This window comes from Ornithorhynchus anatinus, chromosome 12 (assembly GCF_004115215.2).
Source record: "Ornithorhynchus anatinus isolate Pmale09 chromosome 12, mOrnAna1.pri.v4, whole genome shotgun sequence".
NCBI lineage: Eukaryota > Metazoa > Chordata > Mammalia > Monotremata > Ornithorhynchidae > Ornithorhynchus > Ornithorhynchus anatinus.
Genome location: NC_041739.1, coordinates 46920578 through 47064756, shown reverse-complemented (window position 1 = coordinate 47064756; position 144179 = coordinate 46920578). Strand labels below are relative to the sequence as shown.

General features: G+C 43.8%; 2 protein-coding genes across 4 annotated transcripts; both read right to left on the bottom strand.

The window, feature by feature from the left end:
- Window positions 1-2003: 2003 nt before the first annotated feature.
- LOC100087882 (sodium/hydrogen exchanger 9B2-like) lies at window positions 2004-71085 on the bottom strand. Its single transcript, XM_029076598.1, has 13 exons — window positions 70982-71085; window positions 54191-54293; window positions 54004-54099; window positions 51797-51977; window positions 39771-39941; window positions 38204-38346; window positions 36469-36596; window positions 28320-28495; window positions 23469-23575; window positions 21209-21358; window positions 18608-18716; window positions 12531-12667; window positions 2004-3988 (listed from the first exon to the last, which is right to left on the bottom strand). Exons 2-13 carry the CDS (start codon window positions 54281-54283, stop codon window positions 3761-3763), a joined length of 1719 nt encoding a protein of 572 aa, XP_028932431.1. The 5' UTR covers window positions 54284-54293; window positions 70982-71085; the 3' UTR covers window positions 2004-3760.
- A 6339-nt stretch (window positions 71086-77424) lies between these two features.
- On the bottom strand, window positions 77425-140106 carry SLC9B2 (solute carrier family 9 member B2). 3 transcript variants are annotated; one of them, XM_029076600.2, is made up of 13 exons: window positions 139937-140106; window positions 139094-139171; window positions 128628-128730; window positions 127943-128123; window positions 125991-126161; window positions 117673-117815; window positions 114859-114986; window positions 110411-110586; window positions 106745-106851; window positions 102710-102859; window positions 80512-80620; window positions 79179-79315; window positions 77425-77851 (listed from the first exon to the last, which is right to left on the bottom strand). In XM_029076600.2, the coding sequence occupies exons 2-13, from the start codon at window positions 139153-139155 to the stop codon at window positions 77636-77638; spliced, it is 1683 nt and encodes a 560-aa protein (XP_028932433.1). In that variant the 5' UTR covers window positions 139156-139171; window positions 139937-140106; the 3' UTR covers window positions 77425-77635. The 3 variants fall into 3 exon arrangements, with proteins under 3 accessions (XP_028932433.1, XP_028932432.1, XP_028932434.1); XM_029076599.2 differs by lacking the exon at window positions 139937-140106 and having other exon boundaries at window positions 139094-139598; XM_029076601.2 differs by lacking the exons at window positions 102710-102859; window positions 139937-140106 and having other exon boundaries at window positions 139094-139598.
- Window positions 140107-144179: the final 4073 nt, after the last annotated feature.

Here is a 144179-nt window from a genome sequence, read left to right as displayed (position 1 = left end):
ATTTCCCTCTTGCTCTAGAGTTGGGCTTCAGTTTGACTTGAAGTCCACTCTGAGGATTAAATCCTTCAAATACGACGATTCTTTCTGGTGAAAATGAATCCCTCCAAAATGTACAAACACATCCAGAATATCATATTGTTTTTTAAAAGGAAAACTGTAGCAATCCTATGTAAAACTTTCAAATACTAAAGACTCATCTGATTGGTTGTTAGCATATTCTGCTAAATGCAGCTATAGGCTCATCCTAGCTGTGAAGAAGGAAGGTGCTCACTTTGGGGAGTCGATACACTCTTTGGAGACCGCTATTGTATGGATAGAGAATTGGGAAAATTAAATGCAACTACAGTGGCCTAAAAAGCAATGGGAAACACTTTCTCGGTGGTAGAAATCAGTCCATTGAACCCACTTTGGTCATTAGGCCATCAGAAGGAGCAGCCAGTCTACTGGTAGCACCCACTTGGTGTGGGGCCCTGTACTAGGCGCTTGGGAAGTTCAGAATAGTCAATTGACACGCTGCCTGCCCTCAAAGAGCTTTATGAGTAAGACCACGGTCACAAGGTGGCCAAAATGATTTTTACTTTGGAACAGTGGAGAGCAGCATTTAAGAAGCAGAAAGAGGGCGAAGATCCCTTTACCCCCCAGAGGGTCAGGTTACAGGACAATGCCTTCCCCAATTAAATCTTCTTTTCCAGCTCCCTCTCCCTTCCCTGTTGTCTGTGCTCTTAGATCTGTGACCGTTGGACATTTGGTATTCTCCTCAACCTCATAGCACTTATAGACATAGCTCTAAGCTATATATTATAAATTATTTCTATGACTGTCTGTCTCCCCCTCTTAAGTTGTAAGCTCCTTGTGGGCAGTACCCTGCATTCAGTAAGTGCTCAATAAATATCATTGATTGATTGATTGAGAGATTCTAAGGTTACATACAGGTGACCTTATGAAAGAACTGTGCAGTATCCACCCAGAGGGGAAGGGGGAAACGATGTTATACCTACCCCCTCTACCTGTGACCCTTGGCCAGAAAACCCCCCAAATTATTCAGTCACACCCCAGAGTGAGCAGAAATGTCCTGGACTGCCCAAGAAATGACTTTGGAGGCAGGGGGTGGAATCAGCTTTGGGGGTGGAACAATCCCCTCAAATTGTATCCCTGCCATGTCAATGCCTCATACATAATGGGTGTTTTAATAACATAATGGTGTTAAAGGTTGTAATGATGATGATGTGGAGGAAAAGGATAAGGGAAAAGCCAGAAATTCTCTTCAATCAGATGTGTTGATGTCAGGGCACCTGAAATGGGCTGGAAAATCTGCCTAGAAGCTTATGATTCCAGAAAATAACTCCCGTGTGCCTGGCATACTCTGCTCAATTTGGGTTGGGGGGTTACAACAGTTTTTTCTGTTTCAGATCATGTGAAAAATACATTCTGTAAGGAAAGAATGCCTTTAGAAGTACTGTTCTTGGTGGACAACGCTTTGGTTTATATCCATATCCTTATTGCCAATCTTAGGATTTATTTATTTATATTGATGTCTGTCTCCCCCCCGCCCAGATTCTAAGCTCCTTGTGGACAGAGATCATGTCTACCAACTCTGTTGTACTGTACTCTCCCAAATCGTACAGTGCTCTGCACACAGTAAGTGCTTAATAAATACCATTGATTGATTAAGATGTATTTTTTTGCTATACTAAGAATAGAATGACATAAGAACTTGAGAAAAGGTAACTTTCCAAAATGATTTAACAATTCCAAACATGATTCACGGGAAAAATCAAAGACCGTGGTATCCTCTAATACTGTTATAGATCTTCAGAAGAAATTTCCTGCAGTCAACAATGTTGTGTCTCTCTCCTTTGAACACCTTTTGATATTGCATAATGATAAGGATAAATAGAACACTAATACCTCACATTTCATTTCCTTAAGATGCTATACTAAAATGAGAATGAAAATCAGATTGTCACCTATTATCTAAAATAGAATAAACACAAAGAGTATGATAAATTTGTACTGTAAGAAATAAAATTCTTCCATTTATTTTACAATAAATAGGTTCAATTAACATCTATAACAAATATATATGCATGAGTAATTTAGTGTAAGGTTGAGAAAAAGAGAATGCTGGGTACGGATGAAAAAAATTCAGAGAGAGCGGATTTCCATTTAAAACGTTCAAACAAGATCGGAAAAGACCCCATGTACCTGCCAAATCATTTTGAATAACAAAATCTTTGAGTATGACAGACACAGAGGAGGTAGATATAATATGTAAATACTGGTTAATCTTTTAGGATTCAGGTGTGGCTCTCTTCCTTTTTCAGGAAATAGTTCAACTTGAATAGGGGCAGCAAAACGGACCAGGACTCTTTAAATACCGTTCAATAATGTGCTGGTGATGGGAGGAAGCCCATATGACATAAGCTATATTAGGTAACATATCTGTATATAGTTGCAGAATAAAGGAAAAAGGCTGGTGCTAAGATAGTTGAGACGGCTAGTGCTCCCCGGGTTCATGACAGAAAAGCACGTACAAGTATTGTGACATCTTTATGAAAGGAACTGATCAAACAAGAAATGGGCACCTTCTTTGAGGTCACACACTACATAAATGTTCGTTTTATACCCCACGCTTCTCTAACGTTTGGCAATTTCATCCAAATCGCCAGCCATATTTAGAGATGACTACCATCGCTTCCTTCTCTGGAACAGTAGGCAACTCCTACTCTAGCTTTCCAAATGAAGTGGTTTGAATTGCAAATTTACCGCAGTGTCCCTCTGTCTGTCTTACCCAGCAGATCTCTCCAAGGCATCCAAGCCAAGATTTACAGTTCGCGTAGCCTATTCAAGCCAAGACCTCAAAGCCAAAGTTTTTTTTTTCTTTTTTCTTTTTTCTGGGACAACTTCAAAACCACTTGAATCTTGAGGGTTTTTTGGTTTGGTGTTTTTTTAAAAAAATTTGGGTTATCATTTGCACATGTGCATAAAATAGTAAAAATGAAACAAGGAAACAGTAGCTGCTATATCATTTCTTTCGGGGAATGTCAGGTGCTCTCTCTCCCTTGAGCATTCTCTGTTGACATCTGCGGGAGCATCTTGGTACAAAGAGATCATCGGACTCCCACCGCCCAGGCTTCATTGGTCTTAACAGGGCGCAGGGGCTGCTGTTGTTGCCCTCATACTCATCTCAGCTTGTGGCCAAACTAAGGGAGAGTGGAAAGACACACGGACAGGGAATAGCATTAGGGCCTACCCTCATCTTGGCTCTGTGATGTCCTTCTAAACTAACTAGGTTAAAGAGATGGGCCCTTTGACCCCTTCCCTTGGTGAAAGGCCATAATCCTTTTTCTTTCTGAAATGTTTTTCTGACATTCATCTGGTGTTTATTTCCTATTTTGCTTCATCTCCTGTTATATCATCCTCCCTAGTAAGAGACCTTTGGACCACCTTAATGATCCTTCTCGGGCTTGGATCCTTCACACGATTATCCACTTATTTCTGTGAGTGGCTCTCCCAGGCCTTGTTTAGTCGTGATGGATTCCTGTAGTTCCAGCTCTTTTCATCACAGGTGAGGGAACTGGCCCTGGCTGAACCATAAGGAAAAACTAGATAAGCAGAGCAGAATTCCTGAAGCCTTCCGTCTACTGCATCCAAAGCTAATCGTTACCCGGTTCACCTTTTCCTTTAAAAACCCATCAACAGATATAGTAGGTGATTAGCCAACTCATAATCCCCGCCCTCCCAACCATCTTTTTTCTCTCTAGTGTCCTTCCACAGGTAGTTCTCCTTCTTCAATGTTCTCTTCATTCAGACCTTTTTCTTTTTTCTTCAGCAGTTTGGAGCCAAGTAGACCGATAAGCAGGGCGCCGTTGGGAGCTGTGATCAGTATGGCCAGGAATGCTACCGTCATCACAGTCTTGGCAGGTTCTTCCAGCTGGCTCTTGTTACTGGCTCGGGCTGTCTCTAAAGCCAGGGGACCTAATACCGCCTAACATTGTATGGGGCGGGAGGGGGTTGGGCAGAAAGAAAATAGGGCACACAGTGTTAGAAGATGTGGGTCACTACCACTACCACTACTATCAGTTGATTAACTGATGGTATTTATAAAGTGAACTGTCCCCACCCTTAACTCTCCAAATTCCTGGAGTGAGTTGTCTCCACTCACTGTTTTCACTTTCTCTCCTACAATTCTCTCTTTGACCCACTCTGATTTGGTTTCTGCCCCCTTCGATCCACAAAAACTGTCCTCTCAAAAGTCACCAATGACCTCCTTATTGCCAACTACAAAGATCTCTACTCCATCCTAATCCCCCTCAACCTTTCGGCTGCCTTCCACACTGTTGAACACCTCCTCTTCCTGGAAACATTATCCAACCTTGGATTTGCTGACGCTGTCCTCTTCTGGTCCTCCTCCTAGCTCTCTGGCTGCTTACACTCAGTCTCTTTTGCAGGCTCCCCCTCTGCCTCCAACCCCGTAACTGTAGGAGTTCCTTAAGGGTCAGGTCTGGGTCCCCTTCTATTCCTTATCTATGACCACTCCCCTGGAGAACTCATTCACTCCCACAGCTTCAACTACCACCTCTATGTTAAAGATTCCCAAATCTACATCTCTAGCTTTGATTTTTCTCCTTCTCCACACACATTTTCTCCTGCTGTCAGGGCATCGCTACTTGGATGTCCCACCAAAACCTCAAACTTAACACATCCAAAAAAGAAGTCTTTATTTTCCTACCCAAACCCTGTCCTTCCCCTGACTTTCTCATCAGCATAGATGGCACCACTATCCTTCCTGTCTCAAAAGCCCATAACTTGGCATTATACTCAACTCCGCTCTCTCTCATTCAACCCACATATTTAATGTCACCATATCTTGTTGGTTCAATCTTCACAACATCGCTAAAAAATGCCCTTTCCTCTCCAACCAAACGGCTCCCATGGTAATCCAAGCACTTATCCTGTCCCTCCTTGGTTCTGCATTAGCCTCCTTCCTGTTCTCCCTGCCTCCCAGCTCTCCCCACTCCAATGCATACTTCACTCTGCTGCCTGGATCATTTTTCTACAGAAATGTTCAGTCCAGGTTTCCCCACTCCTCAAGAACCTCCAGTGGATGCCCGTCCGCCTCGGTCTCAAGCAGGAACTCCTTACCACCAGCCCCCTCCTACCGCTCCTCGCTACTCTTTTACCACAACCCAGCCAGCACACTTCACTCCTTTAATGCTAATCCACTCACTGTACTCGATCTCATCTGTCTCGCCACCAACCTCTCGCCCACACCCTGCCTCTGGCCTAGAGTGCCCTCACTCTTCATATCCAACAGATAATCACTCTCCCCACATTTAAAACCTTATTAAAAGCACAACTCCTCCAAGAGGCCTTTTCCGACTAAGCCCTCATTTTCTCTTTTCCCACTCTCTTCTGAATCACCCTTGCACTTCTTCATTCATTCAATTGTATTGATTGAGCGCTTACTATGTGCAGAGCATTGTACTAAGCGCTTGGAGTGTAGATATGCGGCAACAGAGACCTGCCCAACAACGGGTTATTCACTCCTCCCTCAGACTCAGAATTTATGTACATATCCATAATTGGTATTAATTTCTATCTTGACCTAGACTGTAAGCTTGTTGTGAGCAAGGATTATGACTACCAACTTTCTTACAATGTAGTTTTCCATGTGCTTAGTATGTGTTCTGCACACAGTAAGCAATCCATCAGTTGCATTTATTGAGCATCTTATACAGAGCACTGAACTAAGCAGTTGGGAGAGTACAATAGAACAGAGTTGATAGACATGTTCCCTGCCTATAACAAGCTTACAGTCTAGAGGGGGACACAGATTCTAAAATGATTTATGATATATAATTTATAGTTAAGTGGGACTGAGGGAGGGATGAACACCAAATGCTCAAAGGGCACAGACTCAAGAGCACAGATGATGCAGAAGGGAGAGGGAGCCAGGGACAAGAGGGCTCAATGGGGGGATGGTCCCTTGGAGGAGATGTGCTTTTAATAAGACTTAGAAGATGGGGAGAGTGGTGCTCTGGCATATATGGAGAGGGAATTTGTTCCAGGCCAGAGGAAGGCCATGGGAAAAGGATCAGGGGTGAAATAGACAAGATAAGGCACAGTGAGTAAGCTGGCACTAGAGGACCAAAGCGTGCAGGTTGGGCTGTAGCAGATCAGTGAGGTGAGACAGAAGGTGGCAGGCTGATCGAATACTTGAAAGTTTCCATTTGGTCTGGGGATGGATGGGTAACCGTTAGAGGTTTTTGAGGAGTGGGGCAATATGGATTGAATGGTTTTGTAGAAAAATGATCAGGGCAGCAGAGTGAAGCATAGACTTGAGCGGGGAGAGACAGGAGGGAGGGAGGCCAGCAAGGAGGCAGCTGCAATAGTAAATCTGGGATGGAATCAGTGCTTGGAATGGCATAGTAGCTGTTCGGATGAAGAGGAAAGGGTGGATTTTAGTGATGTTGTGAAGGTAGAACCAACAGGACTTGGTGACAGATTGAATACATGGGTTGAATGAGAGGGAGGGGTACAGGCTTGTGAGCTAGGGAGGACGGTGGCATTGTCTACAGTGATGGAAAGACAGGGGAAGGACAGGGAAGTAAGACTCCAGCAGTTCTGCTTTGGACAGGTTTAGTTTGAGGTGCTGGCAGAATGTCCAAGCAGAGATGTCCTTACTGCGGGAGGAGATATGAGACTGCAGAGAAGAGATACCTGGGTTGGAGATGTTGATTTGGGAATCATCTGTGTAGAGGTGGTCACTGAAGCCCTGGGAGTGAATGAGTTCTCCAAGGGAGTGGGTTGAGATGGAGAATCGAAGGGGATTGAAAACTGAGCCTTGAGGGATTCCCGCTGTCAAAGGGTGGCGGGCAAACCCAGCAAAAGAGGCTGAGAAGGAGCCGTCAGAGAGATGAGAACCAAGAGAAGACAGTGTCAGTGAACTCAAGGTTGGATAAAGTTCCAAGGAGTAAGGGGTGGTCTTCAGTGTCAAAAATGGCTGAGAGGTCTAGGAAGATTAAGACGGTGTAGAGGCTTTCGTATTGGGTGAGAAGAAGGTCACTCATTACCTTAGAGAAGGCTGTTTCCGTGGAGCGAAGGGAGTGGAAACCAGATTGGAGGGGTTCAAGGAGAGAATCGGAGGAAAGGAAGTGGAGCAAGCAGGTGTAAAGAACTCTCTCAAGGAGTCTGGAGAGGAAAAGTGTGGACAACTCACTTTATAGGGTCTGGGGGGATTTTTAATTTTTTTTTTAGGATGGGGAGAAGTTTGAAAACAGTGGGGAAAAAGCCATTGGAAAATGAACGGTTGAAAATGCCAGTCGAGGATGGGGGAAGGACCTAATCCCAGCCCCACTGTCTGCTGCGTGACGCTGGGTAAGTCACTTAACTTCTCTGGACCTCAGTTATCTCAACTGTAAAATGGAGACGAAGACTATTAAGCCCCATGTGGGGTAGAGACAGTTTCCAATTGATTTGCTTGTGTCCACCCTAGCACTTCGTACTGCACTTAGCACTTAGCAGCATGGCTTAGTGGAAAGAGCACGAACTTGGGAGTCAGAGGTTGTGGGTTCTAATTCGGGCTCCACCACTTGTCACCTGTGTGACTTGGCTCCGCCACTTGTCAGCTGTGTGACTTTGGGCAAGTCACTTCACTTCTCTGTGCCTCAGTTACCTCATCTGTAAAATGGGGACTGAGACTGTGAGTCCGAAGTGGGACAACCTGATTACCTTGTGCTTACCCCAGTGCTTAGAACAGTGCTTGGTACATAGTAAGTGTTTAACAAATACCATCACTATTATTATTATTATTACAGTGCCGGTGCATAGTAAGTGCTTAACAGATAGCACAGTTATTATTATTAATGTATGAAGCAATGGGGTGAGAAGCCCAGGGGTAGATTTTGAGACTGTAAACTCCTTGAAGCCAGATATCATGTCTAACAACCCTACTGCATTAAAATATGGTCCTCTGCAAACAGTAAGCACTCAATAAGTAGCACCAAAACCCACGGTTCCTTTTCATTTGCATTTTGGGAATCTCTGTGAGATCTCCTTTGATAATTTAAATTTATCCCTCAATAGTCTCCAACATATTTCATTACTTTCCATACTTCTCTTTGGCCATGTTTCCTTCATCCATTCAATCGTATTTATTAAGCGGTTACTGTGGACAGAGCACTTTACTCAGCGCCTGGGAGAGTACAATACAACAATAAACAGGCACATTCCCTGCCCACAAGTGCTGTGGGGCTGAGAGGGAGGAAGAACAGAGGGAGCAAGTCAGGGCAATGCAGAATGAAGTGGGAGAAGAGGGAAGGGAGGGCTTAGTTAGGGAAGGCCTCCTAGAGGAGATAATGGTAATTATTGTGGTATTCACTTAAGCGCTTACTATGTGCCAAGCACTGTACTAAGCGCTGGGGTGGATACAAGCAAATCGGGTTGGACAGAGTCCCTATCCCACATGGGGCTCACAGCCTCAATCACCATTTTACAGGTGAGGTAACTGAGGCACAGATTAGTCAAGTGACTTGCCCAAGGTCACACAGCAGACATGTGGCGGAGCCAGGATTAGAACCCATGTCCTTCTGACTCCCAGGCCCGTGAACTATCCATTATGCCACACTGCTTCTCAATGTGTCTTAACTAAGGCTTTGAAGCAGGGGAGAATAATTGTCAGATTTGAGGAGGGAGGGCATTCCAGGCCAGAGGGAGGATGGTGGACAAGGGGTCGGTGGTTAGACAGAAGAGACAGAGGCACAGTGCTCTGCACATGGTAAGTTCTCAGTATATACAACTGAATGAATGAATGAATGAATGAATGAAACCTGGACAAAGAGCAGTATGGAAAGTAGTGAAAAATGCTAGGGATTATTCAGGGATAAATTTAGATTATCAAAGGATAAACTTAATCAAGGATTTTGTAGTTGACAGACAGAGGACAGGCAGTCAGGAGACTGGGGTTCACATCTTGGCTCTGCCCACTTGTCTACTCTATGATCTTGGGCAAGCCACTTAACTTCTCCATTTTAATGTCTGTCTCCTCTGCTAGATTATAAACACCACGAGGGCAGAGAGCATGTCTACTTACTATATTGTACTCTCTCCAAGCGTACACTGTTCTGCACACAGTAAGTGCTCAATAAATATCACTGGTTGAGTCTCTGTGCTTCAGTTTCCTCATCTGAAAAATGGAGATACAATACCTGCTTTCCCTCCCTCTTAGACCGGGAGCTCCGTGGTTCTGGGTCTGGATCTGACCTGATTATCCTGTGTTTACCTCAGGACTTAGCACAGTGCTTGGCCTACAGTAAGTGCCTAATAAATACCACAATTATGATTCTCCCAGATTTCTTTGTGCATCATAAATGGCATTAACACCACCTCTCGTGAGCCAGATGACACTATAAGGACAGAAAGATGCTTAGCTCATGGAGAGACATTATTTCTAATGGATGATTGGGCGGTCAAGTCCATTCGATTAAACCAAGGCTGCCGGGGAGTTGTGAATGCTCTGCCCTCTCCTGCCTCTGCCTGGCCAGGCGGTGGAGTCAGTAGAGTGGAGAGACAAGGCTGATGGCAAGGTTCTCAGGTAATAATAATAATAATAACGATGGCATGTTAAGCACTTACTATGTGCAAAGCACTGTTCTAAGCACTGGAGAGGATACAAGGTGATCAGATTGTCCCACATGGGGCTCACAGTCTTAATCCCCATTTTACAGATGAGGTAACTGAGGGACAGAGAAGTGAAGTGACTTTCCCAAAGTCATTGGCTGACAAGCAGCTGAGCCAGAATTTGAATCCACGACCTCTGACTCCCAAGCCCGGGCTCTTTCCACTGAGCCATGCTGCTTCTCTAAGTAGGTGAGGCAGGTGGTCTACCCTGCTAAGAATCTTACTGTGTGCAGAGCACTATACTAAGTTATTATTGTCCAAAAAATCCAATCCTTGCCAATGCCACTTTGGGATGTATTGTTGGGTTTTCGATGTCCTTAAAATGGTGTTGGAAGAGCTTTGGAGGCAGGGTCTCCACTGACCCCCAGGAACTGAGGCTGGGGCAGGGGCAGAGGGAAACAGTCCCTAGCTTTGTCCCTATAGTTCATCCCACCCTATCCCTCCCAGCGAAAGGGCCAGCCAGAATCACTCCCGGGCTTCTAGCCGCAGTTGTCTCTTACACAGCCGTGGTGGAGCCAGGAGCGGACGCTCTGGGCCCTCCCTGACCTGGGCCTTAGCGGACAAGGCAGATTCTCATCCACAGCCATCTTGTAGGCTCCCTTGTCCAGTCCCAGTCTACTGCTTTCCATGTGGATCCTCCTAGCCCTGTGTGTCTGCTTCCCCCTCCCCACCCTGTGAATGTGGATCTGTACACATCTTCTTAGCCCCACGTGTATCTGTTTTGCTCTCTGCACTCTGTGTGTGTGTACATTCCTAGCTCCTTGTGCCTGTGTTGCCCTTGTGTATCTGTATGTATCCTCCCAGCCCTGTGTGTCTTTTTTCCCCCTTGGCACTCTGTTTGTTGGTATCCTCCTAGCTTTTGTTTGTGTTTGTGAATCCCTCTAGCTCTATCTCTGCTTTCTCTTCCCCACCCATGGGTGTGTGTCTGCCTGGTCCTGTTTATGTTTGTTTTCCTCTCTAAACTCATTAGTAATGATGATGGCATTTGTTAAGTGCTTACTATGTGCCAAGCACTGTTCTAAGAGCTGGGGGACATATTATTTTTATGTAAGCTCCACATGAATATCACAGTCCAAGGGGGAGGGAAAACAGATATTTCATCCCCATTTTATAATTATAATAATGATAATAATAATTACGGTATTTGTTAAATGCTTACTACGTGCCAAGCATTGTTCTAAGCGCTGGGGTAGGTACAAGGTGGGGCTCCCACATGGGGCTCCCAGTCTTAATCCCCATTTTACAGATGAGGTAACCGAGGCACCGAGAAGTGAAGTGACTTGCCCAGAGTCACACAGCTGACAAGGGGTGGAGCTGGGATTAGAACCCATGACCTTTGACTCCCAAGCCCTGGCTCTTTCCACTGAGCCACGCTGCTTCTCATTATGCGTGTTTGCATCCTCCTAGCCCTATGTGTATTTGTTTTCCCCTCCCCACCGTGTGTGTTTGTGCTTATGTTTGTGTATCTCCCTAGCCCTTCCTCTCTGTTTTCCCCTCCCCACCCTGCGGGTATGTTGTTTGTAACCTTCTAGCTCTGTGTGAGTATATATTTATTGTGTCTGTAACCTTCTAGCCCTGTGTGCGTATGTCTTTGTGTATCCCCCAACCCTGTGTATGTCTGGGTTTTTTGTTATGGTATTTAAGTGCTTATTATATTCCAGGCATCTGGTTTATTTTTTTATGGTATTTGTTAAGCGCTTATTATTTGCCAGGCAATGCTGGGGTACATACAAGCTAATCAGGTTGGGAACAGTCTATGTCCCATAGAGGGCTCACAATCTTAATCACATTTCACAGATGAGGGAACTGAGAAACAGAGAAGTTCATTCAATAGTATTATTTGAGCGCTTACTATGTGCAGAGCACTGTACTAAGCGCTTGGAATGAACAAGTCGGCAACAGATAGAGACAGTCCCTGCCATTTGACGGGCTTACAGTCTAATCGGGGGAGACAGACAGACAAGAACAATGGCAATAAATAGAGTCAAGGGGAAGAACATCTCATAAAAACAATGGCAACTAAATAGAATCAAGGCAATGTACAATTCATTAACAAAATAAATAGGGTAATGGAAATGACTTGCCCAGGGTCGCTAGACAAGTGGCAGAGCCAGGATTAAAATGCAGGTCCTCTGACTCCCTGCCCCGTGCCCTTTCCACTAGGCCGCGATATTTTCCCTTTGCCACAGTGTGTGTGAGTGTTTGTGTCTCCTCCTAACCCAGTGAGTATTTATATTTCTCCTCCTTGCTGTGTGTGTGTCAGTGTGACCCTGCTCCCTGTCTGAGTTTGTTCATTCATTCCTTCATTCAGTAGTATTTATTGAGCGCTTACTATGTGCAGAGCACTGTACTAAGCGCTTGGAATGTCCAATTCGGCAACAGATAGAGACCATCCCTGCCCAATGACGGGCTCACGGTCTAAACGGGGGAGACAGACAGCAAAGCGAAACAGAGCAAATCTGCTTGCCTAGCCCCAAGGGCCTATAATGTCCCCAGCTGTTTCTCTCACTCCTCTCCCCTCCCTGGGAGTGCCATCCAAAGTTCATCCCAGGTTTGAAATGTTTTCAAGCTAATATTTATGTGGAAGGTGCCCACATTTTGAGTAGCAGTGTGTGAATTAGTGGTTCAGAAGTTAAAGAAAGTTCAAATATTAAAATTTTCTGCATTGAGCCTGGCTAAATTAGATTTTAAGATAATTCTAAATTTTGAAGAACTGTTTTTACACTACGATTTCTGCCACTGTTTACAATGCTCATGCAATCTAATTTAAAATTTAGATTACAAACGTTATTACAGAACAACTCAAAGAAATCTCAGTTAAATTATAGGACAGATCTACCAATCATTACCTGGACTGTGGCTTTAGGAATCCATGCCAAAGAAATGAAGATTTTTTCCTTAATGTTAAAGCCAGCAAAACTCACCATCTGGAATGTTATAAAAATGCGTACCACCACCGCTAGACTCAAGGTGGTTACACAAATACCTGCATCAAAACAAAAGGCAAATAACCATACTAAAAGGCAAAAGAGTGTAGAAGAATCGACTCATCCATGACTGCTAAAAAACTTTTTTAACCTTACACTATTTAAAAGTTAAAATTAAGAATAAGGGACACATGAAATCCTATTGTGTGATGAAACAAAATGGGGGTGTCAAAATCACTTAACTGAAGGGAAGTTCAACACTATGGAATTAAGTCCTCATGGCTGGCTGCAATTGTCCAGAGCTACTGTCCCTGGGGCCCAGATTTTTCTTTTATTTCTCCTCTCCCCACATCAGCCATCACCCTTTTCCTCATATGAGAAGAGCTGGATTTACATTTTTACCATAAAACCTACATATGTTCTTTGACTTATAAGCGATGTTTTCAAATCTTCCCTTATCTCTAAACTCCTTGAGGGTAGGGATCATGTCGACCAATTTTACTGCACTGTACTCTCCCAAGCATTTAGCATACTGTTCTGCATATAGCTAGTGCTCAATAAATGCCACTGACTGAATGATTCATCTTCTCTCACTTTTCCTTCCTTTTTCCTTTTTTATTTTTTGAATTTCTGCCTCATTCTCCCACTCCCTCTTTGCCCTTAAGCGTCTCTCTCTCAAATTCCCCAAGCTGTCTCCCCTGTTTCTTCCTCCTTTTCTCTGTGTCTATAGGAGCCCACTCCACGGAGGCGTGTGGGTGATGCATGGGGTGATAGGAGCAACGGCTGGACTCCCAGACTTGCCCGTCCTAATCCCTGATGAGACCTGAGAGGTAGGGCTGAAAAGACCCACAACAGAGGCTTTCTGGCCTCTAAGGGCTTTGAGGCCTGATTCTCTTTCAAAGAGGAATGCGGGAATACTGGAGTCTAAATTCAAATCACGGGAGGGGTAAAGAAGAGTCCCCTTAAGTCCCCCATTAGGTTCGGGCATGGGTTCATTTTCTTCTAACATCATTCTGCACATATCACCCGTTTCTCAAAATCCTCCAATGGTTACCATTTCCTCTCCACATCAAGCAGGGACTCCTCACCACGATTTTTAAAGGCTTTCATCAGCTCTATCCCTTCTACTTAACAACCTTCTGCTACAAACCCCCAGCTCACTCTCTTCACCTTCAGAGATAACCTTCTCACTGTGCCTCACTCTCCACACTCCTGCCTCTGATGATAAGGATGATGTTATTTCTTAAGCGCTTACTATGTGCCAACCACTGTTCTAAGCGCTGGGGTAGATACAAGGTAATCAGGTTGTCCCACCTGGGGCTCATAGTCTTAATCCTCATTTTACAGATGAGGTAACTGAGGCACAGAGAAGTAAGTGGCTCACCCAAGGTCACACAGCCAAGTGGAAGAGTTAGGATGAGAACCCACATCCTCCGACTCCCAAGCCCGTGCTCTTCCCACTGAGCCACGGTCTGATCTCTTTCTTATGCCTTCTTCCTGCCTGGAATTCTGTCCCTCTTCAAATCCACTAGATCACAGTCCTCCCTTCCTGGAAGCATTCCCTAATTTATCTCCACCTTCCCAGGCCCAAGAGCCACAGCTTAACACTTCTGTGAACAGAACCCTAGCATTTATGCACATTCTCGACTTAATTTCTCCTTCTTTATCTTCTTTATCTTTTGCATTTGTGAGTGACTTGTGTCTGCTGGTCCCCACAATTAGACTGAAAGCTCCTTGAGGGCAAGATCTGACCCCTCCATTACCAACTGCAAACCCTGGACTGGCCCCAGGAACATGGGTGCCCACAGCTGAAGTGTGGGCCAGACAGGCCAGACAGATAGAATCTTGATTCTATTTATTGCTATTGTTCTTGTCTGTCCATCTCCCCCGATTAGACTGTAAGCCCGTCAAAGGGCAGGGACTGTCTCTATCTGTTACCCATTTGTACATTCCAAGCGCTTAGTACAGTGCTCTGCACATAGTAAGCGCTCAATAAATACTATTGAATGATTGAATGAATGAATGAACAGGGGAGCAGTAGGGATCAGGATTGTCACTGGGCAGGAAATTCCCAGCTGCCAAGGAAAATGCTGGGGCAGTTTTGCTTTTAGCTATAGCTGCTCCAAAAGGGCTGGATTGTAATCTCCTTGAAGGCAGGGATCATGTCCACCACATCTGTTGTAAGGAAGCAGTGGGGCTTAGTGGCTACAGCACAGGCCTGGGAGTCAAAGGCTTCTAGTCCCCGGTCCGCCACTTGTCTGCTATGTGACCTTAGGCAAGTCATTTCAATTCTTACTTATCTCATCTGTAAAATGGGGATTAAGGCTCTGAGCCCAGTGTGGGATAGGGATGGTGTTCAACATGATCTCCATGTATCTCCCCCAGTGCTTAGAATAGTGCCTGGCACATAGTAAGGGGTTCACAAATACCATAAAAAACAAAACAGAACTCTGTTGTACTGTACTCTCCCAAGTTCTTAGCCAGTGCTCTGAACACAGTAAGACTTTCCCATCACCGTAGACAACGATAATGCTATTTGTTAAGCGCTTACTATGAGTCAAGCACTGCTCTAAGCACTGGGCTAGATACATATTACAGTCCCACCTGGGACTCACAGTCTTAATCCCCATTTTACAGGTGAGGTAACTGAGGCCCAGAGCAGTGAAGTGACTTGCCCAAGCTCATGTAGCAGACAGGTGGCAGAACCAGGATTAGAACCCAGGTCCTTCTGACTCCCAGGCCCGTGCTCTACCCACTAGCCCACACTGTTGTGGTGGGGGCAGTTGACCTGGGTTCACTGCAGATGAGGCAAGGCAAAGCAGAGACTGGCGGCAGAGTTCTTTCGTTCAATCGTATTTAAAGGCCGCACCACCTTTAAATCTCACAAGCCCATTGCCTTGGCGTTATCTTTGACTCCTCTTTCTCATTCAACTGATATACTCAATCCATAACTAAATCCTGTCGGTCCCACCTTCACAACTAGCTAAAATCCGCCCTTTCCTTTCCATCCAAACTTCTACTATGTTAATATAATCACTCATCCTAATCTGCCTGGATTACTGCATCGGCCTCCTTGCTGACCTCCCAGCCTCCTGTCTCTCCCCACTCCAGTCCATACTTCACCCTGCTGCCCAGATTGTTTTTCTACAAAAACATTCAGGACATCACCTCACTCCTCAAAAAACTCCAGTGGTTGCCCACCCACCTCCGCATCATACAAAAACTCCTCACCCTTGGCTTTAAAGCAGTCCACCACCTTGCCTCTTCCTACCTCACTTCGCTTCTCTTTCTCTCTCTACAACCCAGCCTGCACACTTCGCTCCTCTAGTGTTAACCTTCTCACTGTGCCTCGATCTCGCCTGCCTTGCCACCGACCTCTTGCCCACATCCTGCCTCTGGCCTGGAACGCCCTCCCTCCTCAAATCTGACAATTTCTCTCCCCGCCTTCAAAGCCTTATTGAAGGCCCATCTCCTCCAAGAAGCCTTCCCTGACTAAGCCCTCCTTTCCTCTTCTCCCACTCCCTTCTTCATCGCCCTGACTTGCTCCCTTTGCTCTTCCCCTCAGCACTTATGTACATATCTGTCATTATGTTTGTGTTGATGTCTGTCTCCCCCACTCTACACTGTAAGCTTGTTGTGGGTAGGGAATGTGTCTGTATTGTACTCTCCCAAACGCTTAGTATAGTGCTCTGCACACAGTAAAATAAATGATTGAATGAATAAATGAATGAATGAAGTAAGCACTCAATAAATACCACTGATTGACTGAATGACTGATTAATCAAGGAGTTACTTCCCTTTAGACCAGCACTTTGGTGTCTTTTGGATTGAAATCAGGGTTAGTCACTCAATAGATAGGCAACCTATTTAGAATATCATTTATCTTTTTATATATAATGACACATTTAATTTGTAAAAAACACAATTTTGCTAAATATGATCAATGTCTTCTAGGCACATGGGATTGGGAATGGGATTTCTTCTGATCAGGTCGATTTCTAATGGAGAAATAGCGTGGTTGAGTGGAAAGAGCATGGGCTTGGAGTCAGAGGACTTGGGTTCTAATGCCAGCTCTGTTACCTGCTGGATAGCCTTGGGCACATCGCTTAACTTTTCTGTGCCTCTGTTACCTCATCTGTAAAATGGGGATTAAATAATAATAATCATGATGGGTATCTATTAAGTGCTTACTATGTGCCAAGCATTGTTCTAAGTGCTGGGGTAGATACAAGGTAATCACGTTGCCCCAGCTAGGGCTCACAGTCTTAATCCCCATTTTACAGATGAGGGAACTGAGGCACAGAGAAGTTAAGTGACTTGCCCAAAATCACACATCTGCCAAGTCGGGATTAGAGCCTAAGACCTCTGACTCCCAAGCCTGTGCTTTTTCCACTAAGCCACGCTGCTTCTCAACTTCTCAATACTCTCCTAAGCACTAAGTACATCACTCTGCACAGAGCAAGCAGGCCCCACTACAATGGACTGACGGTTATTTAAATAAAACCAAGTAAATTCTAGGATTTCCATCAATTTTCCTACTCCCTCCTAGTTAGGGGATGTATCCAACCTGATTAACTTGTATCTACCACTGTGCTTGGCATATAGTAAGCGCTAAACAGATACGATTATTGTTAGTATTACTAGACACAGAGACAAAAGAGTGCTTTTCTACTGCCAGGATCTCTGTCAGCTACAGGTCCTGAATCAGGATAGATAGGTTCTCATCGGAAGCTCTTTGTGGGCTGGGAAGATGTCTATGAACTCCTTTGTACTATACACAGTACAATGCTTGACTCCGAGTCAATGCTCAATAAATACCATTTCTTGATTGATTGACTGATGAATAGGAGTGTATGAGCCTCACCGCCCCAGCCCCATAGCACTTGTACATGTAATTTATTTATTCATATTAATTACTATTTATTATTTATTCATATTAATGTCTGTCTCCCCCTCTAGGCTGAAGGCTCATTGTGGGCAGGGAATGTGCCTGTTATACTGCCCTCTCCCAAGCAAGTACAGTGCTCCATAAATATGACTGACCATGAGAGAGACATATGTTTACAGTGTGGGGATACTGAGAGGATTCCCATAGCAGAGAACTCTTTGACTGTGCTAGAGTCATCTCTGGGCTTTTCCTTCCCCTCTGCAGGCCTTACACAGGTGATTATTGCAGACTAGGTGATGAGTTGGTGGGATTTTTCATTATAACCAATTTTAAAGTTTGTTATAATGGGGTGGTGAACGAGTTATGCTTAGAACATTATTTCACGTGAAGCAAACTATGCACAGAAATATTTCAGAACAATAAATTTAAAAGGACACATGCTGTAAAATGAAAGATAGTGCCACTGAAATTAAGATCTATTTCCTACTATTTCATCCAATCCTGACATTTACCATGTGGCATAAACGTGAGACTTCCACTTTATAAATAACAGTGTGGCCCAGTGGATAGAGCACGGATCTGGAAGTCAGAAGGCCCTGGGTTTTAATCCTGGCTCTGCTACTTCTCTGCTGTGTGACTTTGGGCAAGTCACTTCACCTCTCGGTGCCTCAGTTACCTCATCTGTAAAATGAGGAATAATACGGTGAGCCCCAAGTGAGACAAGGACCGTGTTCAAACTGATTAGCTTGTATTTTACACGGTGCTTAGCACAAATTAAGTGCCTGGCACACAGTAAGCGCTTAAGAAATACCATTAAAAAAATCAAAGAATTCCAGACATAAAGTGGAATGATTTCTGATTATATTTAATCAGATCAGGTAGATAAGCTGCTCTAAGAAGTGTTTGTTACACTACATGGGGAAGGTAATAAATTGATCAGAATAAATACCTGTACATAATTTTATCTGATTTTATTGTTGAAAAAGCCCCCTGAGTTCTTTAGAGGAAAGACACTCTATAAATCTCAAAAGCAAATAAATATAATGTTTCAGAGAGACTTCATCCAGGCCAGCAAAAGATTAATACCCTTAGTTTTTCAGAATATTCATACCTATTATTCCTGGTGTGAGAGAGGCAACAGATATCTCTGCTCCAACTAAACCAAAGAGAAGAGGCTGAAAAACCTTCCAGGCACCTGCAACTATTTTTTGTACCCTCTCCTGAAATAAGAAAGAATAGTTTTAAGACTCAATTAGAGAATTTAATCACATAACTTCACATTCTTTATAAGCCCACCCAGATCGTAGAAAATTGTATTTGGCAGCTGGTGGGCCTTTTGAGCACAGTCTTCTCTTTTTCTAACCATCACGACTTCTTCCCTGCTCCTTCCTCCGGGGCACTTAACCTTATCTTTTTATCCCATGTTCTTCCCAAAGGGACTTTCCTCTCTTAGTTGGCACAAAGGAAAATTTTTGGCCTGGGTCTTCCCTTCTCAGCAGCATGGCAACACTGACACTTTTTTTTGGTTGCTGTTGTTGCCAGGTGACTGAGCACTTATATATATATCTGTAATTTAATGTCTGTGTTCCCCTCTAGACTTTATGCTCTTTGTGGACAGGAAACGGGTCTACCAACTCTGCTTTACTGTATTTTCCCAAACGCTTAATTCAGTACTCTGCATACAGGATGTGCTAAACACCATTGACTGATTGATTGAGACCCCTTAAGGCAGGGGCAGGTCAAGCTTATGTGTCCCCACACTGTTAGAATGACTGTATGCGGCCCATTCAAGAAATGGCCTGAGAGTTTGAGGCAGAACTAGAGAAACTCCAGACTGTTGAAAATTTGGGGTGAAAATGGTCAGATAAATACTGATCATTTGGTAGAGTCTTATACTAGATTGTAAGCTCTCTGAGGGCAGGTACTGTCTACCAACTTATTGTATTCTCCCAAGGGCTTAGTGCTGTGCTCGGCACACAGTAAGCACTCAATCATTTGGAAATAGCCACAAAGAGGCATTGTGAGACAGCCTAGCGATAGCTTCACCATTAGAATACCTCAGAGCCACCTAAGTCATTTTTCTAAACCACTCTTCTGCTTTAAACCACTTTTCCGAAACCTCCAGGGTTTACCCATTCCCCTTTGTATCAAGCAGAAACTCCCGGCCACTGGCTTTAAGAACTCCATCAGCTCTTCCTTTCTCATTAACTCCGTTCTTCTCCTACATCCCAGCTCATTGTCTTTCCTCCTAAACTAACCTTCTACTGTGCCTCTCCTGCCTCCAGTCTCTTGCTCAAGTCCTTCCTTCCCTGACCCTCATGTCCACTAGCCTGCAGTTCTCCCTTATGAAAGCCCAGCTGCAGCCCCACCTCTTCCATAAGGCCTTTTCTGATTTATCTTTCATTTCCTCAAGTTATAGCCTTGCAACAAGCCCCTCAGCTCCTGCGCACCCTCTGCCACCCTCAGCAGATTTGAACCTCTTAAATATGTAAATTATTTTGTGCCTGCCTCCTTATCCAGATTATAAACTACTGGAGAGTCGGGATCATGATTTCTACTTTAATTGTACCCTCTCAATCACTTGGCCCAATGGCTCGGCAAACAGTAGACCCTCATGCCATTGATTGTTTTAGACTGAACTGGCCTGGGCAACTTTGGGGAAGTGTGTAAAGGTAACTCTAGGAAACTCAATTGCCTTGGAAGGACATTACTTTAAAGGTAGCCCCCTTACTGACCTTCCTGCCTCCATCCTCTCCTTTTTCCCATTCAAACATCACTCTGCTGCTCAGATCATCTTTCTAAAATGTCGCTCTGCACAATCCTTAAAAAACTCCAGTGGTCACCCATTCCTCTTCTCGTCAAGCAGAAATTCCTAACCATTAGATATTAGATACAAAATCAACTTTCTCCTTATTTATCCTCTCTCTTCTCTCATTAACTCCCATATTGCACCCTTGATTCCTTTCAAGCCAACATAGTCTCTGTGCCTTGTTCTCATCTCTCCTGTCACCAACTGCTTGTTCACACCCTCTTTCCTGCCTGGAAATCCCTGACTTTCACATCTGACTCTCTTCATCTTCAAAGTTCTTCTGAAATCTCAACACCTCCAGAAGGCCTTTCCTGACTAATCTCCCATCTCCCCATTTTTTATCTCCTCAACTGCTCCTTCGTGATTTCCGGGCGACTAACCTTCTAAGTACTCACAGTCCCCATAGTATCTCTGTAGAAACCCTTATACTCTATTACTCCCTCCTATCCATAGTCTATTTTAGTGTCTGTCTCCCACACTAGACTGTAAATGCCTTGTGGGCCATTTTATTATATTTTTCCAAGCTCTGCATACAGTGGGTGCTCAATCAGTACTTTTGATTGATAGATTGAAACCTAGAATCTAGGCAGTAAATAGAATGCCCTTAAAGCAGGGGGATTCCTCTTCCTTTTTCTTAAATTACTAAAGTTTAACTCCCCTGCCATTACAAATGTAAGCTCACAGGGCACTGCTATTTTTCCAGCCTGCTTGATGGATGCAGTTAGGCATATGAAATCCTACTCCCTCCTACTTAGACTGTAAGTTCCACATGGAAAGGGACTGTGTCCAACTTGATTATCTTCTATATACCCCAGCATTTAAGACAGCGTTTGGCAACCTCACAAGTGCTTAACAAATATTATTATTATTATTATTATTATTATTATTGTTATTATGATTCACCTTTTCCTTGGCCCAGTTCAAACCTGCAATGAAAGTCAAAACCAGTGTGCACAATCCTCCAGAGCCATGCAAACCAATACGGTTGCTGCTTAGGACGACAAACACACACAAGCCCAAAATGAGGTAGGCTCGCTTCCATTCCAGTTTTTCCTATAGAGACACAGAAATTTAAAGATAAATTCACATTAAGAGTTTTTGAGCTTATGACATTCACTAAAGACCTTCTCTAATAAAGAAGAGTTTTACTTCTGGGTGTATAAAATGTCCAGCACTCCCAACTATCGATTATACTTGCTAAAGGAGATGGGGGATAACATGGGTAAACAAAATTCTCAGAGAACCCAAAAAAGCAGGGATGAATGTAAAACAAACAGCTGGTGGAAGGCTCATTGCATCACAAATGGTTATGATGAGTCTACACATAAAGGTGATGCTGTCTTGGGTTAGGCCTGATGAACAATAAAAATGAGAGAGAGGTGGATCAGGGTGGTCCCTCCCACCCCCGGCTTCCCTCTGGCCAGACAGAGGAACAAAACCTCCAGGGAGGGGCCCCATCTGCCTGCCTTCCCAGCGCATCACTGGGCCACTCTCAGTGGGAAACGATGGGCCCATGGGTCACCCAGGGGATGTAGGGCTGATCTGAGGTCTCCCTCCCTCTCCCCAGCCTGACCCACTCTGCAGGAAGCTCTCCGATGTCTCATTCCTGGAACACCCCCTGGCTCCCGCAGCTAGGGGGGTAAGGGTCGAGGTGATGGCAACAGGAATCAATAAATCATATTTATGGAGTCCTTACTGTCTGCAGAGCACTGTACTAAGCACTTGGGAGAGAACAATCCAACAGAACTGGATGACACGTTTCCTGTCCACAAGGAGCTTAGAGTCTAGAGAGGGAGACGGACATTAAAATAAATTGTGGATATGTAAAAATCCAAGTATAAGGGTGAGAAGGAACAGGGGAGGAGGGAGAGAGGGAGGAAGAAAAGGCGAGAGAGGGAGGGAGAAAGAAAGGGGGGAGCCAACATGCTTGGAGCAGGGCTGGGGAGGGGTCATGGGCTCTGTCCCTGAGGAGTTGGGCTGAAGGCAAGGAGGGAGGTGGGCTGAACTAACCTGAGTTGAAGAGCTGCACTCCTCAAACAGCACAACTTCCAGCCCACCTTCCTGCTCCCCACTAATCCTCCTGGCAGCTTGGACCCCAACTCTCTCCAGCCCCCATCACATCCCTCACTCTACCTCGTTTTCCCCTCCCAGGTCAGCCGTGGCAGCGTAAGTGTGGCTCAACGTTTCCGAGTCACTCACACTGGGACGGCTGGTCCTGCACTCATTCTTTCAGGGCCCCCCTGTCCCTGGGAGGTCCTCCTGAACCACTTAACCTCATTAAAGCCAACAAAACCAAGGGTCCTTGATTCAAGAATTGACTGCTCAGTTTGGGGGTTATCTTTCTAGTGCCTGCCTTTTTGGACTTTAGCATTAACTCCCACCTGAGAATGTTTTCCCAGTACTGAGTACAGCACTCTGCACACAGCTCACAGGTGTTTAATAAATACAATTACGACGACCACCACCACCAATGGGGCATTCGGTCACCACTAGCCACTTCACCAAGTCAACTAGGGGCAGCAGGGAAAGTGGTACACTTGAATATGACCAATTTTCTACCTATGGGCTGTTCGCGTGAAAAAAGGTTTTATGAGGGAGCAGGTTGAAATTATGACTAAAATTAGGCTATCAATGATCCAAAGATTTCAACCCATTTTGCTAGACCCATCCCTCATTATAATTACAGATACTTTAACTGTCAGCCTCCTCCCCACCAAGTCTTTTTCCTGAGCGGACAACAAGTGGGAAGTAACGCTGATTTTGAATTTCAAGCTCCTTTCTCTTGCCACCCTCTGGCAGAGGTACTAATGGATAGGAAGAAGGAGGAGGAGGAAGACGAGGACAAAGAGGACAAGGAGGATGACGAGGAGAAACAAAGGAATGATCCACAGCTGGGGACCACCAGCCCCTCAATCTTCAAGGTGAGGGAATGTGTCTACTAACTCTATTGTACTGTACTGTACAGTACTCTTCCAAGTACTGTACTTTTCCCTGATTCAACAATCTGACCCCTTTAGGCCTCTCGGTCGTCTCTCATTTTGGAGACTTCTGTGATGGAAACTGGCAACTCCCTCTTCATATAATGAACATCTCAAGAAATTTAATTTTCTTTTGAGGGGTCAAGATGTCTCATTTTCCTCCTATTTTTTCTCCTTCTTTTTACCTGATCACTGCTTGGGAAGTAACGGATAAAACATCCCAGCAAACCTCCTACCACCACACCAAGGGCTGCTTCCCCTAATCCTCTGAAGATACTGTCAACCATGGAACCTGTGACAAGGCAAAAGGAGAACATTTCAGACCGAAATATGGGTTTGCCTTACCCTTTTCTGGGGTGGACTTCCAGCAGAAGACCACAAATTTCAAAACTAAAAGTGTAATAATAATAATAACAGCATTTATGAAGTGCTTTGTATGGGCCACACATTCTGCTGAGCACTGGGGTAGATTCAATAAAATTGTATTAGACACGATCCCTCTCCCACATGGAGCTCTCAGTCTGAGGGGGAGAACAGGTATGTTATCCCCATTTTACAGATGAGGAAACTGAGGCACAGAGACAGTGACTTGCCCAAGGTCACCCAGCAGAGAACTGACCACACCAGGGCTAGAATCCAGGTCTCGTGACTCTCAGCCTCATGTAAAATTCGGGGCAAGATTATCACCTTAACCAAGAGCCCTGGGGAAACCAGGTGGGCCCTGCCTCCTCAGTGGCCACAAATCCGCTGCGGCAGGGGCCCGGAGCTCAGCAATGAAAACAACATCAACCCTCAAAACAGCAGCAGCAGAGGTGGAGCCAAAGGCTCTGAGATTTGTCTGGGTCACAGAGAGGACCAGAGGGAATAAGTAAGGGCTACCCTAAGAAAATGCCACTTTCTGACTTCTTCAAAACCTGGAAAACCAATGTTCCTCTTCCATGGTGAATTTCCCATCCTTGGCCAGGGACAACCTGCAGCAGATGGCTGAACCCGGGAGCCAGATGTGGGGGGCAAGTGGATTCAAGTGGTCCACCTAGCTACAAGGAACACCTAGTTGCTGGGAATAGATTCCTCTGCGGTATTTGGGATGATCTGTGATCCCTGCTTTGAGGGCTTAAGGCAGGGTGCTCCAGGGGCTGAATCACAATGATTAAGAGACTCCCCTCATAGAGTTGATGACTAAAGCGGCCAAAAAGTGAAATTGTGAGCAGCAAGGCCATGAACACTCTTCTGGCAACATATGTCTAGCTGGGTAGAACCCAGTACAATATTGGAATCAATCAATCAATCGTTCTTATTGAGAGCCTGTAGACCTACAAGATCAAAATTGCGATAAGAAGTTTACAAGCTTGATGTCCTCTGCCTTGACCAACACTATAGGGCACGTTCACAACCATTTCTTACCAACTCTGTTGTCCTGGACTCTCCCAAATGCTTAACAGTGTGCTCTGCACATACTAAGTGCTCAATAAATACCACTGCTGATCGATTGATTCCAACACTGCATTAGGTTCTACCCAGATACACGTGCGTTACTGGAAAAGTCCTTCCGAATTCCCTATCAGCGGTTTATTTATTTAAAGGGCATAGTTAAAACCATACATTATGGAATAAATGGCTTGATACTACTAATAATATTAATAATAATGCTACTTCTTAAGCACTTACTATGTGCCAGGCCCTGTACTAAGCACTGGGGAAGATACAAGTTAATCAGGTTGGAAATGGATGCTGTCCCACATGGGGCTCACGGTCTTACTCTCCAAGTGAAACTGAGGCACAAAGAAGTGAAGACCCTTGCCCAAGGTCATACAGCAGGCAAGTGGTGAAGCCAGGATTAGAACCTAGGTCTTCTAACTCCCAGGTCTGTGCACTTCACCACATGAGCCAGGGTCTCACGTGGCAACAGACCACTGAGTTAAGTGGCCCTGGGAACTGTCACTCACCCCTCATGCCATCCTACGCACATTTTAGAATGGAGGAAACATCTCCAAATGGCCGACATGGCTTCTGGCATCTGGACAGCCCTGCCTCAATGATGAGGAAGCTGAAAATGATTCAACTGCAAATGTATTTATTATGGTTCCTGGGTACTTTAGTTGTTTTGCAATTTAATCTTAATCAATCGATCAATCAACCAAAGGTATGTACTGAGTGCTTACTATGTGCATAGCACCACACTAAGGACTTGGGAGAGTACAATCCAACAGAATTAGCAGACATGTTCCCTGCCCATGAAGAGTTTACCGTCTAAAGGGGGAGCTTGCATGTCAAGCAGTGTGCCCTCATGGACAGAGCATGGGCCTGAGAGTCAGAAGGACCATGATTCTAATCCTGACTCTGCCTCTTGTCTACTGTGCTACCTTGGGCAAGTCACTTAACTTCTGTATGCTTCCATTACCTCATCTGTAAAATGGGAACTAAGACTGTGAGCCCAATATGGAACAGGGACTGCGTTCAACCCCATTAGTTTGCATCTACCTCAGCATTTATTATAGTGCCTGGCACATAGTAAATGCTTAACATATACCATTAAAAAGAAAACACTACCTCCCAGCACCCACTTTTAGACTGTGAGTACCCTGAGTGTCAAGATCTGCATTTTATTTATCCTTGACGTGTTGTCTTCCCCAGGCCTTGACCAAACAGAAGACACTCAATAAATACCACTGAACGAATGAACGAATGAATTAATGAATCAATCAATCCTATTTATTGAGAACTTACTACGTGCAGGGCATTGAATGAATGGAGTATATTTTCAAGTACATGAACATTCAAAGACATTCACATCCTTAGTCCATCACTCCATCATATGTAGTTGACAAATGTATGGAACTGGCGCATGTATCATTCATTCATCAAACATCTCAACTGGCCTCTAAACACATGACCCAGGACACCGGGCGACATGGGGACTCTGAGACCAAATAGATCCGAGAGACACAGATCACCCACTGAGTTCAAGAAGAGGTAGGCAGGGTCAACCTCTGGGGGGAAAACAAATTATTTTCTAACTGGACCTTCGCTGCCAGCAGAGGTAATTGGAGGTGAGAAGGGGAAGTGTAGAAGGAGGGGAAGAAGAGGGCATGGGTTTGGCCGGTCGCCAGGAGAGGAGCCCAAAGATAGGCTGGGGTACCCCAAGGAACTACATTGGCAGCCGTCAGCCTAACTGCTTCCTGGAGGAGCAATGAAGATTTGGGAAGCCTAGGATTGGGCGAGGCTGGTGCTGGCCAGTGGCATGGCAGCAGCTGGAGCTGGGGTGGACCTCAGGGACTGGGGGCATGGAGAGAGCCGGAGATCTAGCCACAGGGTAAGCCCATCGCCAGGGCCCACGTGGGCGGGGGCTGCCCTTCCACCCACTGACCAAAAGAGGTGTCACTGTGGGCAGAGAATGTGTCTATTATCGTTGTATTGTACTCTCCCAAGTGCCGAGTACAGTGCTCTGCACACAGTGAGCACTCCATAATTAGGATCGAATGAATGATTGAATCAATCAATCAATGTTCATACTGGAACAGCCATTCTGTGACTCTTTCTTTTTCCAGAACCAAGGTCTAGCCAGTTCCGGTTCGCATCCACCCATGGGCTACCTTCATACAAAACTAACAAATGTCCATTTCTCTTCACAATTTTGGAGAACCATGTAAACACATTTTTCAGACTTATTCACCCATCTGACTTCTCTCCTTCAGTCCCCTAATAATTTTGGTATTTGTTAAACGCTTACTATGTGCAGAGCACTGTTCTAAGTGCTGGGGTAGATACAGGGTAATCAGGTTGTCCCACATGAAGCTCACAGTTAATCCCCATTTTACAGATGAGGTAACTGAGGCCCAGAGAAGTTAAGTGACTTGCCCACAGTCACAAAACTGACAAGTGGCACAGCCGGGATTCAAACTCATGACCTCTGACTCCCAAGCCCGTGCTCTTTCCACTGAGCCACACTGCTTCCTGTCCCCCTCCTTAGTACTCATCACGTGCATAATAATAAAAGTGATAAAGATGATAGTTAAGCGCTCACTATGTGTCAAGTCAAGTACTGTTCTAAGCAGTTGAAGGGATACAAGTTGATGAGGTCGGATATAGTCCCCTGTTCCACGGTCTATGTAGGAGGGAGAACAGGTACTGAATCCTCATTTTATAGCTGAGGAAGCTGAAACACAGGGAAGTTAAATGACTTGCCCAAGGTCACACAGCATGCAAGTGATGGACTTGGCATTAGAATCCGAGTCCTCTCACTCCCAGGCCCATGCTATTGGGTCATGCTGCTTCTTATAATAACATTATATGAGTATATGATAATAATGTTAATAAGAGCAGTATCTCACTTACAATCTACCCAAACATTAGGCTAAATGCTAGGACGAATACAATACCACAAGATCAGACATACTCCCTGTCCCATGCAGGACTCACAGTCAAATGGAGATTAAATCCTGGTTCTCCCTCCTACTTAGACTATAAGTAGGATAGGGGCTCTGTCAGCCCTGATTAGCTTGTATCTACAGTGTTTGGCACATAGTGAGTCCTTAACAAATACCATAATTATTATTATTTTAGAGCAGTAGTAACTGAATTATGAGGTCAAGTAGAATGACAGGAAGAGGAATAGCGAGCTTGCGAAGAATTATTTGAAGGCTTTTTTCTTAGGGAAACTCCTCATAGAGTACTATGCCTCTGCTCCTCAGTGTCCAGTACAGTGCTCTGCCCCCAGCAAGCAGCCAGTCAGTGCTACTGATGCTCATGATTACATGCAGTCCTTCCTTGCTGCAGGAAGAGGGGTTCAATTCCTTAGTACAGTGCTTAAGTGCTTAGTACAGTGCTCTGCATCCAGTAAGCACTCAATCAATATGGTTGAATGAATTCCTTCTGATCCTTCTGGTCTTGGGATGATAGAAAGTCTACATTTTCCCCCAGCAATCTGGCTCTGACGGATCGATTTCACCTTTAATCATTTTGGGGGGCATGGGGAGGGCAGAGAGGTGGGATTCATGGACTACCCTGAGAGGTGAGGAGGTTACTAAACTAAGTACCTGTAGAAAAGGCCATGCTTAAGCAGGTGTTGAAGCCAGTGATGGCCAGAATATCATCAAAACTGCTAGCTGCAATCAGCAAGGTCGGGATGCCTTTATCAACCCCATAGCCTTGGTCTTGCAGAAACAGCATTGTGGGGACCACAATAGCAGGAGAAACAGCCCCTAGAACAAAACTGAACAGACAGAATTTGAAATCCAATGAAAATGACACGGCCACCACCAAAGTCATCCTCGTGATCTCAGATTTGAAAGCATGACACTTTTGGACCATTAACACAGGCAATAATAATTATGGTGTTTGTTACGCACTTACTGTGTGCTAGGCACTTTACTAAGCGCGGGGGTGGATACAAGCAAATCGGCTTGGACACAGTCCCTATCCCAGGTGGGGCTCACAGTCTCAAACCCCATTTTACAGATGTGGGAACTGAGGCATGGAGAAGTGAAGTGACTTGCCCAAAGTCACACAGCAGACATGTGGCAGAGCCAGGATTAGAACCCATGACCTTCTTACTTCCAGGCCCATGCTCTATCCTCTATGCCATGCTGGTTAATATGATCTATTAATCGTATTCCAATTATGTTATTATTATTATTACTTTATTTGTTAAATGCTTATTAGGTGTCAGGCACTATAATAATAATAATAATGTTGGTATTTGTTAAGCGCTTACTATGTGCAGAGCACTGTTCTAAGCGCTGGGGTAGATACAGGGTAAAGAGGTTGTCCCACATGAGGCTCACAGTCTTAATCCCCATTTTACAGATGAGGTAACTGAGGCACAGAGAAGTTAAGTGACTTGCCCACAGTCACACAGCTGACAAGCAGCAGAGCCGGTATTCAAACCCATGACCTCTGACTCCCAAGCCCAGGCTCTTTCCACTGAGCCACACTGTTTCTCACTAAACACTGGAGTAGATACATGCTAATCAAGTTCGACGCAGTCCATATGCCACAGGGGGCTCACAGTCTTAGGCTCCATTTTAGAGATGAAGTAATTGAGGCCACAAAAAGTTAAGTGATTTGCCCAAAGTCACAGGGCAGACAGTTGGCGGAGTCAGGATTAGAACCCAGGTCCTTCCGACTCACAGACCTGTGTTCTATCCACTAGGCTATGCTGTATTCTCTTGTAATTTCCCTAAAAGTTGGGGTCGAATCTATCAAAAGACACTGTACCTCCTCCTTGTTGAATCTAATGAATTCTTCTCTACTCTGATCTCTCTCTGGCTCTGCAAGTCTCTCATTTCCTCTTGCTTTCAAGACATCTCTACTCGGATAGACTGAGGACACCTCAAACTGAACATGGCCAAAAGAGAACTCCCACCCAAACCCTGCCCTCCCTCTGACTTTCACTCAGTCGTATTTACTGAGCGCTTGCTGTGTGCACAGCACTGTATTAAGCACTTGGGAGAGTACAATATAACAAATAGACACGTTCCCGGCCCACAACAAGCTTACAGTCTAGACCTGAAACCGTATTCTGTGCTTTTTATTCTGCCAAAATGCTCATTAAACTCAACTGGCTTCAGGAAGCCATCAGATGATAGGTGGCGGAGGCAGGAGTGGGGATGAGAGGAGCTGAGGTGGGGAAAAGACTGGGTCAGGGCGAGGCGGGATCCCCGCCTGCCCCCTCTGTAGACTCTTCCCTGACCCTCCACCAGCCAAGTCCTCAGTCCGGCACATCCGCTCCTCCTCGGGACGAGCACCGGGATGGGTGTTGATGCCTGCACAGGCAGTCCCGATCATCGGTGTCCGCCCTGGGATAGATTAAATCAAATGAGCAATCTGACAGAACATATGGCCCAGGGAAAAGCTGGTAGAAGAGAGAGATATTATTTTACGTGTCCATCACTGTAGACACCACCACCATCCTCGTCTCACAAGTCTCTAAGCTTGGCATGATCTTCGACTCATCTCTCTCATTTCACCCACGTATTCAATCAAATTCAATCATGTATTCACCAAAACCTGTCAGTTCCACCTTCACGACATTACTAAAATCTGCCCTTTCCACTCCATCCAAACTCACTGAACCAACCACTTATCCTATCCCGCTGACTACTGACCGCATCTGCCTCCTTGCTGATCTCCCTGTCTCCTGTCTCTCCCTACTGCATATTTCACTCTGCTGCCTGGATCATTGTTCTGAAGACACTCTTCAAGAACCTCCGGTGGTTGCCCATCCACCTCCACATCAAACGGAAACTCCTTACCGTTGGCTTTAGGGCACTCAGTCAGCTTGCCCTCTCCTTCCTTACTTCACTGATCTCCTACTCTACCCTAGCCTACACACTTTGCTCCTCTAATACCACCTTCTCACAGGGCTCCCATCTCATCTATCTTACAGCCAACCCTTTTCCCACATTCTCCCTCTGGCCTGAAATTCCCTCCCTTTCCATATTCTCTAGCCCACCACTCTCCCCACATTCAAAGCCTTATTAAGGTCATATCTCCTCCCTGATGAAGCCCTTTTTCCCGACGCCCTTTCCTTTCTGCATCATCTGTGCACTTGGATACTGTGGGCACTTGATTGACATTCACCTCAGCCCCACAGCACCTATGTAAATATCCTTAATTAATTTATTTATATTAGCGTCTATAACCCTCTCTAGACTATGAGCTCACTGTGGGCAGAGAAGGTGTCTACCGACTCTGTTGCACTGGAACTCTTCCAAACACTTAGTCCAGTACTCTGCACACACTAAGTGCTCAATAAATTCCACTGATTGATTCCTAATTCCTAATCCTCTTCGACCTCTCGGCTGCTTTGTCATTCTGGTCTATTCTGGTCTATTTCTTTCTCCTGGAAATGCTAGGTAATCTTGGTTTTACCAACACTCTTCTCTCTTGGTTTTCTTCTTAAATCCCTCTGGCCGTTCCTCCCTGGTCTCTTTAACTGGCTCTTCCTCTGCCATTCGCCCCCTAATTGTGGAAGTCCCTTCAAAGCTCAGCTCTGGGTCCCCTTCTCCTCACTGAGGGGAGCTAATCTGCTCCCATGACTTCAATCACCACCTTTTAGAAGATGATTCCCAAATCCACCTAGGTAGCTCCCACCTAATAATGTAATAGTAATAGTTGAGGCATTTGTTAAGTGTTTACTATTTGCCAGGCACTGTACTAAGTGCTGGGGCAGATACAAGTTAATCAGGCCCCACATGGAGCTCACGGTCTACGTAGGAAGGAGAACAGGTCTTTTGAATCCCCATTTTGCAGATGAGGGTACTGCGGGACAGAGAAGTTAAGGGGCTTGCTCAAGGTCACACAGCAGACAAATGGTGGAGTCAGGATTAGAATTTACAGACCGCCAGGCCTGTACTCTTTCCACTAGGCCACGCTTCTTTCCTCTTACCTCTTCTTCACTCTTTCACTTCCCTTTGCCTTGAGGACATTCCTCTTGGTCATCCTGACCCCTTAAGCTCAAAATGTCTAACACTGAAGTCATCTCCTCTCCCACATCCTCTCCTTCACTTGACTTTCCCACCGTCTCTGATGCCTGCAACTTTGGCATTATCCTTGTTTACTCCCACTCAACATTCACTCTCCTGTTGAGTCTTCCTCCACAACATTTCCCACATCCGCCACCTTCTTCTTCATCCAAAAGGCCACCATCCTCTTGTATCCAAGCTTGAGTACTGTATCAGCCTCCTCACTGATTTCCCTGCCTCCAGGCCATAGCGTGGCTCAGTGGAAAGGGCACGGGCTAGGGAGTCAGAGATCATGGGTTCAAATCCCAGCTCCGCCGCTTGTCAGCTGTGTGACTTTGGGCAAGTCACTTAACTTCTCTGTGCCTCAGTTACCTCATCTGCAAAATGGGGATTAAGACTGTGAGCCCCATGTGGGACAACATGATCACCTTGTATCCCCCCAGCGCACAGAAGAGTGCTTTGCACATTTATGTGCACATAGCGCTTAACAAATGCCAACATTATTATTATTACTTCTTCTCTACTTGGTTTCCAAGATCATTTTTCTAAACCAGGTTCCGCAATCCTCGACAACCTTCACTGGTTGCCCAGTCCTTTTCACATCAAGCAAAAGCTCCTGACAGCTGGCTTCAATGCACTCCACCACCTCTTTCCCTCTATCCACTCTCTTTTTCTGTTACTCCCAGCTCCCCTTCTTGGTTTTTTCTCAAGCTAACCTGTACACTCTTGACCTTTTCTTGTCTCCCTCATCTCCAATCCCAGGCTCACTCCCTTCATCCTGCCCACAACTCCCTCCGCCTTCAAATCTGATCACCACAGCTCTCCCCACCTTCAAAACCTTTTGAAATTACTAATCCTACAGGAGGCCTTGACTGATTATTTTATCTTCTTCTTAGGTCAGGTCCACTGAGTATGGTATTTTTATGGTATTTGTTATGCACTTAGTATGTGCCAGCCACTTTTCTAAGCGCTGGGGTAGAAACAAGGTAATAATCTTGGTTTTTGTTAAGTGCTTACTATGTGCCATGCACTGTAGTAAGCATTGGGGTGGATACAAGCAAATCAGGTTGGACATAGTCCCTGTCCCACATGGAGTTCACAGTCTCACTTCCCATTTTACAGATGAGGTAACTGAGGCACAGAGAAGTGAAGTGACTTGTCTGAGGTCACAGAGCAGACAAGTGGAGGACCCGGCATTAGAACCCAGGTCCTTCTGACTCCCAGGCCCACGCTGTAGCCACTAGGCCACTCTGCTTCAAAGTTTTTGGGTCAACTACAAACTCACACCCATCCAAAGCACTTCTGAATGTATTTACAGCACTTATCTGCAAATCCATTTTTCTTTTATCTATAAATTATTTTGTGGCTGTCTCTCCCTTTAGACTATAAACTCCCTGAGGGCAGGATCCATGTCTCTTAACTACTGTAACTCCCCCAACTGCTTTAGTATAATGTTCTATAGTACACTTTAGTAGTGGTGTACGTGGATCTGTGACCTTTTGGACATTTGATATTTACCACAACCCCAAGCCCGCAGCACTTTAAATTACATATTATAAACTATTTATTCATATTAATGTCTGTCTCCTCCTCTAAACTGTAAGCTCAATATGGTCAGGGAATGTGCCTGCTAATTCTGTGGTCTTGTACTCTCCCAAGCACTTAGTTGAGTGCTCTGCACATAGTAAGTGCTCAATAAATACCATTGATTGATTGATTGTTCTACACTCAGTAAGCATACTCTTCCAAGTGCTCAGTTCAGTGTTCTGCACATATAAGCATACTTGGGTCAATAACTGGAGGGAGCCATGGGGTTAAAGAAGGATTTTATTTTAGAATAGGGAATACATGGGCATAATAATAATAATAATCATGGTATTTGTTAAGCACTTACTATGTGCCAAGCACTGTTCTAAGCACTGGGATAGATAGAAGGTTATTGGGTTGTCCCACCTGGGGCTCACAGTCTTGATCCCTATTTTACGGATGAGGTAACTGAAGCACAGAGAAGCTGAGTGACTTTTGCCCAAAGCCACACAGCTGACAAATGGCGGAGTCGGGATTAGAAGCCATGACCTCTGATTCCCAAGTCCGGGCTCTTTCTACTAAGCCATGCTACTCGTTCGAAAGCAGTGGGGGAGAAGCCTTTGGAAAGTGAATGGTTAATGATGGTAGTCAAGGAGAGGAGAAGGAAGGGGACAAGTGTTCTGATAAGGTGCAAAGGGATGGGGTCAGAGGAGCAGGTGCAGGGGACAGATTTTAAGAGGAGCCAGGAGGTTCTCCTCTTGAGATACTGTTGGAAAGGATGTGCGAGTCAAAGAGGGGGTAGGAGGAGAGGGACTGGAGAGGTGCAGGGAAGACGATAGGAAGTTCACGCCTGATGGTTACAGAATTCCTCATCTTCCCACCCAAACCCTCTCCTCCCTCCAACTTTTCCAACATTATAAACAATATCATCATCATCCAGGATACCTTCCCTAACTAAACTCCCATCTCTCCACTCAATTCTCCCTCCATGTCGCCTACCCCTTAAGCGCTTTGATAGTCACCCTCTCCTCACCCATAAAGAACTTATGTACATATCTTAACCTCGTTGTGGGCAGCAAAGGTGACCACCAACTATATTGTACTCTGCTCTGCACCCAGTAAGTGCTCAGTAAGTACGACTGATTGATACTCTTATTCTCTGATGCTTTACTTTAAAGTCTGTCTTCCCCATTAGGTTGTCAGTTCCTTGACAGTAGGGATGGTGTCTATCAACTCTACTGTATTGCACTCTCCCAAGCATTTAGTACAGTGCTCTGCACAAGAACCTCCAATGTATGTCCATCCACCTTCACATCCATCCCATTCTATCTTACCTCACTAATCTCCTACTACAGCCCAGCCCACACACTCCGCTCCTCTAGCACCTGATTCCTCACTATGCCCCGATCTTATCTGTCTCGCCGCTGACCCCTTTCCCACATCCTCCCCCTAGCCTGGAACTCCCTCCCCCTCTATATACTCTTTCCACCTTCAAAGCATTATTAAGGTCACATCTCTTCCAAGAGGCCTTCCCCCATCAAGCCCTCTTTTCCCAGGCTTGCTCTTCCTTCTGCATCTTCTATGCTGTTGGATTTCTGACCATTGGACATTTCATTCAATATTCATTCATTCAGTCAGTCAATAGTACTTACTGAATGCTTACTATGTCCACAGTGCTGTACTAAGCGCTTGGAATGTACAATTCGGCAACAGATAGAGACAATCCCTGCCCAATGATGGGCTAAACCGGGGAGACAGACAGCAAAGCAAATGAGAACAAAACAAAAATAAGACATCATCAAGATAAATAGAATCAAGGAGATATAAACCTCATTAACAAAATAAATAGGGTAATAAAGTATGCAAATGAGCACAGTGCTGAGGGGAAGGGGGAAGAGCAGAGGGTTGGAGGGGTGGGAGGGGTTATTTGCCTCACTCCCAGCCCCACAGCACTTACGTACATATCTTTAAATTATATATTATACATCACTTATTTATTTATATTGATGTCTGTCTCTCTTTCTAGACTGGAAGCTCATTATGGGCCAGGAACATGTCTGTTGAATTGTGCTCTCCCAAGCTCTTAGAACAGTGATTGACTGATTGTTCTGCACTCAGGAAACATACTCTTCCAAGTGCTTAGTTCAGTGCTCTGCACACAGAAAGCATACTTGGGATGATAACTGGGAGCAGCCAAGGGGTTTAGGGTGGGTTTAGGGGGGGATATTTTGAGGACAGGGGATACATAAGCATGTTTGAAAGCAGTGGGGGGAGAAGTCATTGGAAAATGAATGGTTGAAGATAGCGGTCAGGGAGAGAAGATTGACTGCACACAGAAAGAGCTCAATAAATACCACTGATTGACTGACCTGTTAAGTGGGGGATTTCCCGGCTGCTGCTGCATAGGAACTTTGACTTCCCTGCAGTCCTAGTATTATTATCCGCCACTTGTCTGCTGTGTTACCTTGGGCAAGGCACTGTATCTCAGTTACCTCACTTGTAAAATGGGGATTAAGACTGTGACTATATAGGACAGACACCATGTACAACCTGTTTAGCTTGTATCTACCCCAATGGTTAGAACACTGCTTGACACATCGTAAGCACTGAACAAATATAATTATTATTATTATTGTGAGCTGAGACTCCCCTGCCACTTCTTCTCTTGGATAGGGCCTCTCCACAATGGCATCCTCGCTGTGTTTTCTTTTTTTAAATGATGTTTATTAAGTGCTTACTGTGTGTCAGGCACTGTACTAAGCTCTGGGGCAGATACAAGCTAATCAAGTTGGACACAGTCCATGTCCCACATGGGGGTCTCAGTCTTAATCCCCATTTTGCAGATGAGGTAACAGATAAGTTAAGTGACTTGCCCAAGGCTACACGGCCGACCAGTGGCAGAACCAGGATTAGAACCCAAATTCTGTGACTCTAAAGTCTGTGGTCTTTCCACTGCGCCATACTGCTTGAGGGCAGGAGCTTGGTTGAGTAAGTGGTGATTTTTGAATGGGGCCATATCCGCTTGTCTTCCATAGTGGGAGAAAACAGTTACTTGAACACCATCACTGTTAAGCAAAAACTCACTGATATTTTGACAAGTAGCATTTCAGATCATTTGTATGGCTATTTCCTCCAGCTTTAATGAAGAATTCAAGAATATAGCATGGTCAAAAAAAAAAGAAGACAGTCTCACCCCATCACAAATCCCCATTGCCATGGAAAATGCATAAGGAAGTGGGAAATCACAGCAGCTGAACACGCTTCTATAAGGCACGGGCCCAAGGACAACCTAAAGCAAACGGTCTTCAGCTTCTTCAGGGCCTGAAAGGAAAAAGAAAACAAGTACCTTGAAATAGCTCTTTGGTGGACTGCAGAGAAAAAGCTTCTATCTGATCCAGTTTGGTTTTTTTAAATAAAACAAAGTATCTTGACTGAGGATGAAGAGGGACAGGATAGAACTATGTTTCATTGGCCTGATTCACACATGGTATCCACCGTCAGGTCACACATCCTTTTTGGTGGATATTATTATATTTAGTGAGGAAACTGAAAATAACCTTTTAAAAACAAGATTTAATTCTTCTTATTTTTGAGGCACAAAAGGGTCTTCTTTGTTCAGGGATTGTGAATCAAATTCCTAGGCACCATTAGCATAATGAACAGAATGCATACCTGCTGATAGACGGTCTTTATCATCAGCCACTTTTCAAAAACACAATAATTACGAAGTCTGACTTCAACACAATAAAAGGAGGAAAAGACAGGTGCCATGGAAGATGTAAATCACCCAACTTATTACATAATGTGATTCAAACAGATCAGTTTTATATTTTAAGCAAGGCTATCCTGGAAAAGGCCTTCCATTAAAGTGATGCAGTATTTATATTCATGCAGTATTCATGCATTTTGATCAACCTTAAAGACTGATGGTCATAACCCTACTTTTCTTCCTTTTAATATAAGTATCTTCATAAGTTCTAGAAATATCTTTCAAGGGATTTTTGAAATTATTATTGTTCAGATGATGTGGTACAATGGCAGAATATCTGCCAGATAGGTATTGTTTTTTAAATTAAAAGATCATTAAAATTGAAGCATTTATAAATCTCTAAGGATGAGTAAAAGAAATCTCTAATCCAAATGCTACCTCAAGATATCAGATGACAGAGATATTCCAGATTGTACTGATAAAAACAATAATAACTGTATTTGTTGAACTCTTGGTATGTGCAACACACTGTACTAAGCACTGGGATTGATATAATGCAAGCAGATTGGACCCCGTCTCTTTCCCACATGGGGCTGACAATCTAAGTAGAAGGGAAAACAGGTACTGAAAACCTATTTTACAGCCGAGGAAACTGAAGTGCTAAGAAATTAAGTGACTTGCCTAAGATCACACAGCAGCAGAGGTGAAATTAGAACTCAGGTCCTCCGACTCCCTGGTCCAGGCTCTTCCTACTGAGCTACGAAGCTTCTCGTAAGAGTAGCAATTCATCCTCAATCTATCAATCAATCTTTACTGAGTGCTTACTGTGTACGGAGCACTGTACTATGGAAAGTACAATGCGATGGAGTTGGCGGACGTGTTCCATGCCCACAATGAATTCACAGTCTATGGGGGTAGCCAGACATTAAACTACATTAGGGATGGGGGAAATGATAGAGTATAATAATATTTATATAGCAATTATGGGGCTGGGATGGGTATCAAAGTGCTTAAGGGGTACAGAGCCAAATTCACTGTCAGTGCAGACAGGGAAATACAAGGCTTGGTCTTTTCATGCCGTTACTAAAGGTGAGTTGGGTAGAAATTCTCAGGCTTTATATTATACAATTCTAATTATACAATTATAATCAAAATTCTTCTTCTTCCACTTTTCTATTACTCTAAGAGGCTAAGGGCTTGTATAACTGTTAATATCTACCTGTGGATCAAGCCCTAACCCAGCTTGTGCCAAGATAATAGTAAGGGCGATATTTCTCAAATATGAAGACCATGTGTGACTGACTTGGACTTGTTGACTGACGAACGGAATATTTCGGATGAGAAAACCAGCCAGCAACATCCCTTAAAAGAAAGAAAACAAGCATGCCTTGACTGAGTGGGTTTTTTTGAAGAGAAGGTAGAGGAATGATTAAAAATTACTTTCAAAATATTAGAGTACTTGGAAAGAGGATAAACCCCATTTGATTAGGAACTGGGCCTTCATTTACATTCTCTTCATTTCTTAGCATACCAGGATTGCCAATTGATAATAATAATGATAATAATAATTGAGGTATGACAAGCACTGTGCTAAGGGCAGAAGAAGATACAAGATAATTAGGTCAGACACAATCCCTGTGTCCCACATGAAGCTCCCAGTCTATGTAATAATAATAATTATGGTATTTATTAAGCATTTACTACATGCCAGGCTCTGTTCTAAGTGCTGGGGTAGATAGGGGGCAATCGGTCGGACACAGTCCCCATCCCACACAGAGCTCAGTTTTAATCCCCATTTTACAGATGAGGGAACTGGGGCACAGAGAAGTTAAATGACTTGCTTCAGGTCATACAGCAGACAAGTGGCACTCAATAGGTGCTTAATAAATACCATCACTACTGCTGAATGAAGTTTGGAAACTTTCGGTCCAAGATTACTATATCCAATTTTGTTAGGTTTTTTGAATTTTTCAGGTGTAGCTTTGAAACCAGATAGTTTAGGTAACTGTTTCTACTGGACAGATTTGGTTTTTCAGGGTTTAACATGAGGAGCACTGAGTTAACCATGACGCTCCAGATTACAAACTCGTTTATGGGCAGGGAACGTGTCTGCCAACTCTGCTGTATTGTACTTTCCCAAGTGCTTAGTATGGTGCTCTACACACAGTAAGCATTCAATATATATCATTGATTGATTGATTAATTGACTAGGGCTTGGTACTTTAGGGTACGGCCTTCTGGTCATCTGACGGGAGCTTGCTGGCGAAGAACTTCTATGTGTCTTGCCGAGGACTCCAGGTTTTGCTCTAGGCACAGGGCTACAATGGTTTGAACTCCTAGAAGAGAAGTCTTGGCTAGAGACAGTTTACATACATGCAGTGTAGTTTGATGCATCCATGCAAATGCATAACTGCTTAGTCCAAAGAGCCCCGTTACCCGTTACAAAATCGCAGCCCAATGGTAACCTAGACTGAAAATTTCAAGCTCTAGTCAGAGGCTCAAGTCTGCCATCCCACTTCCCCCAAGCAAGATCCAATCGTTATCCAGGCTTTTTATACTCTTCCATAATCCACATACCAAAATGAAAAACACTCTAAATAAATAAGAAGGCTGAACCAGAAAAAAAAACTATTCCAGAAGAAAAGTTAAATGAACTACTGACTCAAGTGAAGGATATTAAATTATTCTTTGGGTGGTTTCCTTAGAAATGTGTGTTCTGTACTTCCTACTTGTGGTATTCCACTTCAGAAATCTTTAAAATTCAATAATGTTAACATTACACTTACCAAGAAGAGGTGGTAATGGAGGGATCGATGGTAATTTAATGAATTCCAAAATTTTACCCCCAAGGATAGCAAAATACAGAAGGAGTAACAGTCCAAATAGGTTTCCACCAGGAAGAGCTTCCTTGCCTGTGATGCACCAGGCTATAGCCCATATCAGAATTATCATGGTACCTGAAGTAAGCCAAAAAAAGAAATGCCCATAAGTGTATGATATTCTACATAATGTACATATTGAAAACTCACATGGGGACCACCCGACTAGACCATAAGCTCCCTGAAGGCACCAACTCTTTTGTATTGTACTCTCCCAAGCACTTGGTATAGCGTGCCCAGTACGTTAAGCACACGGGACACTGAACACACAGTAAGTGCTTAATAAATACCATTGATAGATTCCCTACAGGGAGAACTTTCAAGGTTCAAGTACCAATTTTTCCAGTTACCTGAAGAAGTCTGACTCTTGGATTCGGTGGTCAAAACCCTCGTACTTCACCACATTCCTTAGCTTCCATTAATCCAATGTTTTGCTAGGCCTGAGTAAGACTAATTGGGAAAGAGGGAAGAGTTGGCTTCCTTCTTACTCCCCAATGCTGCTTTTGTGCCATTCCCCCTCCCCATCCCACTTTCCCTTCCTTTGAAGCCCATATCATCCGCCTCTACCACCCACTCCAGATACTAGCCACGGTCATCTATCAACCTCCCAGCCAACTCCAAGACCCTCCCACAATTTATTGACTCATTTTGAACCCTTTCTCATATTCCTTCTCTCTTTCTCCAATCCCTACATTGATCCTTGGGGTCTTAAATATGAATGTTCCCAACGACCCTTCTACAGTCCACTTCCTCTCACTCCTCAACTCCAGTGACCTCCTTTCCACCTCACTTTATCCCCTCATCTCCTTGGACACAAACTCGTTCTCATTATCTCTAAGCACTGTACCACTTCTACCCTCACCAACTCAAGTTCCTCCACCTTTCCAGCCCTGACCACTCTCCCTCTCTGCAATCTCACATTTCCTCTTGCCTTTGGGACATCTCTACGTGGATGCCCCATCAACGCCACAAACTAAACATGCCCAAAAGAGAACTCTTTATCTTCCCACTCAAACCCTGTCCTCTCCCATCTTTCCCATCACTGTAAATAACAACACTACCTTCTCTATCTCACAAACTCATAACCTTGGCATTATCCTCGACTCAATCGCTTTCATTCAACTCACACATTCAATCTGTTACCAAAACCTGTTGATTCTAACTTCACAACATTGCTGAAATCCATCCTTTCCTTTCCATCCAAACTGCTACTGTGCTGATAATAATAATAATAAATAATTATGGTATTTGTTAAATGCTTACTCTGTGACAAGCACTGCTCTAAGTGCTGGGATAGATACAAGGTAATCAGGTTGCCCCACATGGGGCTCACAGTCTTAATCCCCATTTTACAGATGAGGTAACTGAGGCACAGAGAAGTTAAGTACTTGACAAGTACTGTACTTGTCATACAGCAGACAAGTGGTGGAGCTGGGATTACAATTCATGTCCTCTGACTCCCAAATCTTTGCTCTTTCCACTAAGCCACGTTGCTTCTGATCCAAGCACTAATTCAACTACTGCATCAGCCTCCTTGTTGGCTTACTTTACTCCTGTCTCTCCCCATTCCAGATCATACTTCACACTGTTGCCTGGCTCATTATCTTAAAAAGCAATTCAATCACATCTCCTCTCACCTCAAGATTGTCCAGTGGTTGTCCATTCACTCCCCCATACAGAAACTCCTTACTATTGGCTTTAAAGCCCTTATTCAGCTTGCCCCCTCCTACCTTGCCTTGCCGATTACTTACTACAATCCAGCCTGTATGCTTTGTTTCCCTAACACCAACCACTTACCGTACCCTCAATCTCATCTATCTCGTAGTCGATCCCACACCCACATCCTCTCTCTGGCCCGGAACTCCCTTCCCCTTCATATACAACAGACCACCACTCTCCCCACCTTCAAAGCCCTAGTAAAATCACATCTCCCAGAGGTCTTCCCCAACTAAGCCCTCATTTCCCCTACACATCTCTCCCTTTTGCATCATCTATGCACTTGAAGCTTTATTCTTTACACACCTGACGATAACCCCACACTCAATCCCTCAAAATTTACAAATATACCCAGAGAAGCACCATGGCCCAGTGGAAAGAACATGGACCTGGGAAGCAGAGGACCAGGGTTCTAATCCCAGGTCCCCATCCCGACTCCGCCACTTGTCTGCTGTGTGACCTTGGGCAAGTCACTTAACTTCTCTGTGCCTCAGTTACCTCATCTGTAAAAATGGGGATTAAAAAATGTGAGCCCCTCTTGGGACAATCTGATTACCCTATATCTACCCCATCACTTAGAACAGTGCTCTGCACATAGTAAACACTTAAGAAATACCATAATTATTATTATTATAGCTGTTGTGAAGCCTCCGGCAAATAACTTAACTTTTCTGTACCTTAGTCCCATCATCTGTAAAATGGGGTTTCAATACAAGTTCTCCCTCTTAGACCAAGAGCCACATGTGGGACATAATTATCTTATACCTGCCCCAATGCTTGGCACAGAGTAAGCACTTAACAGGTACAATTATTCTTCTTCTTATCCATAATTTATTTTAATATATGTCTCCCCCTCTAGACCGTAAGCTCCTTTTGGGCAGGGATTGTGTCTAACAACTCTGCTGTATTATACTCTCCCAAGTGCTCAGTACAGTATTCTGTACAAAGTGCTCAATAAATACCATTGATTGATTATCGATTGATTGGGTTTCCGGGACAGGGAGGATGATGGTGCTGTAGAAAGTTATGGGAAAGTTAGTAGGGCAGATGAGAAGTTCATTTTTAGACATATTTGAGTTTGACATCCTGGCAGAACATCTAAATAGAGATGCCCTGGAGGCAAGAGGAAATCTGGGTTTGAGTAGTGGAGGAAAGTGGCTTAAAGTCCCAATTTCTTCTGGTCTAGACCAGTCATATGCCCAAGCCCACTCTTCCATTCTGAACCCCAACTCTTGTGAAAATTACTATCCCCATTACTGTCATTTTTGGAGAACACACTGTGGACAGAGCACTGAACTAAACATACCCTATAAACAAGGTAAAATTCAAGGGTCCTATCCCTGGAGACTTTACAATCAAATGGGGTGGACCCGGAGTCCATGGAAGGTCCTCCCACTATCCCTTCTCAGCTTCTCTTGGTTGGGATGGGAGCTGAAGGGAGAACTGGAAAGCTAGGGAGCCAGGCACACAGATATACCCGGAATGTGATAATGGCTAATCTCCCTTTAAACCACAAACTCCTCCAAGCCCTATCTAGTAGCTTCTATTCCCCATGAAGTGCTTTTCAATCCACAGGGTCTAGCCAAATCAGGCAAGAAAGAGCTAAATGAACCACAGTTTTCTTCCCCTCCTTCTGTCTTTTGTCTGCTTCCTTCCTTTTCTCTAGAATAAGTGATTGTTTTTTAGGACAAGGCTGAAGGAAGAGGGGACCATGTGGAACAATGATCTTGGGAAAATTCCCAGGGTGCAAAAGAATCTCCAACTGGTCAAGGAGATTGAGGTGGTGGCCGAGTCAGGGACAGAACCCTGATACCCTGACTCCCAGGCCTGGGCTCTTCCCACTGGGTCATGCTGCTTGAGAAGCAGTATGGCTTAGTAAAGAAAGCTTGGGCACGGGAGTGAGGGGACCTTAGTTCTAATCCCAAACTCACCTCTTGCCTTGAGCAAGCCACTTCACTTCTCTGGGCCTCAGTTTCCTCATCCGTAAAATGATGATTCAATATCTGCTCTCCCTCCTACTTAGACCGTGAGCCCATGTGAGACAGGGCCATATATTCAATATTCACACATATTCAATCCGCCACTAAATCCTGTCGGTTCCACCTTCCATAACATCACTAAAATTTGCCCTTTCCTCTCCATCCAAACTATTACCACGCTAATAAAATCATTTATCCTATCCCACCTTGATGACTGTATCGGCCTCCTTGATGACCTCTCAGCCTCCCGTCTCTCCCCACGCCAGTCCATACTTCAGTTTGAAGCCTGGATCATTTTTCTACAAAAACGTTCAGGACATATTTCCCCACTCCTCAAGAAATTCCAGTGGTTGCCCATCCACCTCCGTGTCAAACAAAAACTCTTCACCATTGGTTAAAGGCACTTAATCACCTTGTCTCCTCCTATGTCTCCTCACTACTCTCTGACTACATCCCAGGACGCACACATCTCTCCTCTAAATCCAAACTTCTCACTGTACCTCTACCTCGTTGCCAAACCCTTGCCTGCATCCTGCCTCTGGCCTGGAATATTCTCCCTCCTCATAGCTGTCAATTACTCTCCCCCTCTTCAAAGCCTCACTGAAGGCATATCTCCTCCAATAGCTCTTCCCTGACTAAGCCCTTCTTTCCTCTTCTCCCACTCCCTTCTCTATTGCCCTGACTTGCTCCCTTTATTCATCCCCCTTCGCAGCCCCACGGCGCTTATGTACATATCTGTAATTTATCTGTTTATATTAGCATCTGTCTCCCCCTCTAGACTATGAGCTCACTGTGGGCAGGGGATGTGCCCGTTTATTGTTATATTGTACTCTCTGAAGTGCTTAGTACAGTACTGTGCACACAGTAAGTGCTCAATAAATACGACTGAATGAATGACTGAAAGGGGCTGATTATCTTGTATTTATCCCAGTGCTTAGTACAGCTAAGATCTCAGCTGCCTTCGACACCGTGGACCAACCCCTTCTCCTGAAAATACTACCTGACAATGTCCTCTCCTCGTTCTCCTCCTATCTCTCTGGGTGCTCCTTCTCAGCACCTTTAGCAGGCTCCTCTCCACTTCCTAACTGCTGGAGTCCCTTTTTCCACATCCTGCCTCTGGCCTCGAACTCCCTCCCCTTCCATATATGCCAGGCAGCCACTCTCCCCACCTTCAAAGTATTATAAAGGTGATATCTCCTCCAAAATGCCTTCCCTTATTAAGACTTCTTTTCCCCAACACCCTCTTCCTTCTTTGTTGACTATGCACGTGGAGCTGTACTCTTTGGGCAGTTGATATTCACCCCACCCTCTGCCCCTCAGCACTTTATGTACATATCCGTAACTTATTTATATTAATGCCTGTCTCCCCTCTGGACTGTAGCTCACTGTGGGCAGGGAATGTGCCTATGAACTCTGTTGCAGGGTAGTGTCCTAAGCACTTAGTACAGCACTCTCCACCCAACAAGCATGCAAAAAATACAACTCACATATTCAAATTGTCACCAAATCCTGTCAGTTCTACCTTCTCAACAACTCTAGAATCCACCCTTTCCTCTCCAAACTGCTTCCATGCTGATCCAAGCACTTATATATCACTGCAACTACAAATCCAAAGGCCTCTACTTCATCCTAATCCTCTTCAACCTCTCAGTTGTCTCCGACATTGCTGACCACCCATTCCATTCCTAGCTTGGCCAGTAGCTAACAAGTGGAAGAAGATCTGCTACAAGTCAAAACTCATCCATGCTGGGCAGCAGCGGCATGGGAGAGAGTCGGGGGGGGGGGGGAGAATCAAATTTACTGCGTGGAAGAAGGCAGTGGTAAACCACTTCTGTATTTTTACTAAGAAAACTCTATGGATACACTTCCAGAACGATTGCAGATGGAGAGTGGAGTGTTCAGGGAGAGATGTGTCCGTGGTGTTGCCATGGGTCGGAAACGACTCGACGGCATAAGACAAGACCCCAGCACTTAGAACACTGCCTGTCACATAGTAAGCGATTAATACCATAATTATTATTATTTGTCCAAATGGCTTCAACTACCACCTCTATGTGGTGGAAGTGGTATTTGGGTGTAGATACTTAAACCTACATCTCCAGCCCTGATCTCTCTCCCTCTCCGCAGTCTCACATTTCCTTCTGCCTTCAAGACATCTCTACTTGGATGTTCTCCCATCGCCTCGAGCTTATCATGTCCAAAACAGAACATCTTGTCTTCCCACCCAAACCCTATCCTCCCTGTGACTTTTCCATCACCGTACACGGCACCATCATCCGTCGGACAAGCCCAATAACATTGGCAATAACCTTGACTCCTCTCTTAACTCAACCCACATAGTCTATCCATCACTAAATCCTATTGGTTCGACCTTCACAACATTACTAAAACCTGCCCTTTCCTCTACATCCAAACTGCTACTAATCCAGTGGCTTATCCTACCCCGACTTGATTAATAATAATAATAATGTTGGTATTTGTTAAGCGCTTACTATGTGCCGAGCACTGTTCTAAGCGCTGGGGTAGACACAGGGGAATCAGGTTGTCCCACGTGGGGCTCACAGTCTTAATCCCCATTTTACAGATGAGGTAACTGAGGCACCAAGAAGTTAAGTGACTTGCCCAAAGACAAGTGGCAGAGCTGGGATTCGAACCCATGACCTCTGACTCCAAAGCCCGTGCTCTTTCCACTGAGCCACGCTGCTTCTACTGATTACTACATCATCCGCCTTGCTGACCTCCTAGTTTCTTGTCCCTCCCTACTCCAATCCATATTCCGCTCTGCTGCCCAGATCATTTTTCTATAAAAATATTCAGGCCACATTTCCCCACTTCTCAAGGAACTCCAGTGGTTGCCCATCCACCTCCACATCAAACAGGAACTCCTCAGCATTGGCTTTAAAGCATTCAATCACCTTGCCCTCTCTTACCTCACCTTACTGTTCTCCTACCTCAGTCTAGACCACACACTCTGCTCCTCTAATGCTAACCTTCTCACTGTATCTCGATCTTATCTATCTCAACGCCAACTCTCGCCCACATCCTGCCTCTAGCCTGGAACACCCTCCCTCCTCATATCCGACAATTACCCTCCTCATCTCCTTCGAGAGGCAATCCCTGACTAAGCCCTCCTTTCCTCTTCTCCCACTCCCTTCTGCTTTGCCCTGCCTTGCTCCCTTTCTTCATCCCCCCTCCCAGCCCCACAGCAGCGTGGCTTAGTGGAAAGAGCCTGGGCTTGGGAGTCAGAGGTTCTAATCCCACTTCTGCAGCTTGTCAGCTGTGTGACTTTGGGCAAGTCACTTAACTTCTCTGGGTCTCAGTTCCCTCATCTGTAAAATGGGGATGAAGTCTGTGAGCCCTTCTTGGGACACCCCGATTACCTTGTATCTTCCCTAGCACTTAGAACAGTGCTTTGCACATAGTAAGCACTTTCCAAATGACATAATTATTATTATATCGGTAATTCATTCATTGATATTAATGTCAGTCTCCTCCTCTAGACTGTATGCTCCTTGTGTGGGCAGCGAATGTGTCTGTTATACTGTTCTTTCGTACTCTCCCAAGTGCTTAGTACAGTGCTCTGCACACAGTAAGCACTCAATAAATATCACGGATTGACTGGCACATTGTAAACCCTTAATAAATGCCACAATTATTATAATTATGAAAGAAGGCTGCAGTCAACTCTGCCAAAACACTAGCTTTGTATATCCCTCACTCCAGCCTGGGCAAGAATTCTCATCAAGAATAGGCTCTAATTTGAGAGAAGGGAGCAGCCGGGGGTGTGGGGGATGGGAAGTTGGGGGTGGCAGGCTGGTGATCAGTGAAGCAATCACTCCAACATAGGCCTGGAGTTCCAGTGAGGAGGGCAGAGAGGATGGGGAAAGATCGCCCCATCCTGCCTCCTCTCCCACAGATCACTCCAGCTGGATGGAGGATTCCATCTCTGTAGCCTGCAAGCCTTTGCTCCTGGGCTCTGCTGCCTCCTGGTATCCACCCTGGGCCTGGCTTGGATCGATTCCTGGAGATGACAGAGGTGGAGTGGAGTCAGGGCCAGCCCAACACCTCCTGAGTCAGGCTTACTGTGCTCCGGAGTAATCACAAACACACGATAAATGTTTGTGGGGATTAACATCATGATGATGATTATGACCAAACAGGTCCAGCCTCAAATTTTAGCTGGCTCTCTGCCCAAGGGAGGGGAGTTTTCACTAGCTCTTATATAGGAGATGCAATAATTTGCATGTTCTCTTTGCCATCCTCTCCTTATTACTTTCATTTCTCCCACCTTCACTTACCTGTTCTCCTTATTTCCCCAAGGCTTTCCTCCATAGGAATGCACACTTTTTAAGGGAGAAATCTTATAAGCTTTTTTATAAACCCCTGAATCTTTCCCTTAATAATGATGGTGTTTATTTATGTGCCCAGCACTGAGATAGATACAAGATAATCATATCACAGGGCTCACAGTCTAAGAGGGAGAGAAAGCACGTATCAGCCAAGGAAACTGAGTAACAAAGAAGTTATATGAATTGCCCAAGGTCATACAGCAGGCAGGTGGAGGAGCTGAGACTAGAACCCAGGTCTCCTGCCTTCCAGCCCCACGCTTCTTCCATTAGATCATGCTGTCACTCTTTCCCTCCAATTTTTGTATTTTCTAATTTGACGGTTTATGGACTAGAAATTCCTAGAGGGGAGGGTTGGGTCTTTTCAGTTTACCTAGGCAAGGTATCTAGCACAGCAATAAGCTGATTCTGAAGCCCAGAGAAAAAAGTGACTCCTCTATGTTTTGTGGCTGGTAAATCAAAAACTTTGCAAAGCTGAAGTATTTTTTTAATTGGGGACCCTAATGTAATTTCATCAAGACCCTTCATCGACATCAAAAGAGGCATGTATTAAGATCTCTTTAAGCTTTCTTTGAACTTGCTAATGAAAGCACACTCCTCTCATTACAACTTCTTGGTTTAAACCAAGAAACTCTAAACCTAAAAAGACAGATCCATCAATCAATCAATGACATTTACTGAGTGCTAACTGTGTGCAGAGAACTGTATTACGTGCCTGGAAGGGAACAATACAACAGAGTGGGTAGACACGTTTCCTGCCCACAAGGAACTCACAGTCTAGAGGATGAAAGAATAAAATCAACTGGAAAGTTAAGTTCTTGTGCTCCCTGAGAGCAGGGATCACATCTCCCAACTCTATTGTACTGGGCTCTCCTCAGCCCTCAGTACAGTGCTCAGCATATAGTGATCAATTAATACCATTGATTGACTGATAGATTGTTTTATCTCAATAACACACCTGACCTGATAATCACCACCTGATGGGTTTAGAAGAGACACTGGCAGCAACCAGTTCTACCTCCTACTTGGATCGTGAGCCCAGTGTGGGACAGGCACTGTGTCAGACCTGATTATTTCGCATCTACGCCAGAGCTTAGTATAGTGTTCAGTGAACACTTATAACTATTATTCGGTCATTAAACCACCCAGTTTAGCATGGCAGCCTCTGCCCTCCAGAGGGTATGGGTAGCCGGCTGGTTGTCCCCCTCTTCCTCTGGAGTTGGCTTCTGACCGAACCACTTCCTTTGTGAACCCTTTGCAAATGGTACAGCAATAATGAAACGATACTTCCTTCAGAGAAATAGCTTCAGGTATTATTTCATGAGCACTTAGAAAAGTGAAATAGTCCCTGGAGGAAGTTTCTCGGTACACACATTGGATAGAACATGATGGAAGCAATAGGGAATGTTCTTTCTTAATGTTAGTGGGTTTTGGATAGGACACAATCCATGAGTTGGCCCGAAAGGACTTGTTTGCTCACAGATCGTATGGCGTATAGTTTAGTCAAGATGCTGGCCTCAACCTTATTATACCGTGCAATACTTTGTATCTCTGGACTTACTAGTATTTAATACAGTAAAATAAGGGTAAGGGCTTGAAGCATTCCGCTGGGAGTAGACTGAAAAATATTAAACTGAAAAATGTCAGTCATTGCAGTATCTTCAAATCTATTACCCCCTAACCTAAATTCCACTAAATCAATCAATCGCATTTATAGAGTGCTTACTGGGTGCAGAGCATTGTACTCAGTGCTGGGAGAGAACAATAGCACAAAGTTGGTAGGCACATTCCCTGCCCACAAGGAGCTTACAGTCTAGCATGGAAGGCAGGCGTGAAAGTAAATAAATAATTTACAGAACCAATTGTTACTTAAAAAAGAGGGCCTTCAAGAACAGAACTTCAGGGTTATAGCAATCACTGAATTTTAAAAATGTTTTTGAGACAATGTCCTTCGCCCCTTATAAAAACTCTCTTCCCCTCTCTCCTTAACTACCATCTTCAACCATTCACTCTCCAATGGCTTCTTCTCCACTGCCTTCAAACATGCCCACGTCTCCCCATCCTAATAAAAGCCTCCCTTGATCCCACAGCCCCCTCCAGTTATCGCCCCATCTCCCTCCTACCTTTCCTCTCCAAACTCCTGGAGCAAGTCGTCTACACTCACTGCCTCGGATTCCTCCCCTCCAACTCTCCTGGACCCCCTCCAATCTGGCTACTGCCCCCTTCACTCCACTGAAACTGCCCTCTCAAAGTTCACCAATGATCTCCTTCTTGCCAAATCCAACGGCTTCTACTCCATCCTTAATCCTCCTTGACCTCTCAGCTGCCTTTGACACTGTGGACTATCCCCTTCTCCTTGATACATTACCCAACCTTGGCTTCACTAACTCCGTCCTCTCCTGGTTTCTCCTCTTATCTCTCTGGCTGTTCATTCTCAGTCTCCTTCCAAGAATTCCCTAACTGTAGGAGTTCTTCGAGGTTCAGTTCTTGGTCCTCTTCAATTCTCCATGTACATTCACTCCCTTGGAGAACTCATTCGCTCCCATGGTTTCAACTACCTTCTCTATGCGGATGACACCCAAATCTACATCTCCTCCCTTATTCTTTCTCCCTCCCTCCAGGCTCGCATCTCCTCTCAGGACACCTCTACTTGGCTGTCCTCCTGTCACCTCAAACTCAACATGTCCAAGACAGAGTTCCTTATCTTCCCTCCCAACCCTGTCATCTCCTGGACTTTCCGGTCACTGTAGATGGTACAACCATCCTTCCCGCCTCACAAGCCCGCAACCTTGGCGTAATCCTTGACTCCGCTCTCTCATTCAACCCAATTATCCAATCCGTCACCAAATCCTGTCGCTCTCACCTGCACAACATCGCCAAGATCCACACTTTCCTCTCCATCCAATCCGCTACTACGTTAGTATAATCATTCATCCTTTCCCAACTGGATTACTGCATCAGCCGCCTTTCTGTCCTCCCAACCTCCTGCCTTTCTCCACTTCAGTCCATACTTCACTCTGTTGCCTGGCTTATCTTTCTATAGGAATGTTCACGTTATGTCAACCCCCGCCTCAAAAATCTCCAGTGGTTGCCTATCCATCTCCGTATCAAACAAAAAACACCTCACTCTTGGACTTAAAACTCTCCATCACTCTGCCCATTCCTACCTCACCTCTCTTCTACATCCCAGCCTGCACACTCTGTTCCTCTGGTGCTAACCTTCTCACTGTGCCTTGTTCTCGCCTGTCTCACTGCTGACCCCTGTCCCACGTCCTACTTCTGGCCTGGAATGCCCTCCCTCCTCAAACCCACCAATCGCTCTTCCTCCCTTCAAAGCCCTACTGAAGGTGCACCTCCTCCAAGAGGCCTTCCCAGACTAAGCCCCCTCTCCTCAACTCCCCTTCCCTTCTGCATCACCATGACTTGCTCCCTTTGCTCTTCCCCAACTCTCTGCCTCATAGCACTTATGTATATATGTATATATCTATAATTCTATTTATTTATATTGATGCCTGTTTACTGGTATTGCTGTCTGTCTCCCCCCGCTCCCAGACTGTGAGCCCATGGTGGGCAGGGATTGTCTCTCTTTATTGCTGTATTGTACTATCCAAGCACTTAGGTCAGTGCTCTGCACACAGTAAGCTCTCAATAAATATGAGTGAATAGTCAATTATAAACTAATTTTACATTTAAATGTTGGTATTTGTTAAGCGCTTACTATGTGCCAAGCACTGTTCTAAGCACTGGGGTAGACATAGGGGAATCAGGTTGTCCCACTTGGGGCTCACAATCTTAATCCCCATTTTACAGATCAGGGAACTGAGGCACCGAGAAGTTAAGTGACATTTCCCCTCACACTGTGAACCATTTCTATCCCTGGGAATATACATACTTTTTGTTATCATTTCGTCAAATTTCCCTTTTGGAGGGCAGGAAAACAAATATTTCCATTTCCTTGGGAACTCTGCTTTCGTTGGTGGTCTAGGAGGCTGTGGCCCAGGATATTTTAACAGGACTGTTTCTTCCACTTCTTCATTTTTGTCTCTATCTTTGGGATCCACAGCTAGGTCCTCCTGAGGTAAACAATGAAACCTTGTCAGAAACGCTACAGTACATTTTCTGAAGGTACTATGCCACTTAATCACAATTAAATCTTCCCATCATCACTGACATCAATGAAATGCTCAGTGACAAAAAGGGATTGGTGCCTACGGTAATAGAGTCTTTTATTAGTAATTAATGAGTTGACATTTGGAAGGTTTACTATATGGGATTGAATATGGTAGCCTTATATAAGTTTGCTGGCATTTGAAAGTGCCCTTCGAATAGATTTAAAGCGAGCCTGAATTGTAGAAAGAGTGATAAAAAGCCCTTCCATGTACATGTTCTCCCTCAAAGCTTTAAAAAATGCAAATGTAATCAAGTTCAGAGTGAAAGGAAATATAATTGTCTTTGATGAAATAATTTTATTCCCATATTTGAACAAAAACTACTGTGAAAAAAGTGGTGGTAGAGGGACTGCTGGAATACTCAGGACTCAAAAAATGCAGTTTTTAGGTTACCTCTGGTAAAGTTCCCATTTTTCCAGGCTAACGGCTTTGGCCCACCCAGTTTCTAAAGCACGACCTAACTGTAAAGAAGGTTGTCCAAGATAAGTAAATGGGAAAGGGACCTAGTTTAGGGATTGGGGAGCAGGAGGGCAAGTTGCCATGGACGGAAAACAATAGAGGGGCTAGATGGGAAGCGTGGAGCAGTGTAGGGTATGGGGAACCTCAGGTGGGGCAGAGACTGTGCCCAAGCAAACTTCTATCTCAGCACTTAGAACAGTGCTTGACACCTAGAAAGTGCTTAACAAATACCAGAATAATAATAATAATAAGGAAGAAACAGGGAATAAAATGCAAACAAAGCAGTTCCCAGGCTCTGGTGGAGGGCATGTAAACTACTTCTTTGGAGAGTAAAAGTCACCTACTGGGGAAGAAATCTGTGGAAGAGTGAACAAACTACTGAGAGGCAAGTTGATCTTTCCACAATAATTCAAGGCCAGTCTCCGCTAAAGTCCTTCGTCTTCGGAATGAGGAAGGTCAAGGAGGGGACAGAGGTTGCTCAACCCCTGTGACTTTTGTCCAGTAATAACCAATGGTAATGGAGAAGCAACATAGCCTAGAGGAGAGACCATGGGCCTGGGAGTCAGAAGGTTGTGGGTTCTAATTCTGACTCCACTTGCCTGCAGTGTGACCTTGGGCAAGTCATTTCACTTCTCTGGGCCTCAGTTCCCTCAAAATGGGGATTGAGACTGTGAGCCCTATGTGGGACAGGGACTATGTTCACTTCAATGACCTTGTATCTACTCCAGCGCTTAGAACAGTGCTTGATACATAGTAAGTGCCTAACGAATACATCATTGTTATTATGGAGGCTGTGTGATCTCTTCATCTTTTCATTCTGTCCAGCATATAGGGGTTCAAGGCAACTAGAAGAAGCTGGGGTAAGAAAGAGCTGGGAGATTGGAAGGGGACTAATAATAATAATAATCCAAAGAATAGTATTGGCTAAATGCTTACTATATGCTAAACACTGTCTTAAGCACTGGGGTAGATCCAAGTCAGATACAGTCCCTGACCCACATGGGGCTCAATCAATCAATTCTCTTTATTGAGCACTGTGTGCAGAGCACTGTACTAAGTGCTTGGGAGAGTGTGTTCTAAGAGGGACGGAGATGAGACGTGAATTACTGAAGGCTTCTCTCTCCTTGGTACAAGCTACAGAGAGCCTTTTGCCCTGGTCATGGGTGGGCCATAATAAAGGAAGTTTGATTGGTATCACTGTGTCCTTTGAGTTCACTTGCAGAAGTTATCCCTCTGGGCTAGGGCCAAGAGAATTTCTTTCGTATGACTCATTTTGTTGCCTGCCGTGTCTGCAGCCTGTCATTTCATGGGTGAAACATACAGCTCTGGCCTTACTAAATAATAATACTTATGGTATTTGTGAAGCACTTACTATGTGTCAGGCACTGTTTTACTGCTGGGGTAGAGACAAGATAATCTAGTCGGACACAGTCCCCGTCCCACATGGGGTCCACAGTCTAAGTAAATTCACCGTATTCTGGCCCTGTGGTTGACCTCTCCTCTGGCACCCAGAACACTCCACCTGCCCTGGCAGCAGTTGCCCCTTTCCATGCATCCAAACATGTGGCTGGAAAAGAAGTTTTACAGACTGTTTTCAAAACATTGAAATGTTCTTCCTCTCATCACAGAATACAGTTTCAAAACAACAGTGACTATACCTGTGATTTTGGATTCAGGGGAATAATTTGATTTCCTGCAGCAGTTACTGATTCGGGGCTTTCACCGTCAGCTGGGCTATCTTCATTTCCCATACTGGGCAAACTACGATGACGATGGAAAAAACAGTTTTTAAAAAGAGAAACAGGAAAATGCATAGAGTGGAAATGAGTCAAAAACATGACCACTTTTTCCACAGTATTTTTCTAGCACTCTGAATTTCTCTTCAATATTACACACAGGGAATGATCTCAACCGAGGCAGACCTCACCATGGTCACAACATCTCCTTTAGCTCTAATTTTAGTTACCATATTTACTCACATAATTACCCCACTTTTTGCATAATTTATGCAACACCAAACAGGTGGAGCTAGGGAAGTCTAGTAATAGTGGAACAAAAAGAGGAAAATAAAAAAAGGAGGGGAGGGGACAAGGAAGAGGAAGGAAAGGGTAAAGGCTCTAGAGAACGTATTTTTTACTTTTACTGCACCCCCAAGTCTCACACTTGATGAATTAACTCTCCCCTGCCTTTTCATTCATTCATTCAATTGTATTTATTGAGCGCTTACTGTGTGCAGAGCACTGTACTAAGTGCTTGGAAAGTACTATTCAGCAACAAATAGAGACAAACTCTGCCCACAGCTGGCTCACAGTCTCCTTTTCCTCCCCTCGAGCTGCCAGTTTCAATGAAGAAATTCCCCATCTCGACTGAGCTGCTCTCACCCTTCTTCTTCACCTCCTCCACCTCCTTTTGCCCATGTTACAATCACAGTTTACAGTTACATGACACCAAAAGTGATCTTTCATGTGCACTTCATAAATCAGGTGTTGCACACTGAAGGGGTGCAGGCAATTATGCATATAAATGTGGCATTTTATTTATAAATTAAGATTTCCCTATTGAAAATACTATTTTACTTTTGGCTACCTGCTTGCCTCAAAACATCTGCAAATATGAGTGATCATTTAGTACCAAGAGCTACTTTATATGTTAAAGGAAATGGACAGAAAACAAAACATTTTTCTGCCAAAGAACAGAATTTACTAAAGCGAAAAACATACTTATTATTATTTCTAGACTCTAAGCATAGTAATGAACATAAAGGCAGCCGGGCAAATTAAAGGAAGCAGACTTCAAGAAAAACAAAAATGTATCAAAAATGGAAAATACCAGTATTAATGCTGAGTATCTGCAGGCTACCAATTCAAACTGTTATCAGATGCATCTTCAGTCTAACCCAGTTAAATTTAGTAAAATCTTACAAGTTCCACTAAGGACAAGAGGAACATTCCAAGAATCCCAAAGTTTAATAGGGATTATAAAGTTTTTGAAAACAGACTTTATTTCTGTTTCCTCGGGGCCCTAAACCTTACTTCACAGTCAATTTCCCCTGAAAGATGCTGCTTATGTTTCAAACACCCATTCCTCCATGACGAACTTAAATCCTTCACAAAACACAAATGAAAATAGTGCAACACTTCCTATGCTAAACTATTAAATTAAATTGATACATCTAGCATGGAAGAAAAATAGCATGCCACAAGGGAATAATATTAGAACTCTACATTTGAATAAATAAGAAAATTTTATTTCAGAAGAATTATCTTACATAATTTATATTACAACCCTCAGTGGAAGGGCTACAAGCTTTTTCTGGATGTAATACAGGAATGCCTCTCATAATAATTCCCTTCCAGGGGAAGAGATTGCCCTTAACACACACCGGTGTCTGCATCACCTCACCCCTTCCACCTCTCCCCTTGATGGCATTTGAAGCTCATGTCATCCTCCTCCTCTCCCACCTCCTCTGTTTCTGTCTTCCTGTTGTCTTCATCTATCAACCTCTGCATTTTGGAGTGACTTTGGTGTCTGGCTCTTAATCAATCAATGGTATTTACCGAGCCCTTTCTAAATGTTTGCGAGAGCCCAATACAACAGAGTTGGTAGGCATAGTCCCTGCCTACAGTGAGTTTTCAGTCTAGAGGGGGAGTAAGACTTTAAAATAAATTACAGATATGTACATAAGGGCCGCGGAGCTGAGGGTGGGGTGAATCCCAAGTGCCCAAAAAGTACACAGATGACACAGAAGGGAGAGGAAGTCGGGGAAAGAGGGGTCAATATAGGATGGTCTCTTTAAGGAGGTGTCACCTTAGGAGGGCTCTGAAGGTGGAGAGAGTGGTCAGTTGTGCGACAGACTAGATTGAGGCATATTATGCAAGCTGACACAACAGGAGTGAAATGTGTAAACTGAGTTCTAGTACAAGATCAGTGAGGTAAAGTAGGAGGGGGCAAACTGAGCGAATGTTTTAAATAATAATAATGTTGGTATTTGTTAAGCGCTTACTATGTGCCAAGCACTGTTCTAAGCGCTGGGGTAGGTACAAGGTAATCGGGTTGTCCCACGTAGGGCTACCAGTCTTCATCCCCATTTTACAGATGAGGGAACTGAGGCACAGAGAAGTTAGGTGACTTGCCCAAGGTCACACAGCTGATAAGTGGCAGAACCGGGATCAGAACCCATGTCTCTCAGGCCCGTGCTCTATCCACTATGCCATGCTGCTTTTCCTCCTCCTCCCTCCTCAACCCCCGTCCTCTTGCCCCCCAAATTCTTGCCCCTAATAACCTGGCTACGTGCTTTATTGATAAAATTGAAACCATGACCTCTGACTTTAAAGTCAACGGTAAGGGGTTTCTGTTTGACGCAGCCGTGAATGGGCAACCCCTAGAGGTTCCTGAGAAGTGGGGAGACGTGGACTGAACTTTTTTTAGAAAAATGAACTTTTTTTAGAAAAGCGAGGAGGCAGATGCGGTAGTCCAGGTGGGATAGGATAAGTGCTTGGATCGGCAAAGTAAGAGTTTGGATGGAGAGGAAAGGGTGAATTTTAGTTATGGTGTAAAGGTAGAATTGACAGGCTAAGGTGACAAATAGACTATGAAGGTTGAATGAGGGCAATGAGTCAAGGAAAATGTCATGGTTACCGGCTTGTGAGACAGAGGGGATAGTGGTATTGCCTACAGTGATGGAAAAGGCAAACGGAGGAGAGAGTTTGGGTGGGAAGACAAGGAATCCCGTTTTGGACACAGTGACTTTAAGGTGTTAGCAGGATCTTGGCAGAGATGTCCTGAAGGCAGGAGGAAATATGAGACTACAGAGGAGCAGAGAGGTCAGGCCTGAAGAAGTAAATTTGGGAGTCATCTGTGTTAAGATGAATGAGTTCTCCAAGAGAGTGGGTGTACATGGAGAATAGGAGACCCATAACTGAACACTGAAAGACCCCCACTGTCAGAGGATGGGAGTCGGAGGAAGAGCCTGCAAAGGAGATTGAGAAGGAGTGGTCAGAAAGGAGGAGAACCAGGAAAGGACAGTGTCAATGAAGTCAAGGTCAGATAAATGTTTCAAGGAGAAGGGGGTGATCCACAGTGTTGAAAGCAGTGGAAGGTCTCCCTTCTTTTTTGGGGGGGGGGGAGATGGTATTTGTTAAGCGCTTACTTTGTGCCAAGCACTGTACTAAGCGCTGGGGTCATACAACCAAATCGAGTTAGATATAGTCCCTGACCCATGGGGGGCTCATAGTCTCAATCCCCATTTTACAGAAGAGGTGATTGAGGCACAGAGAAGTGGAGTGACTCGCCCACAGTCACACAGCAGACAAGTGGCAGAGCCAGGATCAGAACCCATGACTCTCAGGCCCATGCTCTATTCACTATGCCATGCTGCTTTTCCTCCTCCTCCCTCCTTAACCTCCCTGTCCTCTTGCCCCCCCAACTCTTGCCCCTAATAACTTGGCTATGTGCTTTACTGATAAAATTGAAACCATCAGAAGTTTTCTCCCTAAAATCTCCCTTGATTCTCCAGTCCCTCCCTCCTCCTGCCCCTTCTTCAACTCTCCCATCTTTCCCGGCAGTACCTCAAGAGATCTCCCATATCCCCTCAAAATCCACCCCTCCTCCTGCACCTCCAACCCCTTCCCTTTGCACGTTAACAAAATACTTGCCCGCTCTCTTCTTCCTTCTCTGGTCACCATCTTCAACCATTCATTCCCTAATGGCTTCTTTTCCACTGCTTCAAACATGGCCATGTATCCCCTATCCTAAAAAACCCTCCCTAGACCCCACGGCTCCCTCCAGTTATCGTCCCATTCCCCCCTTCTACCATTCAATCCATTAACGGTACTTACAGAGTCCATGTGTGTAGAGCACCGTACTAAGCTCTTAGGAGAATACAATGCAAGAGAGTTAGCATACATGTCAAAAAACTCCACTGTAAGCTAGATTGCAAGCTTCTGGAGGGCCGAAATCATTCATGTCTACTAACTCTACTGCACTCTCTTAATCCATCAATCAATTGTATTTAGTAAGCACTTACTGTGTGCTTGGGAGATTGTACGATCCCTGCCCACAACGACCTTAATTTCTCCTTGACCCTGTCCAATCTGTCTTCTGCCCCCTTAGCTTCACAGAAACTGCCTTTTAAAAGGTCACCAGTGATCTCCTTCTTGCCAAATCCAACAGCTTCTACTCCATCCTAATCTTCCTCAACCTCTTGGCTGACTACAACTACAACCTCTACAGTGTGGACTACCTCCTTCTCCTAGAAATATTGTCTATTCTTGGCTTTGCTGACACTGTTCCTTCCTGATTCTCCTCCTATCTTTCTGGCAAGTCATCCTCAGTGTCTTTCACAGGCTTCTCCTCTGCCTCCCACCTCCTAACTCTGGCTCAATTAGGCTTAGTTCTGGGTCCCCTTTAATTTTCCACCTACACCCACTCCCCTGGAGAAGACATTCACTCCCATGGTTTCAACTACCATTTTTATGCATATGATTCCCAAATCTACATCTCTAGCCCTGATCCTCCTCCTCTGCAGTCTCAGATTTCCTACTGCCTTCACATCAATCTCTAGTTGGTTGTCCTGCCCACCTACCTTCTCTGTGCCTCAGTTACCTCATCTGTAAAATGGGGATTAAATCCTACTCCCTCCAATTTAGACTGTGAGCCCTGTGTGAGACAAGGACTGTGTCCAACCTGATAAACTTGTATCTACCCCAGCGCTTAAAACAGTGCTTGACACAGAGTAAGTGCTTAACAAGTACCATTAAAAAAAAAAGACTCGGTGATGGGGCTTAAGCACAGCCATTATTTTGACAGGAGACCCCATCATCATCATCATCATCACCATTATCTTTTCCTAATCACTTTCAAATAGCAACTTTAGAATCCTACATCATAAAGGGCAGAAAAAGCTCAAACCAAGATTCCTTTTCATTATTTTTATTTAGCAGTTCATATTAAAAATATTTCTTGGAATAATTTCTGAGGAAAAAAACATGCAAAATATGGTAACAATGATGATGATGATGGAGGCTCCTGTTGGGAATGATGGCAAGCCTTGGTCCTGAGACATTAGTAATGAGAATCTGCATGAAAGAGTTGATTAAAATGATGCTGATGTCTGTAAAATATATTACAAAAATCTCAACAAGGCCAAAAGCAATTACCAATCCATAGGTATTCTGAAGCAGATTATTTTTCAAAAATTAACTTAAATTTGTAGTTTAGGGCTCAGGAGAGGCAGACTTTAAAAGATGTACACCTTTAAGCACTAATCCTATCCCACCTTGATTAGTATATCAGCCTCCTTGCTGACCTCCCTGCCTCCTGTTCTCCCCACTCCAGTCCATACTCCATTCTGCTGCCTGAATCATTTCCCTTCAAAAACCTTCAGACCTTGTTTCCCCACTCAAGAAACTCCAGTGGTTGCCCATTCACCTCTGCTTCAAATGAAAACCCCTAACTTGAAAGCCCTAATCACCTTGCTCCACCTTACTTCACCTCACTACTCTCCTACTACAACCCAGACCACACCCTTGGTTCCTCTAATGTTAACCTTCTCAATGTACCTCGATCTCGTCTATCTTGCTGCCGACCTCTCGCCCACATCCTACCACATCCATCCTACCTGGCAGACAAGTAATTGCTCTCCCCTCACTTCAAAACCTTATTGAAGGCACATCTCCTCCAAGAAGTCTTCCCTAACTAAGCCCTCCTCTTCCCCCGTTCCCTTTTGTGCTACTTGCTCTTTCATTCATCCTCCCTCCCATCCCCATGGCTATGTATATATTTGTATATATCTTTAATTTATTTCTCTATTTATTTATATTAATGTCTGCCTCCCCCTATAGACTGATCTCTCACTTTGGGCAGGCATGTGTCTGTTGTTATAGTGTACTCTCCCAAGTGCACAGTGCTTTGCACACAGTATCCGGTCAATAAATATGATTGAATGAAGATAATAATAATGCCATTTGTTAAGTGCTTACTATGTGCCAAGCATTGCTCTAAGTATTGGAAAAGATACAAGATAATCTTGCTAGACACAATCCCTGCCCAACCAGAGGCTCACAGTCTAAAATGGGAGGGTCAACAGGTATTTAATTTCCATTTTACAGAGGAGGAAACTGAGTGGTTAAGTGACTTGCCCAAGGTCTCACACAGCAGACACGTGGCAGAGCCGGGATTAGAACTCAGATCTTCTGAATCCCAGGGCTGGGCACTTCTACCAGGCAACACTGCTTCCCATTAAAGAAGCACCACTTACTTATTTGGCTATTGACTCCACCTAGGAAGTACCAGTTGATTCATTAGGTAGATTAGGTCAACCCGAAACCTCTGGCTCAAAAAGTCTCTTCCTGCTGATTACCCAGCACAAAAATCAACCTGTTCACTCCTTAAACTCACTGTGAACTGTAAAAAGTTTGCTACTTCCTTTATGGTAGGAATATTTGTGGATCAGTGGTGCTTACACCAAGTGACACCTAGTGAAACGGCCCAGACCAGCATGTTACCATATCGTCATATATTATCACAGGAGCTTTGCTCCTGGACATGGTTTCCACCACCACAAAATTAAGGTACAGGGCAAAATTTCTCAAGAATTCTCAGGGGGAAATAAAAAATAAAAATTTAGCTTACGAGAAAATCACAATTCTGTGACACTACAACCTAAAAACTCAGTCTTCAAACCTTTTGATAACTATATTCTTTCAGTCTCTTGAGAAATACTACTGCCTGTACATCCCACACCCACATTCAGGAGGTCTTCACATCTGTTTGAAGATTTCTTAAACAGGGGAGGTGAATTTTAGCAATCCAAGGACACAATGTCCCCTTGGATATCACTCTTTTGGAGAGATAAAAGGAATAATAATATTGAAAATGACAATGTATGAAGGCTACACCATGTAGAAGTTTTGGGTGTTTGGTTTTTTTTAAAAAAAGTGAAAAGGAGAGAAGCAGCGTGGATCAGTGGAAAGAGCACGGGCTTTGAAGTCAGGGCTCATGAGTTCGAATCCCAGCTCTGCCACTAGTCGGCTGTGTGACTGTGGGCAAGTCACTTAACTTCTCTGTGCCTCAGTTCCCTCATCTGTAAAATGGGGATTAAGACTGTGAGCCCCACGTGGGACAACCTGATTCCCCTGTGTCTACCCCAGCGCTTAGAACAGTGCTCAGCACATAGTAAGCGCTTAACAAATACCAACATTATTATTATTATTATTATTAGGTTGAGGATGTGGGTTAGCAATGCTCTAAGCCCTCTGATACTTCACAAACTAAATGAGACTGGACTGATTTACACTGGGTAAGAAGCTGAGAGGGATCTTTCTCCTCCACTGCACATATTAGACTAGCAAATCTGGGAAGAGCAGGTGAGCAGAACTGGCCCAGCACTGGCCCGAATGCTTCTGATCTTCTAGGGGTATCAGATGGAGGTCCACCCCAAGCCTACACTTTTTAATGGTATTTATTATTATTATTATTATTGTTACTGTATTTGTAAAGTGCTTACTATGTGTTGAGCACTTTTCTAAGTGTTGGGCTAGATAATAGATCATCAGGTCAGACACAGGCCCTGTCACATATGGGACTGACACCCTTTCTTTTCCCTCTCCTGAAAGAGAGGTCAGAACACAGCTCGGTTCTCCCCACGTGTTTATGAGCTTTCACTGCATCCAGGAGGTTCTTTATAATTCCCATCACTACTGTTTTGACTCAGAAAATTCACAGTGTACTTCATGGACTACCAATCAATCAGTGATATTTGAGTGTTTACTGTGTGTGTTTACTGGTACTAAATGCTCGAAAAAGTACAATACAAAAAAGTTGGTAAACATAATCTCTGCCCATAAGGAGTTTATAGTCTTCAGAGGGAGACGTGCCTTAAAATAGAGTAGGGATTGGGGAAATAGTACGGTGCAAGAATACTTAAATAAATCATTTGGAGCTGAGTGGATATCAAGTGCTTAAGGGGCGCAGTCAAGAGCATAGTTGATGCCGAAGAGAGGGCAGATGGGGGAAATAAAGGGCTTAATCTGAGAAGGCCTCTTGGAGGAGATGTGATTTTTAGGATGGGTTTGAAGGTGGGGATAGTAGTGAACTGGCAAATATGAAAGGGGTGGACGGGGTTCCAGGCCAGAAGGAGGGCACAGGCTAGGGGTTAGGGCATAGGCAAGGTCAAGGTATAAGGAAAAGGTTCGTATTAGAAGAGCAGAATCTGAAGGTTGGGTTGTAGTAGAAGATGAGAAAGATTAGGTAGAAAGCAGAGGGCTGATTGAGAGCCTTAGAGCCAATGGTAAGGAATTTCCTTTTGACGCAGAGAGCGATGGCAAAGACTGGAGGTGTTTGAGGAATCGGGAGATATGGACTGAACAATTTTTCGGAAAAATGACCTAGGCAGCAGAGAAGAGAATGGACTGGAGAGGGGAGAGGCAGGACGCAGGGAGGTCAGTGTGGAGACTGATGCAATAATCAAGGTGGAAAAAGGTGAGTGCTTAAAGTACAGTGGTAGCAGTTCAGATTGAGAAGAAAGAGGATTCTAAAGATGTTGTGAAGGAAGGACTGACAGGATTTGAAGCAGGAATAGAGAAGCAGCATGGCTTAATGGAAAGAGCACGGGCTTGGGTGTCAGAAGACATTCATTCATTCATTCATTCATTCATTCAATTGTATTTACTGAGCTCTTACTGTATGCAGAGTACTGTACTAAGCACTTGGAAAGTACATTTCGACAACAGATAGAGACAATTCCTACCCAACAATGGGTTCACAGTCTAGAAGAGGGAAACAGACAACAAAACAAAACAAGTAGATAGGTATCAATACCATCAAAATTGATAAACAGAATCAGGACACGGATTCTAATCCCGGCTCGGCCACTTGTCTGCTGTGTGACCCTGGGCAAGCCACTTCACTTCTCTGTGCCTCTGTTACCTCAACTGTAAAATGGGGATTAAGACTGTGAGCCCCACATGGGACAACCTGATTACCTTGTATCTATCCCAGAACTTAGAACAGTGCTTGGCACATAGTGAGTGCTTAACAAATACCATCATTATTATTATTATTACTGAAGACAGACTGAATATGTGGGTTGAATGAGAAAGATGAGTTGAGGATAATGCCAGTTATAGGCCTCTGAGATAGAGAGGGTGGTCGTTTGTCTACAGCGATAGGAAAATAATGGAGAGGACTGAGTTTGAGTAGGACGATGATGAGCTCTGATCCGGACATGTTGAGTTTGAGGTATTGGCATCCAAGCAGAGATGTCCTGAAGGCAGAAGAAACTGTGAGACTGCAGAGGAGAGGGGTCAGGGCTAGAGAGGCAGATTTGGGGATCACCTATGTAGAGACAGCAGTTGAAGCTGTGCAAGCAAATGTGTTCTATAAGACAGTGGGTGTAGATACAGAATAGAAGGGGATCCAGGACTGAATCTTGAGACATCACATTTGCAGAGAAGAAGCTTGTAAAAGAGACTGGGAAGGAGCTGTCAGTGAGACAGGAGGATAACCAGGAGAGGCCATGTCAGTAAAGACAAAGTGAGATACTGTTTCCAAGAGAAGGGGGGTAGGTCCACTGAATTGAAGTAGCAGACGGGATGTGAAGGATTAGGACTGAATAGAGGCCACTGGACTTGGCAAGAACGTGGACCTTAAAAATAGCTGTTTCTGTGAGTGAAGGGGGCAGAAGCCAGTTTGCAGGGGGTCGAGGAGAGGAAGTGAAAGCAGCAAGAGTAGATAACTCTCTCAAAGAGTTTTGAGAAGAATGGTGGGAGGAGATGGGGAGAAAATTGGAGGAAGCTGTGGGGTCAAGGAAGCAGTTTTTTAGGCTAGGGGATACATGGGCATGGTTGAAATCAGAAGGGGGGGGAAGGATCCTATTACCTCTATATCGCTCCTTCAACTAACATCATCTTTGCAGTCATCTACGTGGTCCTCCTGGCCTCTTCTACCCAGAAAGACCTTGGGCCCGGTATCAAACTCCAGTCTGCTGCCTGGATCATTTTTCTAAAGAAAAGTTCCATCCATATCTCTCTATTTCTAAAATACCTCCAATGGAGGCCATCAATCAATCAATCATATTTATTGAGTGCTTATTGTGTGCACAGCCCTGCATTTGAGAGAGTACTATACAACAATAAACAGATACATTCCCTACCCACAATGATCTTACAGTCTAGAGAGGAAAACAGACATTAAATAAACAAATTATGGATATGTATATAAAGTGCCATGGGGCTGGGAAGGGGACGAATAAAGGTAGCAAGTCAAGGTGACGCAGAAGGTAATGGAAAAGAGGAAAGGAGGGCTTAGTCAGGGAAGGTTTCCTGGAGATGTGTCTTCAATAAGGCTTTGAAGAGGGGCAGGGTAACTGTCTGTCAGATATACGGAGGGAGGGCATTCTAGGCCAGAGGCAGGTTGTGGGCGAGATGTCGGCAGTAAGGTAGACAAGATCGGGGTCCAATAAGAAAGTTAGCATTAGAGGAGCAAAGTTTTGTGGGCTGGGTTGTAGTAAGAGAGTAACGAGCTGAGATAGGAGGGGGCAAGGTGATTTGAGTGCTTTAAAGCCAATGGTGAGGAGTTTCCGTTTGATGCGGAAGTGGATGGGCAACCACTGGAGTTTTTTGAGGATTGGGGGAACACATCTGAACGTTTTTGTAGAAAAATGAACTGGGCAACAGAGTGAAGTATAGACTAGAGTGGGGACGAGCCAGGGAAGTCAGTAAGCAAGGAGGCTGATGCAGTTATCAAGGTGGGATACGATGCAGCGGGCTTGGAAGTCAGAGGTCATGGGTTCAAATCCCAGATCTGCCACTTGTCAGCTGTGTGACTGTGGGCAAATCACTTCACTTCTCGGTGCCTCAGTTCCTTCATCTGTCAAATGGGGATGAAGACTGTGAGCCCCATCAAGGACAACCTGATAATCCTGTATCTACCCCAGCGCTTAGAACAGTGCTCTGCACATAGTAAGTGCTTAACAAATGCCAACATTATTATTATTATTATAAGTGATTGGATTAACAGACTAGCATTTATTCAATCATATTTATTGAGCACTTACTGTGCGCAAACCACTGTACTAAGCACTTGGGAGACTATAATGCAACAACAAACAGTTTGGATGGAGAGGAAAGGTCAGATTTTAGTGGTGTTGTGAAGGAGGAACCAACAGGATATAGTGATGGATTGAATATGTGGGTTGAGAGAGAGGAGTCAAGGATAACGCCATGGTTACTGGCTCTTGAGACAGGAAGGATGGTGGCATCGTCTACAGTGATGGGAAAGTCAGGGAGAGGACAGGGTTTGGGTGGGTAGATATGGAGTTCTGTTTCAAACATGTTAAGCTTGAGGTGACGGGCGGACATCCAAGTAGAGATGTCTTGAAGGCAGGAGGAAATGTGAGACTGCAGAGAGGGAGAGAGATCAGGGCTGGAGATATAGATTTGGGTATCATCTGCACAGAAGTGGTAGTTGAAGCCATGTGACCGAACGGGTTCTCCAAAGGAGTGGGTGTAGATGGAAAATAGAAGGGGGTCCAGAGCTGAACCTTGAGGGACCCCCACTGTTAGGGAGTGGGAGGCAGGGGAGGAGCCCACAAAAGAGACTGAGACTGAGAGGCCAGAGAGATATATTTTCATTACCCTATTTATTTTGTTAATGAAATGTACATCGCCCTGATTCTATTTAGTTGCCATTGTTTTTACGAGATATTCTTCCCCTTGACTCTATTTATTGCCATTGTTCTTGTCTGTCCGTCTCCCCCGATTAGACTGTAAGCCCGTCAAACGGCAGGGACTGTCTCTATCTGTTGCCGACTTGTTCATTCCAAGCGCTTAGTACAGTGCTCTGCACATAGTAAGCGCTCAATAAATACTATTGAATGAATAGGAGAACCAGGAAAGGACAATGAGCACTTGGGGAAGTTCAATATAACAGAGTTGGTGGACATGATCCTTGGCTACAAGGAGCTTACAGTCCCGAAAGGGAGACAGACATTGATGTAAATACATAAATATATAAATGCTGTGGGTTTGAGGGTGGGGTGAATAAAGTGTAAAATCCAGTGCTAGGGAGAAGGAAGTGGGAAGAGAAAATGAGGGTTTAGGGAAGGCTTCTTAGAGGAGATGTGGTTTTAACAAGGCTTTGAAGGTGGGGAGACTAATGTTCTGTAGGATATGAAGGGGGAGAGGATGAAGGATGGCACTGGGACAGAATGACAGGGATAACAGGAAACAGGATAACATGTAGCTATCCCTCTGCATCAAACAGAAACTCCTCACCATCAGCTTTAAGTCACTTACCCTTCCTCACTCAGCTCACTCCCATCCAACCCCTCCCCACCTTTCATGCCATCCCCCCTCCTCTACCCCCAGCTTAGCCAAGTGCAGCCTGAGAAACCCCCACTCCATCATGGGAAAGTTTCCCTTCATCTGTGGCCTCCTCGCCATCACTGAAACCTGGGTCCCTCCAGGGATGCAGCTCTCTCCAACTCACCGAGTTAATTTCCTACTACAACCCAGCCCATAGGTTTTGCTCCTGCTACTCAACCAACCCACCGTAACCTGATCTCATCTGTCTCACGGCCGACACTTTTGCTCAAATCCTCCCTCCTACCTGGAACTCCCCCTTCATTTAGGAAAGACCACTACTCTCCTCATCTTCAAAGTCCTCCTTAAATCACATCTCCTCCAAGAGGCCTTCCCTCTCTTTTCCCCACCCTATTAGCCTTCAACATAACTTATGCACTTGAGTCTGTATCCCTTAAGCACCTGAATACTCATCCCCCTCCCAGACCCACAGCATTTAATAATAATGATGGCATTTGTTAAGCGCTTACTATGTGTAAAGCACTGTTCTAAGCGCTGGGGAGGATACAAGGTGATGAGGTTGTCCCATGTGGGGCTCACAGTCTTAATCCCCATTTTACAGTTGAGGGAACTGAGGCCCAGACAAGTGAAGAGAGTTGCCCAAAGTCACCCAGCTGACAAGCGGCGGAGCGGGGATTAGAACCCATGATCTCTGACCCAGAGGCCCGGGCTCTTTCCACTGAGCCACGTTCCCTCTCTATTTATGTACATACCCTTATACTCGGCTGCTTCCTCTATCTGTAGTTTATTTTAATGACTGTTTTCCCCATTAGACTGCATATTCCTCGAGCACAAGGATCATGTCTACCAATTCTACTGTAATGTATTCTCCCAAGCGCTTAGTACAGTGCTCTCCACGATGCAAGCGCTCAATAAATACCATTGATTGACGGATTTATAGCAGGACCCCAAAAACTGAGAGCAAGGCTGGAGCTGAATATCTTGCCTGCTGTCCCCTGGGTAGGAGGGCCTTCTTATCATTCCCCCCCCCTCCCACTGCGCTTAATGATAATAATAATAATAATGATAAATACGGCATTTGTCAAGTGCTTACTATGTGCAAAGCACTGTTCTAAGCGCTGGGGAGAATACAGAGTGATCAGGTTGTCCCACGTGGGGCTCACCGTCTTAATCCCCATTTTATAAATGAGGTTACTGAGACACAGAGAAGTACAGTGCAGTGCAAAACATTGTACTAAGCATTTGTAAGAGTTCAGTAATGACAACAAAGAGCCACATTCCTGCCCACAATGAAGCATGGCCCAGTGGCAAGAGCCCAGGCTCGGGAGTCAGAGGAGGTAGGTTCTAATCCTACCTCCGCCACTTGTCAGTTGAGGGACCTTGGGCAAGTCACTTACCCTCTCTGTGCCTCTGTTACCTCATCTGCAAAATGGGGATTAAGACTGTGACCCCCGCGTAGGACAACCTGATTTCCTTGTATCTACCCCAGTGCTTAGAAGAGTGCTTGGTGCATAGTAAGCACTTAATAAATACCATCATTACTATTATTATTAGAGGAGCTATTTATTTATATTAATGTCTGTCCCCCACCCCAGACTATCAGCCTGTTGTGGAAAGGAAATGTGCCTGCTATATTGTTACTGTGCTCTGCCCAGCGTTTAGTACAGTGCTCTGCACATAGTAAGCGCTCAGTAAATAATATGATTATTACATTCGTATCATTTAACATCTCGGTGCCTCAGGGACCTCATCTGTAAAATGGGTATGAAGACTGTGAGCCCCCAACCTGATTAACCTGTATCTACCCCAGCACTTAGAGGAGTGCTCGGCACATAGTAAATGCTCAATAAATAATAAACCTTATCACCTTGTAGTCCCTCCAGTGCTTAGAGCAGTGCTTTGCACATAGTAAGCGCTTAAGAAATACCATCATCATTATTATTATATACTACAATTATTACAACTGGATCATTTAACTTTTTGGTGCCTCAGTGACCTCATCTGTAAAATGGGGATGAAGTCTGTAAGACCCCAACCTGATTCACTCATATCTACCCCAGCGCTTAGAAGAGTGCTCGGCACATAGGAAGTGCTCAATAAATAATAAACCTGACCACCTTGTAGCCCCCCCCAGCGCTTAGAACAGTGCTTTGCACATAGTAAGCGCTTAACAAATATTGTGATTATTATTAAATACTACGATTATTACAACACGATCATTTGACTTCTCAGTGCCTTGGGGACCTCATCTCATAGAGAAGCAGCGTGGCTCAGTGGAAAGAGCATGGGCTTTGGAGTCAGAGGTCATGAGTTCGAATCCCGGCTCTGCCACTTGTCAGCTGTGTGACTGTGGGCAAGTCACTTCACTTCTCTGTGCCTCAGTTACCTCATCTGTAAAATGAGGATGAAGACTGTGAGCCCCACGTGGGACATCCTGATTCCCCTGTGTCTACCCCAGCGCTTAGAACAGTGCTCGGCACCTAGTAAGCGCTTAACAAATACCAACATTATTATTATTATTATTATTATTATTATTATCTGTAAAATGGGGATGAAGCCTGTGAGTCCCCAACCTGATTCATCCGTATCTACCCCAGCACTTAGAAGAGTGCTAGGCACAAAGTCAGCGCTTAAGAATGCCATGATGAAGACAACGAATACCACCGAATGAATGAAGGCTAGAGAGGAGCCACAGCATGCTGACTGTCCTGGGGGTGAGGGGTGATGGAGGGGCCCCCACTCGTTGATGACGATGATGATGGCATTGAAGCGCTTACTCTGTGCCAAGCACTGTTCAAAGCACTGGGGAGGCTACAGGGTGATCAGGTGGTCCCACGTGGGGCTCACCTTCAGCTCAATAAAAAGAGCCTGGGCTTGGGAGTCAGAGGTCATGGGTTCAAATCCCATCTCTGCCACCTGTCAGCTGTGTGACTGTGGGCAAGTCACAACTTCTCTGTGCCTCAGTTACCTCATCTGTAAAATGGGGATTAACTGTGAGACTCACGTGGGACAACCTGATTACCCTGTATCTACTCCAGCGCTTAGAACAGTGCTCTGCACATAGTAAGCGCTTAATAAATACCAACATTATTATTATTCATGCCCATTTTCCAGAGGAAGTCACTGAGGGCCAGGGAAGTGAAGGGACTTGCCCCAAAGTCACCCGGCTGACAAGCGGCAGGGGCGGGGTTTCATTCATTAAATAGTATTTATTGAGCAGTTACTATGCTCAGAGCATGTGTTAAACGCTTGGAATATACAATTCGGCAACAGAGACAATCCCTGCCTAATTTCATTTAATAGTATTTATTGAGCGTTTACTATGTGCACTGTACTAAGCGCTTGGAATATACAATTCGGCAACAGATTAGAGACAATCCCTGTGCAATTTCATTTCATTTAATAGTACTTATTGAGCGCTTACTATGTGCAGAGCACTGGACTAAGCGCTTGGAATGTACAATTCAGCAACAGATAGAGACAATCCCTGTCCAATTTCATTTCATTCAATAGTATTTATTGAGCGCTTACTATGTGCAGAGCACTGGACTAAGCGTTTGGAACGTACAATTCAGCAACAGATAGAGACAATCCCTGTCCAATTTCATTTCATTCAATAGTATTTATTGAGCGTTTACTATGTGCAAAGCACTGGACTAAGCGTTTGGAACGTACAATTCAGCAACAGATAGAGACAATCCCTGTCCAATTTCATTTCATTCAATAGTATTTATTGAGCGCTTACTATGTGCAAAGCACTGGACTAAGCGTTTGGAACGTACAATTCAGCAACAGATAGAGACAATCCCTGTCCAATTTCATTTCATTCAATAGTATTTATTGAGCGCTTACTATGTGCAGACCACTGGACTAAGCGCTTGGAATATACAATTCGGCAACAGAGACAATCCCGGCCAATTTCATTTCATTCAATAGTATTTACTGGCCCCTTACTATGCGCAGGGCACTGGACTAAGGGCTTGGAATCTACAATTCGGCAACAGATAGAGACAATCCCTGCCCAATAACGGGCTCACGGTCCAATGCGGGGATTTGAACCCATGACCTGTGACTCCCCAGCTCGGGCTCTTTCCCCTGATCCCCGCTGCTTGTTGTGGCGGCCATTACCTGGGCTGCGGGGGGGAGGCCTGCGGCCTAATCCGGCCCTCCCAAACCCCGATGGCGGCGGGGCGGGGGAGGAGCGGCCATGGCCACCTCCTCCTCCTCTTCCTTCTTCTTCTCTTTCTCCTCCTCCCCGGGCTCCTCCCTCTCCTCCCCGCCCTCTCCTCCCCCTCACAACCGCTGGGTCTCGGGCCCCGGCCGCTCCCGCCCCAACGGCCCGGGGCCCCGCGGCCCCTCGCCTCGGGCAGGTCGCCACTAATAATCATCATCATGATGATGGTATTTGTTAAGCGCTTCCTATGTGCCGAGCACTCTTCTAAGCGCTCGGGGCCCTCTACTCCCTCTACCACCTCCCCTTCACCTCTCCGCAGCTAAACCCTCTTTTCCCCCTTTCCCTCTGCTCCTCCCCCATCCCTTCCCATCCCCTCAGCACTGTGCTCGCCCGCTCAACTGTATATATTTCCATTACCCTATTTATTTTGTTAATGAAATGTACATCGCCTTGATTCTATTTAGTTGCCATTGTTTTTTACGAGATCCCCTTGACTCTATTTATCGCCATTGTTCTAGTCTGTCCGTCTCCCCTGATTAGACTGTAAACCCGTCAAACGGCAGGGACTGTCTCTATCTGTTGCCGACTTGTTCATTCCAAGCGCTTAGTACAGTGCTCTGCACATAGTAAGCGCTCAATAAATACTATTGAATGAATGAAAGGTTGTCCCGCGTGGGGCTCGCATTTTTTCATCCCCAGTTTTCCAGATGAGGCCACCGAGGCCCAGAGAAGTCAAGTGAATTGCTCCAGGTCACACAGCAGACAAATGGACGAGCCGGGATTAATAATAATAATATTGGTATCTGTTAAGCGCTTACTATGTACAGAGTTGTAAGCGCTGGGGTAGATACAGGGTAAGCAGATTGTCCCACATCTTAATCCCCATTTTACAGATGAGGTCACGGAGGCACAGAGAAGTGAAGTGACTTGCCCACAGTCACACAGCTGACAAGTGGCAGAGCTGGGATTCGAACCCATGACTTCTGACTCCCAAGCCCGGGCTCTTTCCACTGAGCCACGCTGCTTCCCAACCCACATCCTCTGACTCCCAAGCCCGTGCTCTTTCCGCTCAGTCAAGCTGCTTCTCTAAATTTCAAATAATAATGGCACTTGTTAAGCGCTTACTATGTGCACGCTGGAGAGGATACAAGGGGATCATGTTGCCCCACGTGGGGCTCACAGTCTTAATCCCCATTTTACAGATGAGGTCACTGAGGCACAGAGAAGTCAAGTGACTTGCCCAAAGTCACACAACTGACAAGTGGCTGAGCTGGGATAGTAATAATAATAATGATGGCATTTATTAAGCGCTTACAATGTACAAGCACTGTTCTAAGCCCTGGGATAGATACAAGATTATCAGGTTGTCCCATTTGGAGCTCACAGTCTTGATCCCCGTTTTACAGTTGAAGTTACTGAGGCACAGAGAAGCAAGTGACTTGCCCAAAGTCACACAGCTGCCAAGTGGCAGAGTCGGCATTAGAACCCACGACCTCTGACTCCCAAGCCTAGGCTCTTTCCTCTAAGCCACGCTCCTTCTGAGCCACTAGGCCCGGATGGGCTGGGGACCGCCTCCCACTGCCACCCTCCGCCCTACCCCATCAAACAATTAATTAAACCCCCAGACCCAGAGCTTTCAAACTGTGGGCATTTTGAAGGAAAAATAGGAGTAATGGGATTTATTAAGCGTCTCATCCTCCCTCCCCGACTGATTGTCAGCCCCTCTAGGAAAAGGGACTATCGCAACCTGCATCTATCCACCTATAATAAAATAATAATAATAATGGTATTTGTTAATTGCTTACTATTCATTCAATAGTATTTATTATTGAGCGCTTACTATGTGCAGAGCACTGTACTAACCACTTCGAATATACAATTCGGCAACAGATAGAGACCATCCTCGCCCAATGACAGGCTCGCAGTCTAAAGGGGGGAGACAGACAGCAAAGCAGAACAGAACAAAACAAAAACAAGACAACATCATCAAGATAAATAGAATCAAGGGAATATACACTTTATTAACAAAATAAATAGGGTAATAAATAATATATACAGATGAGCACAGGAAGGGGGAGGGGGAGGAGAGAGAGAGCAGAGGGAAAGGGGAGGCTCAGTCTGGGAAGGCCCTCTCCAATTGATTGTGAGCCCCTCTGGGACAAGGGACTATCATAACATGGATCTATCCACTAATAATAATAATAATGATGATGATGATGCTATTTGTTAAGCGCTTACTATGTGCCAAGCACTGTTCTAAGCGCTGGGGTAGATACAAGGTCATCAGGTTGTCCCTCGTGGGGCTCACACTTTTAATCCCCATTTTGCAGATGAAGTAACTGAGGCACAGAGAAATTAAGTGACTTGCCCAAGGTCACACGGCAGACAAGCGGAGAAGTTGGGATTAGAACCCACCTCCCCGACTCCCAAACCTGGGCTTTTTCCACTAAGCCACTATGACATCCACCCCTTAGCACATATGATACCTATGATATCGACCCCTTAGCACACTGCTTGTCACATAGTAAACACTTTAGCAGATACCACATTATTATTATGGCCAAGCATTCTACTAAGCGCTTGGAAAATACATATGTTCAGTGAACTACCTAGGGAGAGGAAACAATTTAATTTCGCATTCATCCTGAAGAGAGGCCCAGCCTCCCATTTTGCCTTAATAATAATAATAATAATAATGTTGGTATTTGTTAAGCGCTTACCATGTGCCTAGCACTGTTCTAAACTCTGGGGTAGATACAGGGTAATCAGACTGTCCCACGTGAGGCTCACAATCTTAATCCCCATTTTACAGATGAGGTAACTGAAGCACTGAGAAGTGAAGTGACTTGCCCAAAGTCACACAGCTGACAGGTGGCAAACCGGGATTAGAACCCATGACCCCTGACTCCTAAACTCTTGCTCTTTCACTGAGCCACGCTGCTTCTTAATACGTGCATAATAATAATGATGGTATTTGTTAAGCGCTTACTATGCGCCAAGCATGTGAAGCAGGGAAGGATCCTTTCTTTTACTTTCTATTACCCAATAAATACCAAATAGAGCTGCCTTTCTTAATGATGCATTATATCCATATTCAGAATCCCCTTGAGGAATGATTCAAATCACAGAATGCCTCCTGTAGAAATTATTTCCAAAAGTAAATATTTAATTCACATCTTAGAGCAATATACTAATTCGTTCATTCAATAGTATTTATTGAGCGCTTACTCTGTGCAGAGCACTGTACTGAGCGCTTGGAATGTACAAATCGGCAAGAGATAGAGACAGTCCCTGCCCATTGACGGGCTTAGCTATCCTGTTTTGGAAGTGGAAATAACTCAGATTAATGTTTTTATTTCCTTTCCCCATAATAAGGATCATGACATTTATTAAGTGCCTAGCACTGGGGTAAATATAAAATAATTAGGCCAGTCACAATCCCTGTTCCATATGGCGCTCCTAGCCTGAGAGGCAAGGAAAAGGGTTATTTTTTAATCCTCATTTTCCAGATGAGGAAACTGAAGCACAGGATTGTTAAGTGACTTATCCAAGGTCACAGAGTAGGCAAGTGGCAGAGCTGGGATTAGAACTCGGGTCTCCTGATGTACTCCTGTGCTCTTTCCACTAAACCACACTGATTCCCTCTGGAAAAACTTCAAGTCACAATTAAAAAATTTTGCAAAATATAACTGTTGACTAAATGACATAATGAAAAACATTTCCAATTTCTTGAGGCATATAAATATCCATGGGTATTGTATTTGCGGACAAGTAAATTTGATACAAAAACAGGAAAAATCATGATTAGTGTTAGTATTTGGGGCTATGAAAAGATAAGTTCCAAAAAAGCCCTTTAAAATCCTATAGCTCCGGGTCAAGGGAAGAGCTTTACATCCTCTCTTCAGAAATGTTATAAAACTTGATTAACAATCAGATGACCAATAATCATTTAATTTTCCCTCCTCCTTACAATATCAGGTGGTCTTTCACCCAGTTTTTTTATTAGTTTCTGCTCTTTTTATGTGTGCACATATGTGTGTGTGTGTACGCGCATATATACTTGCATGTGTGTAATATATGTGCAAGGAGGGTTCTGGTATTCTGGAATGTCATTAGTGTACACCTATTTTATTCATTCATTCATTTGATCATATTTATTGAGTGCTTATTGTGTGCAGAACACTGTACTAATTTCTTGGGAGAATATAATATAAAAATAAACTGACGTATTTCTTGAGTGCTTACTATGTGCAGAGCACTGAACTAAATGCCTGGGAGAACACAATATAAAAATAAATGGACTCATTTCCTGCCCACAGTGAATTTACAATCTACAGGGGGAGACAGAGATTAATATAAATTAAAAAATTACAGATATGTACATAAGTGCTGTGGAGCCGGGCGGGGGGATGAATAAAGGGAGCAAGAGAGGGCGACGTAAAAGGGAGTGGGAGGACAGGAAAGGGAGGGCTTAGTCAGGGAAGGCCTCCTGGAGGAGATGCACCTTCAATAAGGCTCTCAACAAATCACTAAAGGATGGGGGTGACAGGAATAAATGCCAAGCATTTTACCCTACTGTAATATCTAAAGTTGAAAAGTCAGTGAACAGGACTTTTAAGACTCTAAGAAACATTCTTCCATTTATTTCAAATTAAAATGAATCCATATCACAAAAATAGATATGTACACACAGTAATTTTATCTGCCAAACACGATAAAATCTGAAAACCAGACAGTTTAAAATGTCCTCAGTTTGTATTTACAAAAATATGAAAAATATTTCAGAAATAATTTTTAAATACATGTCTAAATAGAAAACATCTCATAAAACTTTAGTAATTAATATTAAGAAAATTTATTTCTGCAGTAATGCCTGAAATTTAAAAAAAACTGTTTTTTCTTTATAAACCCAACCAACCCCATTAAGTTGACCCAACTATACAGTACAGTAGAAATTAATATTTTTTGGAGGTCCATTTTGGATTTCATTTAGAAGCATTTTTTCCTTTAGCAGATGTATTACCTATGTATTTTGTCTCTTCCTACACCTCAAAATTAAGCAGTTTGGAAACAAGCAGAATTGTAACTATCCTGGGATGGCATCCAGAAGCACTCAAAATTTATTCATTCATTCGATCGAATCTATTAGCACTTACTGTGTGCAGAACACTGTACTAAGCCCATGGGAAAGTAAGATACCACAACAGTGAGTATCCCTGCCCACAAAGAGCTCACAGTCTAGAGGAGAGGAGACAGACGTCAATACAAATAAATAAAATTACTGATATGTACATAAATCCTGTGGGGCTGGGGCTGGGGGAAGAGCAAAGGGAGCAATTCAAGCTGAATGCTCAGCTTGCCGAAGGCTTTCCAGCCAGTGCTTCCCGTTGACATCGAAAGGCGGCAATTTCCATTAAAATTGCTGCTTTGAAAGCAATTTGTAACCTTTTGCCTTCCACCTATGGGTTTGTTCCCCCCTGAAAAGGCTACAAAACAATTTTATCCTTCCACATTATTCTTTTGATATTATAAATGAGAACAGTTTGGTAGTGCAGAAAGTACTTGCAATAAAATGTATTTTGACCAATAGTTTTTCTACTTGGGAAGTGTTACCAAGGTTTCGATTTGTATGATTTAGTCACAAAAATAGAAAATTAGCTGGCAGCACATGGTTTATGCCCATAATTTAGAGTTTGAAGAGCCCATTTTCAATCTTTTAACTTGCAGAGCCAGTTTTGTGTACTTTTTAGTACATTTTTTGGTCTAATCCCTCAAGTGATAACAGTCTCCAATAACTTCCTTTGGAAGATTTCCAGATTCTCACAATCATTATTTTAAATTCTTTCCCAGACATTCAATTTTTAAGATGTAACTACACAGACATATAAAAAATATAATGCAAAAGAACATGCAGTTTTATACTTTGAAGTACTGCATTTTCTATTTTTAAGTTTTGGGGAAGTCATACAGAAAACCTACCTTCCACTATGATTTAGAGCTTCAAAAATTTATTTTACAATATATACAATTTTATCACCTAAGCCTCTGTGTGAAGTCGTAGGCACAAAATGCATTTTCTAAGAGATGTACAAAGTTTGTGCTGTATCAATACAACCTTAGGTTGCTCTTCCTTTCCGCATGGTTTACATTGAGAACCAAAAAATACTCATAGCAGTATTTTTCACTTTAATCCTGATGTCAAAAACAGAGCTGCTGTTCCATTAGAAAAGAACTATTCCACAAAACTCTGCAGGATTTGTTTAAGGTTCAATCAATCAATCGATGGTATTTATTGAGAGCTTACTGTTAGACTGCAAGCTCGTTGGGGTGGGGATGTTTCTGTTATATTGTACTCTCTCAAATGCTTAGTACAGTGCTCTGCACACAGTAAGTGCTCATTACATAAGCGCTTAGTACAGTGCTCTGAACATGGTAAGCATTCAATAAATACTACTGAACGAATGCTACTGATTGTAGGCAGAACACCACACTAAATGCTTCAGTTCAGTTCTACCTGAAAACCAATCAGTTCACATGATCACTCCCCATTTTATTTTTAAAATGCTTGTCAGTATGGAGTGGAAGTAGTTCTCCGCAATTTATCATCTCTAAACTGGCCCAGAAACTTCACCATCATTTTCATTTGTAATCGAATCCATTTTCAGAAGGAGTTTTGGGCCCATGAGCCCAATAATCAGAGCTCCAATTGGAGCTGTGATAAGGATGGCCAAAAAGGCTATGGTCAACACATCCATTCCATAATCTTCCAGCTGTTTATCTTCATGAGCCCTTGCTGTATCTAAAGCCAAGGATCCAATTGCAGCCTGTAAGGATTTTGGATGGGATGGGGAGATACGGTTAGCTAAATATGGAGCTAAGATAGAAGAAAACACTATAGCTCTTTTTTGCGATTACAATTATCTAGAAACTATGGATCACAAAACTAGTGTATTGCCCACTTAATCCAATTTGGCTCTTTACAGTGATTAAATTCACCAGATTCTAATTCTAATTCCCTGTATCATTTTATGGTAGGAAGGGACAGTCATAGTGTTCTGTTTAATTTTATTCCTTACGGGTTTAAAATAACTATTCATTTTAATGGAAAATTATTATATAAGTAATGAGGATAAACATGGCCATAGTATAATTTTCCTTTCCCCAATCCCTCTAAAGTGGCCTAGCGATGGATAAATAGCTTAATAGTTTTCAGAAGGATCATCTAGATTGCATACCCTTTCCATTAGACTGTAAACTCCTCGAGGGCAGGGATCATGTCCACTAACCCTACTGGACTCTCCCAAATGCTTTGTGCTTGGTGAGTTATTGTGTTCCGCATATGGTAGGTACTAAATAAATAATATTAATTAATTGGCTGACTGATGTTTGAAATGGCACATAGAAAATGGAAATGGCAGATATGCCACTCGGGGGATCTTGAAGATCTGGTATATTTCTGACCCCCAGATGACTCCTATTGGACCGGGCATGCATCAGGTATACAAAATAGTTCCCCATATGCATTTAAAGGCAAGGCAGGAAAACCTAGATACTGTGGAGGAGAAACCTGGCACATTTTAAGTACAAGATAGGAATCTTGGGATTTTATTTAAAGGGAGTCAGGAGATAGGCAGGCACAGATCTTGGGAGCACACTACAGAAGAAAGTAGACTTTTTTTGATGCTCTTTGTTCCATCAACACATATGGCCCTCCGTACTGTTGGCCGAACCAGAGAGGGACTGTCTAACCAAATATACTGGGTATTGATCTTCGATGAGGCAGTCTGAATAAGATCAGTATATGGGCAATATTAATTTTAACGCCAGGCAGAGTAACACAGAACACCCCAAAATACTTCCCTTTTTCTACTCAGATAAAAGTGTATTCATTTGTGACACTTGAAATCTTTGTCATAGCAAGAAACTAAAATCAGCTTGGATACTCATGCTAAATGAGTTAAAATGATAAAATGCTAAAATGATTTAAATAACAATGTGAGCATAAACAAAGAGTTTTCATCTAATTAGACTTGTCAAATTCTGTTGAATAGTCTTGTTTATTCCTTTAAATTAGAACGAGCACTGTTATTCAGTGTTTTAAAGTATATGTTCAAACTTCTGTATAGATGTTGGCTAATCCTATTACATTACCTGAACTGTGGCTTTGGGAACCCAGGCCAAAGAAATGAATATCTTCTCTTTTAGGTTAAAGCCAGCACAACACACCATCAGGAACGTGGTTAGAATCCGCATCACCAGAGCAATGCCCAGAATGGCAACACAAAGCCCTAAAAAAAAATTAAAATTTTGATTAACTCTAAAGTCTCTGAGAAGAGCTGGACATCCAGACCATCTGGCTAAAATACAAGTATATAATGAGTTCATAAATGTAGATATAACATTTAGTATATAAAATACAATAATCACAAAAGCCTTAGAAAAGAATGAAATATGTTAGAATTCAAGTATAGCTGGACATATTTTACAAAATGAAAAGCATAAATAGTGAGTAGATGGGGTTGGGAGAAGAGGATCTGATAAAACATGTCCCACAGAAATAAGACAAGAGACACATATCTTATGTACCTAATAGATTGTAAGCTCTTGAAGGGCAGGGGTAGTGTCTACCAGTTCTAATGCTCTGTACTCTCCCAAGCTTTTAGTACAGTGCTGTGCACACAATAAGCACTCAAAAAAAAAACCCCACTGATTGAGTGACATAGCATGACAGCCATTTGGTCAAAGAGGTTTCTTTTTATTTGTCGGCAAGCAACTTTGCAAATATTTCAGCCCTAAAGAGAAATCCTTCTTGTCGCTCATAAGTGTTTCTATTGCTTGGTGTCTCAAGACTCTTATTTATTAACACTGCCCACCAATGAAGAGAAGCAGTATGACATAGCGGAAAGAGCACAGGTATAGGAGTCAGAATCCTGGCTCTGCCAATTAATAATACCGAAAATAATAATAATAATAATGGAATTTGTTAAGCACGGTTCTAAGCAATGGGGTAGATACAAGGTAATCAGGTTGTCCCACATGAGGCTCACAGTCTTTAATCTCCATTTTACAGATGAGGGAACAGAGGCACAGTGAAGTAAAGTGACTCGCCCAAGGTCACAGCAGACAAGTGGCGGAGCCGAGATTAGACTCATACTTGTCTGCTGTGTGACCTTGAACATGTCACTTGACTTCTCTGTGCCTCAGTTACCTCACCTGTAAAATAGGGTTTGAGACTGTGATCCCCATGTGGAACATGGACTGTGTCAAATCTGATTAGCTTGTATCTATCCCAGGCCTTAGTACAGTGCCCGGCACATAGTAAGCACTTAACAAATACCATTAAGAAAAAGTAAATAATATGAGTAAAAATGATCACCATATAAAAGTGTCCTAAGATATGTGGCTGAATTAGTAACTACTACAGCTGAATCTAGGACTACCCAATTATTTTGCTCAAAATTTCAGTTCTTCCAAGGATTCTTACCAACAGTTTCTGGTTTGAGAGATGCCACAGACACTTCAGCGCCGATCAAACCAAAGAGAAGGGGTTGAAAAACATCCCAAGCAACGGCAATTATTTTTTGAACATCAGCCTATTAAAAAGAGATGAAGAATTTGTAGAGTTACCAGTCTATCATAGGTCCTCAAATTTCATTTTAAACCATCAAGATCCAAAGGATAGAAATATTTCTAGTGGAAAAACTAGGAATGAAGGTGATTCATTTAGAGTTCAATAGAATAGGGGAAGTCTTCGAGGATGAGGAAAAAATGGTGAGTTCCTGAGAGGAAAACCATGCGCAGACAAAGTTTATAACAATCCCAAAACATTTATCATAGAAGTGGGGCTTTGCCTGTATTTCTATTTACCAGTTTTCAAATGTCATCTGGCATTTTGTTGGATGGCAGATTCCTGTCAACCTAAGGAAACTGAAATTCAAGGTTTTTATCTAAATGAGTCCTACCTCTCTGGCCACTGTTTTTCAGTCTCTTTTGATGGATCCCCTTCTTCTCACCCTCTAACTGTGGGGTGTCCTTACACCTTCTGTCAGAGTTTCCTGCTAGTCTGACTCTACGTTTACTCTCTTAGGGAGCTGATCTGATCCCACAGCTTCAGCTATTACCTCTATACAAGTGATTCCCAAATCTATCTCACTAGCCTTGACTTCTCTTCCCTTTTGCAATCTCACAATCCCTCTCACTTACACATCTGCATGGTTGTGAATGCTGGCCACCTTAAAGCGGTACACCGAAAACTGAACTCGTCTTCTCTCCCAAATCCTATCCAACACCTAACTTCCTCATAATCACTGACAACACCAACATTGAGACCAAATGTTGATCGAGCACCGGCCTGGGAGTTGGAGGACTTGGGTTCCTGCTGTGAAACCTTGGGTAAGTCACTTAACTTCTCTGTGCTTTAATTCCCTCATCCGCAAAATGGGGATTCAAAGACTGCATTCTCTCCTACTTGGACTGTGAACTCTATATAGGATCTGACTTTCAGGTATCTACCCCAGTGCTTAGTACAGTGCTTGACACATAGAAAGTGCTCAACAAATACCAAAATTTTTAACATCACCATCCTCCCTGTCACTAGAGCCCATAACCTGAACATTATCTTTGCTTCTCTCTAACACATTTGCCTGGAGCTTCCTTCCTTTTCACATCCAAAAGACTACTCCTCTCCCTGTCTTTAAGTCTTTTTTTATGGTACTTGTTAAGCATTTACTATGTGCCAGGCACTGTACTAAGCACTGAGGTAGACACGAGAGCAGAATGAGAAGCAGCGTGGCTTAGTGGAAAGAGCCCAGGCTTGGGAGTCAGAGGATGAGGGTTCTAATCTCAGCTCTGCCACTTGTCTGCTGTGTGACCTTGGGCAAGCCACTTCACTTCTCTGTGCCTTAGTTACCTCATCTGTAAAATGGGGATTAAGACTGTGAGCCCTGTGCAGGACAACCTGATTACCTTGTATCTACCCCAGCGCTTAGAACAGTGCTTGGCAAATAGTCAGCACTTAATGAATACCATAATTATTATTATACGAGATAACCAGGTTGGACACAGTCCATGTCCCAGTTGGAGCTCACAGTCTTAATCCCCATTTTACAGATGAGGTAACTGAGGCCCAGAGAAGTTAAGTGACTGGCCCAGGATCACACATCAGACAAATGTTAAAGCCAGGATTAGAACTCAGGTCCTCTGACTTCCAGACCTGTGCTCTTTCCACTAGGCCACGTTGCTTCCAAATTTGTTGGTAAATCTAGTTGACTTTTCCTCCATAACGTCTCCCATAACCATCTCTTCCTATCCATCCAAAAGGCCACCACCCTATTGAAGGTGCTCATTATATCATGACTAGATCAAACAATCAATAAATAAATGTTTTTTATTCAACATTTATTCCCTGTAGAACATTATTCTAAGTTCTTGGGAGAGTACAAGAGAGTAAATAGGATCAATCGCTGTTCTCAAAGAGGCTACAATCTAATGGAGGAGACAGACACTAAAATAAATTCCAGATAGAGGAAACTTCTGGGTACAAAATATGTATATAAGTTCTTAGGGGGCAGGCGGTGGGATGAGTACTTCAGGAAGGGCATAAGGACTCAAATATATGAGTGAAGCAGTAGGGAGGGAAATGAGGTGGGGAAATGAAAGATTAGTCAGGGAAGGCTTCCTGGAGGAGATGTGATTTTAGGAGGGTTTGGAAGAAGGGGAGAGTGGTGAGGGAGAGTGGTGATCTGGTGGATATGAAATGTGGGGAGGGGGAGTTCCAGGCAGTAGGGAGCAAGAGCAAGGAGTCTGGGGGTGAGACACAGATGAGAGTGAGACACAGTGAGGTTAGCTTTGGAAGAGCTAAACAAGAGGGAATCCAGGAACGTGGAGTGGGACTACCATAGTCCAATGGACTACACTTTTGCAAGGGCATCCTCACATGCCTCCCTACCCTTAGCCTGTCCATTCTCCAGTCCATACTTCATTCTGCTGCTCGGATCACCTTTCTGAAATATTCCGCACACATCTCTGCACATGTCCAAGCTTACGAAGTACAGCAGCTGGGCTCCGTGAACTGAGATGATCCAACAGATTCACATTCAAGGGAGTGGGGGAGTGAAGTTAGCTCAGGTGAACAAACCTAGCTACAGTGACTTTGGAGGACACAAAAGCGAGTGTTGTCAATCAATCGAAGGTATTACTAAGAGCTTATTTTGTGCAGAGCACTGTGCTAAGTCCTCTCATATAATACCACCAAGTTGGTAGACACATTCATTGTCCATAATGAGCTCTGAGTAGTTTGGACCTGCATAATGAATAACATCTTGACTAAGATGCCGGTCTTAGGGATGGTCCTCCCTCCTAAGAAGAAGCAATCACGGGCAGCTGGCTCATCAGTTACTGCAGATCAATTTCAAAGAAATGATGATCAGAAGGAAATTACAACAAGGAGAAAAATTGTGGAGTGCGTGGAGTGAATTCTGCATAAATGAGAATCGAAATCACTAATGTCAGGTGAATTACTTAAATGAAGAGAAATGAGTTGACCCATGACTACCAAATACATAAATTAGGTTAATTTTCATAGCTCTTGATTTATCTCTGAAAGGACTGTGTCATTATTTTTTAAATTTCAAAGCTTTAATCCTTGCAAAAAATTAAAGGGAATTACCAGTCCACATTTTTTATTCTTTTTAAATACCAGCAAACCCTGTCACCAAGCACCACAGAGATGGTAAAGTAAGTGAAACTGTGTGGCCTAGTGGAAAGAGAAAGGGACTGGGAGTCAGGAGATCTGGGTTCTAATCCTAACTCAGCCATAATCTTGGCTCAGCCACTTGCCTGCTATGTGATCGCTGGCAACTTCTCTGGGTCTCATTTACTCATTTCTGAAATGGAAGTCAAATATCTGTTCTCCCTCCCCATTAGAGGGTAAGTCCCATGTGAGGGCGAGAGTGAGCCCCAGACTTTGGATCTCTTTGTATGGTATTTATGCAAGGTTTTAAAACATAGTCAACACTTAGCAAATACCATTATTTATTATGAAAATTAAACCATTTTTAGTACTTGCTTGGCATAAATTGTTACTTGCCTTTAGTAAATAAGCAAGGGAACATTTATCAAGATTGCTTAAATGATTGAAAGGATTACAGAAACATGCACTGCGACATACAAATCCAATTAAGGAACACGACCCAAGGGTGGTGAGATGCCAGAGTGGAAGAGATCAAGAGCTATGCGGGCTGCCGGGAAACCAACATCTTCAATACAATGTTGAAGACATGAAATTCCCTATACAGACCATCATGATGTCTCTGAAGACTGAAGATGGATCCAGCCTCAGACCAGACCAGAAGAGAGGGCAAGAATGTTCCACGGTTCTCCTCACCCCACCTTCTAGAGAAGCAGCGCTGCTCAGTGGAAAGAGCATGGGCTCGGGAGTCAAAGGCCATGGGTTCTTATCCCGGTTCCGCCATTTGTCTGCTGTGTAACCTTGGGCAAGTTACTTAACTTCTCTGTGCCTCAGTTCCCTCATCTGTAAAATGGGATTAAGACTGAGAGCCCCATGTGGGACAAACTGATTACCCTGTATCTACCCCAGTACTTAGAACAGTGCTTGGCACATAGTAAGCGCTTAAAAAATACCACTATTATTATTATTATTATTCTTATTACTACTGACTCTTCAAAGCAGAAAAGCTTTCAAACTGCATATTCATTCATTCATTCATTCATTCATTCGTTCATTCGTTCAATCATATTTATTAAGTGCTTACTGTGTGCAGAGCACTATACCAAGCGCTTGGGAAAGTACAGTTCAACAATAGAGAGTATCAATCCCTGCCCAGAGCGAGCTCTCTTCCTGTCTTCAGGACATCTGTACTTGGACATCCTCCCGCTGACTAAAACTCAGCATGTCTAAAATAGAGCTCCTTATGCTCCCTCCCAAACCCTGCTCTCTCCCTAACTTTCCCATCACTCTGAACGGCACACCATCCCTTCTCATCTCACAAGCCCACAACCTTGGTGTCATCCTTGACTCCGCTCTCTCATTCACCCCACATATCCAATCCGTCACCAAATCCTGCCGGTCTCACCTTCACAACATCACCAAGATCCACCCTTTCCTCTCCATCCAAACTGCTAGCACGTTAGTACAATCACTCATCCTATCCCGACTAGATTACTGCATCAGCCTCCTTTCTGGCCTCCCAACCTTCTGTCTCTCCCCACTCCAGTCTGCCCGATTATCTTTCTACAGAAACATGCAGGTCATGTCACCTCCCTCCTCAAAAATCTCCAGTGGTTGCCCATCAACTTCTGTAACAAACAAAAACTTCTCATTATTGGCTTCAAAGCTTTCCATCACCTTGCCCACACTACCTCACCTCCCTTCTCTCCGGCTACAGTCCAGTCTGCACACTCCGCTCCTCTGGTGCTAACCTTCTCACTGTGCTTCAACCTCAGCTGCCTTGTTGATGACTCCTGGCCCATGTCCTACTTCTGGCCTGGAATACCCTCTCTCTTCAAATTCTCCACTCTTTCCCCCTTCAAAGCCCTACCGAAGGTGCACCACCCCCAAGAGGCCTTTTCCTCAGCTCCCCCTCCCTTCCATGTCACCTCGACTTGCTCCCTTTGCTCTTCCCTCCCCTTCCCACCCCACAGCACTTACATACATATGTATATGTGTATAATTCTATTTATTCATATTGATGCCTATTTACTTGTATTGATGTCTGTCTCCCCCCATCTAGACTGTGGGCAGGGATTATCTCTACTGTTGAATTGCACTTTCTGTCTGTGTGCAGAACAGTAAGCACTCAATAAATACTATTGAATGAGTGAATAGATGGAATATTTATGGTATTGGTTAAGCACTTACTATGTGCCAGGCACTGTACTAAGCGCTAGGGTAGATACAAGCAAATTGGGTTAGAAACAGTCTCTGTCCCACATAGGGCTCACAATCTTAACCTCCACTTTAGAGATGAGGTAACTGAGGCAGAGAGAAGTGAAGTGACTTGTCTAAGGCCGCACAGCAGACAAGTGGCGGAGCGGCATTAGAACCCATAACCTTCTGACTCTCAGGTCTGTGCTCTGTCCACTGTGCCATGCTGCCATGCAAAGACCTGGCACCTGTCCCAACTGCTGAGGCAATCACATCATGAAAAATGGCAAAGCACACGGCCCCGGGTGGTATGCCTGCTAAGCATTATCTTCCCCTCATCACTCTCATTCAACTTGCATATTCAGTCAGCTGCCAAATCCTGTAGGTCCTATTTTCATAACATCTTTAGAATCGACCAATCCCCCCTTCATCTACCATGTTGGTCCAAATACTTGTTATATATTGCCTCGACTACTCCATTAGCCTCCTCACTGATGTCCCTGCCTCCAGCCTTTCTCCTCTCTAGTCCATACTTAGCTCTGCTGCCCAGATCACGTTTCTAAAAACTGTTTTCCCCACGCCTCCTGACTTCTTAAATATCTCCGATGGTTGTTCATCTATTTCCTCAACTAGCAGAAACTCCTCCCCATTGCCTCTAAGGTAGTCTCCCCTCTCCTCCCTCCTCTCTCCCTCCTACCTATGCTCAACTCCCACTACAACCTGGCCCTCAAACTTTGCTCTTCTAATGCCAACCTACTTATTATGCCTTGATCATAATCAGAATCCACCCCTCTCTCAGAATCCACCCCTTGATTATACCCTGGAATTCCTTCCTCTTCATATATGAGAGACCATCTCTCTCCCCATCTTCAATGTACTACTAAAATCACATCTTCCCTAAGAGGTTTTCCAGACCAATCCCTCACTTCCCTGAAGCACCTACCACCTCACTTCCTACCCAAACCCTGTCCTCTCCCTAACCATCCCATAACTGTAGACGGCACCACTATCCTTCCTGTCACCCAAGCCTGTAACTTGGCGTTATTCTCTCTCATTCAACCCACAGATTCAATCCATGTCTAAATCCTGCCAGTTCCAACTTCACAACATTACTAAAACCCACCCTTTTCTCCCCATCCAAACTGCTACCAAGTTAATCCAAACATTTATCCTATCCCACCTTGATTACTGCTTCAGCCTCCTTGCTGCCCTTCCTGCCTCCTGCCTCCTGCCTCCTCCCACTCCAGTCCAAACTTCACTCTGCTGCCTGGATCATTTTTCTACAGAAATGTTGAGGACTTGTTTTCCCACTCCCCAAGAAACTCCGATGGTTGCCCATCCACCTCCACATCTAACAGAAACTCCTTGCCATTGGCTTTAAAGCATTCAATCACCTTGTGCCATCCTACCTCACCTCCCTACTCTCCTACTACAACCCAGCCTGCACTCTTCGCTCCTCTGGCCTCAAATTCATTTATTCATTCATTCATTCATTCAATCATATTTATTGAGTGCTTACTGTGTGCAGAGCACTGTACTAAGCGCTTGGACAGTACAATACAGCAGTAAATCCGATAGAAAATGACTCTCCCCCTCTTCAAAGCCTTATTGAAGGCACATCTACTCCAAGAGGCCTTCCCTAAGCCCTCCCTTCCTCTTCTCCCACTCCCTTCTGCATCACCTTGACTTGTGCCCTTTATTCATCCCCCCTTCCAGCCCCTTAGCACTTCATATACATATCTGTAATTCATTTATTTACATTAATGTCTGTCTCCCCTTCTAGACTGTAAGATTGCTGTGGGCAGGGAATGTGTCTGTTTATTGTTGTACTCTCCCAAGTGCTTAGTACAGTACTCTCCACACTGTAAGCGCTCAATAAATACACGCGAATGATTGACTAACTGTTTAGTCCTCCCTTCCAAGTCACCTAGGCACTTCGGTGTGCCACCTTTAATCACTTGAGTGCTCACACCAATCAATCGACGGTATTTACTTAGCACTTTCTGTGTGCAGAGCACTATTCTGCACTTGGATCTGTGACCTTTGGAAATTTAATATTTGTCCCACCCCCAACCTCACTGCACTTGTGTACATATCTTTAAATTATATATTACAAATTATTTACTCATATTAATGTCTGTCTCCCCTTCGAGACTGTAAGCTCGTTAGGGGCAGGGAATGTTACTGCTAAATCTTTTGCACTGTACTCTCCCAAGTACTTAGTACAGCGCTCTGCACATAGTAAGCACTCAATAAGCACCACTGATCGATTGACTGATTATACTAAATGTGTGGGAGAGAACAGTACTGTAGAGATAGACATAATCCTTGCCCGCAAAGAGTTTACAGATTACATTTTCAAAGCACTTTTGCACAGGTCCTTATACTCTCTTGCTTTCATTCATTCATTTAATCATATTTATTGAGTGCTTACTGTGTGCGAAGCATCGTACTAAGCACTTTGGAGAGTACAATATAACAACAAACAGACACATTCCCTGCTCACAATGAGCTCACGGTCTAGAGGAGGAGACAGACATGACTATACATAAATAAATATATAAATTACATACATATACAGTTATATACATATGTGCTGTGGGGATGGGAGAAAGGATAAATGAAGGGAGCAAGTCAGGGTGATGAAGAAGGAAGTGGGAGAAGAGGAGAGGAGGGCTTAGCCGGGGAAGGCTTTTTGGAGGAGATGTGCCTTTAATAAGGCTTTAAAGTGGGGGAGAGCAAATATCTGTCTGATATGAAAAAGGAGGGCGTTCCACGCCAGAGGTAGGATGTGGGTGAGAGGGTGGCAGTGAGATGGACGAGATGAAGGTACAGTGAGAAAGCTAGCATTAAAGGTACAAAGTGTGAGGGCTGGGTTGTAGCAGGAGAGCAGCGAGGTGAGGTAGGTGGGGTAAGGTGATTGAGTGCTTTATGCCAGTGGTGAGGAGTTTTTGTTTGCTGAGGAGGTGGAGGTTTGATGAGGAAAACCACTGGAGTTTCTTGAGGACTGGGAAAACATGGTCTGAACGTTTCTGAAGGAAAATGATCTGCGCAGTAGAATGGAGTATGGACTGGAGCGGGGAGAGACAAGAAGTAGTGAGATCAGCAAGGAGGATGATGAAATTCAAGGCGGGATAGGATAAGTGCTTGCATTGATGTGATAGCAGGTTGGATGGAGAGGAAGGGGTGGATTTTGGTGATGCTGTGAAGGTAGAACTTTCCCTACCTATAATTTATTTTATCATCTGCTTCCTCCACTTGACTGTGGGCAAGGATCAAATCTACCTATTCTATTGTACTCACCCAAGTGCTTAGTTCAGTATTTGGCACAAGGCGAGCACTCAATAAGTACCACTGAGTGACTGATTGAGTGACTGGAAAATATACAGTCAGCAGCAATCATGACTGTGTTTTCTAGTCTGGGGTTCCGGATGATAATATTCAGTAATTTGCATTTCCAGAATTCTCTATGAGATCCTCTTAAAATTATGCAAACAAATGCATTACTCTCTAGTGGCCTTTTCCTTTTCCCATTTTCCGAACTGATACTTTTCTCTTTTGTTCCTAACAGATGTATAATACCCTAGTCTTTATTAGCTACTTTCAAGTCCTCACAGTTCGGTAATTTGAATTACTCCTGAAAAGAGCATTAGTTACCTGAAGGCACTACTAAGTATTGGAATCTGATTATTAGTTTGATGCAACTTAGAAAAAAAGGTGTCTTTTGTAATCTGGGGTAATTAATGTCTGGATGCAGGCAATATTCTTTACTACATAATAAAGAATCAATTCTTTTAAAGTTCATTTTAAAGTTCATAGTAACTATCTCCAAAATGGTTTGCTTTACAGTTACCTAGAGGGGTAATTACCTAGTTCTAGTTCTTAACACAAAAAGCTATCATAGCCCCAATTATCCCCTGACTTTTACATTGGTTTTGTTAGGAATTGCAGGAGTTAAGTTTCCTTTCAAATGGGGCTACAAGTTTTAAATAAATTAAGAAAGTAAGTAGATCTCTTAAGTTCAAGAAGGGCAATCAATCAATCATCGATGATATTTATTGGGCACTACTGTGATGATCAGGCTGTAAACTCTCTATGGGCAAGGAACATGTCCACCAACTCTGTTATAATGTACTTTCCCAAGCACTTAGTACAGTAAGCACTTAATAAATACAAATGATTAATCAAATTTTACTATAAAATGCCACAAATTAATCACAAAAACAGTATTAGCAGCTTTCAAATTTTAGTGGTAACAACTACATTCTGTGTTAGAAAACACAGCACATTTTTTTCCCCACCCTTCTCTCAACTTCACAGTTTCCTCCAGCTGCCATCCCATTTTTCTGCTCTTTTAATCAGTCATTTATTGAGCACTTACTAACTGCAGAGCACTGTATCAAGCACTTGGGAGCGTAAAATATAATGGAATTGATAGACCTGTTCCCTGCCCACAGAGAGCATTCAGTCTAGAGGGGGAGACAGACCTTAACATAAACTAGGGATATGTACGTAAGTGCTGGTGGGGTGAATAAAGGGGTACAAATCTAAGTGCAAGGATAATGCAGAAGGGAGAGATAGTAAGGGAAACAAGGGCTTAGGGCAGGCTCTTGATTGAGTCATATTATTATTATTATCATTATAATTATATTTGTTAAGCACTTATGTGTCAACACTGTCCTAAGTGCTGGGGTAGCACTTAATTTAGTTAGGTGGGACACAATCCCTGCCCGACATGAGGCTTACAGTCTAAGTAGGAAGAAGGATATAAATACCAGCTGTCTTTCTTGTCCACCAACTCTCTTCTTGACCCTCTGGCTTTCGATCATCTCTTCACTCCACTGAGATTGTTCTCTCCAAGATCTCCACTGGCCTTTACAAGGTCAAGTCCACAAGGTTCTACTCCACACAATCTCTTCAGTCTCTCTGCTGTTTGACACTGTGGACCCCTCTCTCCTCGAAACACCATCAGTATGGTTTTGCTGACACATTATTATCCTACATCGCCTCTGACCACTCCTTCTAGGTTTGGCTCACCAGCTCCTTCTCCTCTCATCTTTTTATTATGGATCTTCTCCCCCATGGCTCTGTTCTGGGTTCCCTTATTCTTCTCCCTTTACACTTTCTCCTTCAATCAATCAATGATATTTCCTGAGTGCTTCCTGCTTAAGCACTGTACTAAGCACTTGGGAGAATACAACTGAGTTGGTAGACATGTTCCCTGCCCACAAGGAGCTTACAGTCTAGATGAGGGAGCGTATCTGCTCACGTTGCTTTAACTAAATAATCATAATAATAACAATAACATTTAAGTAATTACGAGATGCCAAGCACTGTGCTACACACTGGGGTAGATAAAAGATAATCAGGTCCCACACAGGGCTCAAAGTCTAAGGAGGACAGAGAACAGGCACTGAATCCCCATTTTGCAGTTGAGAAAACTGAGGCACACAGAAGTTAAGTGATTTGCCTAAGGTCATACAGCAGTAAGTGGCAGAGCTGGGATTAGAATGCAAATCCTTTGACTTCCAGGCCTGTGTTCTTTCCACTAGTCCCTGTGTTTCCATTCGGATGGCTCCCCTTTCTATCTCTCCAGCCCTACCTCTCCTTTGACCTGCAATCTGGCTTCGCTTCTTGCCTCCGGGACACCACCACTTGGATGTCCTGCCCCAACCTGAAACTCAACATGTCTGAAACAAAACTCCTCATCTTACCTTCTAAACCCATCTGCCTTCTAAGTTTCCCAACTCAGTCTACACCACCACCATCCTCCCTGTTTCAGCAGCTCACAATCTTGGTGTCCTTCTTGACTCCTCGTTTTTATACTCACATCCAGACTACTGCCATATCTGGCCCAGATTTCCTGATCAACACCCTCCTATTTCTTCCTTTCTTCTTCACCCAAACAGCTACCACCTAAGAATAGATTCGCATATCATCTTCCAATCTATACTCCACAACAGTGCATCACTCAGCCCATATCTCTCCTCGCTTCAAAACCCCCACTGTCTCCCTGGGCCTCTATACATCAAACTCCCTCTACCCCTTCACCCCCCAAATAAGAAACACCACAGCTCTCCCAACATTCACATCCCTCCTAAAATCCCATCCCCTCCAACAAATTTTCCCTGATCAATTTCCCATCATTTTCAGCTATATCATCCCTTAAAGGCAATTTTAACACTTTATAAACTAATTTATTCCCTTTTCGGCACTTTCAGTCTTGATGTACTCCATTATTTATTTTGGCCACTCAAATTGTAAGTATTTTTATGATTCTTTCCCTTATTAGTGTATAAGATCGCTAGCGTGGGTCACTTTGTTATTCATTACTTTCCTAGCCTTAGTAGGCTCCAAGGAGACACTAAATGAATGCTATTGCTGTTGTTATACTAATGGCAGACAAGGATGTAAATTGGCCATTGGTATGAATCCTTTGATAACTGAAAATGGAAGAAATGTCAGGAACCAGCATGTAGCCTGATCAACCATCTGAACTGAAATGAAACCCTTCATGAAGAAATGTGGTCCCTGAATGGGATCAACCTAGAGAAAATACAGGATGAGGAACACATTGCTTTTGAGCAGTCAGACTATTTGAAATGCAAATGGAGGCAATCTGGCACAATGACATAGGAACCGCAAATCAGATCAGAGAAGCAGCATGGCCTAGTGGATAGAGCATGGGAAGCCTTGGGTTCTAATTCCAGTTCTGTCATTTGTCTGCTGTGTGACCTTGGGCAAGTCACTTAACTTCTCTGTACCTCAGTTACCTCATCTATAAAATGGGGATTACGCCTCTGAGCCCCATGTGGGACAGGGATTGTGATCAACCTGATTAGCTAGTATCCACCCCAGCACTTAGAATAGTGCCTGACACATAGTGAGTGGTTGACAAATGCTATCATCATCATTATTATTATCTATAAGCCCCTTGCGAGAATAATAGGAGGAGGAGCAAAAGAAACACCATGACAGTCAGAATCAGGCTAAGTGCCCACAATGAGTGCATAAATTGAGGAGGTATTCAAAAATAGCATCCTAATAATATTTGTGATATTTAAGTGCTTACTCTGTGCTAGGCACTCTTCTAAGCACTGAGGTAGATAGAAGCAAATTGGGGCTCACAGTCCTAATCCCCATTTTACAGATGAGGTAACTGAGGCACAGAGACGTGAAGTGACTTGTCCAAAGTCATGCAACAGACAAGTGGCAGAGCTGGGATTAGAACTCAGGTCTTTCTGACTCCCAGGCCCGTGTTCTATCCACTAGGCCAAGCTGCTTCTCTAAGTACATGAGGATCCCAACCTACGTCTTTGTGATGGTGACATCATTGCCCTTCACAAAGGTGTCAGTGGGATGGAAGTGATGTATCCCTGGGGTTTAAATCGGGGTCTTGGGACTGACCTGCCCATGGGGCTAGGTTGAGGGGTGGCTGTGGAGGCGAAGTGATGGTGGGGATGGAGAAAGACTCTTCCACACTTCCAAAAAGTGTTGCATTTTGTTGCGTCCAACATATCTCTGTGCCTCAGGTTCCTCATCTCTAAAATGGGGATTAAACACCTATTTTTTTAATGTTAAGCACTATGTGCCAGGTACTGTATCAAGCTCTGGGGTAGATACAACATAATTAGATTGGACACAGTCCATGTCCCACATGGTGCTCACAGTCTTAATCCCTATTTTGCAGATGAGGTACCTGAGGTACAAGGAAGTTAAGTGACTTGCCCAAGGTCACACAGCAGACAAGTGGTGCAGCCAGAATTAGAACCCAGGTCCTCAGGCTCTCAAGTCTGTGGTCTTTCCACTAGGCCACGCTGCTCCTCCTATTTTTCCCTCGTAGTTGGATTGTGAGCCTCACCCGGGAAAGGGACTGTGACCAACCCAATTATCTCGTAACTACGCCAGCGCTTAGCACGCTGCTTGCGAGAAAGTAAGAGCTTAACAAATGTCACAGTTTTTACCGTCACCGAGGAAATGTCATCCAGCATGGGGGGGGCAGCCAAATATCGGGGCTGACCATGCTGCAGCTTGGCAGCATTCACTAACATACTGACACAGGGAATGTGTCTTTTATATTGTCATACTGTACTCTCCCAGGGACTTAGTACACCGTGAGCACTCAGTAAATATGAATGACTGACTGAGTAGAGAGCCTTTGGATCACAGTGTGAACTGGAGACCCCTGCCCATATCTCAGGATCACTGGGGTCTATGCCCGAACCTCCTTGATGTCCTCAGGGGCTGAACACTGACCTCAGAAGGCCCCAAAGTCTGACAGAAAACTGTCAGACACAAGCACACATGCAAGGCTGGACAGCAGCCGGAAAAATGCTGTCTGGATGAGCAGAAATGGACTACTGAGATAGTCCTTCTGGATACATTTTTTGAAAAAGCAGTAGGAAGCCAGTCAGCTGTCTCAAAAGAAGCTGGCGATTAATGTTTAACGGTTTTAGGATACAGATCATCTCTTAATTTTTTCAATGAAAGAAAAAGTAGCAATAATTAGTTGTAATCTCTGGATAGCACAAAGTACAGAGAAAACAAAATTAAGCCTGCATTTATTTCCCAGACTTCTCAGGATTTTTTTTTTAGGATTCTTTGATCATTCTGGCTTTAAAGCCAGAACTTTAATGTTGTCAATTCCACGGCTAGCCAAAGCAGCGGGATAGCAAAGTGTTACTTGCAGAAGGCTCTTGAGTATTGTGAGATTTTCCAAGTGCTCAAATTTTAACCAAGATTTTCTTGGCTATATGCTTAGCATCTAAAAATTACATTCAAGATAGCATTTTCACAAGTGCAAACCAGCTTCTAGGATGATATAGCGACATTATGGCATTCCAGAATAGTGTGAAATGCGTTCTTTTTGAAAATCAGCTACTATTTTCCTAAGCAAGAGATTTTCATTCACCATACTGTTTTTCAGGAAAAAAAAAAGGGACACAAATACATCTCTGAATTACAGCATCTTTCTTTTCTGGCTTGATATTTTCCTCTGGCTAACTGAAGCGTTTAACAGTACATGAATAACCTAGATAATATATTCTCCATAGCAACGGCAACCCAACAGCAGCTAAAGAAGCAGCTATGGATTTGCTCCACACACTATAATTCAGTGTTCAGTATTATCCAAGGATAAAGAGAAAAAATTAAAGACTTTGTACTTTATCTTCATCTTGCTTGACTACTCCTTCTCTGCCTTTCATATTAAGTGAGCTCCCTCTGAGGTAAAATGGAGCCGCTGAGTGTAGGGGAGAAAAGCAGCTATGGGAGAAACATATTAAAAATCCTTTCAGAGTCCCTGTTGCAATATCTGCAGCCTCAGCTGCCATTTTGTGTATCAAAAGCAAATCACTGAGACCTGGTGCGGGGAAGGAGGAGTCTTCAGATCCTTATAAATTCAGATGAGTGATAGCCTGACCCGGGGGTTTCTGTTTCTATTTCCTCTTATAATTTTCTGATGGAATCCTGCTGTTATTCCAGTGGAAAAAGTGGGTTCTAATTCTGGCTCTGTCACTTGTCTGCTGTGTGACCTTGGACAAGTCACTAAACTTCTCTTTGCCTCAGTCACCTCATTTGTAAATTGGGGATTAAGACTGTGAGTCCCATGTGGGACATGGGCTGTGTCCCCCACCTGATTAGCTTGTATCTACTCCAGCATGGCACAGTGGATAGAGCACGGGCCTGGGAGTCAGAAGGTCATGAGTTCTAATCCCAGATCTGCCACTTGTCTGCTGTGTGACCTTGGGCAAGTCATTTCACTTCCTCTGTGCCTCAGTTTCCTCATCTGTAAAATGGGGATTGAGACTGTGAGCTCCACACTGGACAGGGACTGTGTCCAACCTGATTTGCTTGTATCTACCCCAGCGCTTAGTACAGTACTTGGCACATAGTAAGCACGTAACAAATGCCATCATTATTATTATTATTATTATTTATATGCCTGGCACATAATAAAAACTTAGCAAATATAATTTAAAAAAATAAAGAGCATCACTCTAAGAATCAGTCTATCTGGGTTCTAGTCCTGATTCTGCCTGAGGCTGGCTAATGTGGGCCACGATTGCAGATGATTTTTGCAAAGTGCTGCACCCCTGCCCTGCTCTAATTCCCTTTTGGCTTTACTTCTGTTGATAAACTTCTTCTGTTTCCCTTGGCATTGGAAGTTTAGCAGAGCCACATCCTGGAATGGCACCTCTTGGCTCTTTTCTACAGCAGTCTGAGTGGGTACTCATTTTTTGTGCTAATTTTCTGTTTGGTCACTTTGCCTCCATCTTTAACAGTGAATTATGATTGGTTAAATTATTCTATTTGCAAGGGAAGCTGGAAAATGGGTAGAAAAAAGCAGTTAGGGAGTGGACCAATCAATTAATGGCATTTATTAAGAGGTTTATTTGTGCAGAGCATTGTATTAAGTGCCTGGGTGAGTGCAGTAGAGTAGGGTAGACACAAGTTCTGCCCTCTGAGGATTTTACAACCTAGCAGAACAGCAGAGGAGAAATAATAATGAAAATAATAATAATAATAGTGTTCATTAAATGTTTACTATGTGTTAAGCATTGAACTAAGCACTGAGGTAGATACATGATTATCAAATCAGACACAGTCCCTGTCCTACATGGGGCTCACAATCTAAGATAGAGGGAGAACAGGTATTTGATGCCCAGGATCCCACAGCAGGTGAGAAGCAGAGGAGGCATTAGAAGTCCTGGCCAGTGCTTTTTCCACTAGGCCACACTGATTCTCTGCTTGTGCAACTGTGTGCATACATCTACTATTTAGCTTGGTTGATCAGCTGTCCAGCTTCTCTGTTAATGGCCAGGGGTTACAGTATTGTAGTCCTGACTTTTCCTAGCTTTGGAAGCCTACCTTTTTTTTTTTTTAATATTTGTTAAGTGCTTACTACGTGTCAAACACTGGGGTACGTACAAGTTAATTAGGTCGGACATAGTCCCTGTCCCGCATGGGGCTCACAGTCTAAATAGGCGGGAGAACAGATGTTTAATCCCTATTTTACAGTTAAGGAAATTAAGGCAGAGAGCAGTTAACTGATTTGCCCAAGATCACACACAAAGCAACTGGCAGAACTGGGATTAGAACCCAGGTCCTCTGTCTTTCAGGCCCATGATCTTTCCTTTGGGCCTTACTGCTAGTTCCCATTGTTAATAATATTGGTATTTGTTAAGCGCTTACTTTGTGCAGAGCACTGTTCTAAGCGCTGGAGGAGATACCGGGTAATCAGGTCGTTCCACATGAGGCTCACAGTTCATCCCCATTTTACAGATGAGGTAACTGAGGCACAGGGAAGTTAAGTGACTTGCCCACAGTCACACAGCTGACATGTGGCAGAGCCGGGAGTCAAACCAATGACCTCTTACTCCGAAGCCCAGGCTCTTTCTACTGAGCCACGCTGCTTCCCTTCCCTTCCACTGTTCTTCTCTTCTCTTGTTCTAGAACCTTTGGCCAGAAGAGAGACTAGTCACACCCTCTTGGCTTTGACTTCTTTCATTGGAAGGGTCAGTTTGTCTGGGAAGTTTTAAACAGACTGGTACTTAAGTGCTATCTTGAGTTCATTATCCTTATCTTTCTTGTAGGATAACAATTCCCAAAGGGATTGCATACCAAAATCCCTGCTTAAAACAGGGTTAATGAAGCAACTCTTTGTCTCCCTCATCACCATAATTCCAGTGTTCACCTGTCAAGGCATAACCCAGAAGGCAGAACATCCAACACATTCCACCACCATTTATTAACAATGAGCCCTCACAACCAAGCAAAACTCTTCTTAAAAATTAATATAACTCAATCCCCTATTCTCTGTCCCTTTCCTGGCCCCTATTCATCCCCTTCAGTGCAATACAGTCAGGTGCTGCAGGCCCCAAGGTTTATCAGAGTTCAGGATGAAGCACTTGGTGTTCCTTCTACTTTGCTCTCCTCCAATCTAGGTTCTGTGAAATACTTTTCCAGTCACTCTCGAATCTACCCATCGGTGCCTGTCCAAATTGTTGCCTGGTGGTGTCTTTTAAACTTCCTGAATATCAGGATGTAGGCTTCCTAGGTTACAAAGTTTAATATGATAAGGTAGAACAACTTTTCTTTTACTTAAAGTTTCCCTTTACCCAACTTCCTGTTCATTGGGGGTTTAATTACTGTACTCCATACAACAGTCAAAAGGTAACTCTAATATCTTACTGACCTTTGCTTTCCTCCTTATTGCTAAATTCTGCTGCACCTTTAGCATCTATCACTTTCGATCTCCACACAAAAATCTCTGAGGGTGAGTCATTATTATTACTATTATCCTATTAATAATAATATTTATTAGGCACTTGCTACATGCAATCACTGGCATAAATATAAGACAGTCGGAATGACTACAGTCCCTCTTCCCAACAGGGCTCACAGTCTAAGGAAAATAGGGATGTAATCCCCATTTTACAGACGAGAAAAATGGGGCACAGAGGTGGGTGCCCAAGATCCCACATCAGACCAGTGCCAAAGCTGGGAATAAAACCCGGGACCCCAGACTCCCAGTCCCAAGCTCCTTCCACCAAACCACATTCTCACCTAGGAAGGAAAACTTCTCCTCTCTGGCTCTACTGCCTGTAGCACCCACCAATGTTAGGTGATTTTGATAGAAGCCCCCAAGTCTAACCTGTCACCCTTCTCTTAAATAACCTTCAGTAACTTCTAGTTATTTTCTAAATGATGAGAGGGCTCACTGTGGGCAGGGAATGTGTCTGTCATCTCTGCTTTACTGTACTCTCCCAAGTACTCAGTACAGTGCTCTGCACACAGTAAGCACTCAATAAAAGCAATTGATTGATTCTTCCCTCTCAGTGTCAAGGACTGCCTCCAGTTAACGCTGGCCTACGAGAACTGTTTTGGTTTCCTCCACTCCCTTATCTTCTCCCGAGCATATCTCCCTGGTAGGCCCCTACATTTGCTTCTTCTTTGACACTGCCATGTGGTCTAACACGCAGGCGCTGACAGGTAGACATTCCCTGGTTCTCAACAATGTCCTTATTGAAAACCCACAATCAATCAATCAGTGTTATTATTGAGTGCTTGCTCTGTGTGAAGCACTGTACTAAACGCTTGGGAGAGTTCAATACAGCAGAGTTGCTAGACACATTCCCTGACTGCAGTGAACTCTCTGACTAGAGGGGGAAACAGACATTAATATGAATGAATAAATAAATTATGGATTTGTATATGCTCCGTGGGTCTGAAGGAGGAGTGAATGTCAAATCCCCAAAGAGTACAGATCCCCAACAATATTCTAACCAAAACAACGTAGTGAAAACACGCACTGCAGGAGAACTGGGTGTACCCTCTAGAACGAAAATTCACTGTGGGCAGTCAGTAGTCAGTGGTATTTAATGAGCAATTACCCTGTGCAGAACACTCTACTAAGCACTTAGAAGAGTACAATATATCAGCATTGGTAGACGTGTTTCATTCATTCACTCATTCATTCAACGGTACTTATTGAGCACTTACTGTGTGCAAAGTACTTTACTAAGCCCTGGGAGAGTACAATAAAACAACAAACAGAAACATTCCCTGCCCACAACAAGCTTACAGTCTCGTGTCTACCAACACTGTTGTATTGTACTCTCCCAAGTGCTTAGTATAGTGTTCTGCACAGAGTAATTGCTCAGTACATACTACTGATGATGAGCTTTGAAGACAGAGAGGGGGATAAGGAGGAGCATTAGGATAAAGTGGGAGGAGGCACCGTGGGGTTCTAATCCCATCTCTGCCACTTATCTGCTGTGTGACCATGGACAAGTCACTTTACTTCTCTGTGCCTCAGTTCCCTCATCTGAAAAACAGGGATTAAGACTGTGAGCCCCATTTGGGACAGGGTCTGTGTCCAATCTGATTACCTTGTATCTACCCCAGCACTTAAAACAGTGCCCGGCACATAGTAAGCGCTTAAAAATACTATTAAAAAAAAGATATATTTCCACATTTGAATTTCTCTTGCACCATGCCTACAACATCATCCCTCACTTTTCATGTCCTCTTAAATGCTTTCTCTTCCCCCTTATAAAGGCCTCTTGGAGAATCTTCCTAAGCCATAAAGCTTTTCTTACCTCAGTGGAAATGAAGTTCTGATTTTCCCTCTCAATATCTCAGATGAACATTCAGGAGATACCAACGAATTAAGAAACCACTAATGGTAAATGCTGATGAATATTCCCATGATTGTTATTCTCTTGCTATATCTTTATGCCTCTTTGATATTAGTGTATGCTTAATTATGCCTTCATGCTAATAATAATAAATATAATAATAATAGTGGTATTTGTTAAACTTTTACCATATGCCATCACTATACTAAGTCTTGGGGTGGATACATTATATGCAGATTGGATACAGTCCCTGTCCCACATAGGGCTCAAAGTCGAAGCAGGGAGAACAGGTATTTAATCTCTATTTTATGGATGAGGAAACTGAAGCACAGAGAAGTTAAGAGACTTGTCCAAGGTCACAAAACAGGCAAATTTTAGAGACAGAATTAGAACTTAGGTCTTCTGATTCATAGTACTGTGCTCTTTCCACTAGGCCTTGCTGCTTCTCTTACCATTTGTTGGCTTCAGCATGTAAACGCCTGGACAGAACTAGATTATATGGCTTGGTTTTCCTTGGGAGATGGTCTAGGGTTGCATACCCCCAAAAGAATACTTAATGAGCAAGTTTGCAAGAGCAATAAGAGTCCTTTGGAAAAATAATTCCCAAATCTCATGTTTCATAGCCTTTCGGCCCTATTTTCACTTTCGATCACTTGTTTTAAGGCACTCAAACAGCTCTATCCTTTCCATTCATTCATTCTTTCAGTGGTCTTTATTGAGCACTTACTTTGTGTACTGTACTAAGCACTCTACTGCACTAAGCAATTTACTGTACCGTGCTTGGGAGAATACAATACAACAGAGTTGGCAATGAGCTTACGGTCTAGAGGGGGAGAAAGATATTTATATAAATTAAATAAATAATTTAATATATATTTTAAAGATACATACTTAAGCGCCGTGGGGTTTAGGATAGGGTGAATATCAAAAGCATAAAGGTCACAGAGGAAGCCAAAGGGAGAGGTAGCCAGGGAAAAGAGGGCTTAATTGGGGAGGCCTTTTGGAAGAGATGTGACCTAAATATTTAACCACTCTCTTCTTCAACTACACCCCAACTCATGCTCATCTCCTACAGCCAATCTCTTGCTCACACCCTCTCTACTCCCCTTCACAACTGGCAGACCACTGCTCTCCTCATTTCTAAAAGCTTTCTGAAATCACACCTCCTCCAACGAGGCTTGGAAATAAGTTCACTTGTCTTCATGGAGTTACCCCTGGCAATATTTACTGGCTTTCACGTACGCTTTTCCCATTCATACAAAAGTTCAAGAAAGATATTTCCAGTGAAAATAGCCCACAAAAAATACATTCAATCTGTGCCAACTCAATCAGAAAGTATTATTGGATGAAGCCATCTTGCACAGACTTAAAAAAAAAATTGGTATAATTAAGATTATTGAAGTCTTAGTCATCTTATATTTTGCTCTTGAAATCCTTCAATCTGTATTTGTGATAGCATAAATCTGTAAATCTAATTAGAATACATTTTTCAAAATTGTAGAAGCATCAACAATTAAATAAAAGTTTTAAACCCAAACGATTAATTTGAAGAAGGTTTGCCAAGACTGCTCTATCAATAGGTCAGATCAATTAACTTGTTGTGAATAGGGGAAAATGGGCAGGATTTTGTCCATATTATTTCTTACAGTGTGACTCAAAAGTCTCCAATCCTTTGGGAATTCATTTTTTTACAAGAAAATAATTTTATGTTTATAATCTCAGGGTAAACTCATGATTTACTTTTAGCGAGAAACCATAAAGAAACAGATCCTGGCATTTTATCCAACTTTCATGCCTAAAGATTTAAAAAAAACATTTAAATTGAAAAATTCATATTCCCAGTCCATTAACCCCATTCCACATGTGTCCCATCTGAATGATTTGTATCTACCCCAGCACTTGGAACAGTACTTAACAAATTGTAAGGACTTAACAAATGCTATTAAAAATTAAAATACATTCAGTACATCAGCCAAAAGGACAAAGACAATATTACTGTTATTATTTTTATTACTGTTATTATTACTGTATTTGTTAAGTGCTTACTTTGTGTCAAACTCTGTTCTAAGTGCTGGGGTAGATACAAGTTCATCAGGTTGGACAGAGTCCCTGTCCCATCTAGGGCTCATGGTCTAAAGTAGATGCAAAATGATTCTGAAATGAAAATTTTCCATTTCAAAACTACTAGGAGTCTGGTTTTCGAGACAATTGCCAAAGAAAATACAAAACAAAAGCACACCTGACACACTATAACCATGAGCTGGCTATGATTTATTTTGTAATACGACAGTGAAATTGCTTTGCGTTTTGCCTAGGCCGGTTCTCATGTAACATATCTAATAAAGCCTGAGGAAAACCATTTGATTTAATGTAAATTTCTAACAAATATCCTCACTTACTATTTTACCAGGTAATGTATATCTGCTCCCCAGTGGCAAATACTTTTCCCGATGTTCAATAAACTGCTAGCTTAGACCGAGACCACTTCCTTTTGCCAAAATACCATCATTAGGACTAATCCTGGGGCTTCTAATTATGCTGAGTACAGTGGCTTCATGTATCAATCTGCAAAAAGGCAAAAGCAAGAAATCCCGAAGAAAGAATAAAATCATCTTAGGAGGTAGGGACTCAACAGCGGGTTGAGAATGGTAAGTCACCTTTTCACCAGACCATCCCACACCTGCCAGGAAAGCCAGGACAAGGGTACACAGCCCTCCGGAGCCAGGAAAGCCAAAGAACAAACTGCCAAAGACAGCGAACACTGACAGGCCCAAAACAAGGTAGGCTCTCTTCCATTTAAGCCTCTCCTAAAATGGAACAGTAAGAAATGCAAATACACCATATTAATTACTTGCATAAAAATTACTTTTAATATGCATCGTGGGCTTGTTTAGCAATGAAAAAGTTATCACTCCAGGGATTCGGAACTCTTATTGTTTTCTCATTCACAGAGGAGGCTGTATGTTCAAATCCCTTTCTCAGAGTGCACTGTGATATTTTATGGAAAATGATCACTTCTCGTCTTAACGTGTCCCTCTCCCTTTACTCTTCCTGGATCCTCCCTCAGCTCTAAGCTTCCCCCTGCCTGGTCCCATGATGTCTAGTGGAAGAAGAGGCTAGCTCCAGGGACTAACTCTTAACTTTTCTCTTCTTCTTTTCTGTCAAATGTCCGGGTGACCTTGTCCCTGGTGGCGGTCTGGCCCACGAAAGGAGTAGGGTTTGAGTTTTTTGTTGGTTTCAGAGGGTAGGATTTTTATTTTCCTTGGAGCATTTTAGGTAATCACAGAGAGTTGCCGTTCCCTACAAATTCACAGGAAGTTGGTGATGTCTTCCAACATGTACATGGCTCCTCTATCTTAAAAAAAACAAAACACCACTGGATCCCACTCCCCACTTCAGCTCTTGCCATATGGCCCTGTTCCCACCTCTGTCTGAACTTATCAGATGGACTGTTCATATCTGCTGGCCTCTACTTCCCCTCCTCCAACTACTTTCTTGACCCTCTACAGTCTGTTTTTCCCCTTTTCACTTCACTGAGGCCTCTCTCTCTCAGGTCAAAAATTACCTACATCCTGCCAAGTCTAACAGACTTTACACTATCCTACATCTCCTCACATCTCTTGGCTGTCTTTGCAATGCAAATATTAATCGACACAGTTGTCTTCTGGTTCTACCCTTACCTTTCTGGCCAATTTTTCTCTGTCTCTTCCGTCAGCTCTTCCTCCTCCTTCCACTCACTAATTGTGGGTATTCCTCAAAGCTCTGTTTGGGTCCCCTTCTGTTATCACTTTACCCTTATTATGTTGTGGAGTCCAGCTGCTCTCATGACTTCCAACAACCACCTGCACATGGAGTTCCAGCTGGCATCTCAAACTCGACATATCAAAAACAGAACTCTTCATTTTACCTTCTGATTCTTCTATTCCTCCTATCTTTCCCATCACAGTGGACAACACCACCATCCTCCTGGTCTCTAAAGCCTTGGCTTGACTCCTCCCTCCTCCCTCCAGCTTAACTATTTCATTAGCCTCCTGATTAGGGTCCCCGCCACTAGTCTCCCCCTTGCATGACCATACTTCACTCTGCTGTCATTTTTCTGAAATGTCTTTCTGCTCATTTCTCAGGTCTCTCCCTCCTCCCTATCCACTTTCTTTTCCCATTATACCCCAGCTCACATTCTTCACTGCTCTCTAGCTAACCTAATTGTGCCTTGCTCTCCATTCTTCTACTGCTGATCTTGGGCTCACATCCTCCCTCCTCTCAGGAATTTCCTCCCACTTCCAATTTGACTGATGACAGCTCTCCCCGTTTTCTAAACCCTTTTGAAATTGTACCTCCTCCAGGAAGCCTTCCTTAATTAATTTCTAATCTCCCTTCACTATCCCTCCCTTTTCCTTCCTCCTGTTCATATCCTCTTTTCCTCTCTCTTCCTAGTGCCCATCTCTCACAATAGATGCTATACTTCTTGTTGGCAGGGATCATGTCTACTAATTCTGTTATACTCTCCCAAACTCTCAGTACAGTGCCCTGCACACTGTAGACACTTAATAAATACTAATGGTTGACTATGTGGATTACTATTATTGAAGTGTAATTTGTCAATAAAGGGCCCAGAGCTCCTTGAAAGAAAGACATCTAATACTTTGATATTTTCTTTCAAAATAAATCACTGTTCAGATATATATGTATTTATGATTATGTATATGTATGATTAATGTACTTATTTTTAAATTCTGTTGCTTTTCCCCAAAAATATTTTCCTTATCTGTCGCCCCTACAAGTTCCTTGAAGGAAGGGATAAGGTCTACTAACTATACAATCCCAAGCACTTATTACAATGCTCTGCACAAAGAACGTATGCATACTACTGACTGATTTATTAATCGCTTTTCCTCATTTCCCCATGCCTCAGGTACACCATCCACCAAATGTCCCCGGATCTTGTGCTATGATATGCGGCAATTTTAAATTCCATTTCTCTTAACAAGAATCAGTTTACATCAAAGACTTCCTGTACCATTACTGATTAAGTGACTCGTTGACCTATTATCTATGTAATGCACACTGGCTATGGAGTAAGAATTTCATATTCGTTCTGAGAAAAGTACATTGAAGAGCTATATCTGACTCCTATCTGCTACTCAAGATACTAATCTCTACTCTGTATAAAAATTTGGTCATACTCGGATTTCTTAGAATTACTCTTTAAGATTTTTGCCACATGACAGGAAATCTACTATTTATTACTTGAGTCAATCCAACAATCAATCAGTGGTATTTGCTGAACACTTACTACATGCAGAGCACTGATCTAAGCAACTGGGAGAGTATAAAGTGGTACTTAAAATTGATTTTTAGAAGAATATTTTTTAAAAATCAAATAGTTTCATTGTAAAATAATGTTTCTCAAACTCTGCCTTGATGAAAACCTTTACAGCACATCTTCTAGCAAGAAGTGAAAGAACAGAGGAAGGGAGGTCCATTTTGACTTTCTATACTGGTTAAGCAGTAAGTAGTATGGTATAGTGGATAGAGCAAGGGCCTGGGAGTCAGAAGGTTCTAATCCTGGCTCGAGCTACTTGTCTGCTGTGTGGCCTTGGGCAAGTCACTTCACTTCCCTCTGTCTCAGTTACCTCAACTGTAAAATGGGGATTAAGGCTGGGAGCCCCCCTTGGGACAATGTGATCATCTACCCCAGTGCTTAAAACAGTGCTTGGCACATAGTAAGTGCTTAATAAATACCATTGTTATTGTTAGTGCATCTATTTGTAGTCTTTTGCCCCTGCAGAAATGTTAAGGTGCATGCTACGAATCAGGGGAAGAGACCAGATATATATTTCTTGGGACTACCTTGTGTTACTCAGGGTCCTACCATCTCTCCACCAATGAGGGGCGCCATCAATTTATTTATTGAGCACTTACTGTGTGATGAGCACTATACTAAGTTCTTAGGAGACAACAATCAAGAAAATCGTAACCCATTTGACTACCAGAGAGAGGATCTATCCAGAAAGTGAGGGGACATGCTTCCCATGGGGAAGGAAGTCCAAGGCAACAGAATAAGCAAAAGGGGTGATAGAGGATGAACTAAATTCTCAGTCTTAAGGTTTTTCACTCCACCTTAAAGTCCAAATTTGGGGTTGGCAACACTTTGCAGACCCACCTATAAATTGGGGCTCCTTCGACCCTCCCCCCCTCCCCAATTCTATTAGTACCATCCTTTTCCTGGCCCTTCAGAAAATCTTGTCTGACTGAAGAAGCAACATGGCCTAGTGGAAAGAGCATGGGCCTGAGAGTCAGAAGATCTTGGTTCTATGCCCTGGTCTGCTTGTGGTGGGAACCTCGAGCAAGTCATTTAACTTCTCTGGGCCTCAGTTTCCTCACCTGGAAAATGGGGATTCAATACCTGTTCTTCCTCCTATTTAGACTGTGATTGCTGTGTGGGACAGGGACTTTGTCTACCCTGATTATCTTGTAAGTACCAACAGTGCTTAGTACAGTGCTTGGTAAATACTAAGTCCTTAACAAACACCACAATTAGTACTAATATTACCCTTGGGGTCCACCCCAATTTGCTTGTATTCCCACCCAGTGCTTAGTACAGTGCCTGGTAAGCGCTGAACAAATACCACAATTATTTATTATCATTATTGTTATTATCCTTCTATCAACAGTCTTTTATTCTTTTTTACCTGATCCGGGCTTGGAAAGTAGCGAATAAAAAATCCCAAGAGAACGCCCGCCACCACGCCAGCTACAACCTCCAACACTCCTCGAAGGACACTATGAAGGGTGGAACCTATGAGAACACATGAAAAGGAGATTCAGTAGAGTGGAAGATTGTTTTTCTGACCCTGGCCTAGCTTAATCGCCAAGTCAATGGGATGACTTTTTTTGTTGTGCATATGTCTCGTCTGTGGAGGCAAGAGTAGGGAAAGGCAGAGCTGGGAGAACACAGCGTGGCCTAGTGGAAAGAGCATAGACCTTGGAGTCTGAGGGCCTGGGTTCTACTTCTGGCTCTGCCACTTGTCTGCTGTGTGACCTTGGGCAAGTCACTTCACTTCTCTGTGCCTCAGTTACCTTATATGTACAACTGGGATTGAGACTGTGAGCCCCATGTGGGACATGGACTGGGTCCAACCCAATTAACTTGTATCTATCCCAGTGTTTAATACAGTGCCTGACATAGAGTACGTGCTTATTAAATATCATTAAAAATAACAATGATAAAATAAAAGAAAAACAGAGGGTGTGGGGGAGGTGGTTTCTGGTGGTGGGAAGAGGAAGGAAGCTGGAACTGGATGAGCAGGTCTTATGGAAAAACAGCAGAGGGGAAGAGGGATGGGGCTGCTGAAGGCGGCAGGACAACAGAGAGGAAGAGGCATTATACTCACCCAAGTGCTTAGTACAGTCCTCTGCACATAGTAAACGCTCAATAAATTTCACTGATCATGAATGAGGCAACCACAATTCTGGAAGCTTGGGATTTTCTTATTCAAGAACGAGGCCTGACCCAATCATTCCGGATAACTGAGGCAGTATTGATTTTAATGAAATACTACTTTTTATAGCTCCACATGCCCATTTCTTAACCATGCTTTAAACCACGTACTGTACTTTCCCAAGCACTTAGTACAGTGCTCTACACACAGAAAGTGCTCAATAAATACCATCGATTGAGAAAATATCTGATCAAGAACAACACACCTGGACCAGATTTCAATAAATGGCCTCGAAAACACAGAGTCTAAAATTTGACTATGAATAATTTTTTTTTTTACTTTTCTACATGAATCCACATAGGCTTAATGACAAGTCAGCAATTCTTTTTCTAAATGAAAATTCCACTGCCCATGTAAGAGATTGGCTTTGAATTTCTAGCACACTGCAATCTTAGATTTCCCAAAAATCATGCTCTTGAGAGGAATTCAATTTCCATTCACTTGGAAGGGACGGGAACTATGTCCCCTAAGTTTTTTAGACTTTCCCTACAATAGCCCATAATAGACACTCGGGAACTACAGAGGATTATTACATTAATGAATTCTAAACAAACACTGTTGCAAAATTAGATATTTGTAGCTGCTTGTAAGAAACATTAGACTTTTCTACTCCCCACTCATTAATTCCTGAATAACCATGAAATGCTCATTTTGCTTGAGCTGGCTTTTGGAGAAAATATTTTCAACCTCCCTTCTGGAATGAAATAGCATCACCTGGGAGAGAAGATAGACCCAAGCATGTGAAGGATCCAATTTAGAAATGTATACATATTCTTAAATTCCTAATATATACATGATGGGGATAAAATTATACCCAGAACCAACTAAATGAAGCCTTTGCATTTTCATACAAGGTTCTGTTAGTTTTATATTCAGTGGAGGAGGTAAAGGATTTAAGATCTCAAGCAAATCTATTAAGAAAAGTGGATTCTTTTTGTGTGTCTTTGGAAGGACAAAGAAAGTCTTCCCCAGAAATGGATATATGGTGAAATATATATTGCAAATGGATTACTGAAGAACTGGGGCATTAACCTAGTAAGTACAAGTGAAGTTGTAGGCAGATGATGCTGTAAATAGTTTTACATATGGCTTTCGTTCCCGCAGAAATGTTCAGCTACTATATTTGAATTCCTCTTTTAAGGAAGAGCGGTGCTAAGCATAAGAGAACTCTGCATGCACTGGATTTGTGGGCCTCAACGCGACCTAGTAATAAAATATCTAGAGTCCAAACTGTCTGAACTCCTAAGGTGAGAAATTTACCTCTGCGGAGGACCCTTCCAATGCAGGCTCTGGCTGCACTTTGATAATAATGATTGTGGTGTTTATTAAGCACTTACTGAATACCAAGCACTGTCCTGAGCACTGAAGTAAATACAAGATAAATCAGCTTGAACATGGTTGCTGTCCATCAGGGACTCACAGTCTGAGAGTGAGAAAGAGCAAGTATTTTATCTCCATTTTACAGATGAGGAAATTGAGACCCAGGAGAGGTTAAGTTGACTGGCCCAAGGTCAAACTACAGGCCAGTTGCAGAGTCAGGAGCATAACCTGGGCCTCATGATTCCCAGTCCCAAACTCTTCCACTCTGGTCCTGGTTCTGCAGCCAGGAACACTCAATAGGAGAAAAGAACAGAGTAAAATATTTAACCCCTAATCATAACAACTGTGAGTTAAGCACTTACTATGTATCAAGTACTGTTTTAAGCCCTGGGATATATTCAAGATAATCAGGTCAGACCCAAGAGCTCTGATTCCCAGGCGCATGCTCTTTCCACTGGGTCATGCTGCTTCTCAATGAGATTCCACAAATTTTCTGCATTCAGCTCTCTCACTTTTCTTCCCAAAGACAGTGTAAGGGTAGCGTCTTTAAAATCTGGTGATATTTCCTCAGAACTCCAGGTGTTAAGAAAAGTCTTATACAGGTGACTGAACAGAACAGCTTCTCTTGCTTGTGTGTCATGGTTAGTTTGCTATCAGACCAAGCAGTCAATGGTGTTCATGAATGCTCACTATGGGAATTGGGTGTTTTGCCCTTCTTTATGGCTCTAACTCCAGAAATGATTTCATTAAACGTTAATGAACAGGCTGTGACTTCACATGTTAACAAGATAACTTCATAAAACCTCTTTGGTGGTGAAAGGTGATGAAATTTTGTCATTTCTACAAAAATGTCTCCTTGTCTGTGATGCAAGTGGAGCCTTATGTTCTCTTTACAGGAGCTGCCAAGGGGTATATGATGTTTCAGGGATGCTTAGAAGTCCTCAGTTTGTTTCAAGTGAGGATAGCAAGCAATAACCTGGATCTATTCAGGCACAATTTGTAATCATTATTTTTAACTTACCCGATATGGAGCAATATTTAGTACACAGTTTGTGCTTATTTAGAAATGTTAAACCCATTTAAATTATTCAAGGATTTAATTTTAATAACTGGGTGGTAAATCCCATTAGAACAAAGGCATTCATTAGTGCTGCTTATTTATTACTTTTTATCTTCAAGGTAACAGCTAGAAGGAAAATCCAATGTACTCTCAAACACTTTTCTAGGCAAATCTTTCAGACCTGCTCCCAAATTCACCAACTCAAACTTTTTTCTAGTTTCCACTTCCTGCCCCTCTTCTATCCAACTCGACCCCATCTCACCCACATGCACATTCCTTGCTATTCACTTGGGTTTAAATTGCTAATTCTTACATGCAAGTCCTCCCTGAGTCCAGGAAGATGGTCTTAATATATTTAGTCCTTCCCTGCCTTACAATTTTAGCCTTTTTTATTCTTCAAAAGCATCCCAATTTGACCCGTCAATTTTGAAATAAGCTAGAAACTATGCCATACAGAGTAATGTAGGGTATTTTACCTGTAGAAAAGGCCATGCCTAAGCATGTGTTGAAACCAGTGATGGCCAGAATATCATCAAAACTTCCTGCAGCCATGAGCAAAGTGGGGACGCCCTTGTCAACCCCATAGCCTCCTTCTTGCAGAATCAACATTGAGGGGACCACAACTGCAGGAGACACCGCCCCTAAGACAAAACTGAACAGCCAGAATTTGAGTTGTTAATAAAATATGCCATTTTGCATTTTTGAAAGTTACTTAATTCATTAGATTTAGATGATCCCTCTCCTGAATTACTTCCTATTCCATCATCCTCAATGCTGACATTTATAATCTGACACTAATTTTAGGAATCTGTATTTTTTTTTCACTTAAGGAATCCTAAAAATGCATAGGTATCAAACTGGAAAACACAATTCTACTTTATTCATTATCTTATTTGATGTTGTATCATTCCTCTGAAACCATCACAAGAGATTTCTCAAATGCACCCAAAAAGAAAATGAAATGGAAATGAAAGAAAATAAAAAATGTTTAAAGTCTACTCCTGTGATTTTTACTTTCCAGATTTGCCTCCATCGATATGCTATTGCTAACTTATCTAGGTAGAGGCCTAGAAGTTAAATTAGGAAGGATCAATCAATTAATCAAATTTATTGGGCGCTTACTGTGTGCAGAGCACTGAATTAAGTGCTTGGGAGAGTACAATATAACATAGTTGGCAGACAAGTACCTTGTCCACACGAGCTTAGGATCTCGAGGGGGATGCAGACATTAATATAAATTACAGATATGTATATAATTGCTGTGGTGCTGAGGGTGGGGTGAATATCAATCAATCTAGTATTTATTGAGTGCTTATTCTGTGCAGAGTGTTGTACTAAGCGCTTGGGAGAGTACAAAAGAGTTGGCAGACACATTCCCTGCCCACAACGAGCTTACAGTCTATATGGGCACAAAGATCTAAGAAGATCTTTTTTCACTAGGTTTTAGCAAAATCTCAGGGTTTATTCCAATAATCGCAATTCATTCACTCAGTATTCATTCATTCAATTGCATTTATAGAGCACTTATTGTGTGCAGAGCACTGTATTAAGCACTTGGGAAAATATGATACAACAATAAACAGTGACATTCCCTGCCCACAACGAGCTCAGAGGGAGGGAGACAGACAGATATTTTACAGTTACAGATATGTACATAAGTGCGGTGGGGTGGGGAGGGGGGGAAGAGCAAAGGGAGCAAGTCAGGGTGATGCAGAAGGGAGTGGGAGATGAGAAAAAGTGGGGCTTAGTCTGGGAAGGCCTCTTGGAAGAGATTAATATTTACTGAGTGCCTTCTATATGTGGAGAAATATATTAGGCACTTAGGAGAGTGACGTTATTTCTGCTGTACTATGTCTTCATTTCTTAATTAGGCTACAGTTACAATAGAAGACTAGGGGAAGATTTTGATTATAACATGTTGCAGCCCACTCTGCCATCCTTTTTAACCAAGTAACAGAATCATATGGCTTTCCTATCATTAATCCTTCCTTGGCATTGCAAAGGAAACCAATTACTCTATTTAAAAGTCACTGTTTACCAGACTCTTATTCTAAGCAATGCAAATTAGTTCTCCATATGGTGAAGATGACCACTGATAAGTGATGGAGAAACAACTCACTCTGTTGTACTCTTATGAGGGTTTAGTATAGTGCTCTGCACAGACTAACTTCTCAGTAAATGCTGTCGATGGAGTAGAGTTCAAGTTTGATAAGAACTTTTCATCTTTCACAACCTTCTTAAATTTAATCCATTGTAATAACGATAATTTTAATAATGATTATGATATTTGTTAAATGCTTGCTATGTGCCAAGCATTGTGCTAATCACTAGGGCAGAGACAATATGGGACAGATTGGGTACAGTTCCTGTTCCACATGAGGCTCACAGTCTAAGGTGGGAAGATGAACAGGCATTGAATCCCCATTTCACAGATGAGGAAACTGAGGCACAGAGTAGCTAAGTGACTTACCTGAAGTCACACAGTGGGCAAGTGGCAGAGCCTGGATTTTTTTTTAAAAAAATCTGATTCCCAGTCCTGTGCTCTTTTCACTAGGCCATGCTGTTTCCCCACTGTGACAGAAGCCACATGCTATTTCAATAGTTTTCCGACCATCTACCCGCTAACTTCTCAATGAAACAATTGTTAAAGCCGATTTGGGGATAACATGGGGCTTTGCGGAAATACAACAGCATACTGTAGGAGGCATGCTTCTGTAATAAAAGTAAAAGGTATGGTCCTTGCCCTTGAGGAACTGGCAACCATAATTCTTTTTTAAATAGCAGTCTTCTCATCCTAATCCTTCTCAACCTCTCATCTGCCTTCAAAAGGATAGACTACCCCCTTCTTCTGGAAACATGCAATCTTCACTGACACTGGTCATTCCCGTCTTTCCTACCTCCCTGGCCACTATGTCTCAGTTTCTTTTGCAGGTCCTTCTCTGCCTCCCACTCCCTAACTGTGGGAGTCCTTCAAGGCTCACGTCTTAGTACCCTTCTATTCTCCACCTACACCCACTCCTTTGGAGAACTAATTTGCTTCCAAGCCTTCAACTCTCACCTCTACATGGATGATTCCCAAATTTACCTCTTCAGTCCTGACCTCTCTCATTCTTTGCAGTGTCACATTTCCTTCTGCCTTCAGGACTTCTCTACTGACTGTCCTGCCGACACCTGAAATTAAACATGTCCAAAACAGAACTTTTCATCCTCTCACTCAAACCCTGCCCTATGTCTTTCCTATCACTGTAAACAACATCACTAATCTTCCTTCCTCACAAGCTGGTAATTTTGGTGTTAACTCATCTATCTCAATCACACCACATATTCAATCTGTCATGAAATCCTGTTGGCTCGACCTTCACAATGTTGCTAAAATTCACCCTCTCCTCTCCATCTAAATTGCTACTATGCTGAGCCAAACATTGAACATATCCCACCTTGCCTATTTACTGATCTCCCTACCTCCAATCCATATATCACTCTGCTGCCCAAATCATTCTTCTACAAAATGGTTCAATCCATTTCCTACTCCTCAAGAACCTCCAGTAATTGCCCATCCCATCACTCAGAATCTCCTTGCCATTGACTTTAAAGCACTTAACCACCTTGCTCCCTCCTACCTTACTTTGCTGATTGCTTACTATAACCTGGCCACCATACTTTGCTCCTCTAATGCCACCCTACTCAACTGAACTCAGTCTCATCTATCTCACTGCTGACCTCTCACCCATGCCCTGCCTCTGGCCTGGAATGCCCTGCCTCCTCATATTCAACAGACTACCACTTTCCTCACTTTCAAAGCCTTACTAAAATCACACCTCCTCCAAGATTCCTTCCCTAAGCTCTCATTTCCCCTCTTCCCTTTCCCTTCTGTATCGCCTATATACTTGGAGCTGTACCCTTTACGTACTTAATATCCAGCCCATACCCAGCCAAACAGCACTTATGTATATATCCCCAATTTATTTTAACATCTGCCTCCCCCCTCTAGTCTGAACGCTCCTTGTGGGCAGGGAACAGGTCTACCAATTCCGTTGTACTCTCTCTAATGTTCAGTATAGTGATGCGCACATAGTAAGCACTCAGTAAATATCATTAATAGATTGATTTATTGTTGGGTCCTAGAGAAAAAGCTGGAAATTACATCTGCTGGGCATGGAGAAGATTTCTGTACCTTTTTCTTTTACTATTAAAATTCAAGGGCTTTACCAATGCAGCTCTGCAAGCTTGCTTGCTCCATGCATGCAGTGACTGGGAAGGATGAAAGTGACGTGAACCCCCAGTGCTACAGTTAACTCCTCCACACAGGTTCTCAATCAATCAATTAATCAGTCAATGGCATTTATTGAGTGCTTACTTTCATTCAATTGTATTTATTGAACGCCTCCTGCATCCAGAGCTCTGTACTGAGCACTTGAGAGACTATGAGTCTCATGTGGGACAAGGATAGTGCTTGACCTGATTACCTTTTAACTACCCCAGTGCTTAGAACACTGCTTGACACACAACAGATTTAGTGGACATGTTCCCTGCCCACAGGGTCATGAAACAGCGTGGCGTAGTGGATAGAGCATGGGCCTGGGAGTCAGAAGTTGTGGGTTCCAATTCCGGCTCTGCCACTTGTCTGCTGCGTGACCCTGGGCAAGTCTATTCACTTCTCTGTGCTTCAGTTACCTCATCTGTAAAATGGGGATTGAAACCGTGAGACTGATGTGGGGCATGGGTTGGGTCCAACCCTATTTGCTTGTATCCGACCCAGCACTTAGCACAGTGCCTGGCACACAGGCAAATACCATAATTATTATTAGAGGACTCCCAAAGCCTTTGAGATTGGACTAAATCTTAACCCTCTTTGATAACTGGGGTCTCCAACCACATCCAAAGGCCCCTGCAGAGTTCCACAAGTCAAAGGAAAATACATTACCCTAAAATAAATCCCCACTGCCACGGCAAATGCAAAAGGAAGTGGGAAATCACAGCAGCTGAACATGATTCTACAAGGCACGGACCCATGGAGAGTCTCAAGCAAACGGCCTTCAGTTTCTTCAGGGCCTGAAACACAAAATGAACCAAATTGAAATATTCCCAATGGAATGCTAAGACAGTTATCAGTTTGTGAACATTTTCTTCACTATCAAAAATCGTGTCTAGAGTAGAACTGCTTTTTAAAAAGGGAATATTTTAGGGAACCTGCAGAGGTATACAACTGTGCTTGACCTTATTTGGGAAGGTTTTCCCAATACATCCTCCCGATCATCAAAGTTGCTTTGCTTTTTGACAGTCTGCCCTGAACCAAAGTCCTGGACCCACAAAAGACTTCTCTGACCTTGGCTCTGGGTCCTGTCATCCACAGTTGGGTATTTTGACCAGGCAAGACAGTGCAGTGGTATCCTTCAGGATAGTTTTTCTTACCAGAATTCAGGCTTCAGACACTTTGACAAGTGTTGAAAGGCAAGTGCCGGCCTCTTACTTGAAGCATGATGCAATCAGGTCAAGCGCATGTAGAGCGCAACAGGACGATGTCATCAGCCATACTCTGAGGAAGAGCTCTCCTCACCTGCCACCTGCTTGGTAGATCGTGGTCTGGCAGTGTCAGTGCCCTTGTGATCCCCCTGGGCACCACCCCCGCCTAAAATTGACTAGCCTTCTGAGTGTGGTCTGAGTACCAGCAGGCTTCCTCTCACACCTGCCCCCATCCAGGGCCAATTTGGCAACCGATGGTAGCCAGTCTGGAAGTGCCTTGACCCGTATGCTTGCTGGGGTCCATCGGCCATGGCTGAGGCTGCGGTGGCCGAGGTGGTGGCCGCTGTGGAGTTTCTGTGGAGCCTCTGTGAAGCCATGGGCAGCCACAGTGGCCGCCCCCCCCCCTTCAAAGCTCTATTGAAGGCTCACCTCCTCCAGGAGGCCTTCCCAGACTAAGCCCCCCTTTTCCTCAGCTCCCTCTCCCCCCCATCACCCCAACTTGCTCCCTTTGCTCTAGCTCCCCGCCCCACAGCACTTGTGTATATATGTACATATCTACAACTCTAGTTATTTACATTAATGACTGTTTGTTTTGATGTGTATATATATCTATAATTCTATGTATTTATATTGATGCTATCGATGCCAGTTTACTTGTTTTGATGTTTGTCTCTCCCCTTCTAGACTGTGAACTCATTGTTGGACAGGGATTGTCTCTATTTGTTGCTGAATTGTACTTTCCCAGGGCTTATTACAGCGTCCCACACACAGTAAGTGCTCAATAAATATGACTGAATGAATGGAGTGGCTTCTGTATGCCCACTCTCCTTTTAGCATATCGCTATCCTCCCCACCCTCTTGCCCCCAAGCTTAGCGGAACACATCCAGTTCCTGGCATGTTCTTCCTGTTTCAGGGGCCAAAGCCGCCAAACAAAGAGTGCCTGAGTGTATCAAACATTGTTTTTAATAAGTAAACAGTTCTCTTAGAAATCCTAATAGCATTATCAGTGTCAGGAAGTTTGTTAAATAAACAGGAGGGAGTGGTTCAATGACTGAATTTTTAGCCTCTGACCAGGTGGCTCTAAAAAATTAAACACATTAGAGTATCTTTTTACCATCTGCTGGGTACCAAAGACCCCATCTTCCAGACACTTCTGGAAAGCATGGGAGGTGTGGATGAGAAGGGAATATGGCACACTCCCAGAAAATCGGGAAGCAAAACTGCAAGCCATAGTCTCACAGCTTCAAGAGTTCTCCTTACTTGACGGGGCCAGCCAGGATGAGCCAGTTAAAGGGCTGGATCAGTCCGGCAGCAGATTGCCCCATTCCACCTGCTTGAAGCCAAGGCAGCTGGCTGCTGGTGGCCAATTGGTTGCCTGGCCTACAGTAGCCTGGCCCACACTAGACCTCGGGTTGGTGACAAAATTGCAATGGGGCCAAGTTCTCTGTTTTGCACCTGAGACTGCAAGGGCTCCCACACTCCTGTGGAGTCCCAGGGAGTCTGGACTATGTTCACTTTTTTTCATAAATGATATTTACTAAGCAGTTAATATGTGTCAGACAAGTGCTGGAATGTAGATACAAGATTATCCGGATGGACACAGTCCCTGTCCTTGCCCCAGTCTAGGTAGGTGGGAATAGGATTTAAAGTAACTGAGGCACTGAGAAATAAAATGACTTGCCCAAGGTCACACCCAGCGCTCAGAACAGTGCTTGGCAAATGCCATCATTATCATCATAGCAGACAAGTGGTGGAGCTGGAATTAGATCCCAGGTCCTCTGACTCCTAAGCCAGTGCTCTTCCACTAGCTACGCCATTTCCTCCTGACGGTCACCAATTTCAGTCTTAAAAAAAATGTTGTTAAGCGCTTATTTTGAATCAGGCACCGTATTAAGTGTTGAGGTAGATACACCTTAATCAGGTTGGACACAGTTCATGTCCCACATGGGCCTCACAGTCTTAATCCCCATTTTACAGATGAAGTAACTGAAGCACAGGGAAGTGAAGTGGCTTGCCCAAGTCTTTGATGACCTTCTTGCTCCAAGAGTGGTGAGGGGTCCAAACCTCACTGGAGGGAGAGGAGGATGGTGATGGGGGGCAGAAGGAATAGGGTAACTGAGGAATGTACATATCCGACATATCTACTGGCCTTCCACAGTAAATGTGTTTCCCATTCCGCAGTATACACACTTTTTTTCTCAAAAATACACTGCTGTTTTAGAGAAATAAAAGGAATTCTACTCAGTGTTGACAGATCCACTTCCTATACTCTACCTTTGAATCCAGCCCAAGCCCAGCTCGCACCAAGATAATGGCAAGGGCTATATTTCTCAAAGAAGAAGACCACTTCCGTTTGATCTGGACTTGATCACTTAAGCCTGGAGTATTTCTGATGAGAAAACCGGCAAGCAGCATTCCTTAAGGGATAGGAAAAATACCTTAAGTTCTTGGTTGAATTAGTTTTCTAATAAATAGGGAAAAGACCAGTCAAAACATTTTCAAAATATTAGAGGCATTTCCAAATTTGGGCTCTGAGACCATTCATTTACAGTGCTGTGCACAGAGTAAGCCCTCAATAAATATGACTGAATGAATCCTCCATCCAATCATCAGCTTCTTGTGAGAATACACGCTTTTAGTTGAAAGACATTATTTTTGAAATTAGCTCCTGAAGCATCAGTATATCAGGTTATCAGACCAAAGAGAAGATCATCACATCGGCCAAAATCAATTCATCTGTAAGTCTCTCACCCCACCTTAAGTCAAGACAATTCGGAAGAGTTATAGCAGGATGTAAAATTAGTAGAGCCCTCTGGAATTTATGAGGTGCATTCCCAAATATCCATGAGCATTGTTATGTGGCAGTAGGTCCTATAATACCCATTTTCTTATAGTAATAAATAATGTGGTGTGTAAAGTGCTTATTATGTGCCAAACATTGCACTAAGCACTGGAGTAGCTGCCAGATAATGAGGTCCCGCATAGGGCTAACAATTTAAGTAGGAAAGAGAACGGGCATTGAATCCCCATTTTGCAGGTAAGGAAACTGAGGCACTGAAAAGTTGAGTTACTCGCCCAAGGTCATGCAATAGGTAAATGGCAAAGCTGTGATTAGAACCCAGACCTGTGTTCTTTCCACTAGACCATGCTGCTTCCTACTTTTGTATTAAGTTTATGTAAACTGTAGAAAGCATGAAACCACACAGACACACACACTCTCACTCTTTATTCTCACCAAACCTGTAGCCTGATGTTAAATATTGATATCTGGTTCTTTGTGGACAGAGAATGTGTCTATTTATTGTTATATTGCACTCTCCCAAGTGCTTAGTACAATGCTGTGCACAATAAATATGATTGAATGAATGAAAGTAACATAATTTATATAAATCAATCGAGGAATGGTAACAAATAACACTATTATTGCTATTGTTTTTGTCTGTCTCCCCCGATTAGACCGTAAGCCCGTCAATGGGCAGGGATTGTCTCTATTTGTTGCCAAATTGTACATTCCAAGCGCTTAGTACAGTGCTCTGCACATAGTAAGCACTCAATAAATACTACTGAATGAATGAATGAAATTATTTATTTATTGAATACTTATGTGTGCAAGGCACTGTACTAAATGTTTGGGAGCGCATAATGCAAAAGAGTAATAATAATAATAATTATAATATTGATGATGGTATTTGTTAAGCGCTTACTATGTGCAAAGCACTGTTCTAAGCGCTGGGTAGGCCGACATGATCCCTGCCCACAAGAAACTAGTAGACTCGACGAGTCTTCCCTCAATGTGGGGATAGCTATGCTCTTAAAAAGTGGTCTTTTAAAGCAAAATTCCATTTATTCAACTGCCCAGAGCCCTCTCTAGTGATATATTGGAGCACAGTTCGGAATTAGTACTGAAGACCAGTATCAGTATCCTATTCATTCATTTATTCAATCATTCAATGGTATTTATTGAGCACTTACTGTGCGCAGAGCATACAGTATACTATCTCAAGAAGAGACCCAGGATCTCTCACATCTTTCTGAATTCCACTCCTTCACCTGCGTCTCTAATCCCATTGCCTCACATCTTATTATATCCCCTGTTTTCTCTATTCTTCCCTCCCTGACCACTATCTTCAACCGTTCACTTTCCAAAGCCTTCTTCCCCACTGCTTTCAAACATGTTCCCAGGGCTCCCGCCAGTTATTGCCCCATTTCCTTCCTACCATTCCTCTCCAAACTCCTTGAGAGACTGTCTACACCTGTTGTCTCCACTGCCTCTGTGCCAGCTCTCTCCTGGACCCTCTCTAAATTTGAGTTCTGCCCCCTTCACTATATGGAAACTGCCCTCTCTAAGGTAATGATTTCTTGCCAAATCCAACAGCCTCTAGTCTAACCGAGTGCTCTGTGACCTTTTAGCTGCCTTCAACACGCTAGACCTCCCAATCAATCACTCTTATTTATTGAGTAATTGTGTATATTAATTTATTATTTATTTCATGCAGAGCACTGGACTACGCGTTTGGGAGAGTACAACCTAACGGAGTTGTTAGAGACATTCCCTGCCCACAATGAGCTTACAGTATAGAGGAGGAGACAGATATGTATTCATATAAATAAATTATGGATATGTCCATAAGTGCTGTGGGAGTGGGAGAAGAGGAAATTATGGATATGTCCATAAGTGCAGAGGGAGTGGGAGAAGAGGAAATGAGGGCCTAGTTGGGGAAGGCTTCTTGGAGGTGTGCCTTTTACAAGGCTTTCAGGATGAGGAGTTGGCTATGTCGGCTATGAAGGGGTGGGGGGTGTTGCAGGCCAGAAGCAGGACATGGGGGAGAGGTGGATGGTGAGATAGACGACATCAAGGCACAGTAAGTAGGTTAGAAATAGAGGAATGAGGTGTGCAGGCTTGGTTGTAGTAGGAGAGCAGTAAGAAACATTACCCTGGTTCTCCTCCAATCTCTCACAGAGCCTTCTCAGTCTCTTTCGCAGGCTCCTCCTCTGCCTCTCACCCTCTAAGTGTAGGAATCCCTCAGGACTCAGGTCTGGTTTCCTTTCAATTCTCTATTGATACCCACTCCCTTGGAAAATTCATTTGCTCCTGTGGCTTCAACCACTATCTCTATGCACATGAGATCCAAATCTACAAGTCTCGCATTTTCTCCTACCTTCCAGACATCTCTACCTGGTTGTCCCACTGATGACTGAAACTTAACATGTCCAAAAGAGATTTCCTTATCTTCCTATCTAGATCCTGGTCTCTCCATGTCTTACCCATCATTGTACAGAATCCTCTTTACCAGACAAGGCTGTAACCTTGGCATTATACTCAACTCATCTTTCTCAAACAACCCACACTTTCATTCTGCCACCAAATCCTGTCAGTTCTACCTCCACAATACCTCTAAAATCCACCCTTTCCTCTCCATCCAAGTGGTAGCCCAGGGGTAGGGAAAGAAGCATGGCCTTGTGCATACAGCACAGGTCTGGGAGTCAGAAGGACCTAGGTTCTAATCCTCACTCCACCACAGATAAATATATCTGTAATTTTATTTATTTGTATTGATGCTTGTTTATTTGTATTGATGTCTGTCTCCCCCTACCAGACTGTGAGCTCATTATGGGAAAGGACTGTCACTGTTAACTGTTGTGTTGTACTTTCCCAAGTGCTTAGTACAGTGCTCTGCACACAGTAAGCACTTAATAAAGACAACTGAATGAATGAATAAAAGTACTCAATAAATACCACTGGTTGATTGACTGACTGAAAACCCCAAGATTTCATGCCCTTATACTGCCTTACCATCACCTGAATCTTCCACTGAAACTAAAGAGCAACTTGGAAAGATTAGGTTTGTGAGTTTCATTGTTCCCTGAACCTTCAATCTCTACTGCACTTGGCAGTGGAGCCTCAGTGGAGTCTAGTGACGGTTTGGAAATCTCACACCTTGGATCACCTAGATTATGTCTTCCTCTTGGGACACTATCGGGCTGGTTTCCCAAGCAGAATTTCCACCTTGGTTTGTGAGAGAAGACAGTGGTTGGGAAATCTTTGAGGGGTAAGGGGTTCGGGGTCAAAATTCCAGAAATGTGAATTTGAAGTACATAAATCAAGTCCATTCTTTAATTTAGATATTATAGCAACACTTCAGCTGGAATTTGGAGGTCAAGTTCCTTAAGATCCCCTTGCTGGTCAAGTCAGCAGTGACAGTTCTTGTTCTGATCCTTTCCCTGCAAGGCTTTGGAACAGGGCCAACTTCATGCAAATTGTCCTTGGCCATCGTGTTTGACTTTGCAAAAAGGATTTAAAAGCAGAAATTTGATTATACCTCCAATCGCTTGGGAAACTCATCTCAACAGACTATGAGCCACATTGAAAACTCTTGAATCAAACATACGTGATCGTTGTGTGCTGACAGGTTGTGCGTATGTTTCCAGAGCACAGACAAAAAGACACTCATATGATTATGAAACTCTTGGTAGGATCGGCAAAGCGTCTAGATTGAAAATAAACCTGAAGAAGGAGTGTACCAAATGGCACTAGGGAATTCTTACACACAACCAAATATTTTAATCAGTGACAGAGTTCAAAACTGTCATTGAATTCTGCTAGAGAGGCAGCCTCTTCACTGGCCTCCCAATATCCAGTCTCCTCCCACATGCTACCTAGATCATCTATTTAAAACATGATGGCACACATTTTTCTACCCTTCCAAAGTCTCCAGTGGCTATCAATTTCCATCCACATAAAATAGAAACTCTTTTCCATTGGCTTTCAGCCTCAGCACCAACTTTCCCCATTTTACATACTTGTTCTCCTCACCCGTTCTTTCCCAGATCGATCTCTGTTCCCGCCAAGCTCACTTTCTAACTGCACCTCATTTTTGACTCTTCTGCCTCTTGGGAGAAGCAACGTGGCTTAGTGGAAAGAGCACAGGCTTGGGAGTCTGAGGTCGTGGGTTCTGATCCCAGCTCCTCCACTTGTCAGCTGTGTCACTTTGGGCAAGTCACTTCACTTCTCTGTGCCTCAGTTATCTCATCTGTAAAATGGGGATTAAGACTGTGAGCCCCATGTGGGACCACCTGATTATCTTGAATCTACCCCAGTGCTTAGAACAGTGCCTGGCACACTGTAAGTGCTTAACAAATACCATCATTACTATTATTATCTGCCCACAGTAGTCCCCTTGCCTGGAACGCCCTCCCACTTCACACTCATCAAGCCAGGATTATCTCCATCTTCTCTGTCCTCCTAAAATACTATCTTCCTCAACATGCCTGTCCTAATTTCCCACACCTAAGTGGCTTTAACCCAACAACCACACTTAGCACTTATTAAATTTATACATTCAATTGTAAATTCAATTATTATTTAGCTATTTCATCCTGACATATCCAGGCTACAATCAATGATATCCTTGTTCTTCCTACTATTACCGCAGTTTATAGATAATTTAACTTTGACTCTCACCACTATTTGACTGCAAGCCCTTAGAGGACATGCCCTATATCTTTTTGGCTTCTGGTGTACTCTCAATAAATAATGCTGATGATAAGTGGCTTTAAAATGCTCAATCAGCTCTCTCCTTCCTCCTCAACCAGGTTGCACTCTTTGTTCCTCTCAAGCGAGCCTAATCGCTGTGCCTTGAGAAGTAGCATGGCCTAGTGAATTGAGCACGGGCCTGGGAGTCGGAAGGACTTGGGTTCTAATCCTGACACTGCCACTTGTCTGCTGTGTGACCTTGGGTAAATCGCTTAACTTCTCTGTGCCTCAGTTACCTTGTCTGTAAAATGCAGATTAAGAGTGTGAGTGGGACAGGGCCTGTGTCCAGCCTGATTAGCTTGTAAATACCCCAGTACTTAGAACAGTGTTTGACCATAGTAAACACTTAACAAATACCCTAAGTTTATCTCTCCTTCCACTCACCCCTCTGTCACTCATGCCTCTCTCCCATTTGGAACTCTCTCCTTCTTCATATACAGACCACAGCTCTCCCCATCTTTAATGCTTTTTTGAAATCACAAGTCCTCCAAGAGACCCTACCTGATTTGTTTTTAATTCCCCAGTGAATATTTTCCCAACTGCCACATCAGCATTTCTATGCCACCTAAGCACTTATATACCATAAAAAATTTAAAAAAACCCTTGTGGCGCTTAAGCATATATACTCTCTGACTTTCTCCTACCTGCAATTTGGTAAATATCTCTCTCCACCACTAAAGTGTAAACTCTGATGGCAGGGATCCCTTAATTCTAGTCCAGTACTACAAGCAGCAAGACATAGTGGCTACAGCATGGGCCTGGAAGTCCAAAGGTCAGAGGTTCTAATCCCGATTCAGCCACTTGTCTGCTGTGTGACCTTGGGCAAGTCACTTAACTTCTCTGGGCCTCAGTTACCTCATCTGTAAAATGGTAATTGACATTGTGAACCCCATGTGGGACAGGGACTGCGTCCAACCTGATTTGTTTGTATGCACCCCAGTGCTTAGTACGGTGCATGGCACATAGTAAGTGCTTAACAAATAGACAATTATTATCGTTACTATGCACCCAGTAGGTGCTCAATAAATGTTATTGATTGACTGATTGATGAATTTGCCTAAATCTTTATGAAAATGGTCTTTGCTATTTTGCAGGCATATGAGTTTTTAATGGTGGCAAATCGGGCCAGGCATAATAGCAGCAGCCGGTCACTTGTACCTCTGGGCAGATTTGGACTGCCTAATATCAGTGATTCTCTGGTTGCAATTCCAGCTCCTGACAACCACTGTAATGGAGAGAGAAATCCGATCCTGAAGAATGTGTATCAAGCACCAACCTACCTCTATGAACTGTGAACAGAGAAGACTGAAATAGAGTGACAAAATAAAGAGAGGGCAGCGTGGCCTAGTGGAAAAAGCATGGGCCTGGAAGTCAAAGGAATTGGGTTCTAATCCCAGCTCGGCCACTTACCTGCTGTGTGACCCTGAGCAAGTACCCTAACTTTTCCATGCCTCATTTTCCTCATCTGAATAATGAGTAGTCAACACCTGCCCTCCCTCCTACTTAGATTCTGAGCCCTATGTCAGACAAGGATGGTGTCTGACCTGCTGGTCCTCTACCTACCCCAGTGCTGAGTAAAATGCTTGGCCTAGTAAAAGCTTAACAAACACCATAATTATTATCACTTCAAATAACGCTGCATAGCTGAGGACTGCTAAGGGACAAGAGCAACAGATTAGGATGCAGGGGGCGACTTTTAGAGCAAAGGCTTTCAGAAGTATTAGCTGAACTGCTAGTAGCATTTACTGAGTGTCCTCTGGGTTCCAGGAGCTGTGCTACCAGGCTTATGGAGAGATCATCATAGCAAGAAGCAGAATTAAAAAGCAAACGAAGGAACAAGCAACTGATTCCATAAAAGCAGCACTAAGGACAGGACTGTAGACCACCTTTCAATCAATCAATGATATTTGAGTGCTTACTCTGTGCAGAACACTGCACTAAGCGCTTGGGAGGGTACAATACCACAGAGTTGGTAGACATGTTCCCCGCCCACAGTGAGTTTTTAGTCTAGAGGGGAGAGCTGGCATTAATATAAATACTTTTTCATATATAATTTATAGATATGTGCTGAGGGTGGAGCAAATATTCTTTGCAACCGCACCTGCACGCCTGGATTTAATATCACTGCTAGCAGCAGAATAATTATGGCATTTTTTAAGTTTACTACATGCCAAGCATTGTGCTAAACACTGAGGTAGATAGAGGATTATCATTCCTTGTCCCTCACAGATCACAGTTTAAAGACTCTTTGGATAAACTGCAAGCTATCTGTGGACAGGGACTGCATCAACCCACTCTGTTGTACTTCCCCAAGCTCCTAGTACAGTGTTCTGTACACACTAAGTGCTTAATAAATACCACTGGTTGATTGAAAAACATCTTCAGGAAAAAGAAGGACCCCCAACATAATAGGGTCCGTGGATGAGTCATTGTAGTTGAAAATAAAATTGCTAAGTGTCACCAGGAAGTCAGACGTAAACAAGAGAAGAAAATGGGATGGCAGCCTGATAATGATTAATAATGATGGTATTTGTTAAGCACTTATTATTGGCCAAGCACTGTAGTGAGTACTGGGGTAGATATAAGCTGGGGAGATATAAGCTGGGGTAGATATAAGCTAAGTTGGCCATAGTCTCTTTACCACATAGAGCTCAATGTCTAAGTAGGAGGAAGAACATGAGGCTTTTAAAAAGACAGGATTTAGAGGCTGGGGAGAAAATAGGAAATAAATGCAGGGCATCAGACTACTCTCCCAGAAAATGGCCTGATGATCGTCTAGTAATAACTCCAGAATTAGAACCACTCCTCATCTGGGAGGCACCATTACTTCTAAAAGTAAATTGAAAAGTAAAATAAAATAAAAGCAAACCCACCTGAAAAAAATACCAAAATGGGAAAGAAATCATGAACTACTCTCTGCACACTACCTCTCAGACACTTCGCGACCATTCCCCTGCACTTACATGCTACTAAGGTCTAAGCCCCAATTTACTACCTCAAACAGGCAGGATATTTGCAGTATACACTTGGGAGAAATATGGAGTGGTTTTGCACTTACCAAGAAGAGGAGGTAGTGGAGGCAATGAAGGGAATTTAATGAGTCCCAAAAGTTTACCTCCAATGACAGCACAATAGAACATGAGTAAAATTCCAAATAGGTTTCCACCAGGTAGACATTCACGGCCAGTAATGGACCAGATGACAGCCCACAACAAAACCACCATGGTAACTGTATAAAAGTCAGGGAAATAAAAGTCTGTAAATAATGCTGTGCGACAAGTGGCCTTATAGAGTCTCTTTAACCTTCCAGCATGCAAATGTGTGGTAGTTACAACTGTCGGCATTTTAACTTTAAAAAAAAATCTGTAGTTGATCACATCCTAATTTCTTGGACCAAGAGCCTGTATTAATTGGGATGGGTGATGTGCTGCACTGTATTCATAAATGTTTTAAAGATCATTTTCTTTTCATCTCAGTCATTACAAACTATCCATCTAGTTGAATGCTAAGAGGCTAAATGTATGTCCTTGGAAGAATTAACGATGGTTTGCAGCTTGGGTACATGAGGGTACATGCTGGGTATGGTGTAGAGGGAGAGCTGTGGTTCTGCAAATCAGAGGTCCCAGGTTATAATCCCAGCTCTGCCACCCAACTTCTGTGTGGACTTGGGCAAACCACTTAACCTTCCCCAAGTAGCGTGGCTTAGTGAATAGAGCATGGGCCTGGACCAGAGGGCTTGGGCTCTAATTCTGGCTCTGCCATAAATCTGCTGCATGACCTTGGGCAAGTCACCTCACTTTTCTAGGCCTCAGTTATCTCATCTGCAAAATGGGGATGAAGAGTGTGAGCCCTGTGTGGGATAAGGACTGTGTCCAACCTGACTAACGTGTATATACCCCAGCATTAAGAACAGTGCTTGGTACACAGTAAGTGCTTAACAAATATAATTATTATTATTATTTCCCCAAAGTGAAGGCACATCTCCTCCAAGAGACCTTCCCTAACAAGTCCTCCTTTCCTCTTCTCTCAATCCCTTCTGCATTACTTTGACTTGGTCCCTTTATTCATCCCCCTCTCAGCCCCACAGCACTTATGTATGTATCTGTAATGTTATTTATTTATATTAATATCTCTCTCCCCCTATAAACTTTAAGCTCACTGTGAGCAGGGAATGTGTCTGTTACATTATTATATGGTACTCTCCCAAACACTTAGTGCAGTGCTCTGCACACAGCAAGCGCTCAACAAATATGATTGACTGATTGACTACATGGCGGTGTATTAGTGAAAAACAGAGCGGGTAGTCCAAGTCGGGAGCCCAGAAGCTCTGAAGAGTAAGAGGGATGAGTTCACACCTGTCACTATCAATCTGACTAACCCAAAACCACAGTGGATAAAGGCTGCAGGACAAGATTATTTCCTAAATCTCAGATTTCCCGAACTCTTGTCCAAGTGCTTCTGAAATAGGCCAACAGACTTGTTGCTTGCTGTAGATGTTTTACTCTGTAATAAGCTAGTCTAACTGAACTGAACCAAGGGAGGCCTGGATCCTTCCTGTTGCCTAGCAGCTGAATGTGCATTTCCCAACCTTTTTTCCCTAGGCCCGCTAAAACAAGTTACAGGGTTTGTGATTTTGTCTGAATCCAATTAACGGTCTGAATCAGACACTAAAGACTGTGACCTAATTTCAGCCAAAACATCTCTGGTGCCAGATGTGTATTCTGTTTCACTTTTCAGCTCTCTCTCAGGCATTAAAAGGAGCCTGCTGAGTCTATACCTTGGATCAAAGTAACTCCCGGTTCATAAAAAACTCCACACCCACGTCAAAGCCAAGCCACTTCAACACTGCTTTACTGATCTGCTTAAAGCTTGATTTGACAGGCTAAGAGTAATAAACCCATCACCACCTGACAAGTTTAGAGAATTATTTTCAACTATTATCCAGCCAATTAAGCCCTGTTCTGATTCCGAAGCAGCAGTGATGCTCAGTATCTTCCGCCCTTTACGTACCATTTGTGATTATCAGATCCAGTATACCATGGGGCGGACAAGCACATATCTGCCTCAGTTTCCCCAAGGGCTGGGGTTCCGTCTGTGGGTCTGGGAGCTGCTGCTCTCCACTGTTGACCACAGCACTTTGTTCCGTTTGTTCATTTCCTTCTACCCCTTTGGGGTCTGCAGAGGCTGTCCCCTGAGTAAAAACAATGAACCATTTTCAGAAATTCACATTTGAAGCATATGCTCTCTTTTTGATGTGTTTAACACTGTATTTTATAGCTTTGCTCATTTCCATTACCCTGTGCAAGACTTGTTTCAGAAGGTAGTAGATTTAATCCCTCTCTGAATTTGACTTAGACAATAATGATAAAAATGGTCATCTCTCCCCACATTCCCCTTTGTAGAAAACAAACCTGATCATGGTTGATTTGGAAGAGAAAATCCTATGTTCCCTTCCCTTCCTCCTTAAACTGAGAACCCCGGATGTAACAGGGATTGCACGTGATCTGATTATATTGTATCTACTCCAGTGCTTAGGACAGTGCTTCCCACATAGTAAGCACTTAACAAAGACCACTGTATTACTAGTAATAGTATTATCCAATTATTTTAGGCATTCCTAAAATATTTATACACACGAGGAACAAAAGTATTAGCATGAGCAGGGAAGAAACTATATGTGAAGAATGAAAACTACCTGTATCGTTTGAGTAAATGAGGTAATGCTTTTTATCACTGTAGTTGCTGGTTGGAGATTTTTGCTGTCAGCTGTATTATCTTCATTTTCCATAACCTGTAAACTAAGACCAACATGACAAGAACAAAAATTAGTTTTCAATAATAAACAGAAAAATGCACTTAACCCAAAAATGTAACATAAAATAAAAGATATATTTCCCTTAGTGATGTCAATTTCCCCATTCCCACGTTATTCAGATTAAGACCACATTGGCAAGGCAGATTTCACAGAAGCCAGAAAAGGTTCTAATGTCTCACCCTTTTTTCCTCTTGTCCTCATATGCCATACATATTACCTCCATCTTAAAACGATTTTGCTGAAAGAGCCTTTGGTCCCTGATCTATTTTTTTTTATGATATGTGTTAAGCACTTACTATGTGCCAGACACTTTACTAAGCGCTGGGGTAGATATACTATAATTAGGTTGGACACAGTCCACCTTCTACATGGGGTTCCCAGTCTTAATCCCCATTTTACAGGTGAGATAACTGAAGCACAGAGAAGTTAAGTGACTTGCTCAAGGTCATACAGTAGACAAGTGGCAGAGCAGGAATTAGAACTCAGGTCCTTGTTCTACCCATTAGGCCATGCCACTTCTCATTTCCTTTTATTTATTTTCATAACCTAGTGCCAGACTCATCACTGTCAAATGGACTAATTCTGTTTAAGTATTTCCAAGACTTTGGAGTAAGATCCCAGTAGTAAATCTGATTTCTCCCTTCCACAGCACTGTCGCCTAGCGGAAAGGACACGGTTCTGGGAGTCACAAATCCTGGGTTCTAATCCTGGGTCCATCACTTTTCTGCTATGTGACCTTGAGCAAGTCATTTTACTTCTCTCCAAATCAGTTTCCTCATCTGTAAAATGGGGACTGGAGCAAATACTTGTTCCCTCCACCTCCTTGGACAGTGAATCTCATGTGCGACAGGGACTGTAACTACCTCAGTGCTTAGCACAGTCAGTGCACAGAAATACCATTTTGTTATTATTTTAATACTTATTTTGCAACATCTTCTCCTCCTTTCTACCAAATAAAGTGTAGGACTTTAGTTCCCGAGAAATCCACTTTCTTACTCTGCTTCCCTGGCATTTTTGAAGAAAATTGATGCCATGTCACCAGAAACAGAGTCAATTCTATTACCTCCTCTTATAGTCACCATCAGACATATCATTTTGGAAACAATGTTTCTCTTGATTGTGGATGCTTCAAAAACAAGACACCTCACCCATTTATTAACCAGAGCACTGCTGTTGAAATAATGCAGCTGCCAATTCCAGACAACGATCTTCTCGGAAAACTAAAGGGAATGCACTCAGCATGGCCTAGGGGACAGAGCACAGGCCTGGGAGTCAAAGGAGTTGGGTTCTAATTCCAGCTCTGCCACTCACCTTTTGTGTGACCTTGGTAAGTCACTTCACTTCTCTATGCTTCAATTCCTTCGAGGGTAAAATAAGGATTAAATACCTGTTCTCCCTCCTACTTAGACTGTGAGCTCCATGTGGGACAGGGACTGTGTCTGACCTGTTATCTTGTATCTACCTCATGCTTAGTACAGTGCTTAGTGTTACCCTTCCCCTTCTCAGGCTTGTGCTCTGGGTCAAAGAGGTGAGCTCCGCCTGGTCTCCAACACAGAGCCCCATGTACGGAGCCTTTGCTGTCTCGTGGCATCCCCGCCCAAAGGCGGTTCTTCCTCTTTGTTCCTTCCCCTCCCTGGCTCCAAACCACCACCTGGGTTGAGCTCTGCTGAGATGAGGGGAGGGAGATTCAAGCGCCTTGTTCCCCCAAGGTCCAAGGTGGTCCTGCAGTGCAGAGAGGGGACATCCCCCCACACACATACAATGCCAGACCACATGGCTCTAAGATGGAGGATCAGGCCAAGAGGCGGGGGAATCAATGGACCGTTGGAGGAGGGATTAAGAGCAATGAAGAGAGACCACTGTCTCCAGGGATGCCAACTTCATGCTCAACCGCCAACGAGAGGCCCAGGAACATGACGGACAGCAAGGGGACTAATGGGGGTCACTCATGTGGGAGCATCTTTGGGAGGACCAAGGGGAGCAGCCTGGATCAGGCAGGGGTGGGCTTATGCAAAGGAAAGGATGTGTTAAAAACCAGGTGAGTGTCAGCGGCCTGGGCCCAGTATATAAACCGTTCGTTCCGCAGAACGCTTTGTCCGCAGTTCGTTCTGTGCCCAGATGGGTGGTTGTGTGCTGAGCCCTCCCGGGAGGAAATGGGATTAAAGGTGCCTGACTTGAAGCATGCTGTGGTGTTTATCTTCTCTATGCTACTCCTCACTGGGAGTGGTAGCACTTGGCACATAGTAAAAGTGCTTCACAAATACCACAACTGTACCCACTGAGACACTAATAGAAGACTGACAGCATGCTGACTGACCTCACTGTTTGCCATTTGATGTTAATCTGCATATTATGGTGCTGCTAAAAAGGATCTAGAATTCAGATATGACATCTCTGGTAAAAATCAGCTTGTACCGCTGCCTGATTCCTCTATAATATTTCAGCAGGCTTGAAGTCTGATGCTGTGTTGAAAATACCCCTTGTTTGACAGTCTTTCAAAGGCCATGATGGACATGTTGAGTCTTCTTTCATCCCCGCTTGCATGTTTAGAATAATTTTCTGCCTGGGCGGCAGAATTCAACAACAGCATTCAACTGCAAGTTGACTTTGAAGATCTCTGGTTGTGTCTGAAGGGGGAGGGAGTTCCAGGTCAGATGTAGGACACGGGCAAGGGGTCAGCGGTAAGTTAGACAAAATTGAAGTTAGCAAGTAGGTTGGCATTAGAGAAATGAGATGCGTGGACTGGGTTGAGGTAGGAGATCAAAGTGGTAAGGCAGTAGGGGGCAAGCTGATTAAGTGCTTTAAAGTCAATAGTGAGGAGTTTCTGTTTCATGTGGAGATGGATGGGCAATCACCTGAGGTTTCTGAGGATAGGGGAAACATGAGCTGAACTATTTTTTAGAAAAATGATCGGGGTAGCAGAGTGAAGTATGGGCAAAGAGAGATTAGGGCCAGGAGGTAGGGAGGTGAGCAAAGAGGCTGATGACTACTAAGTCAAAGTAGGATATGGTAAGTGCTTGCAGCAGTATAGCAGTTTGCAGTTTGGATGGAGAGGAAAGGGCAGATTTTTAGAGATGTTGTGAAGATAGGAGAGGATTTGGTGACAGACTGAATATGTGAGTTGAATGAGAGAGATGACTCAATGACAAAGTTACAGGTTTATGAGACAGAGAGGATCATGGTGCTGTTTACTGGGATGGGAAAGGCAGGGAGAAGACAGGGTTTGGGTGGGAAGATGAGGAACTCTGATTTGGCCATGTTAAGTTTGTGTTATTGGCGGGACATTCAAGTACCAATGTTCTGAAGGTAGGAGGAGATACAAGACTACAGAGAGGGAGAGAGGTCAGGGCTAGAGAGGTAGATTTGGGAATCATCCATGTAGAAATGGTACTTGAAGCCATGGGAACAAATGAGTAGAGAGAAATTAGACGGGGACTCAGACCTGAGCCTTGAGGAACTCTCATTTGTTAAAGGGTGGGAGGCAGAAGAGGAACCTGAGAAAGATAGTAATCAGAGAGACAGGTGGAGAACCGGGAGAGGACAGTGTTTGTGAAGCCGAGGTTAGATAATGTTTACAGGAAAAGGAGGTGGTCTGCAATGTTAAAGGAAGCTGAGAGTTCGAGGAGGATTAGGATGGATCAGAGGCCATTGGATTTGGCAAAAAGGCCATCGGTGACTTCAGAGAGGGCAGTTTCCATGGGGTGAAGGGGGAGAAAACCAGATTTAGAGGGGGTTCAGGTGAGGATTGGAGAAGAGGAAGTGGAAGCAGCAGATACAGTTCTCTCAAGGAGTTTGGAGAGGAATGATAGGAGGGAGAATGGGGCAATAAATGGAGGGAGCTGTGGGGTTAAAGGAGGGTTTTTAGGGTGGGGATACATGAGCAGGATTAAAAGTAGTGGGGAAGAGAAAGTGAGTAGCTGAAGCTGTTGGTCAGGGAGGGAGGTGGCAAGTGATTTGATAACGTGTGACAAGATGAGGCCGGAGGTACTGTGGATGGAGTAGAGTTTTGTGAAGAGGAGGGAAATCTTTTGAGACACTGCTTGGAAAAATGGGAAAGTCAAAGAGGGGGAAGGAGGAGGGAGTGACTAGAGACGAGAAGGGGAGCTCACACTTGAAGGTTTCAATTTTATCAATAAAGTACATGGCCAGATCATAAGGAGCAAGAGATGTGTCAGGGGTAGAGGGAGAGAGGAAAGGGGGTTTGAGGTTAGAAGAGGTAGAAGTCTATAAGTAATCCCAAATCCATCATTCATCTGCTGCGTGAGCTTGGGCAAGTCACTTAACTTCTCTGTGCTGCAGTTACCACATCTGTAAAATGGGTCTTGAGATTACGAGCCCTATGTGGGACAGGGACTGTGTCCAACCTGATTAACTTGTATCTGCTCCAAAGCTTAACAAATACCATAAAAAGGAGTAACTTCTTAAATAGTAGAGGGCTTAAGTGTTTAGTTGGTAGTTGAAGAACATGACTGGGGACAATAAAAATTAATTAGGAAAAGCCTACAGAAATAGGTGGGATTTCAGAAAGGCTTTAAGATCCTCGCTGCTTTCCATAATTATCTACAGCATGTATGAAATGGGGTACTTTTGGATTAATAATTAGTGTATTATACATTAAGAAATAGTGACATCTAGTGAAAAATTTTAGCCCATCATTCTAATATTAAACCAAATGAGTGAGTTACAGTCACCTCAGCTGGGCAGGCAAATATTTTAGTCCTCACTACATTTGAACTACTAAAAGATGAAGTAAAGGAGCATTTAACCTGTCTTCAATAGAATATATTGAGCACCAGTGTACTGAGCACTTGGCCGAATGTAATCTAATAATGCAGTTATAATACAATGAAGCAGCAAGGGCTAGTGGAAAGAGCAAGGGACTGGAAGGCAGAGTATCATGGTTTTAATTCTGGTTCCGACATTTGCGCGGGTACAAGATAATGAGGTCAGACAGTTCCTGATCGGGTTCACAGTCTAAGGGGGAGGAAGAATAGGTAATAATAATAATAATGTTTGCATTTGTTAAGGTAGATACTGAGGTAGATATAGGGTAATCACGTTGTTCCATGTGTTGCTCACAGTCTTCAGCCCCATTTTACAGATAGTGTAACTGAGGCACAGAGAAGTTAAGTGACTTGCCCCAGGTCACGCGGCTGACAAGTTGCAGAGCCGAGATTAGAACCCATGACCTCTTACTCCCAAGACCGTGCTCTTTCCACTAAGTCATGCTGCTTCTACTGAATCCCCATTTTACAGATAAGACAACTGAGGCAGAATGAAGTTAAGTGACTTGCCCGAGGTCACACAATAGGTGGGAGGCAAAGCCGGGACTAGAACCCAGGATCTAACATAGGGACTTTTTACACAACATGCTTGCATGGCATCCAGCACTGGCTGAGGCAGGCCAAGAGTTCATCTGTAAACCAGGGATTCCTCTGAAATGTGGGAATTAAATCCTACTCCTCAGAATGTGAGCCCTATGTGAGAAAAGGGATTGTGTCCAACCTGATTATCTTGTATCTTCCCTAGTGCTTAATACAGTGCTTGGTACAGAGTAAGTGTTTAAAAAGGACCTGGATTATTATGAACAGCTGATGGGCCAAACTCCTGAGATTCTGTGACCCATGTAGCCGTCCCCAAGTTGCGCCCTTCTCACTGATATCCTATCTGGTCTCAGAGAGTGAGGAAGAGGAGGGGGAGGAAAAAGAGGAAGAGGAGAAGGAAGAGAGCAGAGCACAAGCAGCTGCACTGTGGGAGTAAAATTTGGAAGAAAGAACAAAGAGGGGAGATTCCTTTCCTCCCCATTTTTCTCAAGTCTATTTCCCTGAGGAATTGCAAAATGAGAAGCGAGCTCACTGTTAGAAAACTGCAAGGCTTTTAAAAAAATATCTTGGCAAATCCCTAATGCCCCAACAGACTCCAAGAGCAAGTCTTTGGGGTTTTGCTGCAACAGAAATGACATGACAAAGTTTTGTTTACTTTGGGCCACTTGGATGGCTGAACTGTTGCTTGGCTGGGGTTAGTTTGCTTATGGACTAAAGAAACTTTAGCCCATGCCCTGCAGCTGTTACTCGAACATGCTTTTAAGCATTTGACCTCTGCAGGGTCATTCTCTTATCGACTTTTTGAAAATGCTTTTATGCCCCTACCCCAGGTTTTACTTAGAAGACCGAACATGAGAAACCATTCCATTCAAGGGAGCTTCCCCACTATTTCTTAAGCCTCCCAGTCAATCATTCGATCAATTTTTATTGAGTATCTATCTACTGTGTTTGGGAGAAGATAACAGAATTAGCAGACATACTCCCTGCCCTCAAGGAGCTTACAACCTAATGAGGTAGACAGACTCTGAAGTAACCATACCAGTTTCTGTTGTCTAGCCCACTTCTCTCTTGGACCCTCTAGCTGCAAGTCAAGCCCAATTACTCTTAGATGAGAAGGACAGATCGCCAACTAGAAACTCCTTGACTTCTCAAGCATGGTTGTCACTGAAGACCACTCCCTCTGCCTGGTTAAGCCCCTTATGGGCCTGCCGCAGGACGTGTTTTAGTATCCTCATCTGTAAAATGGGGATTCAATATCTAGTCTCCCTTCTATTTAGACAGCAACCTACATGTGGGTCAGGGACTGTGACTGTCTTGATATCTTATATCTACCCCAGGGCTTAGTACAGTGCTTGGCACACAGTCTACACTTCACAAATATCATAATTACTATTATAACCTTGGTTTCACCAAGGCAGGTCTCTCCCAGTTTTCCTCCTACTCCTCTGGTCTCTCTTCCTCAGGCTCTTCTTCCACCCCTCAACCCCTAATTCTGAGTGGCCCCGAGGGTCTGTTCTGGATCCCATTTTCATCTCACTTTATACTCTTCCTCTCATGAAGCTCACCTGCTCCCATAGCTTCTATTCTCTGTACTACTCAGCTGGGCTCCTCAGCCTCCTCACTGGTCTCCCCACCTCCAAACTCTCCCCAGTCTATACTTCACTCTGTTGTCTGGATCATCTTTCTAAAACATTATTCTGCACACATCAATCAATCAATAGAATTTATTGAGCAGTCCCTGTGTGTAAATGCTTGGGAGAGTACAACACAGTAGAATTGGTAGACACGATCCCTATCCTCCAGGAACTACTACTATAAATCTCTCAGAATACGTCTTCCTCACTTTACATGGGTTTTTTTCTGTAGGGATTCAGACAATCTCCCCAAATTAACTTTGTCCTGGGGTAATTCAAGCATACAGTTTCAACGGTCATCTTGCTTGGGCTTCATAGGGCTTCACAAGCCATAAACACACGCTAGTACTCAGTACAGTGCTCTGCACATAGTAAGTGCTCAGTAAGCACCACTGATTGAACAATTCTTTTAATCTGAATAGTAGCAGAAGTCTTTCAGGGTCACACCTAGAGATTTTCCTGTACTCTACCAATCTCTACTACAGGAGCGAGAGCCAAGCAGAGGCCTGCCCATTCCATTCCTAGCTTGGGCAGTGGCAAGCGAGTGGAAGGCAATCTGCTACAAGTCAAAACTCCTCCATGCTGGGCAGCAGCGGCATGGGAACGAGTCGAAGGCGGAGACTCAAGTTTACCGCGTGGAAGGACGCAAAGGTATCCGTATCTTTCCCGAGAAAACTCTATGGATCCACTATCCCAATGATTTCATAGGGAGGTGGGGCGTTCTGGGAGAGATGTATCCACGGTGTCACTATGGGTCGGAGACGTCTCAGTGGCAAAAGACAATTCATTCATTCAATAGTATTTATTGAGCGCTTACTATGTGCAGAGCACTGTACTAAGCGCTTGGGATGAACAAGTCGGCAACAGATAGAGACAGTCCCTGCCGTTTGACGGGCTTACAGTCTAATCGGGGGAGACGGACAGACAAGAACAATGGCACTAAACAGCGTCAAGGGGAAGAACATCTCGTAAAAACAATGGCAACTAAATAGAATCAAGGAGATGTACAATTCATTAACAAAATAAATAGGGTAACGAAAATATATACAGTTGAGCGGACGGGTACAGTGCTGTGGGGATGGGAAGGGAGAGGTGGAGGAGCAGAGGGAAAAGGGGAAAATGAGGCTTTAGCTGCGGAGAGGTAAAGGGGGGATGGCAGAGGGAGTAGAGGGGGAAGAGGAGCTCAGTCTGGGAAGGCCTCTTGGAGGAGGTGATTTTTAAGTAAGGTTTTGAAGAGGGAAAGAGAATCAGTTTGGCGGAGGTGAGGAGGGAGGGCGTTCCAGGACCGCGGGAGGACGTGACCCGGGGGTCGACGGCGGGATAGGCGAGACCGAGGGACGGCGAGGAGGTGGGCGGCAGAGGAGCGGAGCGTGCGGGGTGGGCGGTAGAAAGAGAGAAGGGAGGAGAGGTAGGAAGGGGCAAGGTGATGGAGAGCCTTGAAGCCTAGAGTGAGGAGTTTTTGTTTGGAGCGGAGGTCGATAGGCAACCACTGGAGTTGTTTAAGAAGGGGAGTGACATGCCCAGATCGTTTCTGCAGGAAGATGAGCCGGGCAGCGGAGTGAAGAATAGACCGGAGCGGGGCGAGAGAGGAGGAAGGGAGGTCAGAGAGAAGGCTGACACAGTAGTCTAGCCGGGAAGAAGTCATACTAGTAGAAGCAGCAGTAGAAGTAATGAGAAGCAGCATGGCCTAGTGAATAGAGCATGGGACTGGGAGTCAGAAGGACCTGGTTTCTAATCCAGATCCCCCACTCGTCTGCTGTGGGATCTTGGGCAAGACACCTAGCTTCTCTGACCCTCAGTGACCTTATTCATAAAATGTGGATTAAGACTCGGAGCCCTATATGGGCAGGGACCGTGTCCAAACTGAATAGCTTGTATCTACCCCAGCGCTCAATACAGTGCCTGGCACATAGCGAGCGCTTAACAAATACCATTAAAAAAATAGCTGCATTTACCAAGTGCCCACGTGGGGCAGTGGGTAATACTGAATAAAGAAGAGACACATCTGATACCCACAAGGAATTTGCATTCTAATGGCAGAGACATTTGAAATTTGAATGGTCGAAGTACACAGCTATACAAGTGCTGAAGGGCTATACATAAGTTCATAAATGCAAGGAGTGTACATGAAGCCTGAAGAGATCCATGCACACCTGAGGACTTTGCACACAGTAAGCACTCAATAAATATGAATTGAATCTTTCTCAGACCGAGCAGCATCTTCACAGACCACAAAAACTATGTGCACTCTGTCAGGTCAGATCTGCTTGAGTGCCCCAAACTGCAGCTGGTCACGGGAACTTGTGTGTGTGTGTCCAGGTCATCATGTGAGCATGGTAACACCATAACCACTGTCCATGCCAGGGGTCACTGCCTTCCTCTGCCAAACCAAGAACCGCACCCTTGGATTCCTGGCAGTGTAGCATAGTGGAAAGGACACAGGACTGAGTGTCAGGAGACCCAGGTGCTAATCCTGGCTCTGCAACTTGCATGAAGTGTGACCTTCGGCAAGCCATTTGACTGCTCTGTGTCTCCCTTTCCTCATCTGTAAAATGGGGATTAAATATCAGCTCTACCTGCTTCACGTCTGATCCAGGCTTGGACGTAAGAAATGCGTAACAAATACCTTTATTACTACTATTATTGTTATTAGCTCCTAAAGCTCAGCTTGAGCTCCTAGGGGCATAGGCGAATTGGGCACGTGAAGGGGAAGGGAGAGAGAAGTTCAGCTGAGCCAAACTATGGGGATCAGGTGGCTTTTGTGGGGCCTCCTGAAAGCAGGGCTGGGGAGGGCAGGTCCCAGCAGAGTGGGACAAGGGACAATAAGGCAGGATTGGGTAGTGAAGAGGAGGGTGGGATAGGGTAGGACAAGCAGGGTGGGGGTTGGATCTAACTGGCCCATGCTTTAGGAAGTTTAGTGATGCCCCAACTTGGCTCAGCTACACCTCATGGTGCCACACATTCAGACCAGTCTCGGGCTACAGGGTTCTGTGACCTAACCATTAGAGAATATTCATTCATTCATTCACTCAGTATTTACTGAGCACCTACTGTGTGCAGAGCACTGTACTAAGTGCTTGAGAAAGTATAATACAACAACAAAGACAGCCAATCCCTGCCCATTACAAGCTCACAGTCTAGAGGAGGGGAGACAGACATCAATGCAAGTAAACAGACATCAACATAAAGAAATAAAATTAAATAAAATTACAGGTATATACACAAGTGCTGAGAGGCAGCAGGGGGTGGGGGGGCGCAGAATATAAAGATGAACTGCCATTTCAGAGGATGCAAACCCAGTATAAAAATCATATACCTATACATGTAATTGTCACCTACTGCAAAATATACATCGATTATGTATTAAAGTAAAAAGAAAAATCCCTACCTTTGGTGCCCACAACCTTGAAGGGTCTTGTGTTCGTATTCCATTGGAATTTCTTGGGCCATGCCTGTTTCTTGAGTCCTGAGAATACTGTGCCTCAATTCCTAACTCGATAACTACCCACCCCGCCCAATACTAGTTCTGAGCCGTTTTTAAGGAGAGGGGCAGTATTTTTTAATCTCTCCCTCAGCTTTGACGCCGGAAAGGATGAAGTACAGTTCCCTCTCTAAAATGACAATCGTCCCTCTGGTCCTTCCCGGGCCTTAGCAGTTTAAGGAACACATCAGTTCCTGCAGGAGTCCAATAGGTGTGAAATGACGTTAGTGAACAGGATGGTCTTGTTGGCCACAATAAGGGAACTACTGGGGATTAGCTGAAAGCCATTCTGCTCCTTACTTTGTAAAAAAAACTACGCGTAGCCATCTCTCGATATCCCTGAAATTCATTCATTCACTCGTATTTATTGAGTGCTTACAGTGTGCAGACCACTGTACTAAGCGCTTGGCAAGCACAACAGGGCAACAGATAGAGACAATCCCCAGCCAACAACGGGCCCACAGTCTGGAAGGGGGGAAAACAGAACAAGTACAAATAATGATGATGATGGCATCTGTCAAGCTCTGACTGTGCAATGCACTGCTCTAAGCGCTAAACGGGCATGTGGGGGTGGAAAAGGGCCCAGAGCAACGCCCCACTGCTCGTTTCCGTCCTCTACCTCGTCGTGGGCAGGGATCGACCGTCTCTCCGGCCGAACTGGGCTTTCCAGGCGCTTAGCACAGAGTGAGCGCTCGGGAAATCCGACCGACCGAACGAATGAAATCCGGCCGGCCGGGGGATCAATCCTACCGTCACCTCCGAGGCTGAACCGAGCTCGGCTGCTCAATCCCGGGCGGGAGGGGGAATCCCGTCTGCCTGCATTAGCGGCTGCATTAGTGCCTGCGTTAGCGGCTGCATTAGTGCCTGGCGGGGCCCAGGGGAAGGGTGGTCCGTCCGGAGGAGACTCCCCCACCCCGACCTCGCTAGCCACCGCCTAGCCCGGCCCCGCCCCCCGCGGGCCACCCCAACCCGGGCCCGCCGGGGGCGGGGAACGGGCAACGTCATCGTCCTAACGACGGCCTTTCGAGGCCGCTGGTGGGCAGGGCTTGTCGCTCTCCGTTGCCCAATTGTCCGTTCCAAGCGCTCAGCACAGTGCTCTGCGCAGAGTGAGGGCTCCAGATTGGAATGAATGAAAGGCTGTGAGCCCTACATGGGGCAACCTGATGGTCCAACCCAGCACTTAGAACCGTGCTTGGCACCTATTAAGGGCCCCATAAACACCACCGACTGAATGAATTTGCTATCAGTAATAACGATGATGGCATTTGATAAGCGCTTACTAGGTGCCAAGCACTGTCCTAAGCGCTTACGACTTGGTGAAGCAGCGTGGCTCAGTGGAAAGAGGCCGGGCTTTGGAGTCAGAGGGCATGGGTTCTAATCCCTCTCAGCTGTGTGACCTTGGGCGTCACTTAACCTCTCCGTGCCTCAGTGACCTCATCTGTCAAATGGGGATTAAGACTGTGAGCCTCACGTGGGACAACCTGATTACCCTGTATGTACCCCAGTGCTTAGAAAGTGCTCGGCACATAATACGCGCTTAACAAATACCAACATTATTAATATTATTATTACTAGCTGCCAGCCACGCTAGCCAGCCAGACACGAGGTAATGAAGTTGGGCACGGTCCCTGTCCCATGTAGAGCTCACAGACCTAATCCCCATTTTGTAGGAGAGGTAACAGAGGCACAGAGAATAATAATAATAATGATGATGGTATTTGTTAAGCGCTTAATATATGCCGAGCACTGATCTAAGCGCTGGGGGAGATACAAGGTAATCGGGTTGGCCCACGTGGGGCTCCCAGTCCTAATCCCCATTTTGTAGAAGAGAGAACAGAGGCACAGGGAACAATAATAATGATGATGATGGTATTTGTTAAGCCTGTACTATGTGCTAAGCACTGTTCTGAGCACTGGGGGAGATACAAGGTAATCAGGTTGTCCCACGTGGGGCTCACAGTCTTCATCCCCATTTTACAGATGAGGGAAGTGAGTCACAGAGATGTGAAGTAACTTGTCCAAAATCACCCAGCAGACAAGGGGCGGAACAGAGATTAGAACCCACGACCTTCTGACTCCCAGGTCCATGCTCTACCCACTAGGCCATGCTGCAGCGGGAGGATGGGGCTATGCAGTCGGGAGCCTGTGGTGCCCAGCTCGGCCCTTCCACCCTTCCGAAATGCTTTTCTAACTCAGGTTGCCTGGATTTTCTGGATCCAGCGTTTAGAAAAGTCCTTGGCACATAGTAAGCATTTAAGAAATACCATTAAAAAATTGCTTCTGCCCTCCCCACTGTGCTCACGTAGAACTGGCCGGGGTAGCTTCCTTGAGTCCCCACCTCGGCCCCCGCTACTCCCCACCCTCCTGGCTCTCAAGTGTCCATTTAATAATAATTGTGGATTTGTTAAGCACTTATTATGAACTAAGCACTTATGAACTTATTATGAATTATGAACTTATTATTGCAAGGGATAGTTGCAAGATAATCTGATCGGACACAACTGTTGTCACACACATGCTCACAGTCCAAGGGGGAGAGAGAACAGGTGAACATTTTACAGATGAGGAAACTGAGTCACAGAAAAGTTAAATGACTTGTCCAAGAACAGGTAGCAGATTTTCCCCTTAGTGCCCAGCTCAGGGACACTTCTGGCTATCCTCATCCCATTTGGTCTCCCCTAACCTCTGCTCTTCACAACCCCCAACACACACACAAGCATGCGCGCACGCAAACGCGCACATGCAGAGCACGGGCTTGGGAGTCAGAGGTCATGGGTTCAAATCCCGGCTCAGCCACTTGTCAGCTGTGTGACTTTGGGCAAGTCACTTCACTTCTCTGGGCCTCAGTTACCCCATCTGTAAAATGGGGATTAAGAATGTGAGCCCCAGGTGGGACAACCTGATCACCTTGTATCCTCCCCAGCGCTTAGAACAGTGTTTTGCACAGAGTAAGAGCTTAACAAATGTCATCATCATCATTATTATTATTTAATATTATTATTTCACACACACACACACACACACACACACACACACACACACACACCCAAGCGCATGCATGCACACACCCACACACGTTTGCAGGAGCCCCAAGCCTGGTACCAAGTCACTCTTGCCCCCTCAGTTCAAAAATTTCCCAAATTGCCTTCAGGGAAATTTCTTGAAATAAGTAGGGAGAAATTGTAGAGGATCCAGCACATTTTTCTTTCCACCTGTGGCCCATTAAAAACAAATGAATAAGCACATGTAAAACTAAAACACAGCAACAAGCTAAGGTGCAATCCTGTTTTTTTAAGAGCCCAAATGCACATCTATGTTCTATTTACTTATTTTTACATACTGAGTTTGTAAATATAAAATAAATGAATGTGATAATAATGATATCATAATTATGGCATTTTGTTGAGCATTTAATATGTGCAGAGCAGTGGTGTAGATAAGATACAGTCCCTGCCCAAATGGGACTCAGAGTCTAAGCAGGAAGTGATTTACCATATTCATTTAAAACTCAACTCTTAGGGTATCACACTCAAGGACGAGGTAACTGTGTGGAAAATGATCCATGTCAATCCATACCAGGCTTAGAGAGATCATTGCTCCACAGCACTGAGAAAGTGGAACTGTGTGCAGCTTGAATAGGCCAGTGACTCTAATTCTAAGAAATGGAATCTTGCTTCACAGCCTCTAACCAGACTGTGTTAGAAGTCAGCAGTTGGAAACCTGACCTAAAGATAAAGTAATTTGGCTACACTGACTCTGAAACTTTAATCAGGAAATCTCAACACGAATGTTTGAGTGGATGGAGTGGGAGAGTGTGATCAGAGCAGAAGTTCCTCTGTTTTCATCTACTACTTTGCTCTAAATAATAATAATATTTGTGAAGTCCTTACTATGTCCCAAGTATTGTATTAAGTGCTGGTTAGCTACAATCTGATTATGAACAGTCCCTGTTCCACAGTCTAAAGAGGAGGGAGACTAGGTATTGAATCCTCAATTTACCGATGGGGAACTGAGGCCCAGAGAAATTACACAGCAGGCAAGTGGCAGAGACGGGATTAGGACCTGGGTCTCCTAACTGTTAGGCCTGTTCTCTTTCTACTAAGCCAACATTTTATCTTGGCATGCCCCATCTCAGAGCAAGCAAGGAGCTATGTGGATCCAACCAGACGTGGAGCCTGCCTCTCAAACCAGCCAATTGCTACCATCCAAACCAGGGTTTCCTGACGTTTGGGTGAATTTTTTCAGGGCTGGTTGAATTGAGAGGGTAAATTTGTCCCAGCTCCAGAGGTCAGCTGCCCAGCCCAGAACAAAACTGGGAGATCTGCCTGGAATCTCAGATCTCCCCAGAGACCCCCAGAGGACTCTGGTGCTAAGGTGGAGCTTAGGGGTTCTCCAGGTTGGAGATGATACAGGAAACAGAGCACAGGAGAACACATCTCCAAACCAGGTGACCATTTCAGGCAGTTCCTCCTCATATTAGCAGTTCTCCATGGCTACTTTGCACCCAGCAACCTGTCCCTGTTGAAAAGGGATGAGAGAACTAGAGCATTTTGGAATCAGGTCAGATTCAGACACAGTCTAAGGGGGGGGGGGAGAATTAGATGAGGAAACTAAGGCAGAAGTTAAGTGAGTTGCCCAAGGTCACATAGCAGGCAAGAGGCAGAGCCAGGTCTCCTGACTCCTAGGCCTGTCCTCTTTCTACTAGGCCAAGCTACTATTTGAAAGACCTTGTGCTGTAGGAAAATCACATTATAGTAACCATTGATTCAATGGGAATTAATGAGCTAGGTAATAGATGGTTGGAAAACAGCACTATGACTGATATTTTCTGATAAAAATTCTTATTATATCTACCACTAACACTTGTCACTCATCGTTACCTCACTATTAAATATTGAAAAGTTGCAGAAACATGAAAACTGTGTGGTCAGCCAGAGGCAAAGTTTGGGAAGCTTAGTAGCATCATGCCTTTTTTTACATGGTAATAATAATA

Bases quoted from the DNA above. Each gene is read 5' to 3' on its own strand.
- LOC100087882 (XM_029076598.1), bottom strand. From the start codon at position 54,283: ATGGGAAATGAAGATAGCCCAGCTGACGGTGAAAGCCCCGAATCAGTA. The intron at 38,347-39,770 runs GTAAGTGTAATG...CTTTCTTTTAAG, and splicing joins TCCATTACCACCTCTTCTTG to GGATGTTGCTGGCTGGTTTT. The intron at 23,576-28,319 runs GTACTTAGTTTA...GCCTTGTCACAG, and splicing joins AAGCATGGCCTTTTCTACAG to GTTCCATGGTTGACAGTATC.
- SLC9B2 (XM_029076600.2), bottom strand. From the start codon at position 139,155: ATGGCCCAAGAAATTCCAATGGAATACGAACACAAGACCCTTCAAGGT. The intron at 106,852-110,410 runs GTAAAATACCCT...GTGTTCTCATAG, and splicing joins AGGCATGGCCTTTTCTACAG to GTTCCACCCTTCATAGTGTC. The intron at 79,316-80,511 runs GTAAGAATCCTT...ATTTTTTTTTAG, and splicing joins TCTCAAACCAGAAACTGTTG to GGCTTTGTGTTGCCATTCTG.